Source organism: Arthrobotrys flagrans (assembly GCF_004000055.1).
Source record: "Arthrobotrys flagrans strain CBS H-5679 chromosome Unknown unitig_9, whole genome shotgun sequence".
Lineage (NCBI taxonomy): Eukaryota > Fungi > Ascomycota > Orbiliomycetes > Orbiliales > Orbiliaceae > Arthrobotrys > Arthrobotrys flagrans.
In genome coordinates, this window is record NW_027137551.1 from 583,560 (window position 1) to 712,214 (window position 128,655).

The window sequence follows — 128,655 nt, forward strand, 5'->3', positions numbered from 1 at the left end:
CTTGTCTTGTATTACCGCTTCATTCCCTGTAAAATCCTCGCTATTCCAAAATTCAAGTCTTTTTCGTCTAAGGCATCTATCGTGGTGAATAGGGATAGCCCTAGCCTATCACTAGAATTGAGAGGCATAGATATAATTGTGTTGCCCCCGCCATCAGTGTTGTATTTTCCTACCCCCTTGTCAGTACGTCCCGAGGCCCCATCTCCACGGCCCGTCGACATCCCGTATTGCATCTTCACATTCCACAGATATGCAAGCTACATGCACTCCGAAGATACTCTCGGCCGAGGGCATAGTTTCGCCCTGGGCATACAGAGTATCGGTACAACAGTGCCCGAGACGAATATGCATGCAGGTTAACGCAGACTAATAAAGTACCAGTTACAAGCACCATGATAACAATCTACCTGGAAATCCTTACGTGAAATGTTCAAACACCCATCGAATGTTTTTTATTCCCACACACCAGTAAGTGCATCTCCGATCTAATGTAATACCTTCTCTACCGTGTTTACAATAAAATCAGAAGGAAGGAAGTAGAAGTCAAAGGGTTGATAAAGCATGCATTTTAGAATTTTTTTTCCCAATAGCGCCATGTAATAAAACAAGAAAACGGCGATATTAGAAGTTCTAGAGGATCATAATGCCATGGGGAGAGAGAACAGAAATAGGGTATTTTGTAACAAGGATAAGTAAAAGTGACCATCGGGCACGGGCGGAGTAGTAAGATAAGAGGCAAGACAAGGGTGTTGTCCTATACAGGAGGTGTCGACTTTGAGAAGAAGGTAGACAAGGGGTTGGAGAGAGCAGTTGAGAGAGTTTACTCCCTATAACCTCCGTCAGCGAGAAAAAAAATTCAAAAAAAAATTCAGATACAGTGGCGTCAAAAAGAGCCCTTCCTAGATATCGCTAAAATCGATATCAAACTGCAAATCCATACTGGCAATAGCGGCGTCGATACCCTTATTTTGTGGGACCTTAACCTGCGGAACCTTACTATCGGTCTTCCCCAGTCCGGCACCACCTCCATTCTTCTGTTTATCCTTATCCTTATCACCACCGTCATCTTCAAACAAATCATCAACATCAGCCTCCTTTTCCTTAGGCTTCTCGTTATGATAAATCTTCGCGTGAGTCTTGACACGAGCAAAGGGATCCATAAAGCTTGAATCGCCGTTCTCGGCCGCCATACGAGCTGCTATCTCGTTACGTTTCTTCTCTTCGAGCTGGGCTTTGCGAATATCTTGACGATTTATTTCACGATTACGCTTGTTGATTTGCCCCAGGACGTCGAGTTGGGTCGGTCGACTAAGAGCCGCAGTAAGAGCTCTGGGTGGGGCACGCCATTCAAGCTCACGGTCGATACGGAGGATCTCGGGTTCATCGCCTTCGTCAACGAGTTGCTGGCGGCGGCGTTTGAGAGATGGGAGGTCGAGATTGGGGATGATGGGGTCGTCAGGGTAGTAGGAAGTCCTCATGCGTCGCATGACGTCGAAATCTTCATTGGTGAGCTGATGTGTGACGAGAGCTCTGACATCTTTGCGCTTGCGTTCGACGAAGGCGACATCTGGACGCTTGAGCTTAGCAACCTCCATAGCGCCAATATACCAACGCCACTCATCCTAGATACGGGTGTTAGACATACCAATCGACTACAAATTTAGAGCGGAGAGTAGTTTACCTCAGTGGGAAGGCTGTCCGAAATGACATCGACACGCGTTGGTTTTTCAGCAGCACCAGTAGCAATGATGGCGTTGCGTCTAAATTTGATAGTACGGTCTCCGCTCGAGACTTCGTAGATGGACTTCGAGTCCTGCCAGTCTGTATTGATATCATCATAGTTAGCTTCGAACCTCGTAAACACTTGGTGGATCGATTATATACCTTTGATTTGGCATAAGCGATAGACAAGCTTGCCAGTATCGGGATGGTTGCCGATGGAAACTCGTACGAAACAACCGGCAGTAGCAGATTCGAAATTTGGATAAGTCCAATATTTCGTGATAGTGTTTCGGGTAACCATCAGCAATTTGATATCATCAAAAGTCGCTTCCTCACTTCCCTTTCTAGTGGGAGCGGATTGCTTCTCTTGTGATGCTACCCACTGGGCTTCGTCCCGTTCGTTGTCGCTCTCCTCGTCTTCACCTTCGGAGATAGGATCACGACGCTTCTTAGAACGGTCAGCGTCCCCGCCACCGACCTTGCGAGCGTGCTTCTCATCGCGCTTCTGGCGTAATGCTGATAGGGAAGCGTTCTTCTTCGAGTCAGCGGACTTCTTGGCGGAAGAGTCGCCACGCGTGGAACGTCGAGCTCCGGCAGAAGCGTGCAGGGAATCGTCGTAGTCGTCATCATCGGCAGCTCTCTTCTTCTTTTTGGCCAAAGCCAACTTCTTGCGACGAGCCAAGTTCACCATCTGCTCGTTTTCACGGTACTTGTCCACCTCTTCCTTTCGTTCGGCGATGAACTGCTCCCTCTGGAGCTGGTTGAAGTTCTCAACCTGGGCCTTCTCGGCTGCCGACTTGTAGATCCCATCGTAGGGATACAAGTCGGCGGGCGAGTCCGCCATCTCATCGTCACTAGAAATTGGCTCGCTGACGATGGCCGAGGAAGGAGTGTCCGAGATGGACCTGCGATGTTTTCGGGGCATGTTAGCTCGCAGTCGCGAGAGAGAGCAAGATGAAGCTAGCTAGAAGATCGAGATTGATGAAAAGTCCGTTGCAGAACAGACTAGTGAGGTTGATGAAGGAACAGAGAACGGTAAACGCGATGTGGGATGGTGGTGAAGTGAGGTGAAGTGAGGTGAGATGGAGAGAGGATGGTGAGATGGAGAGAGGCTCGGTGGACTAAGAAAGGTCGATGTAGACGTAGTCTGACTAGCACGCGCTGTCCCCAACCCAATACATCCCTCATCCGTTCACTTCATCAATCTATCCATCTTCCCTCCCCCTTCTAACCTCCATCACCCAACTATCTCATATCCAAGGCATAATATCGGGGGTAACAGATGGCACTTACCCATCATCATCATCCTCATCATCGCTGTCCCGTCTCTTCTTCCCCTTCCTCCCACTCGTCGCCGACCCCTTTGCCCTCTTCTTGGGCGGACTACCCTCATCCTCCCCAGGAGAAGGCCTTTTCCTCCCTCCTGCCGCTCCTTTCCCACCAGCACCACCACCAATTTCGCCATCATCATCATCATCATCATCATCATCTCCCGCCCTCGGTGGCGATGGGGATGTTACCACTGTCGTCACCTTCTTCTTTCTCGACTGGCTCCCTACAGTGCTATCACTGATAGCACCCTCGGACTCGTCGCCAGATAGGGCGCCGGGCGCTTGTTTCGTTGCCGCCTTGGATTCGGAGTCCGAGTGGTGGCCGTCGGAGGCGTCTGAGGCGTCGTCGCCTCCGCCGAGGCCGAGAAGTTCGTCGTCGAGATCATCGAAGCCGTCAGACATGGCTGCCGATTATAGGAGTGTTGGAATCCGAAATGACTTGGAATCGATTGTCGCTGCTACTACGAGCTGCGACTGCTGTATAGATGAATATATATATGGTATGCCTACAAGTGAGAATGCTGTTTGATGTATGGAGAAGAATGGAAGAAAAAAAGATCCGGTCCGGCAAGAATAGAAATGAACAGATAAGAAAACGCGTCTGGAGCTTTCTATGAACGTCTGATCCGTGTCCAATGCAACCCTGTCGGCTGATCTTCCCACCCAAGAAAGATATCCTATGCAATGCAATCTACCAAATATCTACACCCTAGAATTTTGAGAATACCAATCGGAAGAGGCTGGCTTTTTCGGAGGTTTGAAGGGCGGGAATGGTTGAAAGGATGGTGGAGCGAAAAGGAGAAAGAAGGAACAATTGAGTGAGGTTCAGATTGGCCCAAAAAAGGACTGGCCCACCAACCAAAGGCCAACGCACATGGGAAGAGAAGCTTAATTCCAAACAGATGCGCTCGCAGGGATGTTTCCGTGTTACGTTACAGTATAAAGATGTACATCAATATGAGGCGCATTCGATTGCATTCGCAGTTTACATGTCAGTAGCTAGGAAGTTGTGGGGTTGGCATCTATCGAATTGCATTGTATAGATATCCTCAAATTAAGACAATTGTTTTTACAAAAACCGTATTCATTGCGCTCAAAAGCTAGCACTAGGCCATCTTACCTTACCATCAGCTTAACAGGCTAGACGGTAGGTAGGTTAGAACGTTAACTCTTGTAGGTAACCACATTCAAGGAAAAATTATTCAAAAACCGCAAACATTTCTCCCATCTACAAAGGAAAGCTTTACTTTAGAGACATCACCCAAAAGAAACGAAAATACACAAGGGAAAAGGATATCAGGAGGGAAAAAAGGTCGCTATCATATAGGAGAAACCAAGTCTAATGGTACACATGTCGACCATCCAACCCACCTGCCAACTCTGCCTCAAGCGCCGCATTTCCATCAGGAACATAGGTTCCCGCTTCGTGCGGTCTCGGCGCCTGATCGCCATATTGCCCAGCAGCGTGCCTCTCCGGAATTCCCAAGCTAATGCTATCACTACCAGCTTGTCCAGCCGGTTTTCTAACCGTCTGACGGAAAGTAACAACTTCCTGCAAAATCATCTTCTTCATCTCCTGAATATCTTCTACAACTTCAAACCCGAACTGGAATTCAGCAGGGCAAGTAGGTTCATCAGATGGATCGTGCCAGATCTGGAGATAACGGTGCTCGAGAGCCTTTTCAACTGTGATACGTTCGGATGGGTCGAAGGCAAGCATCTTGTCGAGGAGATCGAGAGCATCAGGGTTGGCGTTGGGGAATAGTCTGTTAAATGCGATCTTGGGCATGAATGGGAGATTGCGGACGTATTCTTGGGCACGCTGGGAACCTATGCGGCACAGTGTCTCTTCGTTCGGAGTTCCGAGGTAGTGAAGAATTTGGTTGAGCTGATCGACGTAATCGCGACCCTTGAAGAAAGGACGACCTCCGAGAAGCTCGGCAAGAATACATCCGACCGACCAGACATCAACTACAATAAAACAATCACAATCAGTATTTTGTTACTCTCTCTCAAACGATAAGTTAGATCTTAGAATGTAAGACCACGTACTAGCTTTGGTATAGCTCTGGAAGCTCAACATAATCTCCGGCGCACGATACCATCTCGTAGCCACATACTCAGTCATATAGCCTGCATTCTCCTCAGGGTCAACAGAAAACCCTCTAGCAAGACCAAAATCACAAATCTTGAGTTCGCAATCCGCGTTGACGAGCAAATTTCCGGGCTTGAGATCTCGGTGCAGAACGTTGGCCGAGTGGATATACTTTAGACCGCAGAGGATTTGGTAAATGAAGGATTGAAAATGGGCGTCGGTCAATGGTTGGCCACTATCATCGTTTCGTTAGCACAATTACTACTGATCAGATCTCTCGACATAGAAGGAGTGGAAAAGTACCTCCGGATGATAGCCGCGAGATCGCACTCCATCAATTCTATACTCCGTTAATTTCACTCTCTATCAATCTCCTCAGGTAATTTCAACATACCCTCATAAAGGTAAACCTCATTGAAGTTATCCGGCTTCGGAATGTCCATATCATACAGACATGTAATCTTCAAGCCTAATCAGCGATCACATCTCTCTCTCAAACTGCTATAAGAGAAGTAGGTATAGCTACTCACATTCCTATGCCCTCTGAAGTGCTGTAGGAGCTTGATCTCTCTCAAGGCTCTCTTTGCCAAAATCTTCTTCGAGAAGACATTGGTAACCTTCTTCACCGCAATACCCTCACCAGTCGTATGATTCTGAGCAGCACTAAACACAGCACCCCACCAATTAGCTTTAAGCCCTCCCGTAATCTCCAAGTGTTACACAAAGGTCGGGCAGCCCGTGATGCTCTCGCATGCACAAATTCGTGTATCCCGGTTCGCCTCCTCTCACAGGATCGCACATGGCGGGGTAACATGCAAACCGGATAGATAAAACCTACCAAACGATACCGTAAGCTCCCTGTCCGAGCTCTTTGGTCACGGTATACCGCTCATCGACGACAAAGTCTTGATTGAAGACTCTAAATAACTTCCGGTTCTGAAGGTGGTCCATCGCGTCCGATCGAATCGTGGGCTGGCGTGGCCGTGTTACAGCTGGAAGAAGCTTAAGGGAGCGTAGTCGTTCGGACTAACGAGGGGACTATATTCCAAAATGTGTTGTCGGATTATCTACTTTAAAAATTTTCGATTCGCCGGTATCTAGAAAACGACAAGAAACGGGCAAGAAAGAAAAAACTCGAGATATGGCGATAGATGTATAATAAAAAAAAGGCAGATGAGCTTGTAAGCGGAGAAACAGTATTTCTAACTGTTAGCTGCTCCGTAAAAGGGGGTCTCGTTGGCTAGTTCGTACTGCGAGCGCTAAGCAATTAATTCCTGCTGGGAAGCTGGAGGGGCTGCAGAAACAAGCAGCGGGGGAGCTATTATCTTGGGTGGTATTTAGCTTGGCTGCGATATTAACGGCCGCTTCGAGCAGGAACATCCGACCAATGCAAAAGTATCGTGAGAGGTTAGGCTGCCCTTTCTGGTAGCTATAGATCTCGGTCTTATATATATACACTCTTCTTCGTCTTCTTCTACTTCTACGGAGGCCAAAGCTAAAGTGGGTGGGGCATTGCATGGAGTTCGCTTCAGCCTTAGCTGGTGAGGGGTAACGCAATACGCCTTGGAAAAGCTGATACACGACAAGATTACGGTAAGATATGGATACGACTGTGCTGGAGGCTGAACCGCATAGGACAATACGGTAGATGGGACAGTCTTATGCCCATGTCAAAGTGCTGACCTTTGAGATCCTATTCCTGTTGTAGTTCACCTGCTGCATGCATGCCGTAAGGCTGCACTCGCCACGTTCAAGCCAATTGTGGCTAGAGATTTAAAATACAACAGTTCGACGGTGTGTCGATGTATGGCACTGGGGCTATGTATATTGTATATAAAATCTAGACTAGGTATATATATCAATTGGAAATTTATATCACAAAATTGTCGTTCATAACATCCATCAATCTAGTTCAATATCCCCGCCGCTGGCGGTTGGAGTAGCATGTTTTCTGAAAATGCCCATATTGTCCACCTGTTTGGCCCAGCAAGCCCATATTCTATTAGCAATCCCGAACGTATATCATTGTATCGATTAAATACACCACAGTCGTAGATGGTATGGCCTTAGGGAACTAGACTTACAGTTGAAGCAATCTCCATCCTCCCAGTTACAATCACTAGCGAAGTGACCTGTTTTGTCGCCTATGTGTTATCATTAGCAAGTCTACTGTTGCTAGTTTTATCCTTGTGTTGATAGATGGGGTATATGCAAAGGAGCTTCGGCCCCGGTTTATAAAACAAATGTCGCATAGCCATATGCAGCAAAAATTACTCACACCTAAAACATCTAAATTCCCTGGTCTCGCGGCGATAATCGTCATTATATTCATCAAAATCCCAACCATCAGAATCCGAGTCGCTGCTGGTATCTTCTACCTCACGGCGGTTCGTCCTATGCCTTTTCCGTTTGTTTCTAGATCGTTTAGGCTCCACCGGCGCCGGCGCCTCAGACTTCGGCATGTTGAAGACTATATTCGCTCCTAAGAGATTAGACGCCGCAAAGTTTGGGGCCATGGAGTTGGGCGCTGCAGAGTGTGAGGCACTAAACCCTGAACCTATGGAATTCGACACCGTGGGATAAGGTGGCACAGAATTCGTAACAGGGGGTTGGTTTATAGCATCTACTCCAGGCCTAACCATTTGCTGTCCTGCTGCTGGTGGTACAACGGTTAATATCTCCTTTGCATACGCCGCTGCCATTCCTGCTGCATACTGCTGCCATTTTTTGTTCTTATGCGAATCAGCATAGTCGCAGATGCCTCTTACAACCAAGCAAGGTAGAGAATCCATTAAACCAGCTGCTTCCATTTCGAAACATAAAACTCTTCCTAATTCCTTACTGATTCTATCTCTTTCTTTGGCGTCTCTCATAACCCAATTCCCGGATGCTATTGTCCCATAATGAACGACAACTTTGTCACTACGCTGCTGCCGGATCACTGCCTTCGATCTGTTACATCCATCACAAGTGGCCCCTCCTACGTGAACATAATCCTCTTTGAAGAGAATGTCCTCCCCAACAAGCTTCCTCGAGAATCCGCCTAGCTTTTCAATCTCGTCAAATACTTTAGCATATGCTAGGAACTTAGGATCCTCTGTCAGATGATTTGCCCGAATGTTCGCAACGGCCTGTAACAAAATTTCCGGTGGTGGCCGAAGAGGTCCAGTTCTTTCGATTCCATCCGGGTGGATCTTCCCAAAGTCGTACTGTACTACCCCAGGATGCATACCTTCTGGTACGCTCACCACAACATCTCCAAGTCTTATATCTAAATCCTTACTCGGAACACCACCTGCAATGCCTACCATCAAGAAAAATCGAATCGAAGGGAAAGCAAGCCGCATCCGTTTCGCAACGCCGGCGGCAGACCCAATTCCGACTTTATTTTGCGGCAAACAGGCGATAACGACATTATGACCCTTGATTTGTCCGAGATTGTATATATTTCCGTCATTGGCGATGGCCTCAGGACGCTTGTGAGATGCATCGAGCATCGCTCGAGCGGCGCCGAGTTCGTTCCAGATCGCGCAAACCCATCCAACGGTATAGGCTTCGCGAGGAAGGGAGCGTTCCATATCTGCTGATGTCTCTAGGTTTAATGAACTATTAGAAGCTCGGGATGTCAACAAATTTCTTGACTGCTAAGTTTGACGGATTAGATTTTATGTGTCGAGGTTCCCGAAGAAATCATTGGGCTATGCGTGCGGCTAAGTATCCCTTACCCCGCAACTACATCGTCCACGTTAATATATAATACACCGTCGATACCCTTTCCGTGACCTCACAAATTAAATCGTAGACCGTGTGCATAGGGACTAAAAAACAAAACTTGCGACAGGAAGAGGCGTGGAAGGTATATATAAAGGGAAACTTTCTAGACTAACTAAAGAGAACGGAATTGATCCGCTTGAACGTGAACATACCTGTGGATATTATAAATCAAGTCCTAAATATTTAAAACAACAAATGCTTTGGCTGACTGTGTAACTAGGACTGTGTAACTAGACTATGTCGTGTAATTACAAAGCTGCGTCGGGTTTCATTGCATTGTCCGTGAGGCCACAAGTTTCTGTCAATCTAAAGTATTATATTCGTGGAATGGTAGAGAGCCAGCGTGTACATCCCATGGAATACCATGCCTCCTTAATATACCTATGAACTCGAAAAAATCGCTGCAGCATGCAGGGCTAACCGCAAGGTTCAAAGGTTGCCTACAGCAACGTTCGAAGGTTACGGACATGGGGTGTGCCTTAACTGTGCCACACAGGAGCATACACCATGAAACCGAATGGTTTGACCATGCACCTGAGTAGCGGGAGTACTCCGAGAACCCTCATCCAATTAAGGAGGAGAGATCTATAAAAGGGCAGTACTTTGTGTGTATCTGGGAATGTGAGACCAAAGAGAGCTGACAGTTGCGTCTAGCAGCTGAGGTTCTATGTGTTGTATATGGTATCTTGACATATGCAGTCTCATAGCCGGTAGTATATGGATTATGGATATTACCTAGTGGTATAGTCGCGGCGTCAGCCAATAACCCAGGGTGGTTTTCACATTCAAACTAGAGTCTAACGTTCTACATCGCCACACGGCTACAAATATCATGGAAGTTTTGGCCTGGATATTTTAAATTTTAGCAAGTAAGTATGTGCGGTGCAAGTTTCTAGGCCTATGGGACCAGATGTGGTCTCACGGGACAGCGCATGCGCCGGCCAGCCCCCACGTTCTAAGGCTATACCGCACTTGTGGCCGACCGGCGTCTGGGTACGAGACTATAAGTACGGTATCGCAAGAAAATCTATATAACAAAACCAGCTCGCCTGGTCTTCCCTCCATTAACGGTTTTTGTCTACTCCCACTTAACATTCCTCGTTTTCGTTGTGACGCTATCTTCTGTATCCTCCTCGTTCAACCAGGAGCCATCATCACCCCATAGCAATAGTCCTAATCTAATTCTTCGCTACTGGAGTAGCGGCGATATAGACGGCGCTCTGGTTGAAGACGTTTTGTAACATCTACATGACCGGTAGACAATGTTCTGGCGTTACTTTGGAGAAAGATGTTGGCTATCTCCCTTCTTGCATTGGATCCATTCAATGGGCTATTGCAGGAGGACTCTCGCTGCCATACCGGTAGAACACATTTAAAACTTTCCAGCGATCCACCTGTGAGCCGTGCGATGGTTTCATAGTCCCTATGGGCAAACTGGCAGTGGATAATCTCCAGCCGCTTGAGCGAATGGTTGTGCGCCTAGTTGGAAACAAACTCTTTAATTTTCTTGTACTTTGTCGCTCCGGTGAGTTTTAGGATTTCGAGGCGCGGAAGCGCTAGAATATTTACCAGGTTTTCGATTTGCCAGGCGTTTCCAATCCGCTGTCCGATACAGCATCCATGGGAAAATTATTTTATGTTCGATAGTCCGGTGGTAGATGATCTGGGTTGAAAGCTGTATAAACCTAGAGTGGACTTTCCGGCGGTTTGCTACTAGTACTTAACTGCCCTCCGATTTCATGCGGGTTTTCAGGATCCCACTCGTAAGAAGTTCCCACACATGAGTTGTATATCTCGTTGAGATGCTTCAGGGTATACCCACGGCTATCGTAAATTATTTTGGCTGACACATTCCCCAAATCCAAGGACTCCAGATTTGGCGTAAAGTAGAGGAATAGTGGCAATAGCGCTTCAGCATCCAATCCACCCTCAATAGCGGAGTATACGCTGGTAATACCCCATTCTTAGCAAATGTCGTCTTGCGTCCAATCCCATTTCCACGTCCACGTATTATCATCTTGTCGTTCTCGGCGATGCCACGCAACTGAATCTCTTGAAATATTCCCCCAATTTGGGGATTGATCAAGAGATACCTAATGAGCGTCCAAGCCGACTGGGAAGCATGGTCTACTCGGAAGGTATAATTGAGTTTAAAATCAGATTGTAAAGTCGGGTGCAAGTCCCGGAGCAGCAAGCGACGTCCATCGGGGCAAGGACTCTATCCTCAAGGATTTGGATGAGGAGTTCGGTGGGGAGGGCTAGTGAAGCCATCTTTGCTGGAACGCGCCAAAATTAACTAGACTATGGGGTCCGAAGCGTAGTAATCTATTTAAATTGAAGACAGTTGGTGCGGTAAGTTAAGAAAGATGAACGAAATATTAATAGCCAGGTAAATGTCGAAGCTCGGGCTGGTTGATAGGTTTAAATACGTGCTGACAGAACTCCCCGACGAGAAACGGGGGTGTTGATTTTGTGACAAAAGTTCCCTCTCCAGACTCGGCCTCTGTGTTGGAAGTCATTCTTTTAGCACATCATGTGTTTACTTGATTATGTAATTAGTCTACTCTTGGCAGTCATCTGGCCTATTTCACTGTTTATAGGCTTCGGTGACTCTAGAGGAGATTCTTAACTTAGTAAAAAACTCTTAGTTTTTAACAAGTTATAAGCCCAGTCCAGCAACTAAAAAGACAAAATATATTCTATTATAAAATTAACTCCTTTATTCTTTTAATTGAGAGATGATTTCGATTTCAAAGTAAAAAAGTTGATTTTTATAATAGGATATATTTTGTCTTTTTAGTTGCTGGACCGGGCTTATAACCTGTTAAAAACTAAGAGTTTTTTACTGGGTTAAGAATCTCCTCTAGAGTCACCGAAGCCTATAAACAGTGAAATAGGCCAGATGACTGCCAAGAGTAGACTAATTACATAATCAAGTAAACACATGATGTGCTAAAAGAATGACTTCCAACACTCTGACATATGACTAAACTTCGATGTAGGCCTAATTGGGCGCCGCTACTCTCGAGTTTAGCTATAAGGCGTGCCCAAGCCCCTAAGCTATAACCACTTCTAAACACACTGTTGGAGATTGTTCCGGAGCAAGGGAGGTTTACAGAAGTCACTCGCTTTATTTTGGGACTCCCAAAACTCCAGTCTGGGATGTGCCTACTCTACCGTAACGCAAAATGGACAACCAAATTGGATAGTATTATTTATTAATGTGCAGTCTTGCTATTGATATAGTTGATTGGTCTATAGGATATGTGTCTAAACAGACTATATGGCTCTCGAAGGAGAATAATACCATGAATAATTATTTATGAGTCGCAAGGCTTGATTCTGGCCATGAGCTGGCCCTTCTGTTTTGTGTTTGTGGTTTTTCTTCCAGCCACAGCAGTAAATACTCGACCAAATAAGAGCGATCATACGGAACCAGATGTAGTCGCGGCGTCAGCTACAGAGCCTATTCAAAAAGCCCAATCACACCGAGCCAAATCGAAGTTGGACGGACCAGTTGACAGTCCAGAAAGTCGTACCAAAGCGTGCTGCACAGCGCTGGATACCAAAACCTGCCTACGCCCAGACAAGGTACAACCTGTACCTTCTCTTTCTCATCCTACTCTCGACTTCATCCTCCGTCTTACGATAGGTATGTGGCCACCGATCCCTTTCTACTCCCTTGCGAACCAGAAATAGCATCCGGAATCCTCATTATCGACATGTCAAAATATCCACAATGCATCGGTGTGAGGACGTCCTGTATCTTCTACCCGCTAATGACTCAACCCTTACCGATTGCATTGGAAACCCAGCAAATCAGAAGTACATAAGATCTATCCGAGCATGCGGAGCACACCTACCTCAAAATTCCATTGTCTTATCCCTTGATTCCCCACCGAAAATCCTCAGGATAGGGTCCTTGGAGGTGGCCACTCTGATATTGTCGAAATCTGTCTAAATAATAAATCGCGTGACAATGTCTACATCAATGAAACCCATTTCTCAATTGGATTTAATGAAGAACCCGGAATTTTAATGCTGAGAAACTATTCGAAAATTGGAACTGTCATCGAGCAGGACGAAGACGTCACACCCCCTGACGGCCTGCCATCAACCTGCCATGGATACAACTTTTAATATTATCAGCTGTTCCAGAAAGCGGTCTATCTCAATATGATTGTCCCAATTAATCCGAGGCTCAAGAAAGAAGAAAAAAATTTTTTTTGTGCAAATTTTGTCTGGAATACAGTTTCTCCATAATACCGGTATTTTCTACTGGGACATAAAACCATCAAATATATTACTATTCAGCGAAGATCTAATCCTCGTCTAGATAACCGATGGTTAAAGTACAACTTCGGAGGAAATCGCAAATAATCTGGAGGCATTTGCCGTCCCGGACTGAATATTGTTTTGAGTTCTGGCGTCAGAAAGTATCAGGCAATTTGGTCGACATTCGGTCCGTTAGAATTGTTTTCATGATATTCTACGATAATTCCAGAAAATCCATGCAGGTGGCATTGAGGCAGGATGAGGATTAACATGCAATTCTAAAGCGCATTGCGTCTAGTTGGACTAGACCAAATTTTTCATCGCCATGGTTAACTTGACAGATGGTAATCATAGATCTACAGAAAAGAGCGACAATTAGACATAGTATTGAGCTGTGCAAAGAGATGTGTGCCCAAATTCCGAAGAGCCTAGAAGCCCCACTGCCAGTCCGAACGAGCCTTTACTCAGCAGCGACGAAGAAGGGGCCTAAAAGGGAATCGTGCAATAAACCGAAGAATGCCGGTACCGTTTTACGTCGTAGCGCGCGCATGGCGGAACTTGTAGCGGGCGAGAAGAATCAAGATAAAGTTCCCCTTCGAAGCCCGCAGCACCCAGGGAGCCCGCAAGGCGAGTGAAATTTAAAGAAGGAAGAGTCAGGCGATGGTGTGCAGAGCTCTATGAAACCTTCACGATTGTAGACAATACATTTAGCTGACTATCAACGTTCTAATGTTATAATATTCGACTACAACCCACCCAGCTCATCTTACGCCCGGATCTCAGACGGTATAATTATAATTAGTTAATTGGTCACGAAAGATCCGGAATCAAAAACACTCCCCGCATTTGTCTCACAAATGAATCACTGTCCATAACACGACTTCGTATAGGGGAATCTGGTCCCTCTCACTTTTCACTTCCCTATATGCACCTCTATTAATCAACATCCGCCAAACCGTGATATTTCTTTCCTATATGGTATATAACAATAGCTTTGGGCCTCGCCACAATTAAGAATAGCGTCGTCTGGGTACGTCCCACCCGCCCAGCATCAGGGTACAGGCTTCGTACCCCCAAGCCCAAGCAATCGACAACGGCGTCTGACCAGAATTGTCTTTTCTATCTTTATCTGCGCCACTGTCCAACAACAGCCGGATAAATGCACTATGTCCCCCCACCGCAGCATACATTAATGCTGTACGGCCATCTTTATTCACTGCATCTACGTCGGCGTTGAGCTCTAGTAGATGCTGGGTAGTCGTTGTGCACCCTCTCATCGCAGCATGCATTAGTGCTGTACGGCCATCCCAATCTCTTGCGTCCCTATTCGCGCCCAATTCTAATAATAGCTTCGTGGCATTCTCGTTTCCTTCCTTAATAGCATCAATCAGCAGCGTACGACCCTCTCCTACCCCCTCCTCGATATCCGCACCAAACTGCATTAGAAGCCTAGCAGTGCCTTTGTTGCCATCCAAGACAGACTTTCATAGCATCCACGATCCCTTGAACCCCTTTACATCTGCGCCATTTTCCAACAACAGCTTGACTACATCCTCGTAACCTCCATCTACAGCAAACTCTAATGGTGTTCTGCCACAATACTTTGCTTCTATATCTGCGCCATGTTCGATTAACAGCTGGGCTGTAAGCTTGCTCCCATTCTCCACAGCAGCCATTAGTGGCGTCTCCTCATTTCCACTAGCGCCCCCTTCTATATTTGCACCATTAGTTATCAGTAACTGAACCAATTCCTCATGCCCTTTCTGTACAGCGAGGAGCAGCGGCGTCCTGCCTAACGTATCCCGCAGGTCAGGGATAACCCCTCCTAATTCTAGCAACAACTTAACAACATCGACATGGCCCTTTTCACAGTGGACGCAAGCAGTTCCCCACCCTCACTGTCCTTCAGCGTCAAATTAATTTCGTCACGTCCTTTCAAAAGTTGCTCCGAAATACCGGCGTGTCCGCTAAACATCGCATAAGAGAACGGCGTCCCCCAGATGTCATCTGGCAGATCAACCCTGGCTCCTGCCTTAAGCAGTTCCTTGATGACGAGTACATGTCTATTCCAAATTGCATAAACTAATGGTGTCTGTCGGTAGATATCCACAGAATCTATATTAGCCTCGTTTGTAAACCACAACGGGGCCCATTTCCAACGATGGCCCTTTAATAATTCTATAACAACGGCATCAAACCCGTTCTCTGCGGCTTAAGATAGCGCTGACCGCTTGTATCTGCTGTCTTGGGAATTTACGTCTAGGTCACCACCTGACTCAAGTAGAAGTTTTACTACCTTTAAAAGCCCGAAATAGGACGCTATTATAAGACTAGTAGCATCCTCAGGGAAGGCTTTATTAGTGCCCGCCCAATAGATCCTAAACCAAGTTTGGCATCACTTTGAATTTGCATCGCATAATCCTAGGATTGACGTTGTTGTCGTCTTGTCAAGTTGAATCTGTGATTTTTGGAGGTAAGTCGTCCAGTTTTTGGCATCGTAGTCGAGGAAAACATACTTCCTGACATATTTGGACACGGATACCTTCTCAGTAAATAGATTAGATTCAAACTCCATATAAAAAAGGTGTCGGATACAAATATGGAAGAAGAGTTGGTGGGAAGTCCGCAGCTTAAGAGAATTTTTCCATTGCATACTTTGGCGAGCGGGTCGAGTAGGGATTTCTCCGTCGTTTAGGACCAAGAATCCCTTTGCAGTCTGGTGGATCAGGTATACCCTATAATCTATAATGACGACGAAGAGGCCACGGCAATCTCGGATTCTGTCGCGAATCCGCTCTTCCCAGTCAATGCGAAGATTGCTATAAGAGAGATGATTATCTTTAAGAGATATTTACAACACTATACTAATTTCCTCCAGAGTTAAAGGCCGCGCAGCAGCGACCACGATTTGTAGTAGTCTTTTTGCTTTCTTAGAGCCCGAACTTTGGGACAGAATTTTCTCATATGCCTCATCAACTGTGCGTGGGAGGCGCGAAGTAACTTTGGCAATTATATCCTCGTTCGTGGCGAGGCTAGTCTTGATGTCGCTTTCGATCAAATTTAGAACAAGGTAAATCCATAAATACGTTCCGTTCCGGCCGCATGTGAGCTTTCCTAATAAAAGTTTTCGATCTTCCTCTGTAAGGTCGAAGTCTTCCCCGATTTTCTGAACCTTTGCTTTGATAAAAATTTCAATCTCTTGAGAAATCTTTTCTGTCTCCACCTCTCCGCTCAAATGGATAAAGACGACTCTGGAATCTCTAGAGGGCGAAAACTGTCCCGAATTTCATAAATTGATCGACTCGTCACTAGGAATTTAAGGTTAAAGTCCGGCTCTTTAATATATAACCTGTGCAATTTCCCAATGAGCTGAGATCTCTCGCTTTCTGCGTATTCATCGAGTGCGTCAAGAACGCAGACAATCTCGCCAGCGCTCTCGTCCATTGCAGCAATGAGAAAGGCATTCCAGAGCTTACTGAAGGAGCTAGTAAAACCTTCCCCAACAATCTCAAATCTTTTAACGATCTTTTTAGAAAGTAGAGAACGTTTCTTGTTAAAGAGTTGGAATAAAATGCAATATAGAGCGGTGGCAGCACTTCTTTGTCCCTTAAAGTCGTCTTTGAAGAAGAAGTAGCATGTCGTTCTCGATTCAGTCGAAAGGACGCAATCAACCAAATACTTCGCGAGGACTGACTTCCCGCTTCCAGGGTCGGCCGATACCCAAAGCATCTTTGATGACAGGCTAACCTTCTATTCCCGAAATGTTTGATGGTTTGTAAACCATTCGCATGTTCCGGGGACTCGATCTGGGTTTCGATTTTTTCGGTTTTTCTCTACTGATTTATACAACGCATTGAGGATCTTGATCTACTTGCCTTCTTGCAATTGGGCTATCCATGCATGTTATACAATCAGTTTTCGACTAGGAAATGTAGCTCAGACTGGACGTCCAGGTCGATGTCATGATTTTGGATGTATTCAGCACGATTTTACATACCGGCGTCGATGTCGTTGACACTCATAACCCTAGTACATGGTTATCAGACTATGGGCGTAAACATGGAAATTTAAGGAATTTACCCATTGTTAATAATTGACCTTGGATCGCGACCTTTGCCCTTTCATTGTGGAAAGTGGTAGTTGGATCCATCGATTTTCGCAATCGCGGGCTATTTCTTGGCGCAACTCGTCCTGCTATGCTGTAGCAGCTCGTCTGCGAGTCTCCGATATGCCGAAGCCGAGATGTACGTGCTTGAAATTAATATTCGAATCTAGGGAATAGCTCTTGCGTAGATCTTGTTGAGACTGGTGCCACGAGATAAAACGGAGAAAAGGCTTCACCATAAGTGTATTAACAAAAGATATTGTACTTGTACCCCGCTTTTAAATTTTTGAATTCTCAAAGCCTCGTTCAATATGTATCTAAACATCGTTGTCGTTGAAATTTGTATTGCTGCTGATGTACCGTTACAAACGAAACGGGGTTGCCAAATTCGAAAACTTGGGCTTCCAAAACACAACAATTCCAACGCCGCGGGACCCCTGGCCACAGTAAATTAAACGATCCGCAAGGTACTAGCTTCCAGCGGCTAGGAGCACATAAATGCCCTTTTGTAGTGCTGGTGATATTATATATTTGGCGAAATTTCCTGGTGTTAGTGACTAAGGAGGATATATTCTATTATCGTCTGAGACTCCGCATAGCTAGTGGAACGTCATACCTAGAGGTCAAGAAGGTATGCCTTGGCTTTTATAAATATAATTCCCGCCGTGGATGAGTTTCGAAGGCCTTGTGAAAGGGTCTACCGGAAACCGTTGGGTCAGGTGTAAGGGCATATACACTACAGCTACAGCTATATATATCTAGCCCAGCCCTCCGAAGCGAACTTGTCCGCCGTCGTCTATATAGTTCTCCAGTTACGTTAATTAATTTACTTCCTTTCCGTCCCTGTCCTAGAAGACGCATATATAACACCCGACTGACGTGACCCGAGCCTAACGTGATGAGGGTTTCCAGGGCCACTAGCAAACCTACTGGTTCGCAGGCCACTTCACAGGCTGGTTCACAGGCTGGTAGTTCACGGGTTGTTTACTACTTATATACTATAGACCACTACTATAAACCAGTCTCGATAGTACTAACCTGTGAACTACTAGTCTTTAATGGTAACAAAGGATTTTGGTCACTTTGACTTTAATAAATAAATAAATAAATAAATAAATAAATAAAACAGTCAATTGTACTATAGCTCTTTACTAAATTTATAGACATCTACTGTCTCGTAAGACAAAAACGCAGGCCAGCCATCCAGGCTGTGAGTGAGCTAGCTAGGCAGTAAGATAGTTGGCTGGCTAGTTGGTGAACCAGGCAGCGAGTGGGCCAAGTAGTCAATGAACCAGTTAGGTAAACAGTGTGTGAACCCAGTTTATGGGCCAGCCAGTGTTTCAGCCTTCTTTCAATCGAGGCAGGACATGATGGCGGGAGGGTTCACAATGTTACAGATTTGCGTGACAGAGCTCGTGGTCCTATTATTCGTAACGGCTACACCCACCCATCCATAACATCAATGACTCGATTCAGAAGCCATATTGGGGGGGGGGGGGGGGAAACGGAAGGAGAATCCCACCTTCATCCCCCAAACTTGAGAAATCGCTCTGCTATTCCACTAAACATTAGAGGCCATAAAGTACTTGAATTACTAAAGAGACCGATTTGAATATAGTACCATAGATACATACATTTGTGGATTTTGTTCAATATATGTGCGTCACTGCGCATTCCATAGACGCAACTGCTGCATTTGTGATATCGAATACTACGTCAGCTCATGACTCCCTGCGGCGTGGGGAGTTCAATAATACGTTCATCTAACAGTGTGAATTCTCATGCAACTCTCACTCCTGTGATAGAGGATAGCATGGCTGTGCATTCATGCGGTGTTATTCTCGGTGGACGTTTTGCCGTGTCTTGGGTGGGATAAAAATATCATGTGTGTGGAATATATAAGAAAGAATAGTTGAGATAGCTGCGTATGCTCGGTTTTAGATTGAGTAATAGCGTTGGCCTGGGGCAGCTCGTGTAGATCCTGAGCCGGCCTTGCGGTAGAGGATCATAACAGAAACTCTTATTCGACAGATCATTATATTCATACTTGTGAAAGGGGTGACCCTAGTCACAGGCATCAAAATGATGCTCCTGATCCGCCTTAGGGCCAATGAGAGGGTGCCATATTTCGCAGAAATTAGATAGGAGGGCAGCGAAAGGAATTCTAAGTTTTCGGGGAGAAGTAGGAGGGCAGGCGGTCAAAGAGGGTGCATAATGTTAGTGGAGTATTTATTTCTGAGTTTTGATAATGCGAATTTAGGTCGGGTTCGGTTAGAAATTGTCGAGAAAAACTTGGTTGCTTGGTTCTTCTTGTTTTTTTATTCTGTAGGGTAGAAATATTATATAGACAAGTTCGAGATACCAAGGTAATATACAAATGTCACAAGACAAGAAGAGTGCTAGTGTGAATACAGATTGATACTAAAATTTTTCCTTGATTCTTAAATACATAACAGCGAAGATATGTCGTTAAATAGATAATGACAAAGGAAATAAGACAAGTGAACTAGACAGAAGAGCTGTAAACTAGACATTCGGACGTAGGGATCTGAACTAGACAGTACCTGTTTCTTTGCATTTGCGTAGCCTGTGTGGTCAAATATCCTATACAGAACTCGGTACCGCACAAATAATATAACAGAAATGATATGTGTGTAAAAGTTGTTGCTGCTGAAACGAGGCAGTGCTCTATTCTGGGCCTGTGTCTTTGTGTTGTTCGTGTGGTTTTTCTTCCAGCCATACAAAGCCCAATGATCATTCGCAATGCTCCTCCATTAAATGGAGCGGTTCGAACTTACCCTATAACTTTAGTCCGCACGAAGTGGTTTATTAAATATTTCAGTCCGCCGGAGTGGACTTACATAGGTCTTAAACCGCTCCATCCCTTGCCTACCGAGTGTTCTCTCTGCCCTCGGGTAGCGCCACCAATGCTACTGAGCCACATACGCCAATTGTAATTAAATAAATAAAAAATAGAGCGTGACTTTTTAACAAGCCTTAAGTTTCTTCCCCAATTCCCCTACCAAGCCGTCGGACTGTGGAAGATTCAACCCAAACTATACCGTACATAATTGAAGTGATGAGATATGATAGCCTTAGCGAAGATTTAAGTTAGTAAGGCTAGAATTAGGCATGAAACAGCTTCGAAGGATTCCAACTTACATCGCACCCATCGACCACCAATACCCATGCTGTCCGAGGACGCATTCTTGAAACACAACTGACGCATAACGATCATATCGGTTGTATAACCAACAACCAGTACCCGGCCGCGCCCCAAGCAGAATGCGTGTTGGGACAACATAGTCTGAGAGAAAAACGAATGCGACAGTGTATAATATCAGTATCAAGATGTCGCTCCTTGACACAAAAGCGCCATAGTAGTGCCCATTGGGCTTTGGGAACGCTGGCTGAGAGGGTTCAGATATGGAAATGGTCGACTTATCAAGTCGAAGAAAAGCGAATAGAATAAGTTGGATACCAGATGCCAACGCCTATTTTGGCATATTAGCGCTCAGTTCTGGTGAGTGTTCAGGGAATACTCACCGCAGTCAGGATCAAAGGATAGGAAACTGGAACCCGGGCCTTATCTTCGGGATACCGGCAGCTATAGTCGTGAGGGTAGTATGCGCAGTAGTGTGTTTTAGTAACGTACACAAAGTAGAAGTATATCAAGCAAATGATACCCACAGCTGCTACCTGGCCGAAGCGAAGTAGGAGGATGAGTGATTGCAAAATTCTGTACTTCTTACGGCTAAGGGTTTCGTGGATTTGGCTGAAGAAATTCAGAATATAGTCTCGGATCATCTTTATCCACGGCCTAATATACGGCCTAGCGAGTTGAGAGAGCACAAACACTGCAGCGCCGAGAATACAGATATAAAGAGACAAGTGTTTTGGGCAAGAAAGTTGCAGTAGCATTAATCCTGATAGGATATGATGCCAGTGGGAAACTCGTCAACCCAGGATGTGCCGAACTGTTAGTGCCGTGTTGCGGGAAGACTGGCTGTGCAGCGTAGTATAAATAACTCTGAAAGCAATTAGCTCAGTTTGGATACAGCCAGCAGGATCCAAATAGTTGCAACTGAAGGATTGCCTTGGAGGGGCATCCCAAGCTGGCTTCAGCCCCACCAGCTGCATACACGGCGTATCTCAAGCCTGGAATTTGTCATTCAAAAACCCTATCATTAGTTTGAAAAACAGAAATTGTTATTATATTCCTGCACCCGCATGACACAGTGCACGGAATATGCCGTGACATACGTAGAGATATAAATGCAAATAATTCTAATTATAAACAAGCTAAGGACACGTAAGAATATTGGTGTTTGAATATCGACCCATCGAGCTAAGTTGCTACGAGAATATATAACCAAGGTCGCGACAAGTGCCTGATTGCGCTCTGCTGTATCATGCCATGCCTGCCGCAAACTGGTGGGGTTGGCGGAGGAAGTGCGAGTTCGAATGATTGGAGGGGTAGAAGAAAATATTATGAATTATACCAAGCCGGCCGTGCCATGCAACAGCAGGTGGATGAAATGGATAAGTGCTGTACTGTGCACTCTATAATATGCTGTAATATTGCTCCCCTAATGGTTTAGTTTGGATGCAGGACGTAGAAATATCGCACCTATTGCTTGATGGGTGAATCGCATTGCTTTATCTTGCCGTGTTGGGCCTTCCCATGACAGCGTCTGGTGTGTTGCCGAGACGAGAAGTACTGTGTCAATAAAATACGAAACCATTGACAACCCATACGACAGCGGCGAGGTCAGCAACTTTGGGATATAAATGTCTACTGGTGGATGGGTTAGCGCATGCCGGTGAGGTTAAAAGAACGGGTGCTGCATTTTCCTTAACGAACACCTTGGCGGGATTAATGTATTTAGACTGTCTAATTTGGATGCTGTGTGATGAAGAAATAACTGAGAGGTATGCTATATTTCGCAACACACTCCTGTAATCATGATGACCTCTTTGTTTTAGGTACAAGCCTCTGCGACAGCCATGTAGAAGAGTTGGTTCTAGTAGGAAGTTTGCCTGCAAAGGGTTCAGACGGAACAAGCGCAGAGAGAGAGCTGTTTTTTTGGCATTTACAGATCGAGATCATAGAGAGACGTGGGAGGCGGTTAAGCAAGGGTATCGATTTTTGGTAAGTAAAACTAACTAGACGCGGACGGAAGTCGGCCGAGATCGAGCTCCTCGAGCAGGGTATACTTGAGTTGAACCATCGCGGTCGGCTTTACCTCGAGAATTTGAACTTCTGAATCCCTCTGAGGGTCTTCAATTCGCTCTTTGTGCTCTGTAGCTGCCATGTTTAGACACAAGCCAAGCATTTGAGGCTGTTCTCAACTTCGATAGACCAATCGATGGAGCCTCCTCTGCATTCGTATGCAAAACGGGGTGCCCTAACAGAATAAGGGAGTCCGATCGATATTTGTTACTACTTTCACATTGCATCCTTTCCTGTCTTATGGTGACGAGGCGTGCGAAGGTCCGCAAAACGCGGCAGCCTTCTCATGACGATGATCATACGCTGGTTAGTTGCAGAATCTATAGCTAGAAAATTAATAACAAAAAAAAGAAGTCTTCTTAAAGCTAAAATAAAAATATAACATTTTTTAAATTTCTCTTTTCTTCAATTCGAACTAATTATTAGATAAAATTATTGGATAACCTGGCGTTTCTACTCTTAAGAATATGTATCTCGTGGCCGTGATTCTCCTATCCCTAAGGTCGACTACTGTCACCGTCCAGTTTGCGGGCGGTTATGCTCTCTATATCAATCCAGAGCAAACCCAAATTTATTGCTTCTTAATTGTGCATAGGTTTTATCATATAAATGTAGTAGGGCTCATTTCTTTTCGTTTTTCTAAATGATATTATTGCCACCGTGAGTGCATGCACATAGTCTGCTTTGATATTTGGTGCAAGGCAGCGTGATTCTGCTGGGATAGCAATGACATGGAAATGTGAGGAGCTTCATCTATAATATAATTCCGCATAAGACGGGATATAGTGTCCAATAATCGTTAACCTGCAGACGGGCTTGCTGGTACAACCTTTATGTATTGCTAGCGGGGGAGCTGATACTTGTGTAACAGGCAGATGCGCAAGACGAGCTTGCGAGATGTGGTCTAAGATTTCTGGGCGGAAGTTAACTGAGGTTGAAGATTTCGAAGGAGACAAATTGTGACTGGAATCTGGGGAGATGTATGAACCGTTGTGCTTTAACAAAATCAATCTAATCACCTGAGCAAAAAACTCCGCCCTCAAGTTGTGGCTGGTCAAAGCACTTTAGATACACTCGCTGCGCTACAGCTAGCACAACAGCATGATTTAATATTTCTTGGCTTCTGCTCACTCGAAGCCAATCCAATTAAGGAATATGATACTATCTAAACCATAAACAAGAAAGGAATTGAAAGAAAAATATATACCATAGCTTGGCCTCGTACACGGACTCTACGAAGTGGTCATGGCCTCGAGACTACCTCTTAGATACCTGGCATGAGATCTTAACCAAAAATTATATCCCCACACTTCGCCCAATATATTCCACGCTCGAATTATCATCATCCCATCTATCATCGAGTAAATCACTCTCCAACTCCCACACAGGTTCCTTCTCGACTCTCTTCACCGAAAACACAATTTGTATATCAATTCAATCTTGTTTGAGCTTTAGAGTATCTATTCCCCGTAAACACTACTTGCTCCAATTTATCCCCCCAGATCTCGACCAATCATGCACAAAATCTTTAAGTTCATCCGGTGATAAGAACCCACGGTATCTTCCTGGCCATGGTAATTCTAAGCTTTTCAGATTCTCAAGTTGACAGATTGCGTCGTAGTCACTTGATTTTGCGGTGGGTCGATAGTCCCGGTCGAAGGATGTGATGTGTAGTACTTCCAAGTTGGAGAACATAAATACTGTTTTTTTCGTGGTTTTCTCGGTCCTGGAGAAATGGTCGTTTTTGGCAATTGTTAGACTGCGTAAGTTTTTAAAGACCGGGAATGCGATTTGATCAGTTCCTTCCTCTGAAGTATCACGCGTGTAATAAAACTTGGTTGGTCCGTCTCTAAAGTTAATTCTTTCAGCTTCGGCGCATGAGGAGTAGATAGTAATAATATCCAGTATTTTGAATAGGATTCGAATTTTTGTCGTCCCAGGGAAGGGCAAGGCCATTGACTGAAATCCTTGCAATCTCCAATGAAGGCATTGGTTTCGTTAGCTTTTTGATAGTACCCTGATATCCTCCTCGTCTCTAACAATCCTACCGTCCAGAAAACCTTCAATAGACTTGCGCCTTTTATTAGTACAAGCTATAAACTCCAACCTCTTCAGCCGCTTATAAAACGGTTGTTCTGCAATAGCTGCAGATATCATCAAAAACACACTACTCTCAGGTTTTGCGGGAACTTTGTAATTGACGTATAGATCTGTGATGTTGGAAAATGCTGCAGTGACAGTATAAAATTTTGAAGCTGGCTGACGTTGGTATTGCTGATTCTAGAAGAGCCCCAATTACGCATCCGCGTGGTGCTGTGCCAATCCCAAAGCTTTTCGAACTGAAGCGATCCATAATACATCTCTAGATGTTAGTCATAGATATGCATCTGGGTGGTGCGCATGCTTGGAAATTTGAAAATCAAGCGAATAATTGTCTCTGAACAGGCGCCATCACGCCCAAAAAGTTCGATTGCATCTTGTGTATGAATAATAACCCGCTTGCGCAGAGGTAGGATGATGCTATAGCATGTTTTGGAACACCATGAGATACTCTTTTGGTACCATGGTCCCTAGCTGAGAGGTAGCGAACGATGAGATTGATTAGTTCCACTGGTAGGCCCTCCAGATATGACCAGTTTTTATCACTGCCCAGATTCATGGTTGAGCTACGAAGTATTAAGGGCCTAACAGAAGTTAACGAAGATTGGCTGGCCAGCGCTGGATGGAAAGACCGTGTTTAAATAATTCTCGAGACAGGGTCTATTTCCAACTAACTTTTGCTAGATATTTGGACACATGTACGTTGGACTCTGTATTGTCTTGGTGCGCTAATGGCCTTCGGCAGCGTTCTGGCGGAGGGTTCGGGTGAACAGACAGGAAAAATACCCGACTGAAGAAAAAATGTGTGGGGATTGAACATTATTGTGGCAAGGAAGTAACATGAGAGCAATGCTTGCTAACAGCTCAGGACAGTAGATGATTAGGATCGCGATGGCGAAAGGACAATGCATAGAAAACGCCAGCCAGACCTGCTCGCTGTAAAAAGAAGGAAGAAGGAAAGGAGAGAGGGATTGTAATAGGAAAATATTCAGGTGGACGATGGCCTATACTCCATAAGCAGGTCTCTTCGTCCTCGGGACCCCATCCACGCCATAATCGTATTCATCGTCTCCAAGGCCTCCTGTAACCCATCCACTTCCTCTGAAAACTTCCAGTCTTCCAGCCAGTGCGTCCACCAACCCCTGCCTAACTCTTCCAGTCCGCATACTATCTAAGAACAATCCCACGTTAACCTCTTGACTAGTAGCCCAGCTGGCCCGGTCAAAGTTCCCAGATCCCAGTACCATAACTTCCTCGTCCACAATCAAGCATTTGACGTGACTCTTATCGTACCATGTCAACTTGAAGTTATCCTCAGGTCGTTTGACGAAAGGCAGTAATGGAGGTCTTCTTTTTGCATCATATCGATAAATCCACAACCCTCCTGTCGTGGCGGCTTCTTCTTCATCCAAAGTTTGCTTCCAGTTCTGTAGTTCGACCACCATCTTGGTCAAGCATTTGTCAGTCGTAGTTCCTGCAGTAACTAGCTGTTCCCATTTCATCATCCCCATCGATGTCACAATCTCCACCACAACACCTCTCTTGACAGCTTTCATCAGAGCATCGATCAATGGTTTTGCCGTAATATTTGGCGTATGCACGTAGATTGACTTCTCCGCTCCCTCAATAGCCGCCATCCAGAACGCATTTTGTGGGTTCCCAAGGTATTCCTCATCCCTGACGCCGTTCTCAAACACCAAACCCGCCAAACTTCTCAGAATCTTCCATATAGCCTCGATTTCTCCAAATGGCCAAACTGGGGGGAAGCTCCCGCTCTCCGGGTGGGGTAGAAAGACTGTAGGAACGAACCCCTCCCAGCCAGATCTCTCTATAGCCAAGCCCCTCGGCCTATCTAGCACGATTGATCCACCACCCTCGTTAAGTCTAACTGCTGTAAACGTCTCCACTACTGGTTCGAATCTGTCAGGTCCAGGTTCCTCTCCGTGTCTCCAGACACTCTCCCAATACTCCACAAACTTTCTAACCACACAATCGGGGCTATCGTCGTAATACCTCAGGTAGGTTGTTGCGCCTTCCAACCATTCTTCCCAACTCAAGTTACAGCTAGGAACCACAAGGATCCTGCGATCAACGATCATGTATTTTCCATGCAGTAATCCGACAGGCCGTACAAAGATGCTTTTGACCGTCAAGTCGATCTTTCCTTTCAAATAACTCGGATCCCCAAGCCCGAGCTTCTTCCACTCTCGTTTTTTCCAGACTCTTCCCTTGGGGTTCTTCGTATGCAACACCTTTTGCAAAATCCCGCTGGACGAGAAACAGATGTGTACTTTCAACGCACTATCTGTCCCTCTCCTAATATTCTTTAATACTTGTCGTGTCGCCAAGATTTCAATCGTTCGGTTTAGGTTCTTGATAGATGCACACGTAGGATTTAGGAATCCAGTGACGATGATGATTTCATTTTCGGCTTCTAGCATCTTTGTGCATTGGAAATTCGTTAAAGCCTCACCCGTGCCGACGACATAATCCTCGATATAGGATGCACTGAGTAAGTCTTCAATCGGGTGTGTAGCTGAAGAGGGATTATCGAGCCGTGAGAGTCGTAAACGTTCTAATTTCGACATGAATTTATGTTTCGACGAATGGATGTCCTGAGAATGTGATGATAAAGTAGTGTAGAACGCGTGAGCGATTCGCTTGTGTGTTGATGTTAATGCTCGTTGTTGAAACCATGATGTCAGTTTTGGCGACGAGTTCGAGAAGGTTGCATCTGATGGAACACAGGTCTGGACAGGTCGTGAGGTTCGAAGCGGAACCGACGAAGGGAGGATTTGGTCGTCTGTTTGAGACTGACGATTAGTCGTAGCGGTGATGGTTGTAGCCATCGTGGACGCGGGGGTAAGGTGGTTGAAAGGGGTAAAGCTTGGTGATTGTTGGCCAGGGTGGATGCAGCTATTTATGGGAGAGTTAGGCGAAGAGGGCCTGGCGGAGACAACTAACGAGAACTGCGATCAACCTACGATTGCAGTTGGAATGGAACGTGTTTTATTCACAGCGAACGGAATCATGGTCAAGGAATTTAGCAGTCCAATCGTGACTAATTAGTCTGCTCTGCTCTATCATACAATAAGCGCTTCATATCCTGTAGTAGCTACTAGTCCCAGGTATTATACAACATCCTAGCATTAATATATACAGACACATGCATGGCATCCTTATCCTCGTCCAGAAAATGACCTCAAGGCATATATCAAGAAAACTTGACGGACTTGATAAGCTTCGTCCTGATACCGGTCGCTTCACCACTGTACGCTCCTGTGGGTGCCTTATAAACCGCCTTCTTACTACCCAACTTCTTCTTCGCCGCCTCAAACTTCTTCCTCTTCTTGACTCTAGGATTCCTCACATCCTTCTTCCTATGCGGCGTCAGACCCTTGTTCTTCTCGATTGTGTATCCAATGGCGCGCTTCCCAGTGGCCGGATCGATGGTCTCAGTCTCCACAACCCGTTCCTTCATCTGTGCCGCCTCTCTCTGTAACTTCTTCTTCATCTTGTCCATAAGCGACTTCGATGCGACAGAGTTATAGTAATTTAATGCATCTTCATCCCCAGCGAGCCCATCGTCCTCAATCTGTGACTTCAAAGCCCGTGCACTGGTAAGATCGTTATCGTCATAGTCGCTATCTCCGCCCAAGTCGGCTCCAAGGTCACCGCTCAACCCACGCTTCTTCGCATCTGCATTGAGTCGCTCTTGGCGGTCTTTGTTTCTTTCCTTTCGTGGCAAATCGGCATCTCCACCAGCATCGCGGCCAGCAAGTGCACGCTTGTTGGATTTTTGGTGGATTTGGGCGGTGTAGAAACGTAGTGACTTCTTGCGCTTAGCCTTTTCTTCAGCATCAGAGGAGTATAGGACATCCTGGTCTCCAAAGTCGTCGGAGGTACGGAATTGGACAGCGGCTTTGGGATTCTTGGGCTTTTGGCGGGTGGTGGCGGCTGAGGGGAGGAGGGAATCGAGGTCGGCTAGGCTGGCGTCTGATTTGGCAAGGCGTTTGGCTTCTTTCGAGGATATCGATGGGGACGACTTCGTCTTTTTCGACTTTTCTCTTGTACCGTTGACTTCTTTCTTCGCTTTCGCCTTGGTAGGCGCTTTGACAATAGGCTCTTCTTCCTCTTCGTCGTTTACGCTCATGTCATCATCTACATCCTCTTCCTCGTCGTCATTTATGCTCATATCTCCCATAGATCTCTCTACGGCCTCAGGTTCCGGTGTTTGACCCTCCTCTTCGCCTTCGATCTTCAACCATTCTAATCTCCATTTCAAAATCGTCTCCATAATTTCATGATCCCTTAATTCCACTACTGTCCCCTTCTCTCTTGGTTGATTTAGAAATGCGAAGTACATACTCAGCACTCCTAGATACGCCGACAGGACAATCCACTTCCTCCTCGCTAGCGACGCTCTATTTGTCTTCTCTTTGCCTTTTGCCATAACATTTTCGTATGTGGGGGCTAGGCGTGTGTATTCCTGTCGTAGCGGTTCGAATTCTGGGTGTAATAGGTTTAGTAGTTCGAGTTTATCTTTTTCTGAAGATGGGATTGTGATCTTTTTTGCCTTGCCGATGTTGTCCAGGTCGAGGTCGTCTAGAGCTAGTATACTTCGCTTTTCCTTCGGTTTCCCATCTGTCGCAGCAGTAGCGCTAGTTCCGTTCCACTCGTCCTCGTCGACTCCGAAGTCCTTAGCGGACATAGACTGTAGTTGCTTCTGCTGGATCCGTCGTGCTTCGGCCTCTTCCATTTCGGCATCTTCGTCGTTTTCGAAGTCATTGGCACCATAGTAGCTTTTCTTGGATTGGCCCCAGTCAGCGTATTCATCCTGTTCCTCCTCCTCTTCACTATCTTCGGCATCATCATCTGATAAACCGGCGCCATCGGCTCTGCCGACTGCTTCCTCTTCCTCCTCTTCATCATCGTCCGAGTCTTCCTCAGACGGTAAGCCCTCAATATCTATTTCCTCTTCGTCGCTTCCAAAAGCAGGATCGCGATTCAACCTCCTCCGTTTCGCCGCCGGATCTTCATCAAATGCGATTCTATCTTGATTTAGGTAGAACTCATCCTCAGAGTCGGCGACGTCCTCGTAGGTGGTTAGTTTTTTCCCTAATTTTGCATCAGAAGGATCAACCGGTCGGGGACCCGAGGGCTTCGAAATCGCGCTACGGGAGCGCTTAGATTTCTTTGCCATTGTCGGTGGCTATTTTGGTGACGATGATGGGGTGGTGGTGATTTTCTTGAAGATATTTTTTTTTCTGTTTGCGAAATTTTTTTAGGTTTGGCGGAACGTGAGCGTGCCAAGACCCGACAGGGCAGCTTAAGTGGCAATGAGCACGCAGCATTGTCTACGAAGTATAATACGGTCATATACCGACCTTCACGAAGAGCCTCAACTTTAGAGCACGAATCAATAAGACACGAACATGCGATCCAGCTAGTTATTCTACGCTCCTACTTGATTATCTCCGAAACAAGCACTACCGCCGCTTCCTAATCCTCCGTTGTCACTAGTTGACCAGCATGTCAGCCGACCTTTCCCAAAGCCAAACAAGCTCCTACCTTGGTGCCTCTACCGATCCGGATCACGACGTCGCGTCTTTAGCATCAGAAAGCACGGAACGAGATGAGTCAGATGCAGAACTCGAGTGGCAAGAGTCGATTAAGCAGCTGGAGATGCTGTTAACTATGGTTGTTGTGCCCTTTGCTGGGAAATGGTTGGGAAGACGTTGTGCGTTTTGGGGTAAGGATTTCCTCCAGCTCCTCTTAGTCAAATCAACTACACAAAGGGGGTAATAGAGAAAGGATTTAGGATTCTAATTGCTAATCTATTGGGGGCTTTAGTCTGGGGGAAGGCCATGGAGTGGAAGTATCCTGTAGACGTGGTGATAACATCGAAAGCCGAGTTTGCTGCTGGTGGCGTTGGGGCCGTCATTGCCGCTTCAGCGCCAATATGAATGGAGCGGGACAGCTTCAAAACGAACAGGAATCCCGACCGAATGAGCTCTTCCAAGGAGAGGAAACTCGGACCGAAAGACAAGAATTGGCTAGCAGAAGCAGCCGTCGGAATCGAGAGAGCACAGCCGCACGGGAAACTGTTGAGCCAAAGGAGGAGGAGGAGATCTACTAGACGGTGCCCAAGATGACGAATGTTTATACTACATACATACGACAAACGGCCCCGACCCCTCATCATTCATATAACTGGCGTTCTACTGGCTGTCTTCTTTGCTGTCATTTATTTTACCCAATTGGTCCCATCATAACTACTGTATATACTACACGCCAACTATAGCTGTTCGCACGGAGCTCACTATTTCCACGGCACCCCGATTCCGTGTCTTCTATTGCTCAAACTCCCACAGCCCGATTCTCGGCCTTCGTGCGCCGGTAAATAAATGATCGGCCCGGTTAAATTTCTCGTTCACAGACATTCCGAAACGGACGGTTCGAACTCACACCCGCTTGCGAGACTAGTTTTCGACCCCTCACATGCCCGCGCTAATGAATTAACCGAATCGACCGAGATTTGAGGAACTCCACCACTAAACCAGGCCACCTTCCGACCCTGGTTTGACTTGCACAAGCTTAAAGAACGTTAAAATATCAACCGCATTAAATTCGAGCTCGGCATGTGCCGTTCTAACATGTTGAGAAGAAAATGCACCGACAACATAGTTTCTGCAGTTGTCTGCAGGGTGCGACTGGAAAACCGGAATCCAAGGGTCCAAACGAGCTACCCACTTCCCCGCCCTCTCAATTGATCTTGATATGCATGAATCAAAGGAAGCTAAAAAAACCATGGCGGTCCGCGCGGCCAGCCACAGGATATGTTTGTGTCGAAGAAGTCAATTTTTGTGGACAGTGCCCAATGATAACGAAAATCAAAGCCAGAATGAGCTCCAGCGACCCCCAAGCGAGCAGTCTTAGCTAAAGGGAAGCTAAGAAACAACCAAATCAATGGTACGAGTTAGTACCTGCAGCATGGGGTAGTTGGAAACGTACGTAAACAATAAACAATCAAATGAATCGTTGATTCAACAAAATTCCGTCATAGGTCAATCTCCTCCTGACCGAGATCCCATGCATGCATCTTATGACTTACAGACTTGCATATTCTCGAGCGAGCGAGCGAGGTCGCTGTCACACTAGATGTCAAGCATGTTGTACTACTCTCTCCAAGCATCGACCTATCAACTCACAAATTTTAAAGTTATCGCACACCACCATTTCGAACCGCATTGCCGCCGCCCCCACCACCCAGGAATCTACAAGACTCACCAGGGAAGAAAAAAAATTCCTTCACCACCGTCCTGGTACACGGATTTTGAGACCTGAAAAACTTGCTACCCCATGTTCTACCATTTAGACTCTGTGCGCTAGAATTTTTTTATAAATTCCATTGAGACCTGCTTTCCTCCATCCGAATCTTCTCTTCTGTCGCATATGCCTTTCCTCCCTCTCAATTGCAATTAGAAGCTCCAAAGAAAGGCAAAATGGGGAATTCAGCGGATGACCCAAAGGTGTTCGACGAACCCGTCAACGTTCGCGACTCAATCTTCAAAGATGTTGGCAACGATGCAGAAATTGGCGTTAATAGTGCTTCGGCCGCTGAGGTCGACCAGGTTTATAGGTGAGCGAGCCATTTTGAAAAGCGGCCCTCCCGTTTCGGAAATACTACACATTCCAACGCATGATACGTGTTGTTTCCAACTGCTTCGGGATAAGATGCTAACGGATTACGATTAAATTAAATAGAAAGCTCGATAGGAGAATAATTCCTGGTAAAGCTTTAGTGCCATATTATTTGAATTAGATTAAGATACTAATAGTACCTAACAATAATTAGCATTATGGATCCTATACTTCCTCTGCGCTGCCATCCGTTCAAATGTCGGCCTTGCCCTCACAATGAACTTCTCCACCAACGACTCACTGGGTCAAAAACTCGGTCTGAACGGTCACCAAATCAGTACCGGTTTGGCACTCTTCTACGTTTGCTACGTAATCTTTGACTTCCCGTCAAATCTCATCATGTCAAAGCTTTCTCCACACGTCTGGCTAAGCCGTATCGTATTCTGTGTCGGCGTCGTGGGTGCTTGTCACGCTGCATTAAACGCTGCCTGGAACTTTTAGTAAGCAAACATATCGTCCAAACGAATAGTTCCAATCTTTTTACTAATAGTGTACGATCAGCCTAATCCGTGTCCTCCTCGGCATCGTCATCGCCGGAATGTGGCCTGGCATGTCCTACTACCTAACTCTCTTCTACCCGCCAAACCGCACAGGAAAGAGAATCGGCTACTACTTTACTGCGGCGCAAGTCTCCGCCGCAGTTGTCTCTCTCGTCTCTGCTGGTTTCCAAAAGATGAATGGCTATGGAGGACTCACCGGATTCGAGTGGATGTTCATGATTTATGGTATCATCACCGTTATCGATGCCATCCTACTTCTCTGGTGGCTTCCCGACCGCCCTTATCCACCGGGGGAGAGCCGAAAGCTCCGCTGGTACTATAACTACCTCCCCCGCCAAGTCCCGGCCTTCAGGACAGAGCGAGACCAAAAGATCCACTACGAAGAAATGAAGAAGGTCTACCATGCTCCCGCATGGACGGTAAAGGACCTAGGAAGCGTAATGACCGATTGGCGTCTCTGGCCCTTAACCCTCATGTACTTCGGCGTCGTTGGTGTTGGCATCGGCGTACAAAACTACGGTACCTTGATTATTAAATCTACCAATCCTACATTGACACCGGTAGAAATTAGTTTGTTGTTCGCACCGATTTGGGTGTGTGATTTAATCGCTATCTTGATTGCTATGCCGTTGTCCGATCGGTTTAATGAGAAGAGGGCGTATATATTTTCTTTTGGGTGTGTTTTACAGATCGCGGGGTTGTCGATGACGACTTTTGCGACGAGACCATGGACGAGGTATGGTGGATTGTTGGTTGTGGGCTTCGGATTGGGACCGACTACGCCGAACGTTATGACTTGGACGAAGTTGTAGCCCCCTTGTATTTTGATTTTTTGGGGGATAAATGTATGCTGACGATTGGCGGATAGTGAAATCTTTGCACGAAGACATGGAGAGGTTGGAGTTGCTGCTGCAACCGCTTTGGTTTCTGGGTTGGGAAATTTGGGATCTGTTACCACAGTGAGTATCTTTGTGTTCATCACTACTTTGATTAATCAATTGGAGATCACTAACATATACCTCAAAGACATACGCCCTCTACACCGGCTGGGCATCCGATGCAATCGCTGGCCCCCGACAATTCAGAAAGAGCAACATCGTCATGATGGGAATCCTCGGTATGAGTATCGTGAGCAGCATTGTTTTAAAGCTACTACTACACTTCTTTGATGGCAAGAAGCATGAGGAGGAGCAAGTCGAGAGAGTCGCCGTTCAACAAGCGGATTCAAAATAGAGGATATTGCTAAAGATATAGAACTGGGACGTTGGGTTCGATGGTATATATAAACGGACGGCTATATACAGTTTGAAAGACCTAGATCTCTAGAACAGATCTGGGATCTTGAACGAGTTTATTTTGTCTTAATCATATCCTGATGAGATTATAGTGTAATGGCGGTATATTTCTACTTCATATCACGGCAGTCAGCCTTTATCGACAAAAAGATATATATAATCATAATTTATTCTCAATCGTAACGTCTATGGGTTCAAACATTGGTGCAGCGGTGTGGCAGAGCGTACTAATTATCCTTAAACGTAGGCTAACCGTGGTATACGAAGACCGGCCAGCGCTATAGCCAACGCCAATCTTGTGTCTGGACCATTTTTTCGTTTACCGCGCGTCCACTATGTGTAACTATGGCTATGGGACCCCGGCGATATCATATGAATGAGGACGGTAAAATCGCTGCCGCGGACGACTATTATGGGAGTTCGGTACGACCAATCCAGTTGCGTGATAATCGCGATTCGATCTAGCCTAGGCTCAATAATATAGATATACATTAGTATTATAGATAACCTTGTTCGCTAACCAACTAGATATCACGCTATACCGTAGCGCGACAACCGCCCATGTAGATATGTTGAAATATAGCGCGTAATATCGGATAAAGGGTGGTCTGAGGAGCTCGTCATTAAACAAGAATAAAAACTCCCTAGAATGTAGTTGTACGAATAGTCAAATTAGTGGCACTAAATAAGAGAATAGAGCGGCGGCTAACGCTAATTTCGTTACACAGGTGGTACGAGGGAGGGATAGTAGTAGTACGAATTGGCTGGTTTCCGAGGTAGAGGAGATTGTGGTCTCGTAGGAGTGGCTGCTACGCTGCCTTCCAAGGAATTATCCTGTTTGAAGAATAATATTCCGGTGTACGATATATCCGTGGTAGTGTTAAGACGAGACGAAAGGCTCTGTGTATCGATCCTCGGAACCTAACCAGCGGCTTGATTGACGTTATCGATTGTAAATGGGGGACTCGGAATCGTATTTGTAGAGGTTGTTATTGTCAAAATACACGCGGCATTTCGAAATAACGGCTTATCTAGAGACCGAGTGAGGTTCGAATGAGTGTTTACGCGAATTCGTGTCAGTGGTAGACAAAAGCTAGACGCACGCGTATTCATGACCAGGAGAATCAATGACTTGCCAAAAACCCTCAACGATGGGAGTATACTAGATTTAACAAGTCGGGACTGCCGACTCTTGCCTTTGATTGTTTCGAACGCGAGATCTTTGAGTCCTCTTAAGTAAAAATTGCGATTCATCGACGAGGAAACTCCGATCTAGATTATGTCGACCAAGGAGAGTGGTGTTCTGGGGATGGGTGGCTGCATCATAACGATTTGTGTTTAAACTAGGAGACCTCGGGATTACAAGAAAAGTCGATAGATTGTGAAATGATAATTATAATAACAGAGTTGGGGAGAGTTAAGAAACGGGTTTAAGGTCTAAGAAAGAAAATCGATTGAATTTGAGGAAAGAGGCCGCTTCTACAGATAGATAGGTAGACTGAAACGAAGTTTTCGGTCTAGTTGCCTGGAGTTTGAGAGTACTCGAGTTACAAGTTTTAGAAACTGGTGTCATTTATCACGAAAGTGACATTGTCGAAAGGCTGATCCGCTGCCATGCTGTGGCCGGTCGTTCGTCGTAAGCCGCGAGAAGTAGAAACAAAAGAGGTCGTAGATTGAATATGGAGTAGGCAAGACCCGGTATGAAAGGGTTTCTGATCTCCTTAGCCTTTTTGAATTATTTCCGGATATATCGATGCCGAACGCTTTTAGATCCAAATAACGACGTTTCCGCTCGACCGCCTCGAGGATTGCTATCTGTGAGATTAAGGCTGGGCACGAGCATTTCGAAAGATCTAGAGACACCAAGTTCCTTAGAAGGCGGTTTAGGTAAGCGGCTGTAGTGAAAGATCGTGATCGGCGTATAACATTCAAGTTTAACATTCGAAAGACGATGGCATATTAGGGAAAATAAAATTAAAAAATTAAAAAAATAATCGTGTGAGGTCATAGATTTCAAGCCTCTAGAATGGGAGGAAAACTATACTATAGATGAAGTGTTATGCGTGGAGAGACAGCTTATACACGAGAGTCTCGGAAGGGTGCAACTGGCAGACTGACTAGTGTGAGAAGCGCTGGGGACTAAGCAATTATCCCCCCCTGCTGACACAACTGGCAAGGCTGTCCAGATTCTAAAGACTCAAACATCCACGCCAAATTCGAATATAAGTTGTATATATTGCTGGTTTTCCCCCTCACCAATTTAACAAGTATGATAAGCAATTAAGGGTCGGAAAGAAAGCATATTAATAATCGATTTAGGACATTAACGTTGCCCACGTACGTTGGTCGTTGTTAACAAGCAGAAGAAAATTCTTTTAGCAGGCTATAGCGCTACCGATCTAAAGAGAAAAAGAAAGGTTTCGACGAAACTATAGGCGATTTTTTCCCTTTAATTTTTCGTTTTTCGAGATATATTGTCGATATGTGATCGGTTGATAAGATTCGAAACTTTAGAGTTACATATGCCGCCTATATTGATGCGGGGAAAACTCTCCTGGAATGCCTGGGTATTGGCCATTACATATAGCAGGGGCATATCGACACATTGGTTTTTTTTAATAGCATTAACCTGACTTACCTGATTCGCCTTTGCTTTGATTTCTTTTCTTTTTTTTTTTTTTCCTTCTACTTGCGGATTTTACAAGGGCTCATAGACGGAGCCTCATATTTCGTCGATGTCGGCAGGATGTTTGCATATGTTGCAGACTAGGGCTAAGCGATAGATGCCTGCATTGTGGTCACATTCACCAAAACAAAATTACCCAAACGTGTTTTAAGGGTATTGAGTATGGCACAAACTGCTGCAGTTTGCTAATCTAATTTCCTTTTGAATTGGACTTAATTATTTGTTTGTTTTTTGGGGGGTCTCGTTATTTGATATTGCTGTGTTAGAAGTATCCAACGATGTATAGACAATTCCGGCTAGGTGTTAAGGATTGATGATGACGCCGCTTTTACGGTTGCCGGACAGCAGAAAAACAAAAATTTTTTATGCAGGAATGTAAGTACCATTATCTGGCCCCTGTCTCTTTGAAAGTGCTAGTGAGGGATGTGGGAGAGCTTTGACGGAAAATTAGTTATTTCTTGCCTGAAAGTATAGGTTTTGCATTTGCCCAACGGCGGGGCGACCATTAAATCTGCCTTCTCATAACTTTGATGGTGCAGCAACGAATATTTTCCTTCCGAATGCTTCTTTAAGTACTTATGAGAATGGAAACAATATATAATACCCAAATTTAAAAGGTTGGGAAGCGTTTTAGAAAGCGATTACCTCGGACGCACCAACTGGTGGTGTATTCTTTCAACTAGACATACTAAGTCGAATGGGTATAGTAAGACGGACGACCAAGCCAGGCGACCATTGGAGATTCGAGACCGAGCTTCGGGTACCGTGTTCATCTAGAAGTTTCACCAGCTGCTAGAGAATCGGCACTAACTCGCCGGATCGAGTGTTAGGCAGTTTCGAAAACGAATGCGGCCAATATCCGACTATTGTGGTGGATAATTAGGTACCCACTACTAAGCCAACAGTATCATTACAGCATTTATGGAGATTTGGGCTTGTCAAGAATTCCCAATGACGAAGCCGCTTCGGGTGCTATCAGTAATATTGTCGGGGGCAATCGTAAACTTCAGTAAACGTTTCGTTTAACTACGTAGTTACTAGATCAAATTTAAGGCATTCAACAGGCCTGAGAGCCATCTTTGTAAGCGTCTTCCCCTTTCCTGAGAGAAATCCGTTTGATCTTCCAGCCAGTAATATGTAATTCAGGTGGCTGTCTGCTAAACTGGTTGTCAAGTATTCCCCCGTTGGGCTGCGTCTAAAGCGCGAGACCAGCGGGGCCCAACCGTTCAGCTGTTAGTTCCAAATCCAAGTGCCTCTCATATGTTGAGTACTTGTATATGTGAGTCTCAGCATACTCCCCCCCATGTCTCTTTCCTGGGACCCGGTCAAAAGTCATCCCATTTCTTCTCTTTTTCACCTTTCTAGATACACAAGTATTTCAGACCAGCTCAAAGCCCTTGTTTATTCTGTAGCATCCACGAACGTAGCCTTTGCCCTGGGAAAGAATATATATTTCTATCAGATCCTATTGATTCGGCTTTCCTGTAAATACGAACTGCGAAAACCCTCGAGCAAGAGTCGACATCCCCCGAAACAATACGCGTACCTCGTAATTCTCCCACAAGAGCTTTCGGTATGATTTGGCGTCAGTCTAACCAGGCGCTAGAATTATTTTCTTTATTTTCTTCAGCGGATGGGAGCTGATTTCGTGCACCGACGAACCTTCTATGTCCTCCTGGACTCCCATTGACCGAATTAATCAAGACTTGGCTTCGAACTTCATGGGCCGTCACTTCACGCTATTACATCGGTGTAGGAAGAGTCGTCACAAAAGCCTAGACAACTTCGAGGTCATTCTAAACATCCATAAGACTTTTCTTTTCTCATTACTCGCCCGCGTGTATCCACGGATTCGGCCTCAGCGTCGACACGGTCGCTTCGATTAGGTTGTATTCAACAAGGACGGCCACGTTCCTCAGCTTTCATGTAAGTTTCCCACTACTTCAATAAACTGTGAAAAGGTTCTAAAGATATCAATGTTTTCCAAAACCAAAATTTAGAGCAGTTTCAAACCCATTTAAAATGTCTTTCGTTCGCGACTCCACGGTGACAATAATCGCCCTGTGATACCAACAAAATGTGTTGACCAAAGTCGGTTGTTGCACACAGCCAATAGTCAGTACAACGAAACGTTCGAAGCCAGAAGCTAATCATAGTCGCGACGCGAAACTAGCCCCAGCTGGTGCTGAATCGACATGAGATCGCGTAGGAGCAAATATATATACGGCTTATCTATTAGACGATACATGCGTAACGAGGATTAACCCATACCACAGGATATATTACGCAGGACTGCCATCGAATGAACAAACCATGTCTTGCGCTAATGCACGTATACAACAATGGCATTATGGCGAGATAGTTCGTCAAATGTTAACGTACGTCGATCCAAGTAACTGTACTTGAGAAGTACATGCATGTACAAGAGTTCCGGGCTGTCTCGAGCAGGTCGACTATCTCATATAATGACTTCGTTCCTCATTCGCCAGAGTATGAAAATCTTGCGGGTTGCCCTTTCATTAATCGTTATCGCAAAGCGCCCTTTCATTAATCGTTATCACAAAGCGGAGGTCTTGGTCAGTAGAGAGATTCCCAATCGGCCAATTATCGGGCCGTTCCGTTGCGATTGATTGACGCCATCCAGTTTGACTAGACCAACGCCAACCTAACCCCGAAGCCCGAGCTCGGTGAGCCACCCCAAACATGACGCTTTACAGACGGTGCGCGATTCCAGCCTCGCTTTTCAAGTAATTTCATAGAGTTTCGTAGCTAGCTAACGTGTGTGGTTGGAAAGATAGGCTGTCTGCATTCAAGAAACTTTACTTCGACGAACATCCGCATTTCCAAAAAAATGGCCATGGAATGTCAGGATGCCCATGACGCCCATGGGCGACAGGCTGCTCGGGGCATCTGAGGGTAGGAATTCCGAGGCCCTGGCTCTGCGCAGCTGTGGGAAGGTTTCCCGGGGTTTGGCGAGAACCCTGCTGCAGTTGGTGTGCTCTTAGGACTTGATTGGGTTAAAGGTCTCAACGCAATGTGGTATTTCTTTGGGAGTCTCAAATCAGTTCAATTTTGGGACATGAGAGGAACCAGATCTCTATGGCCTCGAAGTTTAGCTTGAATATTAGTTTCCTTAGGTATAACCCGCTGCCTTTGGGACAGACAATTTGCGACCCCGCTCGACTCGATCTCGCATCGAGGACTTGAACGACTTTTGAGGGTCTGAAAGGCATGAATCAATGCAATGCTCCCTGCAAAAGGAGTTTTCCGATGTCCATCTCGCAACGCAGTTTGCAAGTCGTTTTCAGAGATGATTCCGAGGAATTGGCACGATGAAGATAAGTCAAGGCAGCCAGTTTATTGGGACCAGGAGTCGATCTTCCCCACAGGTTTCGAACGCCTAGTGTATCAGAAGCTATAGTAGAGGTATATTTGGCTTCTTGTTAGTAGTATTCCGATAACCAAAAGCAAGAAGAAGAATACGCACGGTTGTATGTGCGAGTGGCTTGCATGATAAACTGCTATTGGAAAAAAGTTGTACCCGACTATTCGGAACAGGAGGTGATTCGTCAACAACGCTGGCAAAGTCTCCACAGATTTTGGGAAGAGATCCGAAATGGCGGGTCGCAGGTGCTAGTGTCGAGATATTCAAATAATACTTAACGAATCAAGAAAGAGAATTCCTCAAATTACGGACGTTATTACTCTCGCGTGATAGAAAGCTAGCAACTTTTTGCCCCAAGTGAGACTGTCACATTGACTGGGGTCTGGTTAACTTGCATTACTTAGCAACGTTTCTGACTCTCTGACCGCCTCGTTCCATGACAGATGTCAAGTTAACTTTTTTTTACGTTCGCGAGCTTAAGGGCGGCTCCTAGTTTGATGGTGGAAGGGAAGACAACCGGAATAAGATCCGCGATGAGAAAATGATAACTACAAAAAAGCAACTATGCCTATAAGCTAGTAAAACCATGGGGCTTTCGCCGCCAGGCTTGGATTCTAAGTAGGATTGTTACCAATGGCTTCTCCATTATAGGATCGACTGAGAGATGTCCAAAACTTTCCTTCGCCCTGCCACGATATGCGTAAATAAGTGCCTAAGTCTTGGCCCTGGCAAAAGCAAAATCACAAGCTGGTTAACGGGATGTATTATGAGAAGAATTGTGATTCCGATTCGCTGACCATGATCGAAAAAAGTGGTGCTTTCGCAGTATGTTATGGTAGTTTCCCTCAACTTTTTTGATAAGAAACGGTTGTGGATCAACGAGAAACGTCGTACCAGTTACTTGATACCGGCCACATCGGCGGTATGAATGTGGTCATCTCATACTAGCTGTTGTCAACTCAACGGCATTCATAAGGTCGAAGGCGGTCATTCGCCGAAGAATACACCGCTAATTCCACATATTTCCATCGAGTTCTAGATAATGTGTTACTCATGCTAATTAAACCACTTTCCCATTGAGACCCACAGATGCGCGGGCCGTGATAAAGATTAAAAGATCGCAGGAATGAGCTAGGACCCCTTGCTCTAGGTGGCGGGCTGGTCGGGTTCGGCTCGATCCCTTAAGTTTTACCTAGTTGACTCTAGGCCTTAATGAAGCAGTGATGGGACGGGATAACGTGGACATCCCGCGCAAAAACTTGTCTGAATTCCTGAACTAACCGGATCAAATATGACTTAAACCTCCTTAGCATGATCCTTGGTTGTGTTATTGGGAGAGAAATATCGATCTGGAATTTGCATCACTGTGGCTCTGCGTGAATATCGTGCAGCATGTTGAGATACATACCAAAGCAGAGTACTTCCATCCTCAGGAGCTTGGAAGCCTCTGGCTTTGTTGACAAGAAATATAAGAAGGCAGCAAAACCTCAGTATCAAGAGCTAGGGTCCCAAATAACTAGATCCATAAGTAGTTTATCTTTCTTGCACATCTTTCAAAATTTATAGTATACTATTGAGCACGCTTAGTATCTTTTTTTTACCTAGTCTCCATACTCGCCGGCTTAATTCAAACGTTCCCTACCATTTTATTATACACACCACAATGCCATCCCCGGATAAGAACAGCGAGTCTGAGAATGACATCGCTCAGAGGCAACAGCCCGAGGTAGCCAACCCTCCCGTTGATAATGGGAGAGCTGTCGACCCGGAGAACCCTAAGGTGCGCCTCAACCTCCCTGAAACCAAGCGGGAGCTCCATTGGTACTTTCCACAAAGGCTCTTAAGACAGCTAACATGGTGAGATATAGATGCAAGATGATAACAACCGTTTGGGACCCGGAAAATCCACCCGACGCAAAATTCCAGCCCAGAACCAGAAGGAGGAGACCTCAAGTGGCGCATCCGATGCAGAGGGCGAACACGCCCATAATCCTCACGCGGGCTAGATTCTATCGGTAAGCATCAACCTAGCGTAACCAACGTCTTTTTAAACTTCCCGGTTATTTAGAAATGCTAATTACAGGACAGGCGCAGGATTTTGTTAGGAGGATCTGCGTTCATGGCTGAGAACAAAAGTCCAACCTAAAGAGTTACGCGTGGACATCTGGGGGTAATGACAGCATTTGATTGGGGCTTCATAGTTTTTGCACTGACTCTGAGAACTTATACATCCCCTGCCTAGACTTCCCAGAGGCATCGTCCATGAATTTAGACAAGATACCCTCCAATCTCCACCACGAGCTATCTTGAAAACAAAAATTTAAAAAAAAAATATCGGGCTTGCATTTCATGTGTTTCTAATTTTACTGCATTTTTACTGCTTCTTGGCCAATGCCTCATTATACTATTGTTTTTGGTATACCCACTCCTTTAAAGTCCGGTATAATAAAGCCATGCTCTCACAGCTCATAATTCACGTATCACATCTGTCACTAAGATATTAGTTTGTAGCTCTGCTATCATACATATTTGCCAAACATGCCTATTATTGTTCGTTCATGGTCAGCAGGTGTATAGGCCTATAGACAACTCAAAGTGATCTCCTTCGCACATTTCGTGCAATCGGGAATTGGCTGAAGACAATTACCATCACGTTTCAATATCCTTGATTGTATAATTCTTGTTTTCCAAATAAAAAGAAAAACAAACAAGTTACCTATGCCGCTGTCAGATCTACGCAGGGATCGTGCGTTCGAATTAGCCATGTACTTACTTGGCTAACAACCTTGCTATCCAAATACAAAAAAAATCCACAAGGGAAAATTTTGGGCGGATCACAACTGCAACCCAGAATTGCAGTGCATGGTGAACTGGGAAAAAAGATGTTTTCAACAATGTGCTGGTCCATAAGACCAAAAAAAACTACCCTCGTGACACCCCTCAAGGATTGAACTTTCCGATCTTTTGGGTGAGGCCATACTCTACAAACGAAGGAAACGGGCGGGTTCACTAGCCTCGATTCTAGGCTGAAAATCGAATCAGGTTCACAGACTTCTTCATAGGCTACGAACCCCAGCTAGTCTCAGGTCGCGCAGGCTGTTGTTTTCCTCAAAAGCCTGGATGGGGTACAAGGCGGGGCAGGTGAATTCTTCGGGTAGAATCAATATCTGGCTCGAGTTCTGTCTCTAGCCACGTACCCATGTATTTTCCTGCAGCTGCAAGAAGTAATATCCTGTTCAACGGAAAGAAGATGCCGGGTCTTCGCCTTGAGCTTCCTGGGATCCGATGTTGTCAATCGAATCGGGGCTGAAAGTACACACAAGAAATCGAAAGCTGCACACATGATATTACTCGATGCACGGTCCATGGTCGGAAATTTATCATTAACTAAGCTATTTTCTTCAGAGTGTTCGAGGTTCGAGGTTCGAACATCCCCAACCACCTGCTGGGATATATGCATATCGGTTCGATACCGTTGCTTTTTCGGCGAAAGAGCCTCGATTATATGAATGATATGTAATATCTAAACCTTTGCGGGTTACCTGGGAATTGGGCTATAGCGCTAGTTGGTGGTTACTTAATCAAGAAATTTTTGGGTTTCCCAAACCATCTGCCTTTAGACCGAGGAGAAGCAAATGTCGTTAGCGTAGTGGTTGTTCCCTTGATTGCTTGGCTTCCCCGGAATTCGAAGCGACACTGAATCTGGAAAGATCTCCGATTGTGGTCTGTGGGAAGACATGCCTAAGCTAACCCCAAATTACCCGCAATACGCTCGAGCCTTCAGACAATCAGTCCCGGGGTCAATTGATTGCAGTCCCACGCCAGAAATGTGCTAGATTTCAACTCCTTGGGGCTAGGTTTTGCCCTGCTGCCGATGCTACCGAGCCTTGCAAAGAGCTAACAACTAGGATTATAGTTGACTATTCGTGTTGAGTTTGGTCAGCAGGGAGTTCAGGTTCAACTGAATGCTGCAGAGGGGTCGAAAACTGCATGTATTTACCAAATATTCGCCTAAAGTGGTTATTTTAGACCTCAAATGAGGTTAACTTATGGAAACTTTGTGGCAATATGGGGGTCATATCACATTTTAGCTTCATTATTTCAGCTCGTTTACCCTCTTCATGAAAGCTTTATGTATATCGGATATGGTTACAGGGAGGCCATAGCGCAGAGGCATTAGATCTGTATGGTGTATACATGGTCACGGAATCTAGAAAGCTCGATTTCATGTCTCATACTTGCTTGTATAAGTCTACAAGCGCAAAACTCGAAACTAGTCTTCTCGCTATCCTATCGCAAAGCACACTAGCTAGTATCCGAGCAGTGGCTCGGCTTAATGTATCAACCCCCACGCCCCGCACCTTCTTAATTAAACTGTAACTTGCCATGAAATACCTATATTGGATTTAAAAAGTTGATCGTAAGCAATATTTGTCTTAACTTCCTAGTCACGGAGTCCTTTCTATAGATTAGCCCGTCAAAAAGGTCAGGGGTGATGAACTTGTCTTCGAGTCGGGCCACAGTATCACAGTAGCGATAGCTATCTCTCGAGATCTCACGAGCCCCATCCGCGGAAAGAGTCTCCACGTGGCTAAATAAATCATTGAAATTATACCCTTAGAGGTACGGGACTACCCTTAGAGGTAATTTCTGAACCTCGATAATTAACCATGACAAAAGTCTCAGCGCTCGGGCTCCGACTTACCAAAGCCAAGATCTCCAACGTTGGCCCAGACAGCCAGACAGGAGACAGCGAACAACTCATAAACACTCTTATGCAATATCAGGGCGTTTCTAAGTATTTTGTTGAACGAACCGGAAAGCTTCTATCTGATCTCAAAGATGGGACTTCACACCCTCGTACCCCACGTCGGTATATGCCGGACTTGATGCTGCGCAACTTACAAAACAAACATTTCCTTATTTACTAAGGAGTACTCGTGCCACCTAGTGCAAAAGGTAGCCTCGACGATTCCTAAAAGAAATTTTAGAGACCGTCGGCCTCGAGTTGAGCTCATCGTAAATTACTTTATGTAGCTTAGTCTATTGGTCCTGCTTAAGATCGGCCTGAAAAATTAATTCACATTGATCGCAGTAGCTAGCTGATGTAGCTACCCACAGCCCGGAATCCGACCCGACGATGCATGGTTACTTCTAGAGTTCTATTAACCTGCCGCAAATCTTATAATATATGAGGGATATCTTGTTCAAACTTCGGTTTAAGACAAATGTGGGTATCAATTGGCCCTTGCATATACCATCAAACGAAGTCAGCCCCCCGATGCTCAGAACAACCGTTGAGCTAGAGAACTAGTCTAGGCCCTCGCTAGCGAACAAGTTCTCTGAATAGAATCCATCCCGGATGGGTTTAGGTAGAATCGGAGATATCAGCGGGAATCGTTGGAGCCTCTTTCCCTCTATCAACAGAAGAAACTAGCTGCAGGCAGAAACACCAAACTAGCTGCCTAGGCAGAATACAGGTAGCTGGGGTGAGAGTGACGTGGTACAATGCATATTCAATCATCTGCCGCCAGTAGGATTGCGATAACACTTGCCGACCTATTAGAAAATCTTAAACCCGATATTCTTGACTTTGTTGTCCACGGGTCACTGCTGCATGCTATAGGTAATAGAAGTGTTGTTGAATGTTGGAGGTTCACCGGGATAGGTTTCCGGATTACAATTCCTCCTAGCAGAGCGGCACAGAGGGTGGGAAAGATGTGTGATAGGGTGGTATATTGAAGCTGTATGCATGGAGAGTGCGCAATGTACCAAGACCAGGACAGGGATTTGAATGTTGCCCGGCTCCGTGGTACTACGCAACGTACGATATATTATTACCGACAGGCCTACAGGAAGGTCTAGTCCTCAATTGCTCAACATAGCGAAGGGGTCTAGAGACAGGATGAAATTCTAGAACACTACGCTATGCGGGCAAGCCCGAATTGCTGGTAGAGAGATATTTTACTACATTAAATCGAAGTGTGGGACCGCGGAGGCACAGCTACAGCTGTATGCACCGGAATGTTCCAAGCCGTTATTCACTGCCTCCTGTCTTCAATGCAGCGACAGCACTGCCCTATCAAACCGAATTCCCAGCTTCTTGCTTTAATAGGCTGGCCTAGTAATCTGCACAAAATTTTGACTCTTTCGATTAATTGACTTGATATTAATCACTTACAACTTTACGCCCAGTGTGAGAGTTGTTCCTTAAACCAAGGCATTCCTTTGAAGTCCTTGGTGATCCAGAAACTCGGAATGTGCATATGTAACACAACTGGCCACGGACGGCTTTGGCTAATTCAAAAAACGCTCAGGAGCTCAGAATGAACTCCATGCCCCGAATGGGTGGGTAATTGATTGCAACGTTAGGTGACCACGAGCCCAGGCGGGGCGTGGGCTAAACACGCAGTTATTGCCAGAGCTGCAGGTGGGAGCATGCTGTCAAGTCACATTATTAGCTAGCCATGTCGACTTGCTTGTGTCGCCTTCGTGAGCCTCCGTCTTTTAGTCGGGATAAGTATACGTCTTGGCCTTAACAGTTTGATTTGGGGGTGTTTGGATAGAAAGCCTGAGGAAATCCGAGGGCTCTGGCCAAGCGAGAACCTAACTACAATAAACCCTATTGAATAGAACTATGGAGGACTTGACCCTAACTTTAAACATGCGTGCATATTCGTGATTGGCAGACCACGTTTCGACCCTCAGCTTTGTTGCATTGTTAGTATTTTGTGTTGCAATTGCAATGAAACCACATTCTACATAATCTAAATATACAGTCAGGACGCTGAAGTCGAGATCTAGACTGCATGTTGAAGGAGCTCGAGGCGTAGAACACCAAGTCAAATTCTGAAACTATATCTCCTTGAATTATGACCTTGATATTGGCAAACATTTGAATATCACGTGGGTTCGAATTGAAAGCAAAGTATTTACTAAGTTCTTGGGCCTGAGAGGAGCAATCTCCGGCATTCTTAAAGCTTGAAACTTAAGAAATTTAATTGCCGCGGGTTACTATCATATATATTCGCTTGCAGATCATATATGCTGCAGTAATGGTCGTGGATCTTGGAAACCTTGCATGCACTCCGCTGTATTTCGTGCCGTTAATGTCTAGGTTATTCCTGCTGTAAAGCTTGCGAAGATATACCGTGAAAAGACCTGTGAATACGTATTAATTATCGAATCCTAAAATATTAAAATGTGACCGCAAAGCCCGGGCAGATAACTAGCGAAATAGCTTGGTTCGAATTAAGTCTAGGCCGGTGGATAAATATGTATTCTCAGGTCCCACAGGGCTCGCCTGCGGGTAGCGGAAGTACACCTGGACATGGCATAAGGAACAAATGACACGGGCAGGAACGGATCTACAAACATGACAACCAGGCATGTTTCAGGATCTTGCTTTATGTTCGGCGTATACTCAAAGATTCAAAGCTAGGCACAAGGTGACAGCTCTGTGCGGGTGCCATCGTATCGATCTGGACGCCATGGCGCCACAATCTAAAGTAATTTTCAATATCAGTCCTAACAGACCGACCGCAAGGAACGCAACGGGATTGGTTGGAAAACGCCTTTTTCTTCTGTCAAACCCCTTAAGTATTGCATATCACAGGATTCGAAAGCCTGAAGATATGGCGTGAAACCACCTGAGAGCTTTGAGAGAGTCCTTCGCTTTGTGCTTCCACAACATGCACGGAAAATATTCTATCATGTATCATCTGGTCCTGTACGTACAATTATCCCAACCTCCACGAATCAAACAGCCCAGCCCAGCTACTCGCAAACATTAAAGATATACTCGTATACTACAGAACTAAATAACAAACATCAAAAGTATCGTATACATATAGATGGGCAAACCAGCCTCCACGATAAGCTGGTATTCAGTCTGCAATCCCAAATATAATCATACGAGCCTATTTCTCTATAGCACCCATAGGCCCAATCTACGTCTTTGTAGCGATTTCCTACTGAAGGCTACTTAGACACCTCGCACTCCTGGCCCCTGGTATCTCATAACTTTTGCAAACACTGGATCCCTTAAATTTTGAGGGTCAGGGTTATACCGGTTATTTCGCCAGTACCGGTATTCTTATACAATATACCTAATAATATTACCCTCCGCCCGAACCTATACTTAGTCGAACTTTGGACATTATCCGACTCAGCAGCGAGTGTGTTCGTCCAGGCCTCAAAAAACATCCCCAGCCTGGGCACAACATATACGTACAGACTCGTCTCTAAGTATAGTTCCTGTATCAACAATAGCTATTATGGCAGGAACGGTACCAAACAGCTCATCCAACCCCCTTACAGAGGGCCACTTTGAGATCCAATCAGATGCAGAGAGTAGTATTGACGAGCTCTCAAACATTATCTACAATTCAAACACAGAAACAGTACCCGTTCAATCACAAGCCTTCGGTGAAGGGGGTGCACCGTACCTCAATCTATCCAGCGAATACACCAATAAAAATTTCGATATGACTCCACTAGACCGGTTTGTGAGGTCAACCCAACGCTCAGAGAATCCAAATGTTTGCTATATCCGTTCCCAGACTTCCGATTACCAGAATAACGGGGAATCATTGCGATCAAACCGAGAATCAGGACAAACTTCGGCCCCATTGACAAGCACTCCAACGATACCGTCGAAATCGAACGGATCCTCGAAAGCCAGTGGCTCAACTGCCTGCACAAACTATGATTGAAAGCTGATAGGAAACAAAACTTAACCTTACTAGAAAGGACTATCTACGATAGATTCACGGATACCTCAAGCAAGCTAGGTACGAAAAGGTTTCCCGAATTTCTGTTGTTGGAAGGCTTTCCTCCGGCGGCTTCCGCGCCCTCCAAAATCCACGAGACAAGCTTAAAAGTTTTTATTCTAGTGGAATTTACTAGATTGTCAATTAAATACGATCGGGGTATATTTTAGAGAGCCAGAAATTTGAATTTGAATATTGGTCTATAATGACTAGCTAGATTTGTAATACTAGGACACTATGGTTGTGATAAAAAGTAGATCAACTATTCCATAATTTATGTGATGAATATTTGTGTAATTCGAATTCATGTGATATACCTCGAGGCCTCGTGCGTTGAAGACATACATTCGGTCTCTCTCGAGCTCTCGACGGCCTTGTTTAAGAATCGTGCCAATGCACTGTCACACCTAACATGTCTTCTTAATTTTGTGTGTAACGACGGGTATTCGAGTAGGCTAGGCTGCACAAAAGCTTCCAATAGTAAATAGTTTGAGGGACTGATAGGCTCTGGGAAATTTCCAAGCGGTACTTAAGTAGTCGAGGTCGCAAAAGGGGAATCGATTATAAGGGAATTAAGAGCGGACAGGTCTAGTATTACTGAAGAGAGGATATTAAAATCGGTTAGAAACGTTCAAACTTGAAGTATATAACTCTGAGGCCGTACGGAAGGGTTTCGCTAATAGATCGGTAGAGTTTATTTGGACGGGAAACCTTCTTACCTAGGAAAGTCTGAAAATAGGTGGGCTTTTTCCTTTTGATCAGAAGGAGGTGCCGTCGGCTAATGGTAGGCCATAGATCAGGGCTTAGTCTTGACGTTTTGGTGCCCGCAATTGCCCTGCCTGATGGGAGGTAAAGGGCATACCGGTTGGCCGTCGACCGGGTCGAGTTGATCGATTGGAAGATTCCTAGAAGGGAACGAGGGCTGTCGATCGAGATGCGGATATCTGAAGACTTTTGGGGGGTCCTAGATTCAAGTGAATTATTTAGGACATAAAGCAGCGGGATCTAGAGATCTCTGGGTTTCTATTGCCGTAGGAGAGGGTGTGTATCGTCAGGACGTCGACGCGTGTCCCCTAAAGAAACATTAGTGTAATAGCACCCGAAAAAGCCTACAAGAGACCGAAGCTAGAGCGCTACGACTAGTGTAGCTTTTCTTGAGAGGCGGATTAGTGAATCTCCCCTCAAAAATAAAAAAAGGTATTACAAACTCGAAATTTTGAGGTAATTTTATAGAGTGATCAGTCCTGGCGTGAAGTCCTGGACTATGGCGAACGCTGTTATGTCCGAAAGCCTCGGGTCTGAACCCACTTATGCACAGACGGAACGTAGAATAGTATATGTTTTTCTTAAGAGTTTCCTTTGCATCGGTTTGGCAATTTGATCATGGAAGAATCAGATGTCAATATGTAAACCGGGCCCAAAGCTCTGACTGCGGAAGTGAAAAGAAAACAGTATCGATAGCAATACTAGATATGTCGGTATGGGAAGGATTTCGTGAGCGAGAAGGAATTCTAAAGTGATGAGGAGAAGGAAGGCTTGTTCAAATAAAATTTGCGGCTGCTAAGGCAAGGCGAGCGAGTCCCAGGACGTCCGGACCGGGTGGTTTTAAGAGATGCATTCTAACTAACACCGGAATTAATTTAACGAGAGCGACACCTTCAAGACAAACAACATGATATCAAAATCTTGGACTTCTTTATCGTCATTCCGCAGTTACTAGAAACGAAAGGATGCCGTTTGCTTACCCACGTAGGTAGATTATAATTATTCAACCGACGTCCGGCCACGAAGACGAAATTCAATGAAGCCATACACTCAGCCCTGGAACGAGTATGACGGGTGGTCTCGGAGGCCCTCGGATATCTTGCAATCAGTTTTGCCACCTGCCTCGCTACAATGAACTGTCGGGGTTCTAATTCATTGGATTCTAAGGACGCAAGGACTAAGACAATAATTTTCCGATACTTACGGTTTCTACGATCCTTTCCTTGTAGTAAATGCTACTATCACCAGGAAAAAACCACTCCGGAAGCCAGAAAGATTTTCAGAAAAGGGATTTATTCTAGTTCTATCTTTTGGTCTCAATCTCGGCTTAGCCGTCATGTGTAAAACGGCGTTTTGGTCGCTATCCAGCGGCGGCTACCTACCGGTCCGTGGGGGAAACATTCGAGACTGAGAGTTTTCCGAAACAGAAAATCTAGCGTAACCCACTAATCAAGACATCTTAAATACTGTATAAAACATTTTATAACTCGAAAATAACCCCAAAGCTATTGAAGCCTTCATTGGGTATTTCTCCGCAATTTTCCCGGCTTTAAAAGAATGCAGATAGTGGTGAAAGAAGAATTTGTACAACAGTTTTAGTTGTGCGCTTAGTATATAGTATTTTTTCAAACAGAAACAAAACGTTACATAGAGTCGCACAAGGAAGGCATGGAACACCCTATCAGGCCACTAAATCAATTTTATGAGAAGGCCGCCTGCATGCAAGCCGCATCAGCATGGTAAATGTATCGAAAAGGCATTATATTAGATTCCTCACATCTTGGTAACATGCATGCAGCAGAATCGAATCGACCGGCTAGAATCAACACTTGAATTCTCAAGAACCTTGACGAAATTAAAAACCAGGTTTGGATCGCCGTAGTCTCGTCAGATGTTAGATATTTCTCATTCTAAGTTTCCACGTCTCGTCATACGTATTAGCGAGTCAGGTCTAGTTTGCGGGGCAAGGGCCCCGCTTGTAACCTACGTAAGCTACATAAGTAATTAAGAGTTGAGATGATGATGGCCGACTCGAGCTTCTGTAACTTCAGTTCAGCATTGCATATATTCAATACGTAGCTCGCAGTCGAAGGCAACATCACTTTCCTTAAATATACGTATGTATATATCTAGCAAAACATTTGACAATACAGCTTTTCGAGCGTATTAGAGATACCCAAGCACTATGTAGACAACCATATCTCCTAGCATTCTAAATTTATTAATTTAGGCCACTAACGTAACAAATACTAGCTAAGTAAAAGTAAAGATAACAGTTTATAAGAAATCTAAAGAAATCTTCTAGCCCCCTACCCTTTTCTATCATAAATCAAGTGAGATATTCGATAGGCAAGGCATTAAATCTATGAACCAGCAACAACAGAACTAGCCGGCTTGGAGTCAGAGATAGCATTTTGTTTGGTAACAGCCGACTGGCCTGCAGCTTGCTTCCCTTCTACTTGTTGCTTCTCCGTCTGAAATTTCTTAGATACCTTGTTTGAAATACTGGGCTTGAGTGTGCACTTTTCCGAGCTCTGTAGCTGAGATCCTCCCACGTGTTTCTTCTTCACACTCTTAGGTGCTTGGTCTGCGATATCGGGTTTGGGCGGGCGTGCTTCTAACTCTGTTTCCTCATCCGAACCTCTGTGCCCGTCTACAGAGCTTGAAGCCGAGTGAGACGATGTATCCTCTTTTTTGAGATCTTCAAAAGAGAACCCAGTTGAAGACCCATAGATGAGGGGTTCTCTAACCCCCTGCTTCTAGACCAAAGCAACATGTCTACAGTCAGCTAATCGTGTATTTGCAATATAGAAAAATTTAAGGATTAGATTCAAACTAAGGGTATTCGCCTACCGGTGTGGAAGCCATCGTATTCCCCAATGGATCGGGTTTATATAATGATAAATTACCAATGGTTGGTGGCATTGAAGATTTGCTTAAGTAGAGAGGGGGTAGAGTTTTGTAGACTAGGGATGGAGATTGGAGTATGAGGGGTCAGAAGGATCCAGGTGAGCGGGGGAGCTTTATTTATATAAGGTAGCAACAAATGATAATAACCCCTATCCAATCCGATTCAATCATTAAATGTCGACTAAAAAAATGAGGGGTCGCATCAATGATTGAGCGGGTGGCTTTTCATCTCTCAATCTGGGTTTTATCCATAGCGTTACCACTTAACTCCGACAGGATTAGTGAGAGATATTTCAATTCGCCTGTAGATGCTGCTGTTACGTTTCCACGTCACAATTTGCATTGAATGGTTTGGTAGTCATGATCGAGATGAGTGGTAGATTTTCTTAGAAATAAGAGTCAACAAGTCATATTCCTGCCGTGTGTGATACGGCTTGCATACCTAGGAAGTAAGTGCACTATGGGATTGCAAGGTGTTTTATATGATCGAGACCCTAACCGCGATCTAGTTTACCGCGACAAAACCTTTCGCATACCGAATTTAGGAACCTGCATTTCCAGTAGGTCCCGCAAAATGGGTTCATGGGGCGTCCAAGAAACGCTTTCGTACCGGTACAGAAAGAGGTATCAGTTCGTTGCGGCGTCACGCACTATACACTACCGGTATACCAGAAAGCTCGATAGGGGGCTCGGAATAGCTCATGTGCCTTGAGCTTGATGAGTATCTTCCACAGAGACAATGGCGCCAACATCGGTGCTAAAATTTAAGGAAGCCTAGATTTAGGCCTGCGGAATCCTGAACTCCAATTTGGCTTTGAGATCCTAGGGTCCTCGGATTGATTCAGGAACGTGGGTCAATGTACAGAGTACATCCATTTCCCGGGCCGGGCCCATGGCGGCCAGCAGGCTCTTGCCCGGGGTGTGGTGGGTCCGACCTAGCCGACGCTAACCAAAAATAACCCAGCGCCCTCGCTTCGAGGTACGAAGTTCATATCACATTTTATGAAAAGAGATATCATAGACGTGAAAATACACTGGACGACCGCCCAGACATGCTAAAGACCTGCCTAAGGCCTACCTAATGTGATATCAATCTATCCGCTGTCTAATCTCATTTGTTGGTCCGCCATTGTAAGGGTCCAAAACTCGAACATTCCAACTTGCAACTGGAAGAAGCTCACGAAGTGGAGTTCACAACATCCCCGATTCTCAAGTTTCATTTGGATAAAAGTCCAGATACAAAAGCGAAAAGCTACACACGGACTGAACCTGCAGCGTAGAAACGAGGCGAACGCGGGATATATGCATTTGCCATGGAGTACAGCCGACGAAGAGCAGGCCCCATTTTGGGTCGGTGAGTACGGGGGCAATCCTTCCTTTTATGTAAGCTCCGGTTCATGGCCGAAGTATCATAGCGGATACCAAAGCACCCAAATTGCCAAGCACAGGCAAATTCCGTGAAGTCGTTTTGGACCACACTTGATCCCTGGTATTCTGGATCCTGTCGATATCTAGAGCTGATTTAGCGCTGCTCGAACGCGAACGATAGTATCTTTCAATTAACTGGCTATTCTAGGCAACTGAAGACATGAAACTCTGGGCACGAAGGTATAGTATAAATTTTGAAGGGTGTTATGTGCCAGGCGGCTCCAGTGTGTGTCCGTTCTTTGTTACACATCGATGAGCTGACCCACCTGAATTCATGAAATTGCTACCACATCTCAGCCATCATGGTCTTGTGTTGTCACCGGATATCGCGTGACATTTCTTTGCAGGCAAAATACAACAAACAGCAACACATTGACAACGCAAGCAGCTCACTCAAAGGGCAGCATGAAGAGTTGGGGCACTTCTTGCGTCCGGGCCTAAACGGTGTCACTTTCGTTCGACTGATTTGGAATATATGCGAGACAGATAAAATTAGTAAATCCTATAGAGAGAGGTACTTAAAATTTCTAGAATTTCGCACATTAACTAAATAGTATTTGTCTGAACTGTAAACTCTTTATTTTTGACTAGCATTGTTCAGTAATTTCCTCTAGACTGATATACTGACGAGCAAAAGATAGTGAATTATATTATTGTAATGTTGATAAAACAAAAAAAACGTTAGGTTAAGCAATTTCTTCACTATCCCTACGACCTTCACTCTCCTCTAGAGGTTCCAGGATCTCGTTTCCCCCAACCCCTTTGACGCTGAGCCTTTTCGACCTCGTGTACATATTCAAGTACGCCGCTTTCTGGACAATTCTAAACGGTCCCCCCTTCACACTAGCTTTAAGATAACAGAGCTGTAGGCAAGCAACTGTGAACGGAAGCATTAGTTTACGTTTATCAGTCGAACACCTTCGAAATAGTGCAGAAACCTTCAGAAGATTCCACTTTCCAAATGGTTCGATGCCAGAACGTTTCCAATCCTCCAGCACTGGATTTCCAGATTGAGTACTAGGCTCTATTTCCTGAAACATCGCAAACAACTTCTCTTTGTTGGCCTTGTCATTCTCTTTATCGTTCTCGGATTGTGTTTGGAGGTGTTTGAAATCCAACCCAGAGTACATCCGGCTGCATTCCCGCAATATATCGTCGAGTCGACGCTTGGTAAAACTAAGGAGCTCTTCGTATATCTCTTTTGAAATTCCCAGCGCGTGCTTTCTCCGCGAACTTTCCCTCGCCGCTTTTCTGTGATACTCAAGCTCCTCGCTGAAGAAATTTGATATGTCGTTGTCGGTGAAGATGTCAGAAAATTTCGCTTTAAACTTAGTTTCGTAATCTTCTTTCATTGCGAGAATTGTACCCTTGACATAATCTAGGACGTGAGTTTTCTCAAGGTTCTGATTTTCGTATAGAAACCTGGAATAAGTTGTCCGGTCTCTCATATAAAAAGGTTCGGAGCGGTTTTTGAGAAACAGGTGCACCTCATGTTCGATCTTTCCCCAAGCTTCAGTCTTCAGAGCCAGGCCCTGCTTCGGTGCATCAAATAAAAGGCAGGCAAGCTCCGCGAGCCGCCTTGACAATGGATCATCGATTGTAAGATGATACGAGACCTGTTGATGCATAAGAGTACATTTTCTGACTTTAGGATTTGATAGCATTTTTGGGATTTCTGCCTTGAGAATGTCCTTGATGGTAGCATCTTCGTCCATTCCGTTATTCTTTAAATGGAATCCAACCATATCCTGAATTCCAGCTTCCTCAAATACTCTTTCCTTAGCGACGTAGGTTCGGTCGGAAGCCTTGCAATGAAAGGTTCTACAAGTCTTTGGTCCCATATGACTAGGACGGTATCCCCATCATAGTCCCCCCAGATAGACGGAAGCTATCCGTCCCGACCGTGGGGAACACAATATAGTCTGCAAAATCTTTGTACGCCTCAAGGACTTCAGGGCTTGTAACTGCAACGGCTGCTTGGATATCTGAGGCAAGATAGGCAGGCGCCCGGCCTACCAAAACCTTACCACGGAGGAACTTAAGAAATTTGTCGTTGACAGCAAACCCATCCGAAGAAAACTGCAGGAAAACTTCGCCCAGCTTGAGCACTTTCTTGAAGTCGGGAATACATTTTACTGATGTACTCTCCGGAACCACGAACTTCATACCCTCCCAGGATTCGAGTCGGTTTTTATTGCACCCTGAAACAAGATTTTTGAGGGCAACGCACTCAGAAACCGTAAACCCGGCATCAACCATCTGGATGATTCGCTCCTCGGCGGAAATGGGCATGGAGCCGGCATGTTTGAAGCATCCGTCTTTTTCTCTACGTTCTTTCAGGGTAATGGTTTGATAAAGGCTTTTGATAAATGATGATTCGTCGCCTTGTTCCAGCAGCTCCCATATTTCGTCCTTTTCAATCGCCTCTTTGGCAAGGTCGCCAAGTACCTCCTTTGGGACACCGTTATGGCTGAGAATTATTATAAACTATTGTCCGATATTCCCTGGCTTTAAGGGTCTCGCGTAATCCACAACTTCGATATTGAGATCTTCCTGAGTTTTAAATTTGATCTGTGATCGCCGGTACTTAATTACCAGCGACTTGTGGAACTCCGCATCACTATTCTCTGCATCTAGGACGATTAGACCTTTCCTGCCACCATGTCTTGTTTGAAAATACGAGGGGCAATAATCGAGTCCCAATTGCTCGGCAATAGCCTGGAGAACAGCATAAGTGGCTGTCCCGCACCCATCGGTCATGGGAGATTTTGTGTCAGATAGTATATCCTCTTCTTCATCAACTTTGACATCTCTGAGCGGGACAAGGACCGTCCTCGAAAACCCTTTCGGTTCAGAAATATTAGAATCGCCTTTTCTAATGATTATTTTATACCGGAGACTTACCGAGTTTAATCCTAGCATTATACTTAGCTGTGGACATATCTTGGTTTTGGCATGGAGGAATTAACCATTTGATTCCTTAGGGAACGGTTTGAGTTGGAAGGCCATCGCCAGATACTGCGAACATTATGACGGAGTAGGATTCCATGTTTGCCTCTTTTTCGGCCTTCGATGCATCCGAGGCATGTATTACCTCCCAATGCCGTCTTAGAATATCAATCCCCTGCATGATTGCATTACAGAGAGAAGAGAGATCATGGTTGGTGGGAGTATCCTGAAAACGACACGGGCGGCTCAGTTTCATGAAACGAGGACCAAACTCTCGATTGAATCGGTGAGAATATGCGTCTCTCGCCAATGGCTTCAGCTTAATCCGGATGCAGTACCCGGATCCTCGAAGCTTTCTGACTTCCAAAAACCCTGCCTGTTGTGCTTGGTTGTCAAAGTCGTTTGAGAAGCTTGTACCATTGTAAAAGGGATCCAATGGCTGAGAAGATACGATCTCGCCCGTTTCATGAAAGAGTATCTTTTTCATTTTGTGGATTACGTCCCCTAACGTACAACCGTCTGTGCCATCTCTGAGGACGTCTGCAACCACTTTGTTGATAGCCTTTCTGCTTGTGGACGCTTGGAAAGTCCTTTGGATTTCATATCGAGCTTGAGAGGAAACTTTATACCCCCCAAAATCAATTTCAGTGCTATTGCAATCCCAAGAAAGAGTCATCTGAGATGAAAGGTAATTTTTCCCATGTTTCATCTCTGTGGAAAGGCATTTGTTCTCCTTGTTGTGGCTGTTATAGAGAATGACTCTTTCTCCTTCTGTATCTTCATCTTCAGGCGGTTCGAGAATTTGATTCGAGAACTGGGTTTCTTGTGAACTGTCGCCGAGGACTAGTGAATAAGTAGAGAGTCTGTTAGACGCGTAGAACTAAAGACACAAACGGCCTCAGACAAGAGTAAATACCTAAACGCTGGGATTGAATCTCATCTGTTAAGACAGACAACTCTTCCTCAAATTCTGAGCCTTCGTCAAGATTGAACTCGGTTTCCTGGGAGGAATAACTATTCTCAAACCCAGAGAGAAACGAAAAGCTTTCGTTATTTCTTGGAATCGTTTCCAGCAAGGGTGTTTCCTCGAGGATTTGCTCTGGTTCCCAAGCTTGGCTAGAGTCCAGTAGAGGGGGCTCGTATAGAGTTAGATTGGAGAAGTCCATCATCTTTAGTATGGGTAAGAAGTAGACTCAAGCACACTCTAGCGAACGGTATTAGCTATTCCTGCTAAGACAAGATTGGAGCGTCGATGTTAATAACGAACAATGGAAGGGAAAAGTTACCCGCAGGGCTAGCTATCAGTGGTATGGTAGTGAAGCTCGAGTAGTATGATGAGGATGGAAAGGAGATGAGGAGGAAATGAGTAGGCAGCTGCGTACTAGGATAGTTAGAGCCCCTTTAGAGCCCTCAATATTTCTGTACATTGTATGATCGGCTTCGTAAATCATGCAAATATTAGAAGGCAGTCTTGACGGTGCATCAAAGCCGCGAAAGCGGATCTGTGTACGTTACCCCATGTTGCAAACTTATTCAAACAGCTGCAGAGGCTGACGTGAAAAACGCGGCGCGGCCAAAACGACAGGAACAACAAAAAACCCTTTAAAACGAGGCGGAGATAGTTATCGATAGAGCCCATTTGGGACCCAGAAGGAAACAGCGATGGGCGACATTATAGAGAACTAGAACGTAAGAATGGGGCGGTGAGATCCCAAGCAGAAAGAGGTGGGTATACGGTAGGTTCGTTAGTTGATGGTGAAGTGTAACCTGTTCCCTGTTTGTGGTGGATCATGTGTTGTACCTTAACTAGCGCCCGCTCTTAAATGCTGACCGAGGTATGGGCTGGGTACGCTAGCTAGGACAACCTCACTGCAATGAGGGAAACAATGCGGTTTATATACACATACTCATGCACATTAACTGCACTTCATTGATATACAGGCATCATATCATTGCAGCACGATTCCAGGCTCTTTATTCAGAGTTTTCCAGTCGCACGTAGCCTTGTGTCCTACAGCGCTATCATACAATATCTGGACGGAGTCACGATACACGAGGCTACCAATATTCTTGCGATGCAAGTTCTATGAGAAAGATGTTTGGCGTCCAGAGCAGGGAGCACCATTATATTCTCTATATATTGTATCTTATGAGAGCCGTTTGTTTCGTAGTTAAATTTGTAGGCGAGTAATGCAGCCGCGCAAGTGAGATTTGAATATATTCATTATTTCTTAAAGAGACCACTCTATGGTGACTTCGAAATTCAACCTTCCAGTGCAGTAATAAACCATTTTCAATAAAGTATATATGGACGGGAATATTATGGAGGCATCATAAGGTCTAGTGGGCAGCATCATTGATCTACCATAGAGATTCATATTTGTTCCAATATCCAATTTTCCATAATCCGCAGTTTAACAAAATCTGTATCTTAGTTCTTCTTGCAGTGCTCCTCAAACTCGCTCCAGTTTCCTGATTGCTTTGCCCCTGCAACCAAAAATATTAGCATTTTAGCTTATTTTGAGGTGGTCATGAGTATGAACTTACAAACACAGAGAACTTTGCATTCTCCTTTCAAGACTTCACTTGGATTACGGGGGACGGTCTTTTCGCAGTCAATATCTGCTCTTTTGACTGGAGTAGAGGGAATTGCTACAGCCTGAGCAGTAGCGAGGAGGAAGACAGAGGCGAAAACGAATGAGATCTTCATTTTGATAGTATGAAAGTTTATATGGTTGCTCCGTTGGGAAATTAATAGACGTTTGGCTTGTAAGCTTGGAGAGCTTTTATTATGCGGATAGAGAAACAAAGAACGGTATACCCGGTGTGAATAGGGAAAGATGGTTGGTCTAATTGATGATAGAGAAGAATGGATTTGGCAGAGAGAATGCGCCTCTTTTTATAACTTTTGTGAGCTTAGTATTATAATGTGTCAAGATGTCCAACGATGCGGAGAATGGGCAATGACCAAGTACATTGTTGGATTTTCATAAACCTTCCATATTGAGATCTCCATGTCTTGAAAAGCATGCACGCTAACCTCAACGAAGAAACAAAAGAATAGCGACGTCTGAAACCGGCTCCTTGTCTCAACTTCCATGGATTCACTGGACAATTTCCATCGCCACCGTTGCCATCGACGAGAATCACCTACTTCTTAAACTCCCCGCCGTTATGTTCCCTACCCGCATTTTTTTTTAAACATCCTAGCCTACCAAACTTACCGAACTCCAACATTCGGCACCTATCGGCTAGCGACTTGCTTGTGGAGCCCCGCAATGCTATTTTCCAATTGCCCAGTTTACTCGCCGGTTATGAAATACATTTGCTACATTCATACCTGCCCTTCGTTAACACAATCTTGATTTAATAGAATGAGTGGTCTGATAGCACGACTATAGGAATCATTAACATCGCAAATTTGGCATTTGAGACATGAATTTATTGGTATACCTAGATAAATCGAAGCTGAAAACTAGATTCTCTGTTAGTAAACAGTATTATTGGTGCGCAGGTAGATATTTAGATAGAGGTTATCACATCGTATGTCAAAATATCATGACACTCCAAATAACGTCTGATATCTGCGTTCATAGCTGGTGGACTAAAGGGTATCCCGTCCGCTCTGCCTTACTCAAGCCCCCAAGCGGTCGCTCAGTAGTATAGTGGGTGACCATATGCGAATCGCGACTAACGCAGGTTTCTTTTTTTTTTTTTTCCTTCTTCGAAGTTTGGTAGGAATTCAGTTTAGTTTGTGGGGACATGGGTTTTTGTCCCAAGAGCAGAATTTTTTTTATCCTTGCAGCCTAAATAACACAAACCCCAACTACAGCGCCCTCTGTGTTGAGCTACCGTGCAATAGGGCAGCTGGCGCACCGGCATTGTCGCCAAACGGGGGTTCAGTCCGGAACAAGACTAGAACAAGACCAGGTCAGGGCGGAGACCAGGCCATGGGCTCTAAAAAAGTCCAACTTCATGCCCAACACAGCTCGAAGAAGTATCCCAGATATTGTTCTTTCGAACGGCTGGTTTTCTGAGGTATACGGTAACTCTATAGGGAAGTACCTCGAATTGATCTATAGAGTTCTATTGGTTCCGAATTTATCACTTGATCAATAACGATTTATCGTGTTAAATGGTCCCAAGACCGGTATGCAAGGCTACGTGTTAAAAAAATTAGAGATTCGAGATAAGCGAATATTTCCGAAGGCCGGGGTAAAAGGATGAAATATTAATGAGAGAACAGCAAAGGTCTTCGTAGAAAGCAAGACTCAAAGGAAGGGCCCGCTTTGTGTTTTCTGGGTTCGAATGTTTCGATGGAACCCCCAGTTCCCTCGACGCCTAGATGTCACGGTTCATCCGAAGATATATCTACACGACTCAGTAATGCATATTACAATGCAGTATAATCGAAAACGCTTAAGCAAACCATACTCCCTGTCATTCATGTGTTACATAAAAACGTGGTAAAATAATTTACATTGACTTTGCTGCATCCTTGGAATGCAGGAACATCATCAGGGGTTATATGCACCTGGTCCTGAAAGTGGTTCAGAGGGGTGGCATCCAAGGGGAGAAAAATAGAACATCGGGGAGGGGGGGACTACGGCCTGGTAGGAGCCAAGCTCCGGTAGCAGCTTGGAATGACGGATTGTTCCGGGGCTCGGACGGGGAACGAAATAGCGATCACTTAAGTGAGTGAACGACGGCGGATACCGGTATATGCACCTCAGATTTGGTGCGAAAAGACGTACAAGGCGGGGTAGAAGTAGAAACCCCCGCAATGGAAACATTTCTCAGCTCTCCCTTTTAAACCCCAATAGTGACCTGCCTCGCCGCCCAGCTAGGTAACCAAAACCTTGATCCTTAAACAAAGCAGAACCGAAACACCTATCAACTTTCTTGGGAGGACGGGCGCCGGTGTTCGAAATAAATGGATACAAGGCATTCTACCTAAACCCTCCGTGGGAAGTCGAACGTATTTCGAAAGACGAATTCACAAAACGTTTAACTCCCGCCCACTAGAAACGTGGTTATGAGAGTATCAATGCTCTCGAAGAGGCTAGAGCCTCGCATCTACGTAAGGGGCAATTCCAACCGTGTCCCGATCAGTGAAATGCCTCTTCTTGGGGAAATAAGGAGTACCATCAAATTTGAATCTCCCCAGCGAATGCATTTTCTTCATTCCCGATCAATCACCAATCCAAACTGCTGTTAACTTGATTCGCCAGAATTGGTCCGAACGGCAAACCTCGCACCACCAAAGCACTTAGATACTTGCCGAAATCAAACCACTAGTATACGTAGTATGTAGCCCTGATGTTTCGACGGTCGACTGTTATTGAACAGTTTGCTTAAATTTCTCCCGATTCCTTTATTTATTCCGGACCTTGATACATTCTTCTAGCCGTCTAAATATGATAATTGCAAAAGCATCATGTTATTCCTCATACAATGTCCTTGAATCTACATACATTTATTCATCTAGATACCTCCAGAGCTGATCGATCCTGAAATCGGTCGCAGCAGTGTGGACAACACATGGCTCCGGGCGTCGACGAATCGAATCATTAAGTCGTTCAAGATGGTTTCAGTTTTAATTGTACACTAGCCGCAAAGAAACTTGATTTTAGTTTCATCAATAGCTTCCTTCAACCGTCTTCTCTCGTTTTCATCATCATTTCAGCCCACCAGTGGATCTGTTGTGTTAATATACGATCCAAAATCCAACAGCCATTTTGTGTTGCGTCAACCATGATGTGTGGAAAACCACAGTCACGGGGTCAAAGCCGACCGCAATTCACCAGAATCATGCCTTTTGAAATTCCAGCCATTCGCCGATCTCCCATAAATTAGAATCTACGAAGATAGTACTTAGATCATAACGGTTCGTATACGAGACAAAACGACTCCTACCTCGAATATACAAAATTTATTCTCTGAAATATCCACACCAGCCAGGGCAATATGTTATTCGTGGGTACAAACCTTTGCTAGCTTTGAGGTTATACATCGCCTCCCCACAAGCGCAATCGGTATCAGTTGGTGCAAGGCTGTACTTGTGACCTGTCTACACATATCACATCGCACGTTCTTTAGCTCAATAATTTCATCTCAGAACCGATCAATCATAAAAATATAGTTGGTGGCTGGGTCTGTGTGAAAACGGCTGAGGTATGCATGGGATCTATAAAAGTAGGAGTTATGATCAACTACAAGGGTATATACTATGAAGTATCTTCCCCAGGATATTTATATGAAGGCGCAACATGCATGATGAGCTGGCATGGTCTTATGGATTAATTCTCTATGGCAAAATTCAGGATACATTGGAAGCTCCCAATCATTGCATAATCGATATAATCTAGACTCGAAAAGAAGATCTATGAGTATCTATCTGGCGTCGGAATATCGCACGCAATGGAGGGGAAGCTGCCGGACCCTTGCATTCTCAAACCCCCATTCTCCCAGTCCAAAAAGCAATAGCGAGGGGAATCTCAGCTCGCTGATTGCCTGTCTTAAACTGAGGGGCCTCCTGCATTAACTGCGAGGATGCTACCCAAGCTTTCAAGGCGAAGTACCCATGTGCGCATGTGCACGAGCAGGTGGTTCTGTACAAAATCATATTTCCTTTTTCCTTTGAGACTCAATTTATGTGACGATCATAACTCCTCCCCGCGATTACATCTGTTTCCCAGTGTTTCGGCGCCATGGCAGCGATTGCAGCGATTGTGGTTGCAAGCTCCTCGTACCCACCCACCGGCGGCGGGTTATTACGGTTGTATAGAAACATGCCCCCAGGGCTGAGTATTCCGCAAAAAAGAAAATTGAACTGGTCTCGAGACCGGGGATGAACCCACTCGAAGAATGTTGTTTTGGTATTCCTTTTCCTCTTGTCTCTTGATATTGATATCTCGTTGTGCTGACACTTTTTTTTCTGGTGTGGTGGATTGGCACGGTCCAGCATTGCAGACCCCTGCCTGCGATAGCATTCGACCTCTACACTTGGATGCCGTCCTCAACAAAATGAAACCAAGAAGAGGAAAAGATGCAGAAATTTTTTCTTCTTTCTTTCTTTTCCATTTTCAGAAAAATTAAAAGGGGCAAAAAAAAACGGTCGTGGTTGGCATACGCACAGCTGCGGAGAAACACTCTGACTGAATAGTCCTGGACACTGCTCTGATCCAGATCTGGTCTCGCGATCCACAAATTTCCCTTATCGCCTAATGTTCCTATTTCTATTGTAATGAGGCAGAATCTTAGCATATGTTTATGGCTTGCCACAGTCTAGACTCTTCTACTGCTAAACTGTTGGCCTCATATCGAATACACGGACCCACATACATACCGTCGCTATCAGCTGGTCCTGCAGGGCCTATAGACTCAGGCTACCTCTAATACTGTCGTTTTCAGTTGGGCAGGCTGGAGCTTCAATCATTTTTGCGGAAGCAATATGCAATTTGGAGCGTAGATTCCAGTTCCATGGACATATACATAAACTGTAACGCTCTTAGACATTGCCCTTGCTGCCTGATTAGCTAAAACTCATAAATCGAAATCGAAAAGGCCGGCACTGCCTAAACCTTGGAACAAAACAACATTGTAAAGTGATCACGCGGAGCAGATATGCTTTTCTTTCGTGGCTTTAGAAATTGTCGGCCCGATATCATTCTACAAAGTACTTTGCTATAAATGACTGTTCCAGTAAGCTTAAGCAACAATAAAGTATTATAACGATAACATGTTGACGGATTGTATCATCTGTTTGCAGCCTTCAGTATGGGATCTGGCAGACGACGTAGAGCCACATTTTATTTGCAATAGAGCAAGTGCAAGGTACGATAAATGACCAAATATTGATAGATTTGCCTTTCTGAGAAACGATATGAACTTAATAATCTAAGTTACACTTTCCGAAAAGCATGTCTCGTAAACCAGCCGCAGAATTAATACGACAACTAAAACAGCATGAGATATTAATATGGAAATACATATTAAGAAAGAAGAAGGAAAGACTGCCATGATTCCATAAAGATCTCGTCCACCCTCTCAATTATAATGGGACGGAAATACCAAACCAAGAAGTTGCCAAAGATGTACGCAATCACGTCCGACTCTCCGACTATAAGTGGTCAACGTTTCGGAGGTGACGAAAATAGTCTGACCAGGAAGTTAGTATTCTTGACCTCCACGCATATGATTTAAATGAGTGCAGGCGGTATACCGAGGGTTTCCAAAGTTGCAACTTAATCATCGATCATTCGTGGGAATTAATGGGCCCTCGGGCATCCACATGGAGCAATTTTATCCTTAACCCATCGCTCATTGGTCTTACGGTCAGGTTTGTAGTCCTCCGAGTCAGAGCCTCGGGATGGGTCATCTGAATTGGTCCCTGGTGCCTTAATAGGCATTACCGGCAGGGTGAAGTCCGCAGACCCATTGGCTGGTGGGAGTACTTCGTTCTAAATATTGTGTCAATGGGGTTAAAAGATCAGTGTGAGGATGGCCCAATAACCTTAGGGCTGTGCACATACTTGGTGAGCTTGAGGCATGTTGATAGTTTTTTGCTTTAAGAGGATATTTAAAGATGGTAAATGTTTGGGTAACCGTTTGGATGCTTAGTTTCAGTCCGTATTGTGTGATGGGATAGGAAATAGAAAGCTTTCGCTGTAGGAGACAGGGAGGACAGGGAGGAAATTTATACCTGATCATGAGGGGTGAGGGAAAAAATCCTTCAAACATTGTCAAGGCCAAGATTGGATCTTCTTTGATTGTGGATAAGTATACTAAGATACCAACCTCCTTGACGGCAAGCTTCAACTCCTTTCTGGGATAACTGGCATATAGGGCGTGCCGTAGTCAGCTTCCTAGCTTGCGGGTCGGGAACCGGACCATCTAAATGGAAGACACTCGTAATGACAATATAACCCAATCCTAGCCTAGGTTTAGGACTGGTCCACTTCATGGTCCAAGCGATAAGGATCTAATTGTGCAGATGCGAGGGTCAGAGCCTTAGCAAATTATTATTTTTAGAGGTCAGACTAGAGTGTTTTCTCTCTTCTGTTATGTCAATTGTGCTCTTCCTCTGCCTCGAGTAAAGACCAAAACTAGCATTTCGGGCTAGACGCGAGCTAGGATCCACGTCACACGCAATCAGGATTGAATTTAGCCTCATTTTCCTGAGAATTCTCGGGTGAAATTATGATATCATGATATTTCCTGAGGCTGCAGAGTCTTAGTCAATATGAATCTGTGGTTGTGAAAACTCCGAGCTACAGGTTAACCAGTTGCTATCAGGTTAAGAGACGGCATCGGTCGGACATTGTGCATATTGCAAAAAAACAATGTACATATATGTTTCGTGCAGAAGTTTTTCCCGCTATTAACAGGGAAAGACTCAATACCAGAAACATGGGAGCCAAGCAAATTAACCTAAGGGGTGTCAATGAGTACTCATGAGTACAATACGCGGAGGCAAGGGACACAGTAGCGCAGTTCATGGTCAAGGTGTCGGATTATAACAATAAAACACTCCCCTGAAAGCTTTTCGAGTTTGTATATCGATTTTGAGAAGGATCCGATTCGATTCGAGGTATTTTTGAAGCTTGAGCCATTCGAAAACTCTGGATCTCGCTCGGATTCGGTGGCGTTGCATGGGACGCTTAAGCAGCCCCTTCCGAACAGCGCAACAGCACCTGCTAGAGTCTTTGACTTTTGGTGAGCCGCAGCCCGCAGTCGCCCACCCGCAGAAAGGATTCGTTGGGGCCTTAAAAGGGAGCCAGCATGTTTCTCCACAAAAGAAGTTGATCTCGTAGACTATCGATCGTTCAATATCCAATGCCAGCATGTTGGAGCACAGACTCTGGTGCGAAAGCTGAGGTCAAGCACTACAGACTGAGGCGCAAATTGTAAGGTGGCCCGATCGTTGGGAGCGATTCTATTCATGCGGCTGATATTTTCTACCTCTTAGTCAAAACTTTCAGATTTATCATTTGCTGTTGGGTCAGGCATTCCCCCTAGCTGGTGAACATTAGGTAAATCTTGAGATGGCAAGCTTGCGAGTTTTGCGATCGCGATCGGTGTATTCGGGAAAAAGAAAGAGAAGAGAAAACAACTTATGTTCGATATTCATCATATCCAAGGCCCATAATTTTGGATTGAGGACGATAACTTTTCATTAAGGGAAGAAGGAGCAGCCTAACCTCTGCGCAGCAAATCTCTGTTTTACACCCGATCAATATTTCTTTGTGCGGCTCGAGGGTTTTATCGCCGCTGGTCTCGCTATTAATTTGCACAAGGACGCTAGGTAAAAGAGGAAATCAACCAATATCACGTGTGGCTCCAGAAGCTTCGATCTAGGGAATTGTTTAAATCTTGGTTCGCGGTTGTATTTTAGTCTGGCTGCTTGGCCTTTCATGTCAATTCTTCTCAATATGTGCCAGCGCTGCTAGCCAGGCAGAATAATAACACAGTCACTAGCACAACCTTTTATCGCGTGCCAACACATGACCGGATGAATATAATACCCTCGGCCATTCCATGAGATGTTTACATGTAAGGTGAGCTGAGCTCGGGAGCCCTCGTGGACTAATATGCCGTGGCTAATGCATTGGGAGTGGTGGGGTTCGATAGAACATTAAGAGTGAAGTTTCAAGATTCAAAGGCCGATTCAATCGATGATATGGAAAATAATATATGGGCATCGTTGAGGATTTGCATTGCCCGAATTTGAGATGGTATCTAATTCGTGTGCAAAAACATCGAAAACCATAGTATTGGGAGCCTGGTCGTACCCTCGTAAAGTTTAGGGTTGGAGCCAAGTGCTTTTCAGGTAATTTATTATCTCCTTCCACTTCGGTTGGCGAGCTGGAAGTTCGACGTTGAAATAAACTAAAAACCAAGTCAACAGGGAATGTCACACCCTACATAAGGCTGCATGCATCCTTGGAATTTTCGGGGGGTAATCTAGGTATTACGAAGTATGATCCCGTGCGTTCCGGGTTAATCGTAGGCGACACACCTTCGGGGGCACAGGGGGCCACGCACGGCAATTCCCTCCCAGTATCTCATCCTAAATTGGCGGCTGTCCTAGACCATAAACCTGACGCAGGCGTTCTTTGAGAGTCGACATTGACATATATATTGTCTCGCTCTGTACGCTTAAATATCTAGGAGGGCGATACACCGGTTCTTCATTTTCAGATCTACGGAGTATCGTCCATAGCATCTAGTCAAGCGGAATCCATAACTATCCTTCATTTGATTTAAGTGGAGGCTCAATACAAAGAAATATTTCTCTATAGCTCTATTCGACGAATATCCTGTCCGCCAGGCATCTACAGTCGGGGCGTATCTGCAATGCAATGTTTGTTCCCTGCAGGGCCTTAGAAATGCTACGTGTTAGCACCCGAGGTCAGTCAGAAAAACCATACGTGTCAGCATGAGGAAACCCAATGCCCTCTACAAGTGATTTGTTGAGTGTTAAGGCCGTGATTGTTAGGGTTGGTAGATCGCTTGAGGCCCCTGACCACAAATTCTTTCAGAGATTTACCGACTTAGCACTCTGTGGACTCGAGGTATGTCAGAGTATTCATCCTTAGAGCTTAGCTTTATCGGCATCTCATTTTCCAAGCTCAGACATATTGACGGAACCTTTCGTGGCTACTTAGGTATATATGAAAATTTCAAGTTCGAGGTTAGAAGCGACAATAGGGCTTTCGCCTGGGCTTGAAAGTAATGTTCCCATGTTTGTCACCAGAGTGCCCTCCCCCACTCTAAGTATCAATCAGACCATCAAGCCGCGGGCCATGCTGATAGTCGGTTGATAAAATCTGGACAAGTTACCGGCGCATCAGGGGGTTTTGGAGGGCAGGTAGATACCCAAGTAAACTAAGGATTTTAATTCATTTTTAAAGTGCTAGACGAGTTAGATAGTCTCTTCAATGCCTAGTGGTATGAGAAAGATATGAAACTTACCAAAAGGGTTGTTTCGCACGGCGAAAATCAGCATGCACGCACTAAACGCATCGATCAGCTGAATTGGATCGCGTCCCTAAGCACCTAGTCTCACTATGCTAGCCTTTGTCCCCTTAACATACGCTCCTTCTTCTTACGCAGACATGAATCCATATACATTGCAATAAAACCCGATAATACATATCAGTCCCTCAAAACCACAGAATGACAGCACCCGAAACTCGATGCTGTGGGAGGAGACTGCGAGGCTCTGAAGGGCGCCCCTTTCGATTATTTCGGGTAAGGAGAAGACTTTTCCAAGATCTCAAGTGTTTATCTTGTACCCAAACATAACTGGTCGAATAAGTATTAGAACATAGGCTTTCACTTGCTAAGTCTCGAGTTAATCCCGAAGGCTATCCAGCGTCACCTCTAGGTAAGGGCCCGTAGATGGCACGAGCATAACGAAATGTCCTATACGTGGGTGTGTATACCTGCAAGGCTAGCGCCGCTTGCCGACGAGCAATAGTAGCATTTCTAGAACACAACACCGAAGGTCTAGTTATCAAAGTGAGGGGTTAGCAAGGACCGATAATACTTCGCAATACATATATTTTGCATTCCAGATATATCAGTAACCGTGGGGCCGACCGGAAACTCGCACATGCTTCGTTGTTGATGTTGTATTGGAGCCATGATTATCGTCACCGTAGAGCGAAGAGAAAGCCCTTTCAAAACATTTTTCTTTTGAAGCCGGTGCCGGCGAGATGATTGGTAAACATCGACCAGTCCCTTAGCCGCTTCAGCAGTGAACCTATACGAGTCACAATCCTATTTCCCGACAATTATTTTCAAACCATGTAGAGTTAAAACAATATCCAATTGCTGAATTCCTTTTCCTCTTTAACTAAAATAAAAGGCTTTTGTCCCGTTAACAAATTCCGAAGGCTTCCAGACGGATCATAGTCTTGAAATGCTTGAAACTTGTACGAGCGCATGGATAGATATTCTATACAACACAAACACATGTTGCAATCTTTCGCTGTCAGCTCATGCGCTTGAGCAGGTGCCTTGAGAACAACCGCACCTATTTTCTGGTTTGGGGGATTTAAATAATTAATTAAACTTAGCTCAGATGATTTCTCTCGGAGTATAACCTTCAAATCCAAAACGGGTTTGGCTAGCGAGCGAATTGGCACCGCCTACTAATATACCAGTTCATACCCCGAGGCCCATAGGCCCATATACATATCATACGTACGCAAAACGTATTTTTGGATGCGTGGCTCAGATATAACCGATTTTCCAACTGGCAAAGATTTGTATCAATCACTTAGCCATTGAAGGTTTCTGAGTCCATCTGACAGGTGGAGCCGAACATCTTCTTCCTAGAAGGCACCAGCGCGCCATGTTATCACGATGTTTCTGTGTCAATTTCGAACGACATTGCTCTTTTTCATACTTGATCAACTAGCCGACCGGGGTGTTCCTCTTTCTAAAGGTGTAAATATATCTCCTTTGCTCTCCTCGCTTGTGGTTTTGTTTGAAAACACCCTCTATCCTCCACTAGATAGTCCGGAACTAGCCTTGATCTCGCCACTGCCTAATACCATCGTGATTCCCCCGATGGTTAAGTGTGCCTCTTAGCTCGGCCTTCCGAAATCTACGTCAATAATCGCGGTAAGTGTTCTACTGGAACCTCTGATACCTAGCGAAAAGAATATTAATCATAGAATGGAGATTCATTGAGAATCTCTAATCTATAAATCGGTAGATTTAGAGCAAAAGGCAAAGGAGTAAAGGTATATCTGACGAGACCAAGTCAGAAATGGAATATTTGTCTACAAGATGAGAAGGAAATGAAGCCGCGTGCAAATGGTACCAGCTCGTGAAATCGCCCCCCACATGAGTCTGATACATTCATATTTTATTCGAAGGTGAGAAGCCGAAGGGTGACACCCTTCCTTTTTCCAGCCGTAGCTATTGGCATATGCCTGTAGATTCCCCTTGTTGTCTGAAGAACCGACGTCTTGTTTGCTGTATCACTATCCTTCCATCAATAATCTCTCGACATCTAGTCGTCTTCAATGTTTCTTCCCCTTCCTCATACCCACGGCGTGTCACCGAAAATTAAGAATAGAGAGCCGAAAAACAATTAATCCGACACCATAATTATGATTCTTTCTTATTCAAATACTGGGCTGTATCGTGGCCACAAGATCGAAAGTTTTACTATTTTTGAGGTGGCGAAATGAGGTCTCTGGACACGGTCCAGAGAATCCTCGTCCCCCGCGAACGCGAAATTCCCAGCGCAAATTTCCTATTCTGCCCCATTTGCGGAGCAAAACAAGGGACACAAACTGCTAATATGTGAGTAATTCTTTTTGCCTTTTTCAGGGGGTTCGGGGAGATTTCCACCGGCTCCTGTAGACACGGTGGACGTCCACCTCGACACTGTTGCCGGCCCGAACAACATAACTCTCATATCCTGGGATCCCAATTCAACCGCCTGCCTGTAACACTAGAAGATGATCGAAATTTTCATCAATTATATATAACCCCAATCCATAAGGTTCATAGCCGTCCCTACCGTGCCCATTCGAAGGATTCAAATCGGTCGCGCATGCGATCGAAAAGGGTCTATCCTCACCGACGTTTTCAGCATAAGACCGCGAAGTCTAAACTGCCTGCCCTCTGGATTATCTTCCCACGGTAGTTATACCTCCTTTTAAAATACTAGTTAGTTAACTTCGATAGGATACTATTTCCCTCAATTTTTGTTGTTCTAGCATTCAATGGTCGAACCTACTTAAGGATGACTCTCTCTAGTGTAAATACAATTGTTTTACGACGGCCGACCGACGACTTCCACTTCCAATATCGGCGTGCTATCCTCCCACACGGTCTAAACTACTAAAAATGAATACATTCATGGCTCAGGGGCCTCCAGAGCCTTTTCACGATGCCACGAAAGCATTATGTGTATACTCGCTTTAGATACACACTAAACGTACAGTCTGTACTATACGAAATCCATTCCCGCATTCTCAAAAGTTTTCCAGTGATGAGCGACCGATACAATGAGATTAAATACCTCAAATTAAGAGCTATCTCCCTATGTTCCGAAAGGTTGCTATTCCTAAAACCAAAATCTTTGTGGGAGGGCCTGTTCGGGGCGAAGATTCAATATTCGAATTTCTTCGAATTACAACATTGACTTCCACTTTCTCATTAATGCTAATATTTCAGAGCTAGTACATACAGCAAACTTGGCGACGAGAGGCCAATACAATTTATGGTTTCCAACGTATGGAATCGAGGCTGCCATCGGACTGATCAACTGACCTTAGTACTCCTAGTCTTAGTTGGCCACGTTGGCTTTCAACGCTTCGTGCAGCCCGCAACAGAGCCCCTACCGCCCTGAAATTACGGTCTATATGCGTCCTCTACTCGAGCCTCAGATGTTAGAAACACAGTCTACGGAAATTCCTCAATACCAGCGTATAATACGGGGATAGAAATCAGCTGCACATGTGTAGGTGGCTACTTCGTGGAGTCTGGGTACGAGACCATTGCTCAGTAGTCTCGCAAACCCAGACTGTCAGTGGCGGAAACGCCTAAAACAAGCTACCAAATCAGATCAATGAATCTAGAAACCCACGCGCCCACGGCGTAATGAGAACCTGGTATTAGTTTCGTTACACGGGGAACGGCCATCTGCATTCGGATTTGAGACTAGGTACTGTTTCATCCGCTATTGATTCCATCTTGATCAAGAGTTTTGCACCCGCACAGCCTTTGGATGGAGGACGGAGGCTACCTTTGGATTGCCTTTTAAAGCTTGCCATATGCTAGCTCCCGTGCTGCCCGCGCCGCACGGCTTTAGGATGCAGCCCTTGAAATACTTCAGACGGGGTGGATATGTCTTAGATTGGGAGTATATATCGTATTCGAGGCTAATTTGGGACGAACACTTATATACAGGGGATCAACGCCCGCGCGGCCCCGACGGCAACAGCGCCGGCCACGATACAAGCTTTCCAGACTAGCCACGGCATTGCATTGCTTTCTGTACCTATCCGATATCCGCGGATATACCTAGACAGCCTCCAGCCCCACGGCTACTAGTCTCGTCAATATGCGGTCTACAAGCGCTGAGGCAGCGTTTTCTCTACCCGGCCCTTAAACCTTTATGCGCAAGCCTACTCGATACAACAGAGGGTCCCATGGATTCTACTGGCCTAATTCCAAGGATGAATACCCGTCAAGTCTGTTACACAACGTTGCAAACCGATATTCCGCTACTGCCTTCCTTGTCCCGCGGATCCCGACCCAGGGTGCACGGCCCCAGCCAAAAGTTGTCGTAGGCTACCATCGCGGCCATGCAGTTCTAGTTGCTATATGAAAGGGCCCGAATGACTCCAATACTAGTATATTGTTGCATGATCCGATTAATGTATATAACCCAAGTCGATAGCAAGTCCAATGGTTAGATCTTGCGCCCTGCGTAGTTGCTCATCGGGCTCATTAAACTTATAACATCCCTTCGTTTCGCGAACCAACTCTTATTCCAAATACTTAAGCACTTGCTTAAAATATCGAATACCCAGCGGATCCATTCACTCATCCAAAATCTACACTCAGCTCAGAGCACACCCCCTTTAACCATCAGCGTATCAGTATCTTATCGGTTTGCGTCTCTGTCGTTCTATATATATCCTACATCTCGTCTCTTTCCATACTCCTAACTTATAAACGAGCTGCACAATGACACTAACCGTTCCTACCGTATATTCTCCCATCCCATCGTTTCCTGACGATGACGGTGACACCTGCTGCCCCCGAACTCATATAAGGGACAGTAACTCGGGCTAAACGGTGCGTACCTGCTGTGACATCCCGACAGTAAACGATTTACAGGCACAATTCCTCTTTGGCTTCTGCTCTTGGAGTTTGCACGGGCTGCTGGAATCGTGCTTCGTTCTGCACATCCCTTCTGGCCTTTTTTTAGTCCATAGCCCACTCGCTGTGAATAAAGGCCCTATATGTAGAATAGTGGGTGTATATCATCCAACAAAGGAGCTTGGGTTCAAATTCGAGGCAAATGATATATAACGGGGCTTATAGAATTCGATCGTTGCAAAAGTGGGAGGCATCTAACCAGATTTCCAAAATCATACCATTATAGCTAGACTTTTTTTTCTTCATATTCAAGTTATACAAAATAGAAATTCCGATATTATTATGGAAAATCTTGAGCCTTTCTGATAAAATATCAATCCTAATTCAGTTTTGTGATTTCTTAGGTCCCATCCAAATGCGGGAGTAGAAGAAGACAGGCTCAGAGAGCCTACCTTGGCTGCTACATTGCCGTCAACGCAGATGAATTGAAGTTAACCTGGAACCCTGCATGGGCCTAAATGTCACCCAACCTTACCCATCGGTCGATGTGATACTAGCTTAGGGTAGAAGCAATACTACACAAGCGTTAGCAATTGTCTCATGATTTCGGGTAATATGTAGCTGTCCTCTTTCCTGGACTGGAAAAAACGGATGGACAGCAGTCCACAGAAAGAACTCGGACGGAGATATGACCAGCTAGCGACGCGCGAGCCTGGGTGTATTTCGTTATACCTAAAGTCGGATATATAATTTTCTTATAACATCGATACTGCTATCATTAAAGTATTCAGGGAAGGCCTCGCACGTCACAGGAAAGGATTCTGATTTTTTTGTGCTCTGGCCCCACACCTGAGGCACCATGTTAGATATTAGAGCTGTTCCCAACAAGATTATTATTTTGATTGGATAAAAATCTTTCTGCCTTCTAGGAACTTGATATTCAGAAGAAAACCCGCCCCATGCAAATGCAGAGACGACTCAGAAGGCCCGCAACAGTGGATAGGCTCTATGATACTCATAACAACATTGATCGACTAATTTCACACGATAGTAGACTAGTTGCGAATATCACCCGGGATTACGAAATAAGACACTAGTAAGAGTTAAATCACTACTTTCAATTGGATTCATGGATTCACAGCTCACTACGATTGAATCCATCACGGGTGGGTTTCGAAGCACCTCGAGAGATAGTTTTTGTGCAGATGTTATGATAATGACGAGAAATGTTGATACAGAAAATATGACCAGAAAGTATATTTCGCTAGCCATACATCATGGATGCGGTGGCAACAATATGTCACTAATCTAAATTAAGACAGTTATATCGAAATATACGAGCATCACCTTCGGCGGTTAATCGCCTAGTCAATTAGATGGAGCCTCCAGAATCGCAAGTAAGACAGAGCAGAGTGTCGGTACTGCAGTAATTGGAACTCCATTTGGACTTAATAATGGGGTGCATGCCGCACCGTACATTAACCCAAGCCATAACTAAAACTTGATTCTTTATTTAAAAGTCATACGAATTGGAGGGTGCCCGGAAATTCACGTCGTTCATAGTATAACCTACGATCGATTTTAAATTTCTTGACTCTAATTGGAACATTAAAAGACAAAATTCAGGGATGACATATTGTATATAATTATTGAAACATAGTTACGCTACATAAATTCCCGGCGCAGGAGCCCAGGAAAGAAATAATGTCATTATTTTTCAAAGCTACAGGATCTAAGCGACAGACTAAACAGTTATGCGATACTAAACTTCTTCGTTATACTATGGAGGTATAGACTCGATACTTTTACCACCGATCCTTCACCGGGCCCTGCCATGAAAACGCGATATTCGATTTTCGAGTAAAATTCTATGTTTTAAAAAGTCGGGAACTTAATCAAACCGGATTATAGCACTAATATAATCGACCGGAACTCCAAAGCCACACACTATCCTTTGGAAACAATGGAAATATCCGGCGCCCTCAGAAAACAAATACATTCCAGAAAATGGGCCTTAGGTTTCACGAATTGATGGCATCTGAATGTGGCTGCAAGGGTTTGCGAATTACCTATTATCTCAGCACGGCCATTGTATGGTACATCATCATCCTAAGAAGATATGAATATATATATGAATCAATTGAAGTAGATTGGGGTAGTCCTGAAAGAAGGTAAAAGATATGCCGTTAGCGATAGCTGTTCAAAGCAGCTAGTTCTGCCGTTCACAGACCACATGAAGTTTCCCGAGACAGCATTAGACTATGATTATAATTATATAAATTGAAGAAACAGTATTCTTCTACTCGGAAACGGCCTCTACCGCCTAATTAGTCTGCCTTGGAATCGAAGAGTCGACATGTGACGGCTGGAGGAAGACTAGATGTTGTGTATTTGAGGATTTTTTGATGTCGAGTGTGGGCACATGCGCTAAAGAAGGGTCGTTGTAAGCCGAAACGGAAGAGCTGGACCGGTCTCAGACTGAAATTATAAAAATCTAATAATACGCCTAGAAATAAAAGTCTACAGGTCTTAGATATAGGTACATTGCCTCCTAGTTTTTTGAGTATCAAGTTTGTCGCGGTTGTCCCGTAGAGATAGAAAGGATGCTCAACCGATTTGTAAACATGTGGAAATACATTTATGGTTTGGATGATCCTATCTTAATAAGCTCTAGTGGCTTAAATTTTTAAAACCGAGATCTCGTCAGATGAAATAGTCCATTTCAATTTATTACTCTTCATCGAAACCAAAGCATCGTGGCGCAGTGGAAGCGCGCCGGGCTCATAACCCGGAGGCCAACAGATCGAAACTGTTCGATGCTATTAGGAACATTTCTAAACTTCTTTTTTTGCAATTTTTAATTTCAAATTTGGGGAATCTGTGAGCTCCTCAAAATAATCCTGGCTTGCCTGTATTTTAGCTTGTGTGACTCAGGCAAATTCTCACTCCGTCGACGGCGGTGGCGGCAGGGATATTGCTGTTGTATTTTTTTGTGTTGGCAAGAAACAAGCTTTTGATTCAAAGGCACCGAAGTAGGATTCAAGCGAGGTTCTGATTTATGTTTTCTGTTAGCAACTTTAATATGTTTTCAATATAGTTCCAGCATAGCTAACCGATGAAAGGTCTTCTCATAAAACTTATCAGTAGCTTTTGAGGTGGCTGCGGTGGAGCTGCAAGTTGTAGGTTCTGCTTCCTAGATCCCCAGTGTATCTTCACACGATATTGGCAGGGCGGTCAATCTATAGCCTCTTAACTTGACTTATCCGAATATCTCATAGGAATTGATTTCCTGGACGTCACCGGAACGATAATAAATTTTTTGTTTATCATTGTTCTGTCGTTGGCGCTGCAGATCTAAGTAGTCAATCGAGATAAAAGGACTATACTGCCAGCGTCTCCATTTAAAGATTTGTACTCTTGGTGCACATATAAAGGCTATCGACGGGCCCTCCTCCCAGTATATCGTTTGGCAGCTGGAAAGGTTGAGCGAGTTGCAGAGCCAATGTGTTCGCATCCAATGCCCTTAAAGTCACCAATCTGATCTCTGTTATGTCTCTTTTGACGAGAATATTAGAGGAGATCATTATAAAGTAGACTGTTGTCTCATTTTTATTAATTTTGAGCCCTCATTTCAAGCCTTAGGTGGCCATGGAAGGGTTTGTGGTGCATCCTATGAAAGGTTAATCATTCCCTCCCACAAAAGGCTTATGGATGTCATCGGAAGACCTATAGTTACCGCGACCGTCTTATCTTGATATGAGAAGTATTTCATTCCTGGTTCGTTTATATCAATTTGATTCAAGTTATCTCTTGGTGTCCTATGGCTTTTGGGCTTGTAACCACTTCTGAAAAACTTCGGTTCGGTTAAGGGCCTTCAAACTCAAGCCCCTTAGAAATCGCCGTTAAAGGGATCGTTTCTTGTCTCGTACCCAGACCTGGTCATCGTTTCGTATATGTCGCGAAAGCTAGAATCTAGGACTTTGCCAAGCAAATCAAAGCATGGGCACATCATATCTCCTCGATGGATTCCGGTGTCCATTGCCATTGTTTTGCGATAATACCAGCAGCGTTAATTTTTGATTTTCCTTGCTTCTGTCTGGCAATTTCTACGGCCTTCCTTGATTTATCTACAAAAATTACGGCCGATAGATGTTCCTTAAAACGTTCCCTTTTACTACTTTTTCAGATAGCATGGCTGGTTAAGTAGTTTCTTTCTCTATCCTATCAATATCTTCAGCATGGGGTTCGTGTTGGGAGATGTTGGAAATTTCCTTGTTTGTCGTGGCGGAATTACCTCTTATGGAACGGGACCTTGATCTTGGATCCTGCGGACAGGGTTGTTCTGCATTAGACTGGAACAGGCAAAGTGATTGAAGTCGAGCTGCACCATGCTTGCTCTCGTGATTCACTAACTCGCTCTGGTTGGCGGGGTATCTCTGATAGGTAAACGGCGTGATATCGGAGCAATTGCTTGGTAGATATCATGCAGCGAGTTGACGTCGCGGAGAGAACGCGGGTTATTTTGATATCAGTGAATTCAAGCACGCCAAAGACATGCCATGCCTTTATTCAATGTCCGTCATAGTATTTGACGACTTCAGTACATCAAATACACGGTCGTATGTGGACTAGTAGTATTGGGCAGCTCAGGGCGAGTAGAGTATGTGTATGACTGTAAGCACAACTGTGCTTGGATCCTCGCTATTCTGTCGATATAATTAACGTCCTGTGTCCGGCTGAGGATATTGAATCCTCATCCGACAGCCTCGTAATACTTCCCAAAGTCCGTATTTTCCCGTGGCTGCCGCTTGCCAAATCAACTGTTTCAATTCTCGAACGAATGAGACTTGCTGTAGGAAGTTCTCTCACAGGATCGGAGGAACCTTCTTTGAGAGCTCGGTGGAGCACTCGTTTTGAGCAGATTAGCAGCATTTCCAATTTAAGGGAGCAACTGAGAGCAATAGAGGTTCTGGGGGGTTGTTAATTGACTCCAACACATCCTCGCCGTAACCCCTCCATTCATTCCGTGACTACGCTCCACCTCTACCAAATCACCTCGCCTCCTCTTCCTCCTTTCAATTATCTACCATCACCACCACGACTACGCACAGCCTCACCACAGGTTTTTAGGAATACAATACTATTCTTGCTGCAGTTTTCTTTCACCCAGACATAGCTCTGGACCAGGTAGCATCAGATGGCTTCCATGCCTCTCGAGAGTGAGTTGGAATCATCCACTGTCCTAGCACCCCGCCTAACTTCCGAGTCACCGCGTTCCGGACTCATCCCACACCCTTCCACATTTGTATTTCTTTCTTTATATATATACCTACCTTGTCCGCCATCTCGAGATATCTCTAGTCAACGTGGAAATACTAAACATCAAATGTCTCGTGCAGATATCGCTGAGGTCATCCTCACCCCAACCGGCGACGTACCAGACTCGGTTGGAACTCGGTCCATTCCTATTACCAGAAAGGAACCTCTCATTACTGTCGGTCGGTCTAGCAGAAATAAAACCAAGAACCTCCAACCTAGCCACAATAATGCCTATTTCGATTCTCCGGTTATGAGCCGTTTGCATTCGTGGATCAAATGTGATGAGGCAGGAAAGGTAGGTATACTGTGCCCTTAAGCCTCGTTTAGCTCGCTTCTCCACAACCCTGATGCCATAGATGGCTATGGCACTATGCACTGTTGCTATTTATTCCCACAACTCAAAATAACCATACCTGCTGTTGCTACCGTCAATCACTGGCTATTTACCTCGACTCTCTATTTGCACTATATTTATTTACTAACACAAAACTTATTTCAGGTTCTCATTTCCGACGCCGGTTCTATGCACGGTACATACCTCGACGATAAACTCCTCGAACCAAAGCTATTTGTCCCTCTAGAGACCGGCTCTCAGGTCAGGTTTGGAAGCTCTGTGACTCGAGGCCCTGGTATGATGTTCCATTTGAGCACTCCTCTCCATACATCTGCTAAACATTTCATAGACGTATTCCCCCCGAAAGCTTTCGACGTGAAAGTTGTTCAGAATAGCAGGATGGCTGAGATCCAACACGGGTACGGCATTACTAGCGATGAACTGATCCTTCCAGACAGCCCTTACTACTCGAGCGAAGAGGAAGAGGACGAAGAGGACGAAGTCATGATCACCAAAGTCAACCACATCAACACAGTGGACTTAACCTCTGGTTCCGACCACGGTAGTGATTGGGAAGAAGAAACAGCTCAAAACAGGGTACCTGGCCATTGGGATGAGTCAGAATGGTCTGAAAGACCCAAAGCCAAAGGCTGGCCAGCCAGTTCCTGGTCGGATGGACCACCATCTGAGCAGCCGATCACTATAGTTCGAGAAAGCCTACGTGAACGTGTTTGTATCGACCTGGACCCGTCTTCTATCATTCGGGATACCCATATCGTGGATTTAACTGCTGAGACTCCTGTCCAACAGCAAAACAAGCTTCCAGGGGCCCGAATATCCATCCCTGACCTCCTTGCTCAGGAGCGCCAAGAGCAATCCAGACGGTCCTCCCAAACCCCTGTCCGCAATCGATCTTTTTCGGGCGAGGACGGTGGTATGAGCTTGGTCGGCGGCGAGTCTAATACCCAATCAGTTGAAGACTATGACGAAGATTCCATGGATGAAGATAGCACTTCTGATCCAGAACCTACCTCCGAGTCTGCCCCAACGTCTCCATTCTCGCCTGAGTCAATCAAGACCTCAACAAACGGTCTCCCCGCATTGCCATCCATGCAATCGCCCATGCCAACTCTTGTGAATGAAATCGTTCCACCTGAAGTTCAAAAGGCTTGGAATAGCACCTGGACCACCGCTCCTTACCTCTCGCCTTTTGTCTATGCAGGCGGTACTACGTCTGCCTCGGACAGTAAGCCTCTCGATGTGACCACTTCGCTCACTATGTCGCGGGACTCGATCACTAATTTAGCCAACCGCACTAAATTAGCAATGGAGCAAGTTCGCAAAGCTGAAGCCATGAGGGACCGCGCCCAGGAGTTCCTTCGATCGAGAATTGAGATGCAGTCGTCTCATTCGCTGCAAACACCGAAGGAGCTAGAACACGACTCCCCTACGCCAAAGATTCCTACCGATGAAGGTGCCGCAAAACCAAATCCAGCCATTCCATTATGGATACAGAACTTCGTTCAAGGAACAAAGCTCGAGAGCAGCGAGGAGGCGAGTGCCGAGAACCATCGTGCCGGAGACCTTTTGGCGCCCACACAAGGAGCTAATGTTCCGGAATGCGGTTCAACTCGTTCCGAGACTCGTTCACCATCCCCCGTACTCAAGATGGCTGGCAACTTCCAAGTATCTGATGACGGTAATGAGGAGGAGGATGAGGAGGAGGAAGAGAAGGAGGAGAGAGAACAGAAGGAGAGGCGGCCTTTTTACTACGATAGTGATAGCATCCTATCTGAAACTGGCGAAGAAGGTTGCTCATCGCCTGAGTTTAGTGTTAGCGATAGGTATGAATCAGAGGACATGTCGGATGATGAAGAAGAGGTTTTACAGGTTCTGGGCGAGTATATGTCTGCAGAAGACGACGACTACGACGAGGATGACGAGGACGTGGATGAAGCCCTCATGGACTTTGTTTGTGACGACCAAGGCCATGATACCGAATCAAACCCCTCAGATGACGAGATTGTCGAAGACCATACCAAGTGCGTAAAGACGACAACAGTTCAAAACCCCGTCAAGAGCGCTATGTCAATGGAGAACTTCTTCTCGCCGAAGGATGAAGAGGAGGTCCGCTCTTCCCAGGAGGACGAGATCGTCAAGCGTTGGAACGCTGAAATCGACGACCTCTTCAGCACGCAGCCAGACCTTGAAATTGAAGAACCAAAAGATGCTGTAGATATTAACATGGTTGATCCGGATGCAGACCTCCTTCCACCCGCTAGCAAGAAACGCAAGCGTTCTGAAAGCGAAGAAATCGAGGAATGCCCGCATTACGCCGTCGCTTCAGAGCTTGAGGCTTTGGAGATTTCTACACCCCGGAAGATCGCCCCCCTCCCTCAACGTTTCTTGACTCGCAGTGGTCAGAATACCAGCTTTGCTGAAGTTCAGAGCCCACGTGAAGAAGCAGAGCGCAAAGAACTTCTTGCGCTCGCTAGCGAGCTCAAGAATGAGCTCGAAGCAGCGGAGCCAGGGACTAAGCGTCCTCGCGTCCAAAATGCTGGAGCTACTTGGGGATCCACTATCGCCACAGCAATGGCCGGCGCTCTTATTGGTGGCGTCGGTGTCTTCGCAGCCTTAGTTGCTACTGCTGGCGATATGTGAGAAATCCCCACTGTTTAAAAGGATAACATCTAAAATAAAGCATCCTTCAGCTCTATTCCCCACGAAGCGGTTTAATTTTCTTTTTTCTTAATTGCTTTGTGGTTTTATGGGTTCCTTCTGCCTTTTGTGACCTTTTCTTATTCTTTCTTGGAAGCTTTAATCTCCCCGTCTCTCTGATCTGTTTTAATTTTCCTTATTGTGAAAAAATTCATGTACACCGGCGCAGAATCGGTCTGCTATTTCTTTTTTGGTTGAGCTTTCCTCCTTTTCCTTCGTATCGTTTCGAATGCCGTTGAGGACCTGACCGTTGCCTGGAGTGCACTATCAAAAGGCAATCCTTTAAATTACGATATGGAAGGTTTTTTTTTGAGCAGGTCTGGTCTGGATACTCATGATATGGAGGATGGGAGCTGGGGACGGGTGCAGATTGGACCAATTTTTTGTTTTCTCAATACGGATAGGGGTGGGATGGATCGGTGCAAAAATGGGAATGGAAATATCTTTTTTTTCTGTTTCCTTCTGTGATTGTCATTACAGTGTTATTTAAGGTCGTAAAAAACTAAGTCGCTTGGGTTTGTGAAACGGGATTTTATCTGGTAGTCTTTAGCGCTCATATGAGTAGTACCGTACTCGCGTAGAGTTTCCGTGATACAAGACTGGGAGTAGTAGTAATTGGCCGTTGATGATAAGCCCGATAAATCTCGGATTCGATATGATTCACGTTAGGCTATTACTGCACCCAACATCGCATTTCGTAGAAATGCCGGTTGAAGCTCAAGCTTAATATCATGCAGCCTCATAGCTAGAATCTCACGCCAAATTTTATATACGGATTTGTAGTTTGTTTTGGCTGATTACGGATATATTCATCTATTTGTAAAGCCATAAGCTCCGTCACTGAAAAGGCATCGTATGCACAGGTATAAGGAGAAGGAGGACACCGAATCGAGAGAGAAGGTAGGGAGGAAATGTAGGGTAGTGTGTTTCCGTGTCGGTAGGGTCCGTGTCGGTTTTTAGTAGTAATTGTAGTGTGTAATAGTAAGATACAAGGTCGGAAAGCGGTATGGCGGATTTCAAAAGAAGAACATATGAGAGACTCCCGTAAAAAGCGACAAAGGGAAAAAAAAAAAAAAAGAGGAAGAGGTATGACATAATAAGGAATAAGAAAGAGGGCACAAAGAATTCATTAAAAGTTGCTCTGTCCTAAAGGTGGGGTTTTGCTTTTATATGAATTAATTCGTTTATGCTCTCGACATGACACCCCAGGCTCTGATCTTGTTGTCGGTGTAACCTGCAAATTCAATGTACATGTTAGTCATTTTGTGTTCTTTTCGGTTATCAAAAAGGATTAAGGTTTTCACGTACCAGCGAACAAAGTCTGACCATCGGCGCTCCATGCGAGCGAAACACACTCTGGGTCTCTGCTCTTCTTCTTCTCTGGGTTAAGGCTGTTGGATGGGAACTCTGGCTTGAGCTCACCAACTCTGCTCTTCTTCTCCAAGTCGAAGATGATGATCGACGAGGAGGTGGCAGCGCAGAGCCAGTAGCGGTTGGGGGAGAAGACGAGAGCGTGGATCTCGTCGCCAGCGCTGAGGGAGTAGAGGTGCTTGGATTCGTTCAAGTCCCAAAGCATGGTAGTACCATCCTTACCGCCGGAAGCGCAGAGGGAACCGTCGGGGGAGATGGTGACGGTGTTGATGTAACCGGAGTGACCGATGTGGTCGGTTTGGATGCGGCAAGTTTGAAGGCCCCAGACCTTTTTTAGACAGAATTTCGTTAGCATGGTAATTTATGGATGGAATAAGTGCTGTTAAGACTGCAGCAATAAACAATGCAGATTCCAATGGACTCAGGGCATCGAATGGTGATTTTTTGTCTCATAGGCCTAGATGAGGCCTCTGAAGTAGCAAATACATTTGGAAATGCAAAGCATCATCGGATCGAGTTTCTCGAAAGACACTCGTTGAAATCCCGCAAATTTACGACCGCCAACAGCACCCCCCAAAAAAAGATTCCGACTCACCTTGACAAGCTTATCCCAACCCGAGGAGACAATCACCGGGTTCTGGGGGTTTGGTGAGAACCTAACGCACGAAACCCAGTCGGTGTGCCCCTTTTCGGTGATCGTGTACTTGCAATCACCGAGAGTGTTCCACAACTTTATCGATCGATCACGGGAACCAGAAACAATCTGTCTGTTGTCGGCAGAGAAGCTAACGGAGAGAATGTCGTTGGTGTGACCAACGAAAGTGCGGGTGGTATTGCCAGTGGAGAGCTCCCAGAGACGGAGAGTCTTATCCCAGGAGGAGGAAAGAGCATAGGCACCATCGGAAGAGATAACACAGTCGGAGACAATGTGGGAGTGGCCGTGGAGAGAGCGCTTGGGGATACCATAGGACTCGTCGCTGCGAGACAAGTTCCAGACAATGAGAGTCTTGTCACGGGAACCAGAGAGGAGCATGTTAGGGCTGCCGTAGTTTCACCAATTGTCAGTTCGACATTCTTCCTTTTGACACTGCGAACAATTCCATTCCACCCAAGGGAGAGCATCCTGGGATATAGATCATGGAGCGTTTTTGACATACTTCTCCATCGAGGTAGCCAGACAGGTGACCCATCCGCTGTGACCTGCAAATCCAATTCCATCAGCCAAACTACCCTATTTCCAGCCATTCCAGCTTCCAGCAGTGATATTTACCCTCCAAGGTTCCCCTCAAGATCATTTCTTCGGCCATATTGGGCTATTGGTTGTCGGATGTATTGACAAAGGTATAATTCTGTTGTTTTCGCGAAGAAAAGGTCTCCAAGTCAGCCTCAAGTTGTCCCTGCAATTCGCCTCGTCGTCTTCGAGCGAAAAAGATGTCGAGTAAAAGATAGTCCGGGCTTTATAGCAGCGGTCTAGGGGGGTATCGTACCGTAGTCGGAGGAGGGGTTGGGGTGTGCCCGTAATGATGATGCTGGTGATGATAGAGATGTCTACGGCCAGACCCTTGTTAGGTTGTCTTCAAGAAATTTTTGTGAGAGCCGGAGCAGGTGTGTTGTTTTAGGGCAGCCAACCCTCTTCCCACAACGCAGCAAGCGGGCGTTTGTCAATCACAAACGCGATAGACGCGCGTGCAACCAACGCAGAAAATGCAACAGTATCAACAGCTCGAAGATTCCGAAACAATTTCACCGCATATTGCAAACTTCTAAACACATGTAAACTTTGAATTGGAGATATTAACTTATGAGCAAGGCACACGAGGTTGATTTCAGAAGCATTCATAAAAATTATCTACAGTATCTATTCTTTAGGAGACTGAGAGTTACTTGAAACTGATTCGGTATCTTAATGATACGTCGACCGCCATAATACGACAGTTCGCATTATCAAACAACAGCGCTTAAGCTACTTAATATCAAATGGAACGAAGTCCGAGCCCTGGACCTTCACTCAATAATGCCCCACAGATATTAAACCCCGACGCAATACCATTCGATAAATACATGCCGTGGCATTTATTCTGGCGGGATGCAATTCTCCGCAGTATCAAGCCCGACGACTACGATTACCTGGAAGACCCCGGCTTCAACACTGATCTCTCAAGGTACACAAATTACCAGTATACCACTTCCAGTGTGAGGCTGCCCTGGGCAGACGAAAAGGAACAAGTTCTCCAGAGCGTGCGCCCTGAGTGGAAAAATCTGTTTCAATACTTCGAGCAAGCGGGAGGACATGACTTGCAAATTCCTGAAAATACCCCCAAGCTCTTGAAGATGGCTTACATGTACGGCTATTTGGAACGGAAAGCATGGAGCCAATCTCGAGATCTTCAGGGGCAGCGAAATCTTCCGACTGAAACTTGATACCACAGTTACAAAAACCGCTGGGATTCATCCCTTTAACGAATATGATTCGTATGTTCTTATGAATTATTAACTCCATCCTATCCTAATACACAACGGCGAATATTTAGACTTTAATTTACAATGTCTATACCGTTCCCAGGTTAGCAATATTAAACTCGAGCACTCATACTACCAAAACATGGTAGAGGCACAAAAATCTATCAACAACAGGAAATCGTTTCCTATGTATGAACCTGAAAGTAATTGGACAAAATTAATCACAATAGTAAGCTTGAACTCATCGCTTAAGAATATATTGCCAATACATACGACCCCAGAGCCCCCATCTCTTATTAGTATGCTTCGGATTCTCTTTGCTCCTATAGTAGGATAAACTCAATAGATTAGATAACAATCCTCAATTGTAAAATTAGGCACTCCTAGACGTATTCACCACCACTAGCATTATACACAATTTCAACAACGAGGCTCAGCCAAGACGTCGACAGTTACAGGAAGCCTCGAACTTCCTTCCAAAGAATCGAATAAGAGAATCCAAACGATGTCATCCTCATCGGAAAAATCTCCACCAGCGGTGCCATCGCAAAGTACCACAGAATTGAACGAGGAACTGAAAAAATTATGCAAACCAAACGAAAATTTCTCAATGGAAGCATTAATCAACAGAAGGGGTGAAGGGGTGGAACCCTTCAGTCAATAAACAGTGGCGAAACTTATTAAAAGAACCGGCCAAGTCTTAGAAATAAATGAAAAGATAAGACAAAACCGTATCGAAGCAGAGGCTGAGCAGAGAGCTAGATCATCCCCAAGTCATAAAGAAACACTTCCATCGAACTCATCACAGGAAATTAGGCACCATAGACCTAGTTCAAGAGACCCAAACCGGTGGTCACTATCTCACAAATCATCGTCCAGTGTAGTATCCTCATCAAGCCGCTTAAGACCAACTTCCTCAACTAACCCAAGCTTAAGGTCCGCGGGTAAAGCTCCACCAGTCTTCGATTATATGGATCCGGAGCAGCCTTTTAGCGTAAGGGCCCCGAGTCGAACGTCCGGATATGAAGACTCTTCGAGTGGTTCAAAAATCGGAGGTAAAGCTCCAACGACCTATGATATATATGGAGATGTACAGCGCCACTCCTCGAGAGGTAAAGCGCCAACAACCTATGGTCAACATGGATATGAACAGCAACACCTCTCGAGTAGCTCAACAGGCAGAAGCAAAATTCCAACGACACATGATCTGCAGGGAAATAAACAGCATCTCTCGAGGAGTTCCAGAATCGGAAGTAAGGCCCAATCTACACATGAACAATTTTCTACTACCAGAACTTCCAGCCAGACCTCATCATCTCAAAAGTCGTCTAGCCCAAAGGCCCCTCTTCAAGTTCCAGTTCCATATCCCTCTCGACCTCAAAGTTCCCCATACGCCCCTAATTCAGAAAGTTCCCACTATATCACTTCCCAAAGCTCCCGATATCCCCCTGGACAAAGTTCCCGATATACCACTGTAAACAATTCTCAATATCTTTCACAAAGTTCTCGTGTATTCCATAAACCCCCCTCCGCAGGTCCCTCGGCTCCATCAAGCAAACAATCTAGCGGCCCCTCCAAGAATATGCAAGCCCCCCCTGGTTCTGTCACTGGCTCTCGCAAGAATTCAACCCACATGAATTTCGGATATAAGCCCTTTGGAACCGCACAAACTCGCCAATCCGACAATATTTATGATGATGAAGCAAGTAAGGCATCGCCATCGAAGAAACCACACAAAGACAGTTCGTGGTAAAAGATTATAGGTACATCTCTCTAGAAAGCATTTTGGAGTATCCTAAGTGTCAAAAAGCCATAGGAAGTACCAAGTTAACTCAGGTTTGGGTAGCTATTGCATAACGGGTACTAACGTTCTTCTTGGTACTAACGGCTACTCAAATATAGAGTGTCAGAACCATACCGATAGGTCTTGTGCTTAATCGACGCATCACTATATCAAGGAATAAAAGCAGTATTGCAGTTGACACAGGATATATAGAATAAAATGGATTAAGAAATACGAAGAAAAGGGATAAATTTGATTAACACCGATAAATTCAGTTAAGAATAGGTACCTAGGTATATGATACGTTACCATGTATTCCCCTAACCAAATCCAGATGATATAGCTCCAGAAATAGTAATCAATGAAACCAAATCGTAGCCATGCATCAATTAATTATAAACCCCTATGGATACTTTCTCGGCGATAGTAAAGCATCTCGCAACTGCAACATTTAATCCACTAATGTCCTAAGTTCTAGACTAGAATGACCAGATAATTGTTAATGGCAGAACCACCTTGATCTCTCAGGGAGCGAGCAAAGGCTATAGAGGGTGAAGTCAATCCCAGCGCTCAGGCTGTAGGTAGTCTTCTATCTAAAGCAGAGCATTCCTCAATCTCCAAGTCTTACCTTTGCCTATAACCTCTCAGCTACCTATAATTTTGTGCACCGTCATCCAATTCAACACAAAATCTGCAACAATGCAGTTGAATCTAGGAATCTTGAGAGGGAAATGTCTAAGGATTCATGATCGATATTTCCGAAGTATTGAAAGATACCAAAGCATCTCTCACAATTAAAATGGCTATGAAGACCTTCGTTATGGTGGCCCGGGCCTCGTCTTGGAACTAGAATAGCCATGAAGCAACATATCGTGGGTCCGCATACAGGCAAGGAACCACTCCTAGTAGTCTCAGGCTGTATAATCCGAGAGAAATCGCAAAATGGACCGGCTGAGTCTCAAAAGGGCGATGAGGTCCTACAGGCTGCAATAATTGCAGTTTTCATGTCCTGCCTACGTATTTACAACGTCCTAGATCTTTTTTCCTTTTTTTTCTCGAAGATACGACGCACAATATGAGGAGGACAGCGACGAGACAACGACGTGGAAGGACGTTTTATTGAATTTTATAAGAGAATCAAGTCGAGTTGGTCGGTCTTCTCTTCTCTTCTCTTACAACCCGAATACCTCCTAAATAACTTCGCCCCAAGCAAACCATCAGATCTCAATCAAGAGCCCCCTCCCTTCAAATCCACCCTCCTTCCAAGACCCGAACCATCCCTTACTACCATCATGTCCGAAAAGCGTCTTCTCGAAAAATACCTTCTCGAAAAGATAGTTATGGCACCCTCCCTGAGGCTTGCCAATCGAACATGAACGGCCCCCGGGTTCGCTGCTCGTCTCGAGGATAAAGTCTCCGAGCGAATCCGAAAATGGAAAGGCCGACATCAAGACCGAGCTCCAGAGCTTGCCATCGACGCCAACTTGTTGACTACTCGTCCGGAAAGAACCGGTGAAAGCAGAAACATCCAACGTCCATGGACTCGTGAGATAATGCGGCTCCTGAAACGATTGCCAACTGACTACTATGAGCTGTTCATGATTCATCGAACTCATGGGCATCATGGTATGCTTTACCCCAAAAATAGCCATCGGAGGTATTGGCGAGCCTATGAAATCGGACGACTCGAACGATTGCGGGAGGACTCCAACAATCAACAGAATCCCGCTGATGCTGCTATGGGCGGGATCAACACCCATCTACAACAAATCGCGGAATACCTCGATACCAAGGTTGATGAGCACGGAAACTTCAAAGCTTTGTCATCAGATCAAACTTCATTCTTCAAAGACTGGTAGAATGCTGGGTTTTCACAACCGAATGAGCGAAGGTGGTGCAGAAAGGCCCCTCGAACGTGAGTAGCAACTCCAACTCGATGATTAGATTTTAATCCTGGCAACCAGTACGGGACTAGCTTTAAGCTAAGGAATGTGAGCAGATTTAGGACCATCGAATACGGGCTTACGAACTATTACCTGCGACTTTCTTATGGAAAGGTGTTTGGTTCCCCTTTTTTTCCTTCTCTTCTTTTTCCTTTCACTTTTTTCCTTTTCTCATTTCCTTATGAATTTTCATTTATTTCCTTTCATGAATTAACTCTTGTGTTCAGTTCCATCGGAGCAATGGCGGAACAAGCTGCGCTCGGGGGTGCGTAATAGATATATGGCTTCAAATTGATGACTTTCATTTAAGTTCGGTTTTCCTATTCTCATGCGATGGAGACATGGTCTTTCTATTTCTTAGTTCTGTAATGGTGTTCCTTAGCTCTGTACTTTAGTACTTTTCAGACGAGTTGTATATGTGAAGTCGTGAGCCATATGTTTCATCAGGGCGACTATAAAGCTTCTACGACGATATCATTGCATCACGTTCATCCTCTTCCTTTATTTTCTCCTCCTTCTCTTTTTTCTTCTCACCAAACCCCTCCTCATCTTAGTCATCATACTGGAGCACTCGGCGGGTTAATTACTTTGTCTACTTACATGCATTACCCTTAGGGTATCGTCATCCCTCTCATACAAGTAGTCTACCTTAAAAATACTCACCACCGTTCTATTTAGCTTCGCCTCGCTGCTCAATTGCGACCTTCAAAGTGTTTTCAAGTTAGAATCACGATTCTACCTACCCTCGCCCACCATGGGGCAAACATCTTACTCTAGGGAGATGTATGCTCCCCGTGAGCTTAACTTCAAGCCAACGGTCAGGTACGAAATTAACTTTGTCAGGGTCACAAATATTCAACAAAACACCGGTTCAGAAAGAACCTCCCGCCATCCAAGCAAGCGAAAGCCGCCAATGGGTAAACCCTTCATCCCACACGCCAAAACAGCCTCTTGGCAGCGGTGGACCATAACCAGTCCGCCAGATTCCAGGTGCGGGCTACATTACGTCTCAGAGAACTCCTAACAAGAAGCGATCTACTAGATGGCCGGGAATGTTCAGAACTGGCACGCCAGGCCGAACTTCTGATAAGTCCATCCCTCCATCGAATGCTGCTTTTGAGAATTAGAAGAAGGCGGTTGTCCCCGGTGAAGTCACGGATCCGGCCAATATTTCGATCAACATCCTTGCGGAAGACTACAAACATATGGTTTGTAATCCGAAGTGGGGTACGCCAAAGCCCTGGCGCCGAGGGTTGGAGCGTATGTTCGATGGGATTGCCCCGGATTCCTGTCAGAAGGAGTACATCAAGTACTATACACTTGGCTACAACGAGGGTGTCTGGCCAAGTGATACCCCGGGTCATCTTATGGAGCAGGCGTTCCTATTCGGAGTGATGGAGAAACAGTGGGACTTGGAGGTTGAAAACAGCCTCTACCGCTTCTACCATGGAATCTCCGAGGACGGTGCTCTCAAGGGAGTTCCTCACTGCCATTACGGAGTTCTCGATTAACGACCTTTTCCATTTAAAGTCTCCACTTTCGCTAAACGGCTAAGCGACCTCCCTGTCTGGGTTCTCAATATCAGACACCCTATAAGGCTTTCCAACTTATCTTTCCTTTCAATTTTTTTCTTTTTCTTTGATTTCCTAACATCCTGGCTTATTGGGTACTTGAATTCGGGAATTATTTATCCTTCATCTCATTCATTTCTTCTGAATAGGAATGAAGTCGGAAAAATCTATTTCTGTGTTTCTTTTTCTCTCGATTTCGTCACCGTCGCCTGATGTTTGAGATACTTCCTCTATTCTTCTACTCGTCCTACCAACTTCTTGAGCCTGTCTTTCTGTCATGCCTTGTCAAAAATTCATACTCATTAATTGAATATCGTCTTCCCAACTTTGTCTCCTCCCCTAGAGTTCTAGCTACTTGTGGATTGTGCTGTACTATGAGAGAAGGCTCTCCTGTGAATGCAATCAAGCTGCACTTTATGTTTAATGTTAATCTTGTGCCACCGGCCACCAGGAAACCCCGTCGGACGAAATTTGTTTCACACAGCGCACATATGTCGTAGTCCTTCTATCCACCCCTTTCAATATTTCTCTTGTTCCTAGTTCTTCTACCTCCACGAAAAACCTCATATCGATTACCTCCTCCTACGGTCGCTGTGATCATCGTCACCGACATTCCCTCATTGAATTCATCAAACCCCTATCTGCCACCACCTCATTCCACCCAAATACACTCCTCACCACAATTATGACCTCCAAATCCCATTGCAAACACGGAATCCCACGCGGCCTCCGCTGCAAACTCTGCGATCACTTCACCTGTTCTCTCCGCGCCCCTCCAACAGGCATGGACTTCCCGGAACTCCTCTTACCACCCTACCTCCCACCAAGAGATATCCAACCGCCGAATTACTTCAAATCAATGCCTTCGGAAAGAAAAGTTCCGACGGAAACTCTTCACAACATGGGCATTTTATGCCGTGACTACAGCGTTCGAATTGAAGCCGCGAATCGACTGGCCGAAAGAGAGGCTGCTGCCGGTCGGATTAGTACTACTCCCCGACGACGAATGAATTCGTTGAGTCGGTTTAAGATTTTGTCGCCTTTAGCGAAGTTGAGGATTGTTTCGCCGGAAGATAGTCCTAATGGAGTACCAAAAACGTCCAGTCGTAAAGTAAAATATGAGACAAAGTTGGTGTCCGAGGTATTCCAGCAAAAGTCACCAGGGGGAGTTCTCGACAAAGACTGGGAATCATCCGATAGCGATCAAGAAAACGAAAACCCAGAAGAACTCGAAAACCTCGAACAAAGCCAAAGTCCAAAGGCGAAGTATCCGCACATGCAAGCCGATAAAGCGCGTCAACAAAGCACTCACCTCCGAAAGATATGGGAAGAGAGCCAACTCGAAAAGCAGCGAGCCTTGGAAGAAAAAGAAAGGCAAAGACAAGAGGATGGAGCTAGAAGACTTGAGCTAGAGTTGGCAGCTCAAGAGCACGAGCGAAAACGGAAGTCTCTCGCAAGGCGCCGTGCAGAGAAAGCCAAAGCGGTCGAATCAGCTTCTAAGTCTCAGAATAGATCATCCGGCCAACATCGCGCCTCCCTTGCTAGACGGGTACCAAATCGACGGGTGTCTCGAGGTCTATTCCGACCCAGACTATCAATTAATCGATTTACTGCCCTGAAAATCAACCAGCGAACTGCAGCGCCAACCGGAACACCGCAGATACGCGGTACCCCAACATTCCAGGCTCTGAATCGCCGTATCTCTATTAGGCCTCAAACGGTCCAGAAACGAGCTCAAGCTCAAGCAGAAGGAATCGCAGCAGCGAGAGCACGCAAATTGGCCGATGCCACAGCCTTAGTGCAACAACGAAAGGCCGAGAGAATGGCCGCAGATCAGAGAAGAAAAGAAGAAGGAGAACGACGAGTACAAGAAGCTAGAAAGAAGGTAGAAGCTGAAAAGCGACGAAGTGCAGAAGCTAGACAAAGACAGCATGAAGCCTTCCTGGCACTCCACCGACGCAATAAAGCCAACCAAGTGCAAACACAATCCCTCACGTCCAAGGTTACACAAAAATATCTGGCCCTGGGAAACACCCCCCGAAAACTCTATGATTGGCAAACAAGAAGGAATTTAAAACAAGAGGATGCAAATAACCTCTTCACGCTAACTACCATAGGATATCCTCGAAACTTCTCGCTTCTCCCCCGACGTATGCAAGTTAATGATGATTTTGGAAGCTTGGAGAACGACATTTACCTCCCCAGGGTCCCTGATATCACAACGGAAGATCTCCGAATTTGGATACTAAACAGTGCCGATATTGATATTACTCAAGGAAGCTTCCAAGACCTAGAAGCATATATTGCCTTAGCCCCGCGCATGGGGGCAACGATTACACCGCCTTGGGCGGATAAAGCAAGACGCATGGCTTCAAAGTTGCCGGAACATCTATACTACGGCTGGAGGGTCTGCCACAACTACGGTTATTTCGGTTGGAAAGTTCCCAAAAGAACCACACGATACTTTCTACAAGCTCGCCGATTTGGAGAACTAGACCGAGAATGGGATGAGGCAATTGCAAGAAGCGAGGCTAAAACACAAGCATCTTTGGAGAAGATAGGAAAGCAAGAGAGCATTCCTATGGTTCGAATTGCTAGTGGGTATTAATTAAAACCCCATTCGGTTGCGCTATTTACTATGAAACTAGGGCCTTGACCGACTGTCCCTTCTCGATCAATAACCCACGTTTACATGAACTTGTACCTTTACTAAACTTCCTGTAAAATACCCCCCGTTTTGTATTTAGATCCAGCCCTAACGCTCTAATTTGTTTAAATTGATGATTTTAACTAGACTTCTCTACTCATCTTAAATATTATTAGGTTCTTCGACTTCAATGCCGTAGCTAGTTGCAAGTTGCCTTGTCGTTGAGCAACGCAAAAAAATGCAACAAATCATCTCATTGGTGCAAATCCATCCAGCGTCTACACCTGATTCGTCCCAGCATTCCCATCGATATCTAAAACCGGCGATCTCGCATATTAATTCCTGGAGTGTCCTAGCACAACACGTGCGCATGGTATTTTAGGGGGTTCAAACTGACGGAGAGCAATATAACTATCTTAAACTGAATCTACAAAATATAAAGAACCACATATGCATATATACGGATGTATAAGGATATCCACCGAACGAGACGAAAAAGGTAGGAGAACACTGAAAGGTAACAAGTTTAGACTCAGAGTTTGCCTCGCCCTCATCTTGCGGTTTGGAATAGGTGTAGTATATAGAAGGCTTATCGCTATTCGTAAAGATGGAATCGCATTCTCTCCCCAAGTTACCCACACTGCTGGCGATCTGGTCTCCGATTATCAGTATAGATTGGCGATTTTTTCTTGATAAAGCTGATATAGCTTCGATGTTAGTATTATTATCAATTTCCGTATCTCTTGCGTAGCAAGATCGTCACGAGATTTAAAAATGATACTTCTATTTACCCCGTTGGTGGCACATGCCTAGTTGACGGACGGGTGCACCATCAGCAATAGCGCCTTCGAACTCGAGGAAGCCGAACACCGGATCAACCGTAAATTGGCACGCGGCAGCACCGGTTATCGCCGACTCTACTCATGTTTGCTCAAGCGGCGACTGCAGCGAGGAATGGTTGGGAGTATACTGGGATTTTTCCCGGATCGCAATACCATCTTTATTGATTCATCGCGGAATGCTGGCGGGTATAATAACTTTGGATCGTGCACGTATTCGGGGGCTACGTCGGTTGAGAAGTTGGTTATTATATTAAACCTGATGATGCTGCTTGTTGTGATTTCAGGAGTTATTCGAACTCCCAGTAGTTTGGCTTGGGTTATGTTGACACTGATAGCTCTTGCATCTGGCATGGGGCTAAGGTTTAGGGACCACGCTAATTTCCTATTCCTTTTTAATTTTTGTGATTCCGATATAATTGAAGCCATGGCGCTAAACTTGTAGGGCGGGTTAGAACTAATATTAATGATAGCCTTTTACGCAGCTACAAAATAATGCACCGAGTCTGTGTGGGCGGGCAGCATGATCTAGGGAAATCTGGTGCCACATACTCCCTCACGCACATCTCTAAAATTAAATACCACGAGCTTACTACAATTAATGCTGTTACCGTTTTCTAAATTTAATACCAAACGTTGACTCAAACCGAAGATAATTATTATAAAGATTCCATTTCATTCATCCACCGCTCGATCGCTATAGGTATAAAATAGTTCTAATAGTAGTAGAATACACCTCTACCTCCCCCCTTCAACATGTGACATCCAGTAAAATACAACATCTATCTAAAAACCCCTCCATCCCTAATGAAGAGGGGCTACAGGAATCTCATCTCATTCCATCCAGATAAGAGGAAATCGTAGTACAGGGCACTGCTACTACAGAAGTTAAACTAAAAAAAGAAGAAAGAAAAACACAGATAATTTAAGGTTGAAAGCGAATCGTCTAGTAGGAACGCCGGGGAACAATGCAGATGGTCGTCGACAAGGATAATGAAAAAAGGGGAAAACAGCAAAGCTTAAGGGGATAGTATTGTGCCATGATATTAGTTTTTGTAATAGGGGCTCTTGCGATGAGGGGTGTAAAGTAAAAAGAGTAAACTCCACTAATAAAAAACGCCATCTTGTAGAATCGAAGCTGTGCGAAAAGGAAAATAAGCCCGGGTGAGTAAAAGAAACAGGATTAATAGTTTACAGCTGCGGAAAACGAAGTGATAAAGGAGGCCGAAGATTTTTGAAAATAGCGAGATGCGTAGTCCCACTTAGGTCGTAAGATTGCTGAGCATTAAAAAAAAGAAAAGACAGAAAGAGAGAGTCGCCGAGGTCGTTGAGTTCGTTATTTATACCAAACATATTGCAGCAGGCGAGCAGGGTATTTAGTACTCCATTTCACCGTTCCAATCGTTCGATGCACTTGCAGCCGCAGTATCAGCTGCCGAGCCAGAGCCACCAGCGTATCCAGGTCTCTTCTTGAACTTCTTGTGCTTCTTGTCGTGGCCCCTTCCACCATCGCCAGAGTCCTTCCCGTAGAGGTGTTGCCGTATCTGATCAGCTTGCTCGGATCCTCCTTGCCCTGGTGGGCCATCATGAGAATATTGACAGTCATCCTTCTTCAGGCAGTTACCAGCCTGCCAGAAAGCGCAAACACGTTTCCCACCGTGGCCACCGTCGCCTTTGTGTTTCTTGTATGGTGGCTGATCCTGGTAAGCGTGTTTCTTCTTCTTGCCAAACTTGGGCCAGCTACCCTTCCCTTCCTTGGGGCCGTTGTTTCCGTTGCTGTTGTTGCCATGGCCGTTGTCCTGATAAGCTTTTTCGGGCTGGGTTTGCTCAGGAGGCTGATAACCGTCGCTATCATCGTTCATCTTGACATCGTTAGTCTGCTGAGTCGTAATGTTGCGGAAATTCGGGAGTGTGTCGGCGATTGCTTGTCCGAATTGCGGGGCCGGAGCGGCCTGGGCTTGTTGAGGATTTTGAGCCATTGCCTGGTACATTGCCATCATTTCTAACGGATCCTGGCCAGGAAGAAGTGGCGGTGGGAATGGCATATTAAAAGGGAAAGCAGGAGCTTGGCCAACTTGTTGAGGCAGCATGAAGGGAAATGGAATACTGCCAAAAGGATTAGCTTGCGCCTGTTGTTGCTGTTGCTGTTGTGGTTGTGGTTGTGGCTGAATTTGCGGCTGTGGCTGCTGCTGCTGAACTAACTGTTGGAGAGCTTTGGCTATGTCGATCTGCGGTTGGGCCGGAGCTTGAGGCTGTGGGGTTTGGTTTTGAAGGCCAAAGAAAGCGAGAAGTGGGTTGCTTTGAAGTGGGTTGTTCTGTGCCGGCGTAGGAGTCGAGGCAGGCTGGGGGCCCTGGACGGCCGGAGTGGGGGCCGGAACGGCAGTGGAAGCAGGGGCCAATTTCTGTAGCTCGGCTAAGATAGATGCGAGTTGGTTTGCCTTGGGGGGCTCCTGTGGGGCAGGGGCCGGTTGAACAGCAGGGGCGCCGACTGACTGTCCTCCTCCGAGATTTGCGAAAATGCTAGTAAGATCTACTGGAGCGGTAGGAGGAGCAACTGGAGGCGGTGGTGGCATGAATGCTCGAGCCAAGTGTTTCCTCTGAGAGGCTTCGGCGAAGAGATAGTCAGCATCACGTCTCCAGTTAGGTGGCGGCAGAAGCAGAGGAGCATCCCAGGCTTCATTATTTGGTTGTTCTATCTCCGTGGCACTAGCAAGTTCAGAGGGATTTGGTGGAGCAGGGTTGGACATAGAGTAGTGAACAGCGAGGACGTTTCTTTCGCGTTCTTGTTGGATCTTGGCCTCCTGGCTTTCAGCACGCTGGTCGCCTATTCTCTTGAAGCAAAGGCCCCGAACATAATGCGGAGACCAATGCTCTACGCTGATGGGCGTAAGAATATCCCAATCCATCTCGAAGTCATCGTCAAAGTCGACATAGCCTTGGCTCTTCGTCTTACTCATAAAATCCTTCAGTGTTTGTGCCTCTTCCTTGAGATTAGCACGGATTTTAGCTTTCACCAAACCGGCGTCCATAGATCCCTCAACTTCCATGGGGTCAGCCTCATCCTCTCCTTCTGGAAGCTCTGTTTTGAAGATCCTGATTTCATTCAAGTCTTCATCGGGTTTCCATCGGACGGTCTTCTTCTTCTTGGCCGGGGGTGGTGGCTTCTCAGCAACCGTCGTACTCTTGGCGGCGGCGTTGGCGGCTTCTCGCTCCTTGAGCAGATCAAAGATTGACGTGAACCCACCAGGCTGGGGAGCGGCTCTATATGAAGTTAATTTCAGTAATCATAGATAAAAACAAGCTGTCAGACGAAGGATACATACGGGATAGGCTTGGGCTTCGCTGCCTTCTGAATATCGGCGAAGAAGCCTCCGCTTGATGACTTTGACTTAACAGCTGCTCCAGCAGTAGAAGGCTTTGATCCATCGGGAGCAATTGGGAGCTGGATCTTCGACTTGTCGGATGGTGGATTCGGGGCGACCCTCTTGCTAGGATGGTCCTTCTCCAGGAGCTCCGTCTTTCGCTTTCCAGTTTTGTTGTCTTCGTTGGCCAAGCTTGCAATCTTTGCAGCGTCCTTAAGGATGGCTTCACTGTCTGCTGACTTTGACGTCGCGGTTTGTTTTGTCGTGGTGACCTTGTCCTCGGTCTTAACATTCTCGGTTGAAGACTTAGAAGACCCAGGTTTAGATGCATCAGCCTTAGCCTTAGCCTCAGCCTTTTTAGCTTCAGCCTCCTGCTTAACAGTGAGTTTGGCGGCTCTGGATAGGATATGAGCACAGGCCTGTTTGACTTTCTCGTCTCTCGTGCCTTTGGAAAAGACGTTAAACACAGATCTAAGCTTGAACCTCTCAAGATGGTCCTCATCGAGTGCTAGCTTTTGATAAACCTGCAAGCCATGAAGTACAATGGCACTCATTTTATCTGCCTTCCAGGCATCAACTATCCATTTTCTGATTCTGGTGATGAAGATACTGGTGTTGGTCATCAAACGGAATAAATCATCAAAGCCATGATCGAATACTGTCTTCAGCCACGCGATAATTTTCTCGTTGCCATCAGGGTCATCTTCAGCGATTGCTTTCAATTCATCTCGACAGGTTATGAGAACTTTGGAAGCAGGAATATCATCGTCCTCGAGCACGTCTAACATACGGCTCTTCATTTGAGCGACTGGGTCCTTGGGTACCACCTTGATTGTCTTTATTTTGGACTTTGACTTTGGTTTTTTGGTGTTGGTTTCCAAAGCCGTTGCTGGGTCTGGAGAGTCGGTTGAGTTTGGTGATTTGGCGTTCAGAGAAGCGATGGGTTCATAAGATAGAGTAACAGGACCAGTGGGATCATACACGATCTCTTCGTTCACTATGTTCTTCATCAGAATGATTGATGCTTAAGAGAATTGAGTGAAAATAAATTTGGAAGAGAGCAGGAGAGAAAAAGTTTAGGTGTTTGTGTTGAGTGCAGTGGGGTACGGGTAATAGGATGACGTGAGGGGGAGCAGGAAAAGAGCAAGTGGAAGAGTATCAATTAGGGAGAAGGAGTATGAGAAGAGGATTCAGATGAATAGAGAGGGGAGAAGTGAAAGAAACAGCAACGACAGAATTCGAGAGGAAAAAAAAGGATGAAGGACGGGACAATACTTACTGTTGACGTCAAAGAGTATCAACCTCTCCATATCTATCATCATATGCGTTGACCCGTTGACCAACTTTGGCGACGCTACAACAGCAGCACTCTGCTGCTTCTTCTTCTTTGTCACCTTCGGCTTAGCATCACTATCACCAATTCCGTCGATGCTCAATGATCTTGGAGGTATCGTTTCAACTATATCATCAGAAGGTCCAATAGATATCATCTGCTGCCTGACACCCGGATTCTGTACTGGTTGCTGATTTACGGGCGTTTGACGAGCAGGTCCGGAAACCGAAACAGGGGATTGAGTCGGACCCGCTGTCGAGGGTGGGAATTGGCCTTGGACACCAAGATAGTGGTCCAGAGTATACAAATCATTGGCACCGGCTCTCCAGTCAGCAGCGTCCTGCGAATACATGCCGTTATCCTGCTTGCCTGGTGCATCGACAACCACACCGACACCAGCACCAGCGTTCATCCCAGCCTGTTGCTGTTGTTGCTGTCTGGTAAAGAGAGGAGAAATAGCCCTTTGTCCAACCGGGTCACCACCATTGCCATTGGACTGTATCACACGGTACCGAAAACCATCACCTCCCAGCATCGGGTCAGGTGAATTCGAAGTAAGCTGCCCTTGAAAGGGATTGGAAGGATGAGGAGGCCCCCCTCCAGCAGTAGCCATCATAGAAGGATCCTCAAATTGAGAGAAACTGAATTGAAGGTTGGCAGGATTATAAGCAGGGTTTACCGTCCCCTGAAGGTCTTGTAAGAGTTGGTGGTCTGGGGAATGCGATTGAAGCTGTGTTTGGTATGGATGAGAGGAGGTGGTGGTCAGGAGAGAGGAGTCTTCAATGTCCTCAAAGGTGGGGAATTGGAACTGGATTTCAGGCGTGCTATACGCTGGATTTACGCTTGCAGGTCGTCCAACCAGCATCTGCTGATCAGGACTGGCAACATAAAGAGACGGACTATACGACAGCTGCTTAGGAGCATTTTGTTGCAGATGTGCAGCAGGCATGCCCTGGTACTGTATCTGGTGAGGATGACTTTGTACGACTTGTGGAGGCATACTTTGCATCGTTGTCGATGCTGGCGGTACTGCCGGAGACCGCTGCGAAGAGCGAGTCGTCCGTCTAATCTGCTGTTGCTGCATGAGTTGTTGCTGTGCTGTGGTGGCTAGTGGTTGTTGTTGTTGTTGCTGTTGTTGTGGTGGTGTTGCTGAATAATGGTTTGGAGTGAACATGGCAGGCTGCATGTTCGTCCGTTTGATAATTTCCTATTCTGTGGATTTTTTTCCAACACGCGAAACGGTTTAGCTTCACATACGGGTGTACGCTGAAGAAAAAAGCAATTCCCTCGAGCCGGTTCCTCCCAGATCAAGAATATCGCTCGTTCGTTCTTCAAGTTGCTTCAAAGAAGACTGAAGCTGACAGAATTTGGTTCTTGGTTTCTTTGGGGCACGGGCGGGAATCTATAGCGTGCAATTATATATGGTACGGATATAGATGGATGGATGAATGCATTCCTTGTCTTCTTTCTTTTCTTTTCTTCTACTGTGCGATATCTTGAATTCGTACAGTAGGATTTCATATGGGAACGGTATGTATAACTGGGGGGCAAAAGAATTTACCTGAGGAAAAGCAGCGGCACCTTGACGGTTTACAAGCCAGCAAGGGAAACACAAGGTTAGGATAAAATGGTGGTCGTCGAGTAGATCGGCAGTCAAAAAAGGTGTGTGTGTGGACCTAAGCTGCCCTGTCCATTGGCAGAGACACCCCGAAAAAGTCAACCAAGCCGTCCTGCAAGTAGCGAAAAATGGTCTGTCTAGCTCTCTGTCTATGTGGAGCCAGCCTCTTGGATCACACATGTGGTCGTCGAGGGTACGAAAACTCCCTGTTCTTGCGCTGAACAGTACAATGGCGCAGTAGAATTAGATATAATACCTTATGAAAAAGAAGGAGCAAGTCTCGGCTCCCAGTCCAACTCTTCTCAAATCTTTTTTCTTTAGTTCGTAGAGAAACTTATTTGCTGGTTTATTCCGGCGAAGACGCCTTCCAGGCCCAAAGCGCCAACCAACAAACGATATGGCCCAGGCTGGGTGTTCAGATAATGATGGTTCTATAATGTGGAACGGTCGGATCGTTTTGTCATCTTCTCCTCCAAGGTCCGACTTCTTAATGCTGTCTCTTCTAGACCTTTCTGTATATATGTTTTAGTAGGATGCAGTAGTGTGCTCCAGCGATTCTTTCTCTCTTCTCAAATTTTTGGTGAATCAAGAATCCCGGGAGTTCGTCAGACGCAAGGAAAATTTTGGCCCACGTCTACGAACCTTTAATTCACGTAGTAGTTGTTCTTTCTCTCGTGTCTTTTCGACCAGCAAAAGGAACGCCGGCTGTCAGTTCTCTGACACTCAACTATTTTCTTCGTAAAAAACACAAGGATATTACTTAACACAGATATATAATCTGGGTAAATAATATAATTCCTCGTAGATGTTCTCTCTAGAAAGAAACAAGATGGTAATAACAGCCTACTGCGATTACAAGCAAGTTCCTTTGTTCTTCTCTGTTTCCAGCTGGGCAGGAAACCTGTCCGCACAGGTTTTGTTTTAAAAAACCAGCGGAACGAGCAAGTTCTTTTCTTTGGTCAGAAGACGACTCTCCTCTTCCAGAGTCAAAGTCTGTCTCTGGGTTCTTCAGGTATCACGAAATAGTAAGATTTTGCGGCAAGATGAAAAAGAAGGCAAAAGAGTAAACTGCGCGAAGGTTGAAGTCGCGTTTGGAAAAAGGGAGAAGGATGAAAAAGACAGAGTAGTGTGACGTGATCTCTTGTTTTTTTTGGTCGGTGATTTCAGGGCATTGCCGATGACACGAATAAAAAAATGCTCGCTTTCAAGGGTTAGTGGTCTTTTAACGAACAAAAAGAAAGTGAAAAAAAGACTCTATCGATCCGCTCTTCTTCTTCGTTATTCCCCTCGTGTTTTTCGTGATTTCTCTAGTTGTTATGTGTATCGGACGAGGGAGAGTGGCGATGATGATGATGATGATGATGATGATGATGGGGGAGAGAAGGAGGGTTCTAGTTTGAACAACTGACAGTGGTGGTTTTCCCACAACTTTTGTTTGACGGAGAAAAGAAGAAGAAAAGGTAAGGAGAAGCGGGTGACGAGTTTCGGGCGAGGGGTTGTTTAGCTTAAAATGACAGGATTTCCCAGCAGGACGAATCTGTGCTTGCTTTTTCTTTGCCACTAAAGCCTTTGGCGGCAGTCACTCAACTTTCAATGTGACCTGCAGCTCTTGGCGCTGCCCGCTCCAATTTTGGCAATCCACGCAAGTTCCCGCCTCGAAGGCCAGAACGCCATGAAGTATCTTTTGCTCTGGTTTTCGATTGTCGAATATCACGACTTATAAGATCAAATTCTCTTGTTTTATCGAGTTTTACCTTACAAGCAGTTAATCAGATCTCCATCTAACAAAGCTTCTACTGTCTTGACACATTTCAACATGCATGTCACTCAACGCACAAACATTGTTGCATTTTGTGGATTAATCCGCGTTGTTTCACAGTCATCATGACGACAGGGCGAGAAGTCTGCCCGGGAGCGGGTTACGCGTGCTCCCTCTCCGGGTAAATTACCGTCCATACCCGGAGTCGAATTCATAGTTTCATTTATCATTGTTCGAACACATAAAATCACTCGTGTCATCGTATGGCACCGAGACTTAGCATCGTATCACTTGTGCCTCTATTTCCGACCCGGATCCGCATGGTTATCCTTGTTGTTTTTTTTTTATTTTTATTTTTTTGATGCTCTGTCGACACGTGGGATGAAGGGATATAAACAACCTTACTGTCGATTTATTTTAATCTTTTCTAAGATTTTCTAGTTGTGAAATTGTCACAATTGGGGAATTAACATTTGATAGCATATTGAACCTCATATTGTCGATTCGCGAATTCGATGCGAATAAAAGTAACAGTAAGGAATGCTGCCTAAGATCTTTAAATTCGACAACACTACGTCTGGATGGATTGAGACAGCTTGTGGTCGTCAGATTGATAATAGTATCGAAAGTTCAAGGGCTATTATAATGGAATTCCGTAAATTTATAGATTTTATCGCTGCCGTTTATGATTGATAGAGACTGTTACTGAAGGTTATATTCTACCCTGGCAGGCAAGGCGGTGTGATTTCACCAAGAAACTTTTGCGTTGCTAATTTCACCTCGATATATATATTGTCCAAGTTTCAAGATTTAAGCACAAAGTTAGATACATACCGGTCTAACAAGCCAGGTACTGGTAAGAATTTATGGCAGTTCTATGACAATATGTTATAATCAAAACGAACGAAAAGCCCCAAAGCGTAGACAAAGCTTGGTTTCGGTGTCAGACAACGCCGTCATTTAAAGGACACCACCTCTGATAATTTTCAATTTATGTCCTAGTCTCGAGGCCAGTTTGTCTCCCAACCAGGAACATCCTCCTTAGATTCTTCCAGAATCAACATTCTTCTTCCACCCCATCCTTGTAGCAAATATACCAACTATCCTTCACACCCCCTTCCTCGAGAAATCAGGGAAGTACCACGTGAAATTCAGTGGTAAGTTTCGAAGACTCTTGATTCTCAGATATAAGTCATAAGCTCACTTCGGTTGAGGATATTACCTCGCGTTCAACCGGATTAAACAAGCATCTACTTCCCTACAATCACCATGGCTACCAACCAGAAAAAGAAACCAACCCTTGGGCCAAACACCCCTTTGGCCCATACGACCTCTTCGAATGCTACGGATCTCGTCATCGCAAGCAATCATTCGGTCGCTTGCTTATCGAGGCCGGCGAGAAGATCTCCATCTTGGAAGAAGAGACCCACAACCAGAAGGTCAGAATCAGATCTCTCCAGAGCCTTCTTGGGTTCGCCTTCGCCCGCATCGAAAAGTTGGAGGGCTTCATCCGCTTGGTTCCCCGAGACATGCTTGACGACCCTGAAGTCGGAGAAGTCTATGACAAGATTTGGGGACCATGGGATGTTGCGCATGGATTCAAGAACCGTAATAGGCTCACTGTTCCAAACTTGTTCCAACGCGGTGAAGGCAGTGAGACCAGCGAGGGTCAGGAAAACCAGCAACCTTGTGACCACAACTGAGTGTTCTTCATGACTATCAAGACTGTACACCTCTACCTATTAATATTTCAAACAAAACCGTGGAGTATTCCGGTTCACTTCTCGTCAAGTACCTCTTGAGACTTCAATGGCCTACCCTAGAGAAATCAATTCTTGAAATCCAATTTCCCTCTATAGTGCATTTGCCTTTTTCTCCATCGTTCCCACCCTGGTGCAGCTTTAGCCTCAAATCCAGTGCAGCTTCGCGTTCGTACTTTTGGCTTCGTGTTGCTTCGAAATGGTGTATGGTGTTGTATGTGTGGTATTCTGCGGCCAGATCTTGAATCCTAGAGTAGTAATAGCATATTATCAAACGCCCCCAACGACGTCACCCCAACACATCGGGGGCTTCGTAAACACCGACTGAAGACACGTTGAACCAGCTCTTCTCAGCATGTATAAGTGCGCCTGCTCGAACGACCCTCCACAGCTTCAATTCAGCTTCAAACCACTAGTACCAAAATCTACACCTTTGATCCCTTAGGAATCTCACAGCAATGGCGACGCTGCGGGACCGACAAGTTGGTGGGATCCATTTCCTTTGGAATGCTGCTGTTGTTTCTTCGCGCGACTCCCTGTGCTAATGTTCCAACTTTGGTGAATAGCTTCCATCGAGAAAGTCCTCAACCTCAACACCGATAAACCCAAGCAAAATCTAGACGATCCGACCGGTGGTACCTCTTTTGTATCGGCTGCACCTCTAGTAGACGAGGAAGGCGACCCGTTATGGAAGGTCCTGGTGTTCGATAACCTAGGGAGGGATGTCATCAGTTCTGTCTTGCGCGTGAATGATCTACGGGCAAACGGGGTGACAATTCATCTGTACGATCTTGTTATTGGCTTTTGGGGGGTTCATGTTGCTCGGGTGGCTCATATGCATGGTGCACAGGAATCTCAATTCGCAGCGACACCCTATTCCCGACGTCCCAGCGATCTACATCGTCGAGCCGACATCCGAAAACATCAAGCTGATTACGAAGGACTTACAAGCGAAGCTATACGAGACCTCGTACATAAATTTCACATCATCGATACCCAGAGCGTTGTTGGAGGAATTCGCTGCCATAACCGCCCAGACACAGACGAGTTCCCAAATTGCACAGGTTTATGATCAGTATCTGAACTTTGTGGTCTCAGAACCAGATCTGTTCAGTTTGCACCTTAGCGATGTCTACTATACGATGAATAGTAGCAAGTCCTCGGACACGGTGATTGATGCGACGGTAGATAAGATTGTTGCAGGGTTGTTCTCGGTCGTTGTCACGATGGGTAAGGAGATCAGCTCAGTTACTTGGGGTCGATAGACTAACATGGGTTTTCTGCGAAAGGTGTGATACCAATTATCAGATGTCCCAAAGGAAATGCCGCAGAAATTATCGCCCAGAAACTGGATCGAAAACTCCGCGACCATATCCTCAATAACAAGGAAAACCTCTTCACCGCACCTCAGTCAGGCCCATCTTCGACATATCCACCCCATCCTAGCCAAGCCGCTCAAAGACCCGTTCTCATTATTCTTGACAGAAACGTTGATCTTGTCCCCATGTTGTCGCATTCATGGACTTATCAAGCATTGGTACATGATGTTTTAAATATGAGGTTAAATCGTATCACTGTTGAGACGGTGGAAGACGAAGGGAAAACTTCGAAAAAGGCTTACGATTTAACGAGCAATGATTTCTTCTGGGCGCGAAATGCTGGTGTACCATTTCCACAGGTCGCAGAAGATATTGATAACGAATTAACGAGGTATAAGGAGGATGCTGCGGATATCACACGGAAAACCGGGGCTAATAGTTTGGAAGACATATCAACGTATGTATACAAATTGCGCATCTCCAAGCACGGAATGGATCATATTAACTCCATGATAGCGATGCAAGCGCAAGCGCACAGCATTTGAAGGCGGCGATCACCCTCCTGCCCGAACTAAGAGAACGAAAGGCTCTTCTGGACATGCATATGAACATTGCTACCGCACTGTTAAAGGGTATCAAAGACCGCCAACTAGATAACTTCTTCCAGGCAGAAGAAAACATCACAAAGCAAACGAAAGCACAATTACTAGAGGTCATCAATGACCCAGAACGAAAGAATCCAGGTGATAAGTTGCGATTGTTTGCAATTTGGTATTTAAGTTCGGAGCAAGACGTCACACGTGGCGATATGGCGGAGTACGAAGCTGCATTGGCGAAGGCTGGGTGTGAACTAGAACCCTTGGCGTATCTAAAGAAGTAAGATATATTTTCCTGGCCGTCCTAAGGGAATAAAGCTAACGACTTGCGCAGGGTTCGAGAGATCACACGAATGACAATGATGGCTTCCGCACCAAGCCAACCGGCACAGTCAAGCGCTAGCGGAGAGCTCTTCCGCGGCTTCACTTCAATAAGTAATAGAGTGAGTATCCCGTGGTGTGCTACTATCGGAAATTTAGTATTGACATTTACTCGCGCAGCTCACGGATAAATTCAGGGACGGTGCCCTCTCGGGTGGATTCGAGAATTTGATATCCAATGTCAAGAACTTCCTGCCCGTCAATAAGGACCTTACGATAACTAAAATTGTCGAATCGATTATGGACCCGGCAGGCGCTTCATCGTCGGCTATAGCAAAGACCGAGGACTACCTGTATTTCGATCCCAGATCAAGCTCCGCAAGATCAGGAAGGGCCCCCGGAGCCCCAGCACCTGGAACTGCCGCGACATTTGGACAGAGAAGGCAAGGGTTCACAGACGCAATTGTCTTTACCGTCGGCGGTGGCAACATGGAAGAATTCGGCAACTTGGTCGAATGGTCCAAGCGGAACCAAACCCAAGGAGGTGGTGGTGGCCTTGTAGGAGGCGGTGGAGGTTCGGCAGTTAAGAGAAGGGTTGTATATGGTAGCACGGACCTAATGAACGCAGATGCCTTTGTAAATGGTGATTTGAAGAGACTTGGTGCCGAAGGTTAAGATGAATAAACTCCGGGTAGATGCTATTTTGAATAGAAAGATGTGGATATCGATCCCTCATCGCGTAATATTACTCCTTAGCCAGCTTTTAGCTTGAATTGAATCTTTCCTCAAAATTTTGTGTTGATTGGTGAAGAATCCAACATCCAATTTCAAGCCAACCAAGAGTTGACCTCGACAGCTACACCACCGATGCAGCTCGCCACTCGAAGACCAGCGGCGAAGGCGCTGTGTCTTCTCTGCTCCTTTCGGGGCGTTCATTCGTCGACACGGAGCCTGTCGTTGCGATCTCTTCCGAGGCCAATTGCGCGAAGACCGATTCCACCAGGACTTCACCCGTTAGTCCAGACCCTTCGGCACAAGTCCTCAACGACCCAGGCAGACGCGCCGCCGCCAACATCACTGTATTCTCCAGATGACACCAAGTCATACGACAGACTATTCAATGCTATAAACGAAAAGTTGTTCGCACAGACCGTTGGCGATAGTCCGAAGGTCCCTCGTGAAACGGAGGTGGTTCTGGCCTTCAAGGCGCTTCAACGACTTGCTACGAATTATTCCGTTCCCAGACCGCAAGCCGCCAAAGTCCCCAAGGGGAACCCCAATCTTAACGATGCTATACTCTCGCTCGCGGGCTCTCCGGGCGCCAATGCTGCTCCGAGTACCAACAAGGACTCGCCGACGGAGCCAGTCCCGCAATCCCAAGATACGATCGAGGCTGAGAAAGAAGCCAGGTTGAATGGACCGGTGCACCCTCTGATGGACATGGCGTATCACATAGCTATTCACCCATACGTCTTCATCTCCCCGAAGATTCTAACCGAATACGTCAAACTGGCTTCGATCCTCAAAGACCCTTCTACCCTGCCGTCAGTATTCAAACTCTACGCCAACAAAGCCACCGTCTACGACCCTTCCAAGCCTGCCAGTAAACCCAATCCCAACGCCGCCAAGAACGCAATATCATTCCAAACCGCCAAGAAAGCTTTACAAGTCGCCATTGCGGCGAAAAACATGCCTCTAGCGCTCGATATAATAGACAACAGCATGTCCACGACAGCATGGTGTAGACATAAACTATACACAAGGCTATTACCATTCGGTGGTGCGGCAGGCGCGATCCCTATATGCTTATGGAAACTCTCGGATTGGCTTGCACAGTTCCAGGAACAGTGGTTGCACGATAAAGCTATGGCATATGCATTCATTGGGTTTATGACGTACTACATTTGCACGGGAAGTTTGGGGATGATTGCACTGTTAACGTGGAATGACCATATGATCAGAGTTAATTGGATTCCTGGGGTATATATGAGAGAAAGATGGTTTATGGAGGAGCAAAGGGCGTTGACGGATCGAGTGGCGATGGCGTGGGGGTATCAAGAGCCGCAGAAAAGAGGATTGGAAAGCGGATGGGAGTGGGAAATGTTGAGGCATTGGGCGGGGGTTAGGGGGATGATTATCGACAGTTCGGACATGGTCGAAGGGAGAGAAATGACGGCAGAGAAGGAAGCTGAGAGGTTGGCGGCGCAGGAGAGTTTACTGGGTAGGTTGAAGCTGAAGCTTGCCAAGCCAAAAGATGCATCAAAACCGAAGAGGCTGTTCGAGCCGTAAATACTTTACGGTATCTGTATATATATGCGTGTAAATATTGGAACTTTGAATTTGAGCAAACTAGGCTTAAGCCTGGAAGGCTGTGAAAGACCGTTCAGTGACGCCCGAAGGCAGCCTAGAACTCTCTATTTCAATGTATACCAGGAATTCGACCAGGGTGTATGTGGCTGAAGTCCCTAACCCGCAGAGCACAAACCGTAAATCCTCGGAGCTTTCAGGTAGAAAACGCATGTAATACGCAATGTATGCATCGTATAAAACAACTTGATGTATCCTAATGTTAATAACCCCAAAGGTCCAATTGAAATTAAAGCCATTACTTCTCGAACATTTCCCTACAATATATATCGGTACTTTGTAGTTTCGGCTGCTGATCGAAGGATTCCAATTGCAATATTGATCTTCTAACGCCAAAATATCATATCTGTTTCGGTTGGTGAAATCAGTGAGTATAAAATATACCAAATGCAAAGCAAGATCCGATCTTGAGTTATAGCGCTAGCGCTTACACCTATACAACGAACGTAGGCGCAATCAGAGTCATCAATCAGCTCGACACCACCCTTTCTCGTCTCTACTTCAGAAGTTGCTTTGGCTATTTCCCCAAAGAGATACCAGCTGGCGACCCAAATTCCCTAAAGAAAATCAACTTGCACGCAATTTCATTCGACAAAATTATCTACAGGATCGATGGCTCGAGGAACCACATCATAATCTTTGACGTGCAAGGCTCCGAAGAGCCTGGGAAGATAGAAATTCTCAGTCGACCCAAGGCAGACAGATATTATGAACGAGAAGTCGGAGGATGCCAAAAAGCTTTTTGATTGGAGGAATCGCGAGCCGATTAAAGGAATTGAAGTTAGCGAGTGCTATAAGGCTGAATATGCCAGCGATACCGAAGTCTGGATGATCTCAGCCAAGGATTGAAAAGCATTATCCTGCAATTCAACGGTACCGTCGCCTCGTGATGGTTATTTCAGAAGGGCTGAAGTCTTGAAGGGGATAGATTCAACTCAGATTTTGGGGTTCACATTGGTGTTAAAAAGTCTACATTTTACAGGTCATCCAACATTCATGGATATATTTGTTCGCCCTGCCCGCGCCTGACCAGCCTAAGTTCCCTGTTGTGGTAAAGCACGTCGAGTTGACATCCGATCTCTGAGCCTCATATTCCGAAATTTTTTTTTTTTTTTTTTTTTTTTTTTTCGCAATTTTATCATATATCAATTAGGGTTCTACCAAAAAACAATCCAACCTGCAGCAATCAGGATTCGCATGTGAACTAGAATCGCTATAAGGCAGAGCGGGAATCCACCAACAATGTTTTTCCAATGCGGAAATTTCTAAATATACACTACTCCTAATCAGGAGTCTGCTCTTTTTGCCAATCTCCCTTTTTGGAGTATCCTATTTTGCAACATTGAATAGCGTTGCGTATATTCTAAAGAAACGATTAACCGACCTCAAGATGCCCTTTGACATTGCTCTTTCCTATTTAATTGCTGAAATGTTAGTAAAATTTTAACTTTGATTTCGATTATCACAAATCTATGTATCAACTTCGTACTCCGAAGTTTCAATTCCTATCTCTGGCAAGCTTTATCGAAGGTAACAGCTTTGAGGCTTCTGGGCTCTAAGATCATGTCCAATTACGAAACTATAAGCGCTACTTATCCACACCAGACACTGGATCTAGATAATTGTACGTAATATGAATGCTGGAGCGCTGAGATGAAAGGCGTGAATTCAAACTCTTTGATCTTACGGGTAGGATATTCTGATAGTCAACCTGTAAAATGGGCCACTGACAGGTTTGATAGATACACGAACGAGCCTCGTAAATACACGAAATGGTTCAGGAGCAATATATTCGAAATGAATACAGATCAAATATCGCAAGGGAGAAAAGGGAGCGACGGGATTCAGGCCATAACAAAAACGTGGATGAACGAGGGGAGGGTAGTGGTACGAAAATTCGCGGAAAGAGGGAACAGGCACAATCAATGCCGAAAAACAAAAGGGAAAGCGAAGTAAGGAGTTCTGGGATGTGCTAGTATGAAAACTGATATCGAATCGCCTTCCGTCAAAATTTGCAAAACAGCGGATCATAATTCAGAATCTATCTCTCGGATCGCCTCCCCATCGCGGGGTTAGGTCCCTCTTTATCGTATTCATTAACTTGATACCTTCTGTGAGCCTACCGAGATGAGGCTGAAGCTTTCCTGATGTTACACTTTCATACTCTTCAGCAAACATTCGGGACGCCTGCGTGATGATACTTGTAGCGAAGATAGTTTGAGGTTGGGTAGCAGTGATGGAGTTTAGAACTTCTGAGAGATGGGTTGTTTGGTTATCCTCACTGATTGATTGAGAAATCGGTATGTTAGGTCTAGTTTCGACAGTTTCTAGGACAGGGAGTAGAGGGTCCCGATCTTGTAACCTCTCGCAGGCTTTCTCGAATCGGGTAATTAATGAAGCAATATTATTCCGTGTATTCTTGAGTGCCGGTGGTTCTCCAAATTGAAGATAAAATGCTTGTTGATGATGGAGAAATGGCAGCAATGCCTCTTTCGAGACATCGGTGAGGCCAAGGTAGCAGGTGTTCTGGAGATCAAGCATGTCGCGTCGTATCTTGAGGAACTTGCGTAAACTTAGAAGGTACGGTAAAGAAGTATGACAAGTACGAAATGTCCAGGCAGCTGTGCAAGGTACGTTTGGGAGAGTGATGCGAGTGTAATCTAGCAGAGAGATAGTATAGACTCTAGGTGACTATGAAGCAATTTCCACGGTAGATATCCGGATCATAAAGCAACCTCCTCAAGGCAAAAAAAAAAAGAAAGCATCTTACCTTGGATTTTGATACGCACGTCAAGTGTGTACGGGTGTGACAGAGATGCATATGCGCATGACAAAACTAACTGGAGAAGCGGGACAGCATACATCAAATTCGCTGTCAGTGAATTTTTTCTTTAATATTTTGATGAATCAGAAACATAGATGGCGTTATAGAACAGAGGCATACCCGAAATTACGGCTAGAGGATACATACCTCATTTTTCGTGTTGGGCGTCTTCCGGGGGTATCTTATTTCTTGAGAATGCGTGTGGTCCTGTGTCTCGTATCACGCTGGATCATATCATCTGGCCACGAATCCAGACGGTGCGCCCTCTATATAGCTCTATAGCCTTAGCCCCTGGATTTCAATCCCAAGCCTGAAAGTCCGAACAAAGTATCATAGATATCTACAGGGCCATAGTCGAAAGTTTTACGCTATCGAGAGCACAGTTATGTTGTCTTAATTCGTTAGGAATTATCAGAGTATGCATATGCTTCAACACTATACGCAATAGAAGTATACCATATTCTGGAACTTTAATTCGAAGGATCGTGGGATCAAATTTAGTATGAGAATAGAAGCAACGTGTGGGGATTTCATCAAATAAACGAAAATTAAGGGAGTAACCTCAACCAAACCGTACCGCTTGGCGTGGGATGTGAATGTAACTCGCCTATAGTTCCTCCCACCACCACCACCACCACCACCACCACCGCCTCCTCCTCCTCCTTTTCTATATAGACTTCCAACAATCATTGTAATTTTTGGATGTAAAGACAAACTTCCGTGTTTTAAGAAATAAATGTTTGTATGTATTGTAGTGGAAATATGTGGTCAGAGTGTTCTGTTGCATTTTTGATATGTTAACGCATCTTGGCATTCTTGTTCTGTAAATCGGTTTCCTACCGGCGTTCTAGGTTTCCTTTGGGGAACTAATTTTCCTTTGCTCATTCATATACACCTATTGTATTATTATTTTATTATTCACATATATATTATTCACTTGTCTTTCTCTCTCAGCTTATAGGCAGGCATACCGCCCACTGCTCTATACCGTCCATTTTACCTATGTATAGCTGGTAGTCTCCTAGAGACCATATTACTACCTCACAGTATGTCCGTATGTACTCACTAGTACATTAACAAGTTAATGTTTAGACTGGTCACATATGGAAGCTAGCTCATCCTCAAACTCCTTCATATCCTTATTGGCCACTTTCGGGGTCTTACGTCTAATTTGTTTTCGTTTGGTTGAGTTGGTATCCGAGGATATAAACTGTGCTAATTCATCTAAATATTCCATATGGTTATATGACTTTAACTTTCGCAAAGTCATGCTGCCAGCGTCAACGAAAGGGCCCAGCCCGCTGGAGTTGCTCTCGTTGAGCTCCATAGCTGGGATCTCCTGCTCTCCGGGAAGGGGCCCTGGGGCCTGCTCCGTGTGTGTTGCCTTTGAGAAGGTATCATCGAAGCTCAGGTCCGAATGGAGGCTAACTGTTGGGGCACATGATGATGATCTGGTTGGAACTTGATGTGTTGCGTTGGGAGACTGTGATGCGGCTGTGGTCTTGGTACATGCAGCTGCAGGAGTAAGTGCATGTGCTGGGATTTGAGATTGCGAACCATCGGTACCAGGATAGTTCGAGGGTGATTGGAGAACGATTGTTGGCGGTGTAATATCAATCTCTGTTAGGATGCTGGTCTTCGAGGTCGAAATCTGATCCAGATCATCCTCAGCATCGAGGCCTTTCAGGTAATCCCAACACCATACAATGTCTTGGCGTTTGTTTGGCTCCATGACAAGTGTCTTCTGGATCAAATGAAACACGCCCCGCCACGCATGATAAGGAGTAGCCGCATCGGCTAGCCTTTCATGATATGACTGGAACCTATCAATATCATTGTAGTCAACTACTCTGAAATTTCGAGGGTCTTGGAAAAAGGACAACAGCAACACGCCGAATGACCAGACATCAAGTCGATGACATTCATAGGATCTTATTTTGTCGGAATCTTCGGGTTCAAGATAGACTTCCGGCGCCGCCCAGGCTCGGGAGCCGGCCGTCTCATTGGAGAAACGACGACGAGTAGCTAGTTCAAAATCGCAAATCCTTAGGTTTAGTCTGTGCCGACTAAAAATAAGGATATTGGAGGGCTTTATATCTCGATGAAATATTCCCTTAGTATGAAGATATCGGAGCCCATCTAAGATTTGCCTTGCGCCATCTTCTTTCTTCTGCGTGTCCCAGACTGTGTAGTCAGAATTGAAAAGATCCCCTTTGTCGGAACATTTGAGAATCATGTATACTCCAAAGTCGGTCTTTAGGATATCTTCCATAACTACAACGTTGTCCTAGACATTTTTCAATTACATGATATGTTAGAAATACCCTGACTTTCCGTAGTGGACGGGGATGTGGGTGTTTTGGTGACAGAATACTTACATGATTGCATTCCTTAAGAATAGATATTTCCCTCCTTTCCTTATGTTGGTCCTCCTTCAAAACCTCAAAATACTTCGCCATGTACATATCTCCGGTAGATACCTTTACCGCTACATATAACTTGTGCCCCCTTTCCTTGTTTTCGTGTATTATATTCCGGAAGCTGTAGCCACCATGAATGTTTGGATTGGAATCTGGCGGAGTGATAGGTGTGGCATATCCTGTAAAAGAGCCCAGAACCAGAGAAAGCCTCGCCTGGTAGGCTACATCCCGAGCATCTTGTGAAAAGATCATGTGAAAGTATATTTGCCCGAGCTGAACGTGGGTAGAATGTTCAAGCGTCTCTGTCGCACCATGTAGCCTACGGCTAGAGCCTGTCCGTGTTCCAATGAAAGTGCCGAACTCTGAAGAGTCTCTGATAAGAAGCGTTCCTGTATTCGTATTAAAATATATACGAAAGTGAGTTTGACCGATATAGCCTTTTTCCGAATCTGTAGATTCTTCTTTGAGTAAAATATCCACCATGTCCCTTTTTTTGTCACTACTTCCGAACACCCATCCTTCTGCCATATTATTGGGGAGTTTGTCAAGTGAAAGTACGATGGCTGGCCGGTTGAGATCTTTACCATTGGAAGACGTAGACCGAATCATCCTGACGTTGGAATCGTTGTATTCCAGGCATTTTTTTGCTTGAGGAGAATGGGGAAATATGTATAAAACATCGGAAGCTCTAACATCTGAGAATTTGACCTTGTCCTTGTTTTCAGGCCACGTCGAGGTCTGGTCACTGGCTTTCGCGGGAGGTTTCATTGTCTGTTGGCGTCGACACGGAAATTAGAACGAGAAGCTGGAGATTGTCGAGTACGATTGGGTGGTACTCAGACTAACGTCAGCGCAAAAGTGCGAGTGTACTAAGTAGTAATCGAATATCGAGGAAGCAGGTTGGGCGTAGGTCGACTCAACGCAATAGATCTTTCGAATTCATTTATCGTTATCACATAGAGACGGCTCTTGCGGATTATATACGCTGTAAAATTTTTAGCCGAGATGTGACCCTCGCATCGATTTGAAGATTAGCTCAAGGCATCGAGGATTGTTGTGCAAGGGCTCAATATAGTATCTGTCCTGCACTAACAAACTTAGCTTGCTGCTGGCATGTGTGGGAGCCCGTGAAAATGAGGACCCTAAGCGGCAAAACGGAGCTCTCACTCATGATGTCCAAGATCTTGACTAGCGAAAGAGCCTTCTTGGTGCAAGCATACCACCCAAGGATTTACCCGCCCAATCCAGAGGTGGACCTTCTGGTGCTGTACCCGTAGATGCTACTACAGAAATTGATCCAGCACGCTCTGAAAATGCGATATCTTTACCTTAATAGGAAAGTAATTGGAGTTATTAATCCAAACCCAACATGTTGGATAAATTGTTGTATGTTGGAAGTACTGGAAACGTTTAAACTTTTTTCTCTCATTCCCTCTCGATAGCTCATGAAGATCGATTTTATGATGTGAAAGACGTTTGTATGTACAACCAGCTCAAATGGAATATTTGAAATATGCCGCATAGCCGGTGCCGACTAGAAGCTAGGATTATTGCGTCCAGTTCTGCCTGATATATCGATATCGAAGTGATGTCGTGTTGTGAGGATGTGTGATTTTTCGAACTAGCCGCGTTGGGTACCCAACACAATCTTTCTATCATGGACGTAAAGCTGGAATTTTCGATTCTCGAGCTTGGTTAAAACAGCTAGGATGTAATCGGAGCTCTGGTTTAAAAAACATCATCGAGTTCAGCATAAAATGAAGACGCAATGGCAACCATAGTATCCCAGTTCTCTGGTGTCTGGGATGGATTTGGGCAAACGATATCAAGCTTTTGCAAGACTTCAAGGCTTGAGACATCATCGACCTGTTTCGGAAACTGCGCATTGAACCAAAAATATGTGAGCTTATGTCCAGATCTGTTCGCTGTTGATCGACTTCATGAATGATCTGTACAACCGAGAGATAAATCTGTTCGCTAGAAATCTACGGGCTGGACGTGAAGAGGGATCCCGGGGGTCTGAGCGTTGACTTCGTGAGCCTGCTTTCAACAGAGTCCCTGTGCAACGCCCTCAATTGTATAAGCTCTAAAAACCCTTCTATAATTAGTAATAGCTTGAAGCGTGGATAATTTTTTCGATTTGTTTAATTTACCATAAAGCTGCTGATGTCCTACAGGCTCTAGGATATATTTCTTTATTAGCTAATTTCAAAATCCATGACAGGCGGAACAACAAGCAAATGACTAATCTGGTGACTTGAGCCAAATCTATCGAAGGTATCTGGTGCAAGAGACTTTGGTAGACGAAAATGAGAAATCGTCCACCCAATGAAAACAAAACAACCAACAAGCCAAGTACTGTGGACACCAGCTCGTTCGGTATATCTATAGAGCCCACCTCCATGAATTAGAGTCCCAACAAATACCCTGGTGAAAAAGGCAGTATTCTAAAAGCTTCAACCCCCTGACATACTGATTGTGGATTAACTGCAGAACTTCAGCACAATATAATCCTATGAAAAGAGCAACCGCCAGAAGTTTCCAATACCGCCATTGCAACATTTCGTTTCACCGGAATCCACAATAAACCGAAGATACCATTACGGCGTAGACAAGGAGGAAAGCCGATAGATCATGGAGGAGAAAAAGAGGTCCGTGTACTCGCAGTTAATGTTGCTTAGAAGGGGTTGAAGCCCGGAAATAAATAGATAGAAGGAGGCGGCAAAGAGGTAACCGAGAGTAAAGCTAGGATCTTAATGGTTGGGGTTAAGTGTAGAAGGGAAGAAGAAGAGTATCCTGGTATGATGGCGCAGGAAATGGAACCAAGTAGATATATATATATATATATGTTTAGGGTTTCATTGTGCAAAAAAAAGAGGCCTCGAACAGATCCCCGAACAGATGAAGTGGATGGGCGATAGCCACTAATAATGAATTCATTCCTTTGGCGCCAAGGGGGCAAATATTTGGAAAGAAAATGCATTGTGTGAGATGAGAGGAGTACCGTCAATCGTAGTGTCGGCTAAACGATCGATGATAGCTGTATCAAGCGTACAAGGCAATACATAGGCGGATGTGTAAGACAAGCATCCTAATATATAGGATTACATACATTACATATGGAATTATTTAAAGAGGGAGTTTCCCTTGTGCGGAAATTTCGTTTGTGAGAGATCCCTTACGGGAGCTTTCCCCTCATGGAAAAACGCAGGTGGGATATTTCGTTTGTGGAGATATATTCGTTAGCTGTGAGCAAATATATACAGAGACGCTGCCAGACCATGAATGCCAACCCAATCATGGGCCCCTTAAGATTCCAAAAGAGTTCATGTCAATACCTCATCCTTCTGATCATCATACCAATCATAATCCACACTTACATAGTCACTATCATCCTGAAAGTACCTGTAAATATACATAGGGACGCCGCCAGATCATGAATGCTAATCCAATCATGGGCCCCCTAATATTCCAAAAGAGTTCATGTCAGTACCTCATCCTTTTAATCATCATATCATCATAATCCGCACTTACATCGTCACTATCCTGAAAGTACCTGCAAAATTCGTTTGAGACTAGTCATGCCGGCAGTTTATAGCATTTCGCATCAATCTCGCGTCAACATATTACGCAATGAAATACAGGACTTGTGAATCAGGCTTGAAGCTCAAAGCCGTCTGACAAGTGAGGTGTCGCAGAGCCTTGCACAAATAAAGCGGCAGCTGCAACGCCGAGTGGGAAGCCACCCGCGAGCAGTCACAATTTTTAAGCGAAGTTCCCTTCCTAAGAGCGATAGGCCATAACGAACGTTAACAGTATATTGACCTCATGGCAAGGTCGTGGCCGATCGGAGTGGATATCTATGTTGAACGAGCCTCGGAACCTTCGCCACCTTCTGGACTTTCTTAGAGTTCTGTATCTTGATGGGTTTCTCTGTCTTCGCGGCTTTCTGTGTCTTCGCGAGGGTTTGTGTCTTTGCACGCCTCGGTCTCAAATGATACCTCTGGCGGTCTGCCTTCATATTCTTGGCAGTATTGGTCGCATGCAAACTGGTGGTGAGGCGCGTATCTACTACATCGCAAGCATTTGACGGTTGAGATTGCGGGGTTGGCGAGGGTGAAAGAAATATCCGTCTCCATTCTGCTAAAGAAGCCTGGGCTTCTAGATAGGTAGCTTGAATAACGCTCATGATCTCTTCTTCGGAGAATCTAGGGTTTGGCTCGTAGGCGTAACGAGAAAGCTTCTGGGCGAGCAGCTCTGCATCAAGAGGTGGTGCGTTAGTGTAAGGAGACTGCATGGCGATGGTGATAATAATAATAATAATAATAATAGGGATGGTGATAATAACAGGGATGGTGACAATAGTAGTAATAATAATGGTGATAGCGATAATAATGGGTGATAGTAATGGTGATGGTGGGGTAAAGATGGTGAAGCTGAGAGAAAAGATCTATATCAGAACTCTGAGCAGAAATTTCTCGTTGTCATCACAACGCCCTGGCATTTCTGGCATTTCATTGTTATGATCAAGAACATGATTTGCTGACTAACAACAAAAACATCCAGGACATGCTTGATATTATAATACTAACGCTAGAGAATAAGGTTTCCTCCATTTAAATTGGATATTCATTTTTATTAGGAGGCCCTTTGTATATAAATCGAATACCAGCTGCTGGTTATTGACTGAGATTGAATTTTTGGCCGACCCAGTCCTCTATTTTATGTTAGCCTCGTGTCAGCAATCAAAGCCAGACACCATACTTACCTGCAAGGCAAATAAGTAGTCATTTTGCTTCCATCATTCTTTGCTTCCGCTGGTCCACTTTTTTTCGCTTGCTTCGGGGGACGCGGTGGAGCGCCCTCATTTTGGTTGTCATCATCGAGTTCCATGATGCATCGTGCTGAGATCTTGATAGAAGGAAGGAAGGAAGGCGTGTTTGTCTAGAAATGGGCTGCCTGATTAACTTGCTCCTCCATTCCTTCCTTTCCCTGAATTGTCCTAATGCCCGTCAAACCCTCGAATTAACATCATTCAAATTCAGACGGGTCGAACGTATTTATCGGTGCGACAATTCGAACCTCCCGCATGCTGGCAAGGAGAATTGTAAGGTTCAGTGCTTGCCACCATTTTGCGTTGGAATTTTAGCCTTCGTACAAGACCTTACTTAAGATTTCTCTCGCCTCAATCGCCTTTGTTTTAGGTTTGACGGTGCGTTCGGGGTCATCAGCAGCCTCAGTACTCCCTTCTAATTGTAGGTCGATTAGAACGGATGAAACAGTTTCAAAGTATTTCTCTCTCTTCTTTGCATTCGCATGCCGCTTGATTTGACTGCAGCGTTTTGTGTATCTCTTTTGGACTTTATACAGCTCTTGCAGCATATCCCTTCTCGTTTCCAATATCAATAGGTGTTAGCTTATCATCGACTTGGAGCTACATCACAACCAGGCCATGCGGCAGAATAGTATAGTATCAAACGAAAAGTAAATACCTTATACTTCAGGCAATCACCTGTCTCGCAAGTTCCACTCAAGAGAGTCCCCGGCCGCGCTGAGGTGAGGCAGCTTATAAGTATAATTAGATGCATTTGGATGCGGTATCTTTCATGCGGATACCTGAGGTTGTCGGCAGTCCAAGAGAACTTTATGAGCTAATGCCAAATGTTCATAATCGTTTGCATCGAATTTATCTTTACGTTGGCCTCTACCAACCAGTGGGGAAAGGACATAAAGTATCGAGGTTTCGATGCAGCCATGGCGAGGACCCCGGTTGGGGCTAAGCCTTGGGGTAAACTAGAGGCAAAAGTTTCACAGGACCTTTACTAAGCTATTAGCCAACGGTAAACCTCTCGAGATCTCGAGGTTCTATTTGGTAGAATCCTTACCCTTCCCATAAGTTCCAAGCCGCAACATGTCGTTGCTTCGTATCCACAGCGACCAGCTTCTTCCCCAACTTTGCTTCGATGCCTTCTGTGGAAGGGCTATCAGCAAGCAAGGCTAGAGCAGCATCTATAATGCTTGAAGAGGACAATACGACTCGAGGGTGACGGGTTAAATAACGAAGAGCGTTGAGAAGATAGTGCCAATTGAGGTAGCTATCGAGTAAGTAGCTATAGAAGGAAAGATATCCTATTGATAGGAAATTTAAGTGGTGTGTGCGAACGATATTAGAGAAGGGCGTAGTAGAACTTCAAAGAGGATATTAAAGGGTATCAGGCGGCCTTTAAATATTAAAAGCTAGTCTAGCATACGAGTGCTCCGCTCAAGAATACAAAGCGCTGACTAATTGAAGCATGAAGGAGTTCATTTCCCTAGTCTTCGAAAGAAAGGCTCATACACTCGTAGTGGCCCCAGAGGGTATGCCTCTCCTGGCTACCCACTCTTTGACGTCTGGGTACGAGACCAGTGTGCCCTCTTGGCCAGCTTGCTTCACCATGCATCCCGAGGTCACTCGGCCCGGCTGGCTGCCCGGTGCCCTTGGTGGGTCACGGAGTACTAGGAGTCAGATTGCAGGTACCGGTACGCTCATCTAGCGCAGTCTCGAAGCCATTTAGCGTCTGGCGTTTATCCACAGCGGCAACGCTTTGTAGCCTCATGCCAAGGTCGGCAACTAGGACAGCGAGGGCTAGGACGCTCCCAAACTGGAGAACACCCAAAAAGGCTAGAACTCCTGAAAAGGAGACTCCCTCCCAAAATTTAAAAAGGTGAGATTTGTTTGGTTACTTTGAAAAGTAATTTTTCATAGGATACCCTGTTTGTCCTTATGCTTTGGCCGCAGATATCGGTTTGAGATAATAAAGATTCTATATCGCCAACATTGAAAGGATTGGCTTGGTGCGCTTGCTTTGAGGTATGAATTAAAGCGCGAGGCTGCATTAAGTACTTTATGGGGAGGCTCAATTTTTCGAAAAGAGACCTCCTCTCTTTATTTTATCGATACGTGGACATCCCGGTCTTTTGATGAATCCCAATTCGGTCGATTGAGGTTCGGTAAATGGTGTTGTTTTTGTGGTATTCTTTCTAACCCTTGGGTTGGCTTGAGCAGAACTGTAGCACATAGGGCACCCGTTAGTATTACCTGATTCTTCTGGTAAAGTTTCTTCAGGTTACTAATGGTGGTTGGAAGGGATATCCGCTAATATGTCATTTTGAGGGACGCTTAAATATCTTGGACTTGAGAAAAGAGGTTCCAAATTGGTCTCGCAAACTAGCTGGCAGCTTGCGGCCTCCACGGAGCGGTCATACTTTTGAACCTAGCTGGCCAACCGGCGAACAAGTTTACGGTATCGACATATCACAAAGTTCGAAATACGTTAACTAGAAATATATGGGGTTGCAGTCCCTTTCAATAAACCTTGCGATCCTAGGGCCGAAATAATTAGCGTCGTATACGTATATCCCCCCATCCTGATATGTTGCTGACATTTAAATTTGGACAACCATTCCCTTCAGTTGCTGAGACCAGTCGACTCTCTGGAAATGGATTTCGTGTGTTGTCAAATATAAACCTTACGATTAGCTAATAGAGAAAACCCCCATACATCACAGCGGCTTTCTACCAGAGAAATTGTGGGGAACCTTGACTTGTGTCGCGCGGGTGCGCAGCGAATCTCGACTCGAAACGGTCAGTTCAGTAGGACGTGATGATTGTCTGACCAACACCGCGCTCGGACAACCGCTCGGCACCATGGCAATATTGACCCTCAATATTCTAGAGTTGAAGACATTGATATCGATATCGATATCGATCACTAGATGTGCATGTGCTCACCTTGTGCAGATTTTACACGGAAAGATGGTGTTGGGAAAGGACTGAATTATTAAGCATGCTTAACTAAAAGCCGATATCAGATTGATACTGAGGATGCATCAGTGCAACTAGCAAACGACTTCAGAACGGACGATTGATTGCCAAGTTTCTATTTCTTATATTTTAAAGGTTTATGCCAATGCCGAAAGCCTCCAATGCTAGGCGTAAGCAGGAATAGCCTAGACCAGCTCCAAGTGTTTAAAAATTATAACGGGGGCGTCAGATAACCTAGCTAGAAGATAATGTATCAATGGGGCCCTCAGAGTCAGTTACGGCGCAATCTATCTAACTTGATAAGACAAGAATCTAATTACCGGCTATCTCGTCAAATTTAAAGCCAATAATTGCCAAGATTCCTGGCAAGGCGTTTTCTGTGGATATGATCTCAACCGTGCCGCATAGCTGTAGGGTTGCATACACTGTACCAAGATATAAGGAGGCTGAAAAATAGACATCGCTAGAAGGCTAGAGCGGAGAGCCCTAGATATACATTTGAGGTGGGTGAAGTAGTAGAACTAACTAGCTATAGGTATTAGATACCAATTAATCAAACCTACATCAAACTCAATGGCAAGTACCCATACATATGACGGCAAGAGCATCGCTGTGGCTATATCACACAGCATAGAAATTTTTATATGGTCCCGACATATCGGTAGCGATTCATTACACAGCCTTTGGGAAAAGAAAAATGTGGTAACTTACTTCATGTCGTAGCAGCACGTACACCCGTATACATTTTTATGGTGAGTTTGGGTGGTCTGGGTTTTCATATGAAGCTGTAAGAGCTGTTTCACAACCTAACAAAAATATATATAAGAGCGGTCCTCATACTATTCGTCGATCAAATTTCTCATTCTTATCATCAGATTCAACTACTACATTCAACCACCCAGTCTAGTCAACTATATTCACAGGGTTCTTTACAATTCATGATATCTTATAACGTAAACGATCCAAAATATCTTTCTCTTTAAGAACACCAAGACGAAGGGCTATACTACAATCGCTTTGGGCTTGATTTCTTTCTTGGTCCCAGCTCTAGCTGGCCCTGCCCCAGTACTATCTTCGGTCGGGGCGTATCGGATAGGCCCTATCGTTCCCATGCTGTTCAGAGGCTCAGTGACGGAAAGTGACCCCGGTGTAGAACTTCGTGGCACCGCTGAGGTATTTCGTAGCATGGTTCACTCAGATGACAGAACATTGCTTAACCTCAATTGTATAGGAAATTATAACACAACTCAACAAACTCCATCCTGGATGGGAAGAGGGTTAGTGACATCCCTTGTATAATATTTCAAATTATAAACCGAAAATGCTTGATTTGGTTCTATTTCAATTTAAACATACAGAAACCCCTTTGAATCTCGCTATTGGAGGAGCCCACCTATATGTTATGATACTCCTGGCGACGATGCGACAGCGCATACCATCATCGAAGATGGTGTTAAGCACCTTCGGAGACTCGGAAGCCAGATATATGTGTCCCCCCGGTGTATGCATATTTCCTTGAATCCGTAAATCTGACCTTTTTATTTTCGAAATAGGGGTGGCGCTGCAGCAAATGACTGTAGCCGTGTTCGTTGCTCTTGGCACTGGTCCATCTATCTGTGCAGCGACGTAAGTCAACAATAACGCTGCACTGTAGCCACATTTGGTGGTGAGGTAGTCTCTACCTTGGGTTTAGAACCATAGCCAATATCTGCCCTGATATTTTGTTATTTAAAACAAATGAACCCGCTGGCGGTCCATGCGGCAGGATTGCTAATGCTGCGGAAGAAATTGCTAATAGATGTCAGAAGCCCGGTCTCTGGTGGCAACCTGCCCGGGGACGTGTCCGACACTGATGGTTATACAGGAGAAAATTGCTCAATATCTTGACCGTATTCTTATACATTTCTTAAATTTATACATACTCTGATTGGGTACGGCGTTTTCGGTCAGAGGTTGAGTTCGGGAAACGAGGAGCGGGGATTTTATAGGAAACCAGTTATATATATAGCCCATGTTTTGTAATATAGCGCTCCTTTTTAAGGCGCCCCAGCCTTTTTCTTTTCTTTAATTTTTATAACTTCGCATGTCTACACTCTTGAGCTCCTCTCAGCGCTTTGATTTGGGACTCGAATATATACATATATATATGCATAGATTTGTTCTCCTTTAAGCTTTTTCCACTTACAATATATAAATGACTTCAAATTGTGTTTCGCCTTGTTGCATTTTGATAGAGCATCCATTGATATAAGAGCCGAATTTCATCCGAAAGTTAATACTATGGACATCGAATTTTGATCGATAAGGACCTGGATCCCCTGATTGAGCGAGAGGGTTAACTCGGATGTCACAGGTCTCGAATGGTTAATTTAGAGAATAGTCACAAATACTCTGTAAGTTTTACATGGAACGTCTGCACAAGACTAGATGGAAAATAAGATACCAACATAATTATACTCTCAAAGTTGTTACTCTATTGAATTCCCTAAACTCTAAACTCTTTTCGCTGAATTTAACCTACTGGATATTGAATATTGGCTGCACCTACTCCATGGCCTGGAGACAACGTCAATGGTGAAATACCACACAGCCAACACACACAAACTTGCCAGATACCGAAATTCTAAAAATTTCGACACTAATTTGTACAATTGTACGGAACTATACTGAGAGTGCCCAATACTCAAAACTGCAAACAAAGAATTCGAACAGGATATATGCCTAAGGCTCACTGTTTATTGAAGTCACAGCTATGAAGCCTTTGGTGATTACAAGCCCCCAATTAGAGGATTGCTCACTGTACGTCTTCGAACTTAACGTTCCATCATGATCATGTAACATCTATATCTTGTCGATTGGTAAATCGATCGACACTTTACTGACGTATATCTGTCTCTTCATAGAAACCCTATTAATTAACTCCTGACCGGTCGATCTACCGTGAGTCGATCATGTCAGCCCCTCAACCCAAACCTTCGAAAGGTTTTCGCAAGATCCCAAGTTTTAAACATCACCATGCTCGTACGAATAAAAAAAACCGAATATCCAAATAAACCCAGTAAACCTTATAAGCAATCCTTCCTAAAGCCCGTGCTCGCCTCTCATTTCATGGGCCTCTCATTTCATGGGCCTCTCAAGCGAGCTATTCCTTTCCTCAGGTCCATTGAGAAACATTTCGTTCATGGGATTTAATAATAAGATGGACCTTAAGTACTTAGATACTGGTATTTAAGTTTCAACTGCAGTACGACATAGATCCTGACTTACACTTTCCAGCAATTTAGTTCCACCGATTCGCGAGATTTCAAGACGATATGACAAGAGGTCCTAGGCAACCACGCACAAGTGAAAAACCTAAGTATGGTACTGTATCACCGGGAATGGATAAGTTCAACAAAAAGATTTCCATAGAAATCAATGGTTGATCTTGATTAACCGTTTAAGATCATCTCTTCAAACGACCCGTCCGCTCTAGATCTACATTCAACTCTCGCTAAGACTGTTCTTTTTTTTAGTTTCAATATAATTCGATCGTCGCATTTACATCTCATTGGCCCCACTACGAAATTAGTAGTCAGTAACATCCCATCCCAGCCGCCTCTCAGCATTTCTTGGATTTTTTTGGCGAGATCAACCGATGTTGCACAGACCTTTTTGCCCCACAATGCACACTCTAGTTCTCGCATATTGCGCCATGGCTTCACACACGGCCGCACGGAATAGCTTATCACTTGGGATTAAAGGGAAGCAAAATCCGGCGGAGAAAACATCTAAAAGATTATTTTGATTGTAATTAAACTAATGCCGATACTCTTTTTGTTCGGATTCTCAGAGCAGGGGCGGCTGGTGGTATCTGTGGCAAGCTACTGCACTTTATGTTACTCAAACCCACTAGTGTCAAAGCACCAGCTAATGCAAAGAGTACGGTAGTCACAACAGCGTTTCGGAGTTAAGAAACAACCTCACCTTCAACGCACATGTGAACTTTCCAACGCAGACAAGGTAATGGGTTCTTCCCTGGAATCCCCCAACTTACCCACCAGAAGGCACCTCGGTATGTTTGAAAAAACATGTAAACTGTTCCAATGAATCCCAACAAATCCCCAAAGTCAAAAGCCAGGACAAAGAGTACAGAGGTTCCATAATCTAATCGATCGCGATCAAAGATCAGCAAACCACATGCGATTTCGAAGAGAAGGAAGGTCAAAAGAAGGAAATATCAAACGATGGAAAGTCCCGTGCGCAAGATCTTCAACATCTCAACTCTCATTCTAATGAAACGTTCGCTTGCTAGCTAGCATTTTATAATCTAGTACTATAGTATTAATTGAATGAATTTTTCGGTAGTATTTCCCAAGAGAGGGCCCCTGCTATTGGGATGCATGTACAGTAACCAACTGCATAATGTGATCGGAAAATTATGTCCAGAAGTCCCTCTATCAGTTTAAAAGGTTTCTGCAGACCCCCCTCCAAGACTCCCTAGCTCCGTCTTGGATACAACCGGCAGAGGCGAAGCCTCCCACGGCCTGGAGAAACAGATGGTGACATGGGGTGCCTTGAAATCCATAAAAGTAAGTACCAATAATCTAGACCGTTTATTTCCAAAATCTAGCCTCGCCGTGGTCCGAAGTGTATGCCAAATATCCAAAAACTTGCCTCCTTTATTAGTTTCCGGGTAGGACCGTGGAGAGGAGGCTGTTTTCCAGCAGGTAATACGTAGCCTGAGGCCCGGCAGAGGACTGCATTAGTGCCAGTCATAAGAAATCTTGGCCTGAACGGTAGCGCTCGTTCGCATTTCTAAGAATTATAGCTAGGCACCCCCCCATATGGGGTCGGTATGTCGAATCGCAGACTGAGTCGGACAATTTGGCATGTTTCGCTTTACGAAGAGCTGTCACAATATTATGAATCAAAGACTTCAAATCGTACGAGGATAGCGTGAGGAGGGGGCTTCAGATATCCAAGGAATGTGAGGGGTAAACGATACTATCGTCCTATCAGTATCAGTGAATGTCAACCCTCCAGGCTATTTTGGGTCTAGTCGATTCTTTCTCTGACACCCCCTCCTACTCGAATCCCGCCATTCACCGACCGGCTAACCCGAGTTACCATCGATTAGCCTAGATACACTATACAAAAGTACTGTCCGTACTGCCTCACGCTATATTCTTAAACCTCACTACCTCCTAGGATCCTCCTAGTATAAACCCATTGTCAGAAAGAACGTGGCGCTAGAATTCTCACCCATTGTCTCATTGTCCTCTAGTTGACGAATACCGGTTACGAAGCCACCGGACCATTGCTCAGAAAGAAAAATTCAAAGCTTAGGAGTGCATGCATTAGCGTCCATAAAAATCTCCTGCTCCACAAGAAGAGATTTCCCTACCCAATGAGAGATCTAGAGGAACTTCGTGACTTTGAAGCTTAAACCCAACTTCTTGTAACCCTGCGGCTAGATATCAAGCTACATACGATCTGCATCGTCGATCTTTTTTTACGCCGGATATCTCGTGAAACTTTGGTTATATTTTTGAGATATTCAAAAGCTGGATTTGAATGGGTAGAATACTTATGTATACTTACTCCATGGTTATTTTGGTAAAAGTGAAAATAAGCCGTTACAGCCACCTTGCTAAAGCCTCAATCAAGGAACCAGAATTGAAGTGAAATCCAAGGAAACGTAATGATCATGGGCCTGGAAAATAAGAAAATAAAGCCCAATGCCGAGTAGGTAGTGTGAACATGAAATAAACAATAAGAAAATAAAAGAATTGGCTAATGGTTGTCTTTTAGCTTTTAAGAAAGTGGGTTTGTGGTTGTAAAACCAATTACAATAAATTTTATAGAAAGAAAAAAGTGTCTTAGAAGGGATAAAGGATATAGGCTTTCCTCGCGTGAGGCAAAAAAGAAGTGTATCAGAAGCAATAGCGATGAAGAAAGGAAAACTTCGGAAAGGATGTATTGGTAAGAACGCTAGAAAGAAGCCTAGAAAGCGGTTGAATGAGTGATTAAACATAGTTTGCGAGAGAGAGCAAGAAAAGAGAGCCGTCGATTTCGAGCAAATGAGCTATCGCACAATTTTTTGTGCGGCACTTCTTCTCGGTAAGCCGAATTTTGAGGCGTGGAAAGCGAGATTGGCGAGAACCAGCGGGTGCCACGGGAGGAAAGCGTGAGGCGGTAGTCGTCTTTGTTGGCCCCAAACCCTCAACGTCGTTATCATTTCGGCACGTACATATGTAGCCACGAATGAGGAAGAGAAAGGGGAAAACCATGAAAATCGTGTGGCACATGCTTGAAACTCC

General features: G+C 45.1%; 27 protein-coding genes and 1 further gene across 29 annotated transcripts; 9 read left to right on the plus strand and 19 right to left on the minus strand.

Annotated features, from left to right (window-relative positions):
* Positions 1 to 899: 899 nt before the first annotated feature.
* On the minus strand, positions 900 to 3,455 carry DFL_005545 (uncharacterized protein; the record flags this gene model as incomplete). The annotated part of the gene is made up of 4 exons (XM_067634819.1): positions 900 to 1,622; positions 1,682 to 1,821; positions 1,885 to 2,627; positions 3,016 to 3,455. 4 exons carry the CDS (start codon positions 3,453 to 3,455, stop codon positions 900 to 902), a joined length of 2,046 nt encoding a protein of 681 aa, XP_067489311.1.
* Positions 3,456 to 4,392: 937 nt separating this feature from the next.
* DFL_005546 (uncharacterized protein) lies at positions 4,393 to 6,099 on the minus strand (the record flags this gene model as incomplete). Its single annotated transcript, XM_067634820.1, has 6 exons — positions 4,393 to 5,024; positions 5,106 to 5,383; positions 5,452 to 5,488; positions 5,543 to 5,609; positions 5,679 to 5,811; positions 5,987 to 6,099. 6 exons carry the CDS (start codon positions 6,097 to 6,099, stop codon positions 4,393 to 4,395), a joined length of 1,260 nt encoding a protein of 419 aa, XP_067489312.1.
* A 956-nt stretch (positions 6,100 to 7,055) lies between these two features.
* DFL_005547 lies at positions 7,056 to 9,288 on the minus strand.
* Positions 9,289 to 16,428: 7,140 nt separating this feature from the next.
* On the minus strand, positions 16,429 to 16,926 carry DFL_005548 (uncharacterized protein; the record flags this gene model as incomplete). The annotated part of the gene is made up of 2 exons (XM_067634821.1): positions 16,429 to 16,505; positions 16,674 to 16,926. The coding sequence occupies 2 exons, from the start codon at positions 16,924 to 16,926 to the stop codon at positions 16,429 to 16,431; spliced, it is 330 nt and encodes a 109-aa protein (XP_067489313.1).
* Positions 16,927 to 20,076: 3,150 nt separating this feature from the next.
* Positions 20,077 to 21,109, minus strand: DFL_005549 (uncharacterized protein; the record flags this gene model as incomplete). Its single annotated transcript, XM_067634822.1, has 5 exons — positions 20,077 to 20,095; positions 20,164 to 20,235; positions 20,370 to 20,396; positions 20,465 to 20,796; positions 20,849 to 21,109. 5 exons carry the CDS (start codon positions 21,107 to 21,109, stop codon positions 20,077 to 20,079), a joined length of 711 nt encoding a protein of 236 aa, XP_067489314.1.
* Positions 21,110 to 25,639: 4,530 nt separating this feature from the next.
* Positions 25,640 to 27,484, minus strand: DFL_005550 (uncharacterized protein; the record flags this gene model as incomplete). Its single annotated transcript, XM_067634824.1, has 1 exon — positions 25,640 to 27,484. The coding sequence occupies one exon, from the start codon at positions 27,482 to 27,484 to the stop codon at positions 25,640 to 25,642; it is 1,845 nt and encodes a 614-aa protein (XP_067489315.1).
* A 365-nt stretch (positions 27,485 to 27,849) lies between these two features.
* DFL_005551 (uncharacterized protein) lies at positions 27,850 to 29,838 on the minus strand (the record flags this gene model as incomplete). Of its 2 annotated transcripts, XM_067634826.1 has the most annotated exons (2): positions 29,336 to 29,364; positions 29,430 to 29,838. In XM_067634826.1, 2 exons carry the CDS (start codon positions 29,836 to 29,838, stop codon positions 29,336 to 29,338), a joined length of 438 nt encoding a protein of 145 aa, XP_067489317.1. The 2 variants fall into 2 exon arrangements, with proteins under 2 accessions (XP_067489316.1, XP_067489317.1); XM_067634825.1 differs by having other exon boundaries at positions 27,850 to 29,838.
* Positions 29,839 to 30,167: 329 nt separating this feature from the next.
* DFL_005552 (uncharacterized protein) lies at positions 30,168 to 30,601 on the plus strand (the record flags this gene model as incomplete). Its single annotated transcript, XM_067634827.1, has 2 exons — positions 30,168 to 30,375; positions 30,489 to 30,601. The coding sequence occupies 2 exons, from the start codon at positions 30,168 to 30,170 to the stop codon at positions 30,599 to 30,601; spliced, it is 321 nt and encodes a 106-aa protein (XP_067489318.1).
* A 1,539-nt stretch (positions 30,602 to 32,140) lies between these two features.
* DFL_005553 (uncharacterized protein) lies at positions 32,141 to 34,072 on the plus strand (the record flags this gene model as incomplete). Its single annotated transcript, XM_067634828.1, has 6 exons — positions 32,141 to 32,277; positions 32,403 to 32,428; positions 32,494 to 32,779; positions 32,841 to 33,644; positions 33,708 to 33,798; positions 33,866 to 34,072. 6 exons carry the CDS (start codon positions 32,141 to 32,143, stop codon positions 34,070 to 34,072), a joined length of 1,551 nt encoding a protein of 516 aa, XP_067489319.1.
* Positions 34,073 to 34,467: 395 nt separating this feature from the next.
* Positions 34,468 to 35,388, minus strand: DFL_005554 (uncharacterized protein; the record flags this gene model as incomplete). The annotated part of the gene is made up of 5 exons (XM_067634829.1): positions 34,468 to 34,600; positions 34,677 to 34,778; positions 34,845 to 34,948; positions 35,077 to 35,165; positions 35,238 to 35,388. 5 exons carry the CDS (start codon positions 35,386 to 35,388, stop codon positions 34,468 to 34,470), a joined length of 579 nt encoding a protein of 192 aa, XP_067489320.1.
* A 6,565-nt stretch (positions 35,389 to 41,953) lies between these two features.
* On the plus strand, positions 41,954 to 42,351 carry DFL_005555 (uncharacterized protein; the record flags this gene model as incomplete). Its single annotated transcript, XM_067634830.1, has 3 exons — positions 41,954 to 41,985; positions 42,074 to 42,220; positions 42,294 to 42,351. The coding sequence occupies 3 exons, from the start codon at positions 41,954 to 41,956 to the stop codon at positions 42,349 to 42,351; spliced, it is 237 nt and encodes a 78-aa protein (XP_067489321.1).
* A 9,753-nt stretch (positions 42,352 to 52,104) lies between these two features.
* DFL_005556 (uncharacterized protein) lies at positions 52,105 to 52,609 on the minus strand (the record flags this gene model as incomplete). Of its 2 annotated transcripts, none has more annotated exons than XM_067634831.1 (2): positions 52,105 to 52,494; positions 52,595 to 52,609. In XM_067634831.1, the coding sequence occupies 2 exons, from the start codon at positions 52,607 to 52,609 to the stop codon at positions 52,105 to 52,107; spliced, it is 405 nt and encodes a 134-aa protein (XP_067489322.1). The 2 variants fall into 2 exon arrangements, with proteins under 2 accessions (XP_067489322.1, XP_067489323.1); XM_067634832.1 differs by having other exon boundaries at positions 52,105 to 52,500.
* A 2,156-nt stretch (positions 52,610 to 54,765) lies between these two features.
* DFL_005557 (uncharacterized protein) lies at positions 54,766 to 57,020 on the minus strand (the record flags this gene model as incomplete). Its single annotated transcript, XM_067634833.1, has 4 exons — positions 54,766 to 55,884; positions 55,982 to 56,566; positions 56,675 to 56,922; positions 56,984 to 57,020. 4 exons carry the CDS (start codon positions 57,018 to 57,020, stop codon positions 54,766 to 54,768), a joined length of 1,989 nt encoding a protein of 662 aa, XP_067489324.1.
* A 39-nt stretch (positions 57,021 to 57,059) lies between these two features.
* Positions 57,060 to 58,197, minus strand: DFL_005558 (uncharacterized protein; the record flags this gene model as incomplete). Its single annotated transcript, XM_067634834.1, has 2 exons — positions 57,060 to 57,871; positions 57,945 to 58,197. The coding sequence occupies 2 exons, from the start codon at positions 58,195 to 58,197 to the stop codon at positions 57,060 to 57,062; spliced, it is 1,065 nt and encodes a 354-aa protein (XP_067489325.1).
* Positions 58,198 to 59,459: 1,262 nt separating this feature from the next.
* Positions 59,460 to 59,738, minus strand: DFL_005559 (uncharacterized protein; the record flags this gene model as incomplete). Its single annotated transcript, XM_067634835.1, has 2 exons — positions 59,460 to 59,515; positions 59,576 to 59,738. 2 exons carry the CDS (start codon positions 59,736 to 59,738, stop codon positions 59,460 to 59,462), a joined length of 219 nt encoding a protein of 72 aa, XP_067489326.1.
* A 5,412-nt stretch (positions 59,739 to 65,150) lies between these two features.
* Positions 65,151 to 65,580, minus strand: DFL_005560 (uncharacterized protein; the record flags this gene model as incomplete). The annotated part of the gene is made up of 4 exons (XM_067634837.1): positions 65,151 to 65,188; positions 65,253 to 65,273; positions 65,364 to 65,490; positions 65,563 to 65,580. The coding sequence occupies 4 exons, from the start codon at positions 65,578 to 65,580 to the stop codon at positions 65,151 to 65,153; spliced, it is 204 nt and encodes a 67-aa protein (XP_067489327.1).
* A 13,511-nt stretch (positions 65,581 to 79,091) lies between these two features.
* Positions 79,092 to 82,199, plus strand: DFL_005561 (uncharacterized protein; the record flags this gene model as incomplete). Its single annotated transcript, XM_067634838.1, has 5 exons — positions 79,092 to 79,104; positions 79,285 to 79,499; positions 79,704 to 79,833; positions 79,888 to 80,784; positions 80,863 to 82,199. 5 exons carry the CDS (start codon positions 79,092 to 79,094, stop codon positions 82,197 to 82,199), a joined length of 2,592 nt encoding a protein of 863 aa, XP_067489328.1.
* A 1,241-nt stretch (positions 82,200 to 83,440) lies between these two features.
* DFL_005562 (40S ribosomal protein RACK1) lies at positions 83,441 to 84,922 on the minus strand (the record flags this gene model as incomplete). Its single annotated transcript, XM_067634839.1, has 5 exons — positions 83,441 to 83,490; positions 83,565 to 83,955; positions 84,223 to 84,667; positions 84,785 to 84,827; positions 84,898 to 84,922. The coding sequence occupies 5 exons, from the start codon at positions 84,920 to 84,922 to the stop codon at positions 83,441 to 83,443; spliced, it is 954 nt and encodes a 317-aa protein (XP_067489329.1).
* Positions 84,923 to 85,604: 682 nt separating this feature from the next.
* Positions 85,605 to 86,048, plus strand: DFL_005563 (uncharacterized protein; the record flags this gene model as incomplete). Its single annotated transcript, XM_067634840.1, has 1 exon — positions 85,605 to 86,048. One exon carries the CDS (start codon positions 85,605 to 85,607, stop codon positions 86,046 to 86,048), a length of 444 nt encoding a protein of 147 aa, XP_067489330.1.
* A 4,519-nt stretch (positions 86,049 to 90,567) lies between these two features.
* DFL_005564 (uncharacterized protein) lies at positions 90,568 to 91,324 on the plus strand (the record flags this gene model as incomplete). Its single annotated transcript, XM_067634841.1, has 2 exons — positions 90,568 to 90,630; positions 90,941 to 91,324. 2 exons carry the CDS (start codon positions 90,568 to 90,570, stop codon positions 91,322 to 91,324), a joined length of 447 nt encoding a protein of 148 aa, XP_067489331.1.
* Positions 91,325 to 92,069: 745 nt separating this feature from the next.
* On the plus strand, positions 92,070 to 93,992 carry DFL_005565 (uncharacterized protein; the record flags this gene model as incomplete). The annotated part of the gene is made up of 1 exon (XM_067634842.1): positions 92,070 to 93,992. The coding sequence occupies one exon, from the start codon at positions 92,070 to 92,072 to the stop codon at positions 93,990 to 93,992; it is 1,923 nt and encodes a 640-aa protein (XP_067489332.1).
* Positions 93,993 to 96,246: 2,254 nt separating this feature from the next.
* Positions 96,247 to 100,739, minus strand: DFL_005566 (uncharacterized protein; the record flags this gene model as incomplete). Its single annotated transcript, XM_067634843.1, has 3 exons — positions 96,247 to 98,131; positions 98,194 to 99,229; positions 99,512 to 100,739. 3 exons carry the CDS (start codon positions 100,737 to 100,739, stop codon positions 96,247 to 96,249), a joined length of 4,149 nt encoding a protein of 1,382 aa, XP_067489333.1.
* A 3,570-nt stretch (positions 100,740 to 104,309) lies between these two features.
* DFL_005567 (uncharacterized protein) lies at positions 104,310 to 105,059 on the minus strand (the record flags this gene model as incomplete). Its single annotated transcript, XM_067634844.1, has 3 exons — positions 104,310 to 104,681; positions 104,761 to 104,950; positions 105,028 to 105,059. 3 exons carry the CDS (start codon positions 105,057 to 105,059, stop codon positions 104,310 to 104,312), a joined length of 594 nt encoding a protein of 197 aa, XP_067489334.1.
* Positions 105,060 to 105,160: 101 nt separating this feature from the next.
* Positions 105,161 to 107,613, plus strand: DFL_005568 (uncharacterized protein; the record flags this gene model as incomplete). The annotated part of the gene is made up of 7 exons (XM_067634845.1): positions 105,161 to 105,188; positions 105,269 to 105,485; positions 105,553 to 105,932; positions 105,992 to 106,478; positions 106,538 to 106,897; positions 106,952 to 107,060; positions 107,119 to 107,613. 7 exons carry the CDS (start codon positions 105,161 to 105,163, stop codon positions 107,611 to 107,613), a joined length of 2,076 nt encoding a protein of 691 aa, XP_067489335.1.
* Positions 107,614 to 107,805: 192 nt separating this feature from the next.
* DFL_005569 (uncharacterized protein) lies at positions 107,806 to 109,227 on the plus strand (the record flags this gene model as incomplete). The annotated part of the gene is made up of 1 exon (XM_067634846.1): positions 107,806 to 109,227. One exon carries the CDS (start codon positions 107,806 to 107,808, stop codon positions 109,225 to 109,227), a length of 1,422 nt encoding a protein of 473 aa, XP_067489336.1.
* A 2,112-nt stretch (positions 109,228 to 111,339) lies between these two features.
* DFL_005570 (uncharacterized protein) lies at positions 111,340 to 112,126 on the minus strand (the record flags this gene model as incomplete). Its single annotated transcript, XM_067634848.1, has 2 exons — positions 111,340 to 111,867; positions 112,076 to 112,126. 2 exons carry the CDS (start codon positions 112,124 to 112,126, stop codon positions 111,340 to 111,342), a joined length of 579 nt encoding a protein of 192 aa, XP_067489337.1.
* A 1,084-nt stretch (positions 112,127 to 113,210) lies between these two features.
* On the minus strand, positions 113,211 to 114,401 carry DFL_005571 (uncharacterized protein; the record flags this gene model as incomplete). Its single annotated transcript, XM_067634849.1, has 1 exon — positions 113,211 to 114,401. The coding sequence occupies one exon, from the start codon at positions 114,399 to 114,401 to the stop codon at positions 113,211 to 113,213; it is 1,191 nt and encodes a 396-aa protein (XP_067489338.1).
* Positions 114,402 to 117,875: 3,474 nt separating this feature from the next.
* Positions 117,876 to 118,846, minus strand: DFL_005572 (uncharacterized protein; the record flags this gene model as incomplete). The annotated part of the gene is made up of 4 exons (XM_067634850.1): positions 117,876 to 117,896; positions 117,955 to 118,012; positions 118,084 to 118,124; positions 118,433 to 118,846. The coding sequence occupies 4 exons, from the start codon at positions 118,844 to 118,846 to the stop codon at positions 117,876 to 117,878; spliced, it is 534 nt and encodes a 177-aa protein (XP_067489339.1).
* Positions 118,847 to 128,655: the final 9,809 nt, after the last annotated feature.